At 39.8% G+C, this 144,179-nt stretch overlaps 1 protein-coding gene and 1 pseudogene across 2 annotated transcripts; one reads left to right on the forward strand and one right to left on the reverse strand.

Moving 5' to 3' along the window:
- Positions 1-35,711: 35,711 nt before the first annotated feature.
- Positions 35,712-35,830, reverse strand: LOC118603231 (annotated as a pseudogene).
- A 5,827-nt stretch (positions 35,831-41,657) lies between these two features.
- Positions 41,658-78,953, forward strand: SNX19 (sorting nexin 19). Of its 2 annotated transcripts, XM_016137943.2 has the most exons (11): positions 41,660-43,872; positions 45,567-45,705; positions 46,695-46,795; positions 46,911-47,030; positions 48,416-48,546; positions 49,817-49,913; positions 50,393-50,573; positions 53,003-53,132; positions 75,274-75,458; positions 76,302-76,389; positions 77,446-78,953. In XM_016137943.2, exons 1-11 carry the CDS (start codon positions 42,187-42,189, stop codon positions 77,576-77,578), a joined length of 2,991 nt encoding a protein of 996 aa, XP_015993429.2. In that variant the 5' UTR covers positions 41,660-42,186; the 3' UTR covers positions 77,579-78,953. The 2 variants fall into 2 exon arrangements, with proteins under 2 accessions (XP_036076546.1, XP_015993429.2); XM_036220653.1 differs by lacking the exon at positions 75,274-75,458 and having other exon boundaries at positions 41,658-43,872.
- The last annotated feature ends 65,226 nt before the right edge of the window (positions 78,954-144,179 follow it).

Genomic DNA, 144,179 nt, shown 5'->3' on the forward strand with positions numbered 1-144,179 from the left:
CTAGAAATAAATCAGAAGGAAGAAGAAAGAAACTGAAGAATGAAAAGTAATGAAAGAGAAATTCGAGAACTAGCTGATCTCATCAGGAGAGGAAACAAGAATAATAGATATTATCAAAGGTGAGGAAAAGGAGCAGGGATTAGAAACCATTTTCTGACAAATAGTTGACAAAAATTTCCCAAATCTAAGGAATTAACTGGAGCTTGGAATTCAAGAAATCGACAGAACTCCCAATTATCTCAACCCAAAAAGGCATTCACCAAGACACATTGTATTAAAGTTATCAAAAATCAACGACAAACACAGAATTCTCAGTACAGCCAGGGAGAAGAAGGCAGTAACATATAAAGGCAAATCCATTAAAATATCCTTGGACTTCTCAGTGCAAAACTTACAAGTCAGAAAGGAATGGATATTTAAATTATTAAATGAAAAGAACTACCAGCCTAGAATAATGTATCCAACTAAGCTCTCCTTTAAATATGAAGGAGAAATTAAGACTTTTCCAGACAAACAAAAATTGAGGGAATTCTCCATTATGAGGACTGCACTACAGAAAATACTGACAGGGGTCAGCTCACCTAAAACAAGATGACAAAAAAAAAACATAATTAGGAGTAAGGTGACTACCAGGCAAATAGAAGCAGAGGAGTGCAACCCTTACCAAGAACATGGCATTATAAGATTAAATAATAAGAAGAGAATTGCTATAATAAGATAGTGATAAATGTTCAACATACATAGGAACAAGTTGAGATAACAATGACTGAAGAGGTGGGGATTCAAAGATCCAAATTCACAAAGGGGAATGTAGATGAGGCATACACAGAAGAAAATGGACGATTGTGTGTGTGTGTGTGTGTGTGTATATATATATATATATATATATATATATATATATATATATGTAACTATTCTTTAAATATTTGTAATGGTAACCACACAACAAAGATTCAGAACTGAAGTATATAACATAAAACAAGAAGGACCAGAGGGAAACCCCACAAAAGCCAATCAAAATAAAGAAAACAGAAACACGAGGTCAAGGAAGCAATGGAAACACTGAGCTACCAGAAAGCAAAAGATAAAATCACAATTAAAAAAAACTCATATCTCAATAATCACCCTAAATGTGAATGGATCGAACCTACCAATAAAAAGGCACAGAGTAGCAGAATGGATCAAAAAACAAAACCTAACCATATGCTGCCTTTAGGAGATATATCTCAGCTCCAAAGAAAATATAGACTCCAAACAAAGGAGTGGAAAATGATATTTTAAGAAAAAGGCATTCCGAAAAAGGGTGTAGTGGTACTGATATCAGATGAAATAGACTTCAGAATAAAAAAGGTAAAGAAAGATACTGAGGGACACTTTATAGTGAAAACGGGAATCATGCACCAAGAAGATATAACACTTATTTAATATCTATGCTCTCAATCAGGGAGCCATGAAATATGTAAAGCAATTACTAACAGAACTAAAGGGAGAAACAGACCAAAACACTATTATAGTAGAAGACCTAAATATCCCACTGTCAGATATGGACAGATCATCCAAACAGAAAATTGGTAAGGAAATAACATCCCTAAATGACACATTAGACCAACTGTACATAATTGACATTTACAGAGCTGTCCATCTCAAAACAGCTACTTATACATTCTTCTCTAGTGCACATGGAACATTCTCAAGAATCGATTACTGGGACAGAGAGAGAGCATCAGCGAATATAAGAGGGTTGAAATCATACCAACCATATTCTCTGATCATAATGCTTTGAAACTAGAGATCAATTGCAGAAAGAAATCAAGAAGAACCACAAATACATGCTACTGAAGAATAACTGGGTCAGAGAAAAAATTTAAAAAAAGATTAAAGAGATACATAGAAACAAATGATAATGATTATACAACATATCAAAACTTGTGGGACATGGGGAAAGCAGTCATAAGAGTAAAGTTCATATCATTACAGGCCTATCACCAAAAACAAGAACAAGCCCAGATAAACAACCTAATATTTCATCTTAAAAAACTAGAAAAGGAAGAACAAATGAAGCCTAAAGTCAGCAGAAAGAATCAAATTAGAGCAGAAATAAATGAAATTAAAAAAAAAAAGAACGATAGAAAAAATAAATGCACCAAGAGACTGGTACTTTGAGAAGTTTAATAAAATTGACAAACCCCTGGCTAGACTCACTAAAGAAAAAGAGAAAGGACACAAATAAACAAAATCAAAGATGAAAAAGGGAAAATTACAACTGATGATATCACAGAAGTACAAAGAATCATACAAGAATTCTATGAAAAAGTATATAACACCAAATTTAATAACCTAGAAGAAAATACAGCCACCTAGACTGAACCAAGAAGATCTGGAAAATCTAAATAGACCTATCAGCAGTATGGAAAATGAAACAATCACCAAAAACTTACCAAAAAGTAAAAGTCCAGGACCAGATGCCTTCACCAGTGAATTCTGCCAAATATTCAAAGAAGATTGAATACCTGTTCTCCTCAAACTCTTCCAAAAAAATCAAACAGGAGGCAATACTTCCCAACTCATTTTACAAGGCCAATATTACCTTGATACCAAAACCTGGTATAGATAATACAAAGAAAGAAAACTACAGATCAATTTCTCTCATGAACACAGATGTAAAAATTCTAGCAAATCGAATGAAACAACACATTTAAAATATTATACACAATGATCAAGTGGGCTTCATCCCAGGGGCACAGGAATAGTTTAACATACACAAATTGATTAATATGATACACCACATAAACAAAATAAAGAATAAGAATCACATGATCATATCAATAGATGCAGAAAAAGCCTTTGGCAAGATACAGCATCCAGTTATGATTAAAACACTGAATAAAATAGGTGCAGAAGGAAAATACTTCAACATAATAAAAGCCATATATGGCAAATCCTCAGCTAACATAATACTTAATGGTGAAAAACTGAAAACCTTTTTTCTAAGATCAGGAATAAGACAAGGCCATCTGCTATCACCACTATAATTCAATATAATACTGGATGTCCTGGCAAATGCTATCAAGCAAGGGAAAGAACTAAAAGGAATCCAAATAGTAAATGAAGAAGTCAAACTCACTATTTGCAGATGACATGATTCTCTACATAGAAAACCCTAATGACTCCACTAAAACACTACAATAATAAACAAATACAGTAAATTTTCAGGATACAAAATCAATGTTCAAAAATCCATAATATTTCTATACTCTAATAATGAAATGTTAAAAAAAGAAATTTTCAAAAAATCTCTTTTGCAATTGAAACAAAAAGAATAAAACCTAAGAATAAACCTAATGAAATAAAAGAACCTATACAATGAAAACTATAAAACACTATTAAAAGAAATTGAATAAGACAGAAAGAAATGGAAAGATATTTCATGTTCTTAGATTGGAAGAATCAACATAATTAAAATGACCTTATTACCCAAAGCATTATACAAATTTAATGCAATCTCCATCAAATCCATTTGCATTTTTTAAAGAATTAGAACAAAAAATCATCAAATTTGTACTAAAGTAGAAAAGACCCTAAATAGCCAAAACAATCCTGAGAAAAAAGAACAATCAGGGCTGGAGGTATCATTCTGCTTGACTTCGAATTATACTACAAAGTGACAATAATCAAAATAGCATTATATTAGTAGAAAAACAGATGCACAGAGCAGTGCAACAGAATTGAGAGTTCAGAAGTAAGCCCTCATTTACATGGACAAATAATTTTGACAAAAGAGGCAAAAACAAACAATGGAGAAAGGAAAGCTTCTTCAATAATGGTGCTAGGAAAACTGGAAAGCCACCTGCAGAAGAATGAAACTGGACTGTTGTCTATCACCGCACACCAAAATTAACAAAATAGATTACAGATCTGAATATAAGACCTGAAACAATAAAACGCAAAGATGAAAACATAGATACTAAACTCATGGACCTTGGACTTAAAGAGGATTTTATGAATTTGACCTCATAGACAAGAGCAGTAAAAGCAAAAATAAAGGAATGGTACTATATCAAATTAAAAAGCTCTGCACAACAAAAGAAACTGTTAACAAGCTAAAGAGGCAACCAGCCAAATGGAAGAATATATTTGCAAATGACACTTCTGATAAGAGCCTAATACCCAAAATATACAAAGAACTCATACAACTCAATTTTTTAAAATAGAAATAATTACTCACTTAATTTAGCAACCACTGCTTAATCTACCCCTAGTAGACTTGAGTTGAATAATTTCTTCAGTTCATCTAAATATGTATACCTCAGTTTAAAGCCTCTCTGCGGATACATACATAATTCTGTATTTTCAGCATTTTCATCAGTTTTCTCTCTGCAGTCTTTCTCCTACAGAGACTTTATCTCTCCTGAAAAGAGTGTATCAGTGTATCATTTTAACAGGCTTTTGTTAAGGATCCTTTCTCAAGTACTCTGTGATTCAGGTTATAGAAGGTAGGAATGGAATTCTGATAGACAGTGAATATGGTCTTTTGGATGTGAATGGGGAGAGGGCAAAGGGACAGGCCACAAATGAGAATCGTCTTCAACTACCTCTTTCTTCTCTCAATATCCTAATAAAGTGAATGAAGATTATTCACCCTTCTGAGAAACCTCTCCTCGTCTCATGAACTCCAGGGTAAAAATGGCAAGTAAAAACCAGGATTTACTGCTCATGTTAGCTACTTACTATGTCTCCATTTCTGACTAAGCAGGATAGGGAACATAGACTCTTAACTATGGGCTATAATTTTTCTTATAATCTCTAATTCCGTCATTAGTCTGTTTATTATAAAATTATGATTACATTCAGATATTAAAGTATCAATCATATACCAACAAGTAACATTAACCTTTTTTAGAGCTGAATGTGCTACTTTTTACAAAAAACATCTTAGATCCACTGGAAAAATACTGTTTAAATCGATCTTAATCTTTTATTGTTTTCCACATAATTTTTTTCACTCAGAGATTCCTTGGACTTTAATCTCTAATGTAATTATGCCATGGAATGATCTGCAGTCTGTAAAATACTCCTTTAATTAATGCAATCACCCCCAGAAATTTGATTTACCTGCTTTCCTTGAGTCTTTCCATCTTTCCTGAGCAAACATACAGACTCACAACTCCACCCCAATTCCTCTTTTTCTCCCTTTCACCCTCTTAACAATTCCAGGAACTTGACCAATCCACCAGCAGTGAATTGCCCTTCAGTCCAGCATCACAGGCCAAACTTCAAAAGGACAGGTAAGCATATCATAATATAAAACCACAGCATTCCCTTCTTACACATATTTCTACAGAGAGGGAAAGCCAGCCTCTTGCTCTGCCCAATAATCCATCTCTACACCCCATAGTTCCTATAAAATATGAGAATTTCAATTGTTTAACTTTACCTTTTAAACATTAAGAATGCAGCTCCCTGGCAGTGTTTATGGCTTAGTTTCTTTTGAACAGTTATGTCCCTTTTCTGATTACAAATTTAAGCTTCTATAACTTGTAAAACAGATTTAATCTGAACATGAATATATTTTAAAATAAACAGAAACCTCAAGAAGGTTAGAGAACCTTGGAACCTTTATTTATGAAACCGCAAAATTAACCACTGCACAGGTTAAGCAGACTGTGAAACTGCAAGCCTATCCGCACCGAGGTGTCCAGGGCATCATCATTAAGCAGCCTTGACACTTTATAATACCATAAGGTCTCTGTCCCAAGATTCTGACCTTAGAATCTTGGCATTTAAGAAAATTCCTTGACAATATGGATATCGAAAATCTAATAGAATTTTTCTATTAGAGTCCCAGAGCCAAGTTCAGATAATTTACTGTCATCAAATACACGAGGGTCTCAGTGAGGCTGTATTTATGTCTAGCACAAACTGAATTTGAACCACTGGAAATTTGTTGCCATAATTGACTTATCTGATCTTGATGCGGGTAAAGACAAAATGCGTGTACGCTTCATTTTTTTTTTAAGTATTTGGACTGAATTCTCCCTTCCAGGATGTTTTAAAAGCAGATATTCTCCAAAGTCCCATTAGTCTTTTGCTATGGGTTGTTGATTGCTTTGTATTTTGCAAAGTTAGTGGGTATGTATAACGCCATGATGCAAATTGTTTTAACTGAAGAACATGACTGCATTTAGCTAGTTCATGGAAAGTTGAGAGATAATTCCTCAAAAATGAAAATGAAAACTGCTTCGTACCCTCTAAAAACTGAAACATTTTAATGGAATTTCCTGTGGAAGCTTACTACACTAGTGCCTTAGTGTTTGACATAAAGCATTCATCACGGTAGTTCAACAGGCTACACATACTCTTTAGGTCTCTGAAATGTGTGGGTCTCCATAATGTGTGTCACCTGACCTCAGGAAATTCTGAGGTAGCCTGCATTAAAGATCTCTACTAAGAAGCAGTGATAGCATTTAAGAAAACTGATTAGACTATTTTTCTCTAAAGTTTGCAGTAGTTGCTTTAGTTGATCTATCAGAGAAAAGCAGATCCTTTGACTGGGGCACCGTAGGCTCCATGAGACCATAATGAATAAAGTAGACAGCTCCTAAAGCTCATCCCCATCCTGATGCCTTCCCAGTGCTAATCCCTTTGTATCCATATAATTAATTGTCTTTTTTTTTTTACAGTAACTTGAATGAGCCTCTTTTCACACAGTATAAACATTAAAAATAAATAGTGATAGCAGAATAATAATGGTTAATGTTTATTAAGGGCTTACAATATGCCAAGCAAACTTCTACATGCTTTCTTTATAATACCTTAGTCAATGTTAACATTACCCTGTGAGATAAGTACTTTTAGCATCAATCCTATTTACAGATAAGAAAATTGAGGCACAGGGAAGTTAAGGAGGTTTCCTATGGTCATAGAGGTAGAAAATGGAAGAGCTGGAATTGAAATACAATCATGCTACAAAGCCCACATGCTTTCACATTTAACCTCTGCAATGAAAACTGCGATGACCAAAGTTTAATGATAGAGACAAGAATCAAAAAGAAAGAAGAAAGAAAAGAAGGAAAGGAAGGAGAGAGAAAAGGAAGAAGTCTGAGTTGAGGTTGAAAGGCTTCACAGATTAGGAAGTATTTATATGGCTAGGAGTAGAAATTATAAATATGATATGAGGGACCAAGACCATCCGGAGATAGAGGAACAGTGTATAAAGGCATAGAAGACAAGAACAAATAAGATATGTCCCAGAGACAGAACAGAATCACCAAATTATTTTATCTTGCCCCCTCTAATCCCTCCACCATGCCCCAGAAACATACACACCTAATTTTCCATAGAAGCTACCCTACCATGTTCACAGTTTACTGGAAATCAATAAAGACTGCTATGTACCTCTAAGCCAGTAGGATCCAACAGAGAATAGATACTCACAACTTTATTCGTTCACTTTAGCAGAAAAGCTGGATTATGTCTCCCATATTATTGGCAAGTAGATAGAACTTAAATCTCTTTTCTATCTTTTAAATGTCTTGGGGCCTAGATCTTTTTTGTCTTTTTGCCTGAAGTGACAGCTGACAGTCCTGAATTTCATGTCACCGCTGGTCCTAGAACAGGCATAACCAAATTTGTAAGAGGGTTGGATTAATCTGGTGCACTCACTGAATATGAAGGTATAGAAAATTTAAACAAGGTGAATATTGGAAAAAAATGAAATGTTAAAGTGCTTTGTATAATTCCTGGCATATAGTAAGGACTCAAAATTTATAACTATCATTAGCAATAGTGGCTGGATAATTTGGGAAACCGAACTCATGAAATAATCACTATACCATCAACATTTTAATACCTAGCCCATAAAACACCGAATCTCTTAAAGAAAAATAACATTCATACCACTCTTGGGAGGAAGCATAATTGTTTCCACCTTAGACACTCAATTTCTATCCTTTAAGATCCTTTCTGATGCATACACCTAGGATGACACTCATGACAGCAGCTTCTGCAGCCCCCTAAAGTTATGCATTGGTTCTTTGGCTCTCACCTAAGGACTACTTAGCACAAATGAATGATTGCAAAAATCTATTTGGTCCCAGACTTGGAGAGTTTTCTCTTTCCTGTCTGTTTTTTCTGTAACCATAGGATTCAATTCCTGAGTGTCTTCTAATAAGAGATAGTATGGGAAAAGCATGAGCTTTTAAGTAAGGCAGACACAGGAATTAAACTGAGGATCATCAGGATGAGCATTGCAGGAAAGCGTAGGCACAGGTATGACTATTATTTTAAATTAATCTGCAATGCTATAAGAAATTGCATGCTACCATTAAAATTTTAGAGTTTCTGTAAGAAATCAGTACTGGTTCTATTGAGGGACTGCAATAAGCTCATCTAAGAAGAGTTTTTCTTATGTAAACTGGAAATACCCACAATCAAGTGCTTCTTGGGGCCCTAAGACTTCAGAAGCCTTCTCTTAAGCCGTTTGGAAGAGGAGGCCTCAGAAATCCTGAGCTATGTTGTGCTCAAATGGTCACAGCCAAATTCCAGCTTCAAACTGATTTTAGCTACCAGGGTCTGACCCTGATCCTCAGTTCTCACAGCTCAAACTTGAAAGTGACCAGAAATACTTAGAATGTCACACATCAAGCCAATTACCTGATATATGACCATATCAGGCAGAGGTGCCATGGTCTACATTGGCAGATTCCTTTCAGGGAGCAGGGGAATGAAGGGCACGTGATGCTGAGGAAACATGAAAAAGAAATTTGTGATTTCCTTATGGACAATGACCCTGACAAGTTTAAGAAAAGTTGAGGAGATATGTAATTAAGGACTTTAAGACAAGAAGGGATGGAAATGAGAAGTGTTTCACTTCTTCTGATGACACTATCAGAAGAATCAGACTGATTTGCAACAGGAACGCCCAGGTGAGTCTAGCCGAGTAACCTAGGCAAGCCTGTAGCTTCCATGTGTCATTGTGTTCATGGTTTCACTGAATGTCGCACTCATCACACCTCTCTTTGCAGTGATTTCTACTGGTAGGGAGGAGAAAAGCATCCAATGCTGAGGAAATATCAAGAAACAATCTATAATTTTCATATAAATGGCTTCCAGAGCTCTGGCAAAACTGTCCTCCAGATTCCATAAGTCCATTCCAGCATCAATCATCTCTCTTTGGAGATGCCTCTCACCTGGTGGACTGGTTCAGACTGGCAGGTGCTGCAGCTCAACCCATCAGGATGCTGAGTTCTCACGCCATCTCCACAACTTACCAGCTCCATTCCACCTGAGAACTCTATGCTCATATGGTTATAACCAGCTGTCAAATTTGGTTTTATAATAGTTGTAAATTAATGTTTTAATTGGTTTTATTTCTAGTCAAATGTGGATAATTGGGCAAGGGATGGATCTCAGTGGGATTTCAGAAATGCATTTTATTTTACTCTCTCACGGTATCTGAGAAGTTACAGTAAAATAAAATGCAGACTCTCCCTCTCCCCAGAACCTGCCTGTATCTCAGAGTAATAAACTCTCCATTTCAGTGGGAGAATGAAGCTATTTGTCAGTTCCAATGTCAAGAATAAATGCAATTCAAATTCTCCAGCCATTTATTTCAACAATTCTTTATTCTACAGCTGAAATAACATAAGAAATGGCTGTTCACTCAATGCAAAACTTGCAAACCTGGTTACACAAGGCATATTTCTAAAATAATAATAATAATAATAATAATAATAATAATAATAATAATTTGGAAGGGCTGTTGGGTAATACATTCCATCCATCTTGGTGCGATGGTAATGCCCAAGTCTACCAGAGCACTTTCTTCTACTGTTCTAGGCTTGGAAGAAACATCCCGGGGGGCCAATCTCCTTACTTCCCTCTTCATTACCATCATTATAATTGTTCCATTTCCTCATAAATATTCACAATTCATCATCTTTCCTCTTTAAAACTGATGTGTTGATGACACCCAAATGGCCCCAAATGTGAAATCTTCAATGACTGAGACATCAAGAAAAATTATAAATATTGATTAAAATTTTCACTTCACCCTTGACAAGTCCCTACTGCAGACAGCTACATAAGACAAACCTGAGCAGTAGCTTGCAGCAGGAAAATGGCTTTGTGTGGATGACGGAGTTGGGAAGAGACTCCTGGGAATCCTGTTGATAGCCAGTACATGCCTTATTTGTTCTGTGTCTGTCCTAGGGCAAAGTATAAAAAATCCTCTATGTTTAGAAGAATTTTTACTTCTTCACCAAAGTGCACCCCTACACATACCTCTTTCTCTACAACTCACCATTTTAACAAGGGATAGTTTGAAAATGTAAAGAGTGCCAAGAGCTTGAAAAATATCTAGAGAAAAAAAAAATGAAATTTGAATTAAAATTTGTTTTTTAATTTTAATTAAAAATTAAAAAGAACAACAAGCATTTATATATTAAATAGCACTTACTATGTGCCAGATTCTAAAGTATTTACATACATTAACTTGCTTAGCTCGTAATACAATTCTAGGTAGTAAATGTTATCAATATTCCCATACGAGAAAACTGAGGTTCAGTGGCCTGGCTAAAGGCACAGAGTTTCCAAATTATGGCACAGAAATTGAATCTCAAGTGCCAGCACACTAAATTTCCTCTCTAAAAACTGCATATTACTGACATTTCCAGAGGACATTTTCTGAGAATTGGGTGTTTCTAGCAATGATTTCAGTGAAGGTCTGCCTAAAGATAAAAGATAAAAAATTCACAATTTTTCTTTCAGCCTCAGTGTACCTATAGATGTTTAAAACTGTTTTCCAAATACTACAGAACAAAAGACCAGTTCTTTTTTAAATAAGCTTGTATTCTTTATTCCCTTTGGGTAAAATTAGGGGAGGAATGAGACGGACCAGGGAAGCAGGGGAGAAGGTTAAAGGCCAACAAAGAAAAGCCAGACAGGGAGCCTTCATGCATGGTAGGAAGACAGTGAGAAGAGAAGCCTCTGCAGGACAGAATTCATGCAGGGAAAAGATGTAGTTATGTGGAAAGATGATCCGGAACAAGATACATAGGACCTTGGGCATCAGGAGCAAGAGTTGGCAACATTTATCTTTGGAACCAGAGGAACAGGCAGAAGGAATAAACAAGATCCACATACTCTTTCCCTGACACTCCGAAACTGTCCTACCAAGGCCCTTGTACTTTGCTGTCAGAGATCTTTCTCATTTCTTCTGCTACCCAGAGAAATCCAGAAGACATGTCCTAAGACATGCTTCCCCCTCTTCCAAGCCCAGGCTGCTCATTAAGGAAATTTCCCACAGCTGTTTGCCTAAGCTCAGCCAGTGCCAGCATACAGACACAAAACAGAGCCAAGGTCCACAGCCTCTTGCCTTTCTGTCATCAAAGACTCCCATAAAGAATTTACTTCTGAAAGTCTTCTTTCCCCAAGTGTAAATGCTTAGCATATTCACAAGTCTCTCTCTCTCTCTCTCTCCCTCTTCTGTTCTTGGCTCCAAAGAAGTATTTTATCTATCGAGTGATTAATTAACAGACCGCTAAGGTGGAATATACATTTCAACTCTCTTTGCTGCGCCCATTCTACCTTTATTTCTGTACATTCAATCCCTTTTCAGTGGTTATCAGCTGCCATGAAAGTCTGGAGTAATGTTAGAAAAAAGGGGAAGTAGCTTCATTTTCATTCTTATTCACCCAGGATTTTGGCCATCAATAGTGTGGCCAGGTAAGGGGATACAAAGTGGAATCAGCACAAAGATGGGGTGAGTGTGATGGTATGACAGTCTTTTTTGTCTTACCCACACTTAAGAGGTAGGAAAATAATGGACACTGCCTTCCAAAGCCAAAGATAATAATGTCTCAGTCAACGAGGACAATATTAACCTAAATCCTTGACTAGATTTTTTTTCTTTTCTCCATTTTTTATATAAAAAAGAAAATAATCAGATTTCAGATTGATATCAGAGATACAAAAAAAATTGTCAAGACATTGAGAAGATAAGACACAGATTGGAGAAACTATTTCAAAGATATATCTGACAAAAGACTACTATTCAAAATGTGCAAAGAAATCATTAACTCAATAATAAGAAAATGAACAACCCAATTAAAAAGTGAGCTAAAAGCTGAACAGATATTGCACCAAAGAAGATATAAAGATGAAAATAATGCAATGGGAAGATGTCCTACATCATATGTCATCAGGAAAATGCAGATTAAAACACCAGCGAGATACTGTCACATGCCTATTAGAATGTCCACACTCTAAAACACTGACGATACTGTATGCTGGCCAGAATGTGCAGCAACAGAAGCTCTCATTCACTGCTATGGAAACACAAATTGGTATAGCTACTTTGGAAGACAGTTTGGTACTTATAAAAATAAACATACTTTACCATACAATCCAGCAATCGAAACCCTTGGTATTTACCCAAAGGATTTAAAAATTTATGCTCACACAAAAACCTGCACACAGATGTTTATAGCAGCTTTATTCATAATTGCCAAAACTTGGAAGCAACCAGGATGTCCTTCAGTAGGTGAATGGATAAATAAACCGTGGTACATCCAGACAATAGAATATTATTTAGTGCTAAATAATACATGAGCTATCAAGCCGTGAAAATAATGAAAACTTACTTAGAGAAAGAATATTATTAAGTAAAAGAAGCCAATCAAAAAGTCTATGTACTGTACGATTCCAACTAAATGAAATTCTGGAATAGACAAAACTATGGAGACAATAAAAAGATCAGTGGTTGCCAAGGGGGATGAATGAGTGTAGTACAGGGGACTTAGGGGGCAGTGAAACTATTCTGGGTAATACTATAATGGTGAATACATGTTATTATACATTTTTCAAAACCCATAGAAACTACAATACAAAGAGTGAACCCTGATGTAAACTATGAACTCTGGGTGTATAATAATGTGTCAGTGTAGTTCATCAATTACAACAAATGTACCACTGTGGTGCAAGATATTGATAGTGAGAAAGGCTGTGTATGTGTAGGGGCAGAGAGCAGTATGGAAATGCTCTGTTCTTTCTGCTCAATTTTTCTGTGAACTTAAATACACTATAAAATATTAAGTCTACTTTCTGCAGATCTTGAATAGCAAGCTCTACAGAAAATAGAGATGATTCTCCTGAAGTACTGACTACTGGATGATTCAATTATGATCAGGAATAAAGGAGCAAAATGTCATAATACACTGTAGGAAATTTTCCAAAAATTATTTATTTACTACCTTACTAAATAGTTACTGAGTCACTAGACTAAGTTCTGAAGGTCTAACAATAATACGACCCTGACCCTGGCCTTGAGAAGCTCACAGTGTAGTGAGAGATAAAGACCTGCAAACAAACAATTGTACTGGGAAGTAGCAGTGCCTCAATGCAGTAAATGTAAATTGCTATGAGAGCCAGAGGATCTCTGAAAATTAGCCTGGAGAAGGCTTCTGGTTAATACACAGAGAACAAGGGCTCAATGAACCATCATCATTCATTGGTATCTTAATACATGAAAGTGCATTGAATGACAACTTTACTGTGTATTGTACCAGATAACAGGGAAACAATAGTGAGTCAGATAACATAGCTCCAATTGGTCAGAAAGGTTATAGTTCAAAAGCCCCTGTATTAATTACTGAAGAACATGATATCTAAGCTGAACCATGAACCCCTTTCCGAGAAGCCCAATTAATAAGAAAAAATATTTGCATGTTGAAATCACAGACTATTAGCATTAAGAGGAACTTTAGAGGTGCTCTGTTACAGTGGTTCTCAAATCTAGTTACACATTAACACCGAATGGCTGTCTTCTAGTAAATACCAATACCCACGTTTCAACTAGACCAATGTAATCAGAATATCTCATGATTGGAAGTAGGTATTGGTGTTTTTTAAATCTGCCCTAGTTATCCTAATGCATACTGAAGATTGAAAATGCTTACTGCCTGAAACCTGTCTTCTTACTGATTACAAATCAGTGTCAAAAGGCTAAGATAACGGAATCTATGATCCACTGTACAACTTGAGAACTATAACCTTAACAATACCTTGTATCTATCTAATACACTCCTCTCAGTCCTGTTCCCCCAAGTAGTAATAGTATCCTGAATTTTATGATGGCTTTCTTTTATTAGCTTATGTCATATGTAGGTACTGTTTTCCAAAATAACAGACTGGTGTTGCTTAGTTTTGAGCTCCATAAAGAAGGCATCTATCTTACGTAATAGCCTTAGGACCTTGCTAATCAAAAAGTGATCTGTGAAACCAGCAGTGATAGCATTACCCAAAGGCTTTTTAGAAGTGCATGATCTGGGGAACTAGCCCAGATTCACTAAATAAAAATCAATTTTAACAAGATGGCGGTATATTAAAGTTTGATAAGCACAGTTCTAAGGTCTTGCTTTGTCTCTGAGATTTATCCAAATTTTATGTGCAGATGTAGTTCTGTGGATGAGTATTTACGATGTTTCCATTATATATATGAAAAACACTCCTATGAACAATCTTGTATGTCTCCTAATGTATAAATGAAGAATTTCTGTAGGATATATAACTTGGAGTGGGATTGATGGAAAATAAACTACATAAAAATTCAATTTCACAACACCAAAATATTTCCTAAAGTAGTTTAAGTTTCATCCACCAGAGTGTGTAAGAGTTTCTATTAATTCACATCTTCTCTATCATTGAGTATTACCAAATTTTTTGATTTTTGCCTAATAGATATACTTGCTGTAGTCTTAATTTAGATTTCTCTGATTTACTAAATCAATTTAAAAATGATTTTAGTGTTTTCTCACTGTTCATATTTTCTCTTTTATAGAATGCCTATTTATTTATTTTGCCAGTTTGTTTATTGGGGCTCTTCTTAGTAGTTTCTAGTATTTTATATTTAAAGTTATAAATGTTTTCAATTATATGTGTTGGAAATGACTTCTGCTAGTATATAGCTTTCTACTTTCTACTTTCTTCGTCACGACTTAAGATGTACAGAAATTCTAAGTCCTACTATAATAAAATTCATCAGACCTTCTACCTTGGTTAGTATTTTTATCTGTTTTAAGAGATATTTCTCTATCTTGAGGTCAAAAATATATTAGCCCACATTTTCTCCCTATAGTTTTAAAGTTTTGCTTTTGTATTTAAGTTCTTAATCCATCTGGAATTGATTTTTGTGTTCTTTATACAGTAGAGATCTTATGTCATTTTTTTGATGTGGAAAATCAATTGTCCCAGAACCATTATTGAATAGTCCTTCCTTGCCCCCAGTTGATCTGAAAGCTTCTTGGGTCATATATATTCATCAATCTATTTCAGGACCTTGTCTTGTTTCATTGGACAATTTGTCTGCCTTGGCACCAATACCATGATTTTATAATAAAATTTGATATCTGGAAGGGCAAGTACTTTCACCGTTTTCTTTTTCTCCTTAAGTATATTGGCTACCCTTGACCCTTTTTATTTCCACATAAGTTATAAAATTAATCTGTCATGTTCCACTCAAAACACTGTTAGGATTATTATAGAATTGTATCATAAATCAATTTGAGGAGAATTGATACCTTTTAGTACTGAGGATATCTTCCCATAAACATTGAACATCAATGTCTTTCGTCAAGTTTTGTAATATTCTCCACAAAGTTCTTACACATGTTTAATTAGGTTTATACCTAAGCATTTTTTAAATTTTGCCATTGTAAATTTTACTTTTATTATTGTTTTCTAACATTTTGTTGATAACATATAAAAATGTAAGATCTTCTATATATTGTTCTTTCACCAGTCACAGATAAATCCTCTCATTCTTTCTATTAATTTGTCAATAAATCATTTGAGGTTTCTGTATAGAACCATTGTATCTGAAAAAAAAAAATAGTTTTGTTTCTTTTTTGTAATCCATGTGTGTGAGAGACTGCTAACTATGTGATTTATATTTTCTACCCTTCTTTTTAGAAACAGAATACTGAATTTTAGCTGGGAGCACTGCTGCATTGCAGCTAGGTGTGACCAAATGATCAAGTTCAGGGAATTAAGTTGTAAGCAGAAATAATGTGAAACTTCTGCATCATAACCTTAAAGACTGGTGCAATCTAAAGGACAGAATAGGATTTAGGGTGTGGCTGTATTAGAAGAGTCAACTGATTCTGCATCCCATAAAGAACAGCAATGAGATTGATACTCAGTCTTTGTCAAGAATCTGCCATTAACTGTTCTCACCAGCTAAACAATGGGAGGTAAAACAGTAGCAAAGATCAGATTGAAGATGATGCTTTCCCACACCACTTTGCAAATGGCCTCAATACAGCTATCACTAAGTTGACTTAGAGAATTATGAGCACAAAAGCTAGTAACTAAAAGAAATTTGACAGATGTAAAAACCACAGTCTGAAAAGATCACTGGATATGTTTACTTTTACATGGAACTGGTTAAAAACTCAAAGATTAAAAGCTATTTTAGTTTGTTAAGCATTATATTAACGCAAAAACCAAAACTCTGGTCTTCTGAAGTGCAAGACTGTTCAATCCTTAAAGACTCACTTGGGCCCCAAATCTGCACTAACAGGAATTGGGCTATGAAGATTGTGCAGTTCTAAACAAACAAAAGGCATATTTTTCAATACCTATTCTAGGTATGTCTATGGACAGCAGTGGAAAAATGGAAAAATCCAGTGGGAAAAGGCAAGGAACAATAGACAATGGACTTATTTCCAGAGAGCAGAACCAAGGGTAACAAGCTATGCTAAAAAAGGAATCTGCTCTACCACCTTGGGCACCAGTCCCAGCTGAATCCAGGGTTTAGCTGGTCCAAAGTCTGGCTGGCCCAAGATCCGGCTGTGATCTAAGCTCCCAGCTAGGAATAGGACCCCAGATTAGAAGGTTACATTAGTGTAGTTGGGCACCTGCACCTAAAATATGTAAACATACTTTAGCTTATTGTATCGAGCTAATATTGTATTAGTTTACTGTGGCTAAATTTCACTATTGTACTTGTTGTAGCCACCAGCCCCCAATAAACACATGGACCACCGGAAATCAGTGAGTTACAGGAAACACATTCTTTATTCAACCAGCTGGGTCTGCCATGGGTACACAGACCCCAAATTAAGCAGCCCCAAAATGTAGAGGTACAGGGTTATTAAGCCCTAAACCCCATTCTTCATCCTGTTTGAACACACAAGTCTATTTTTCTTCTTTTTACTGAACCCACAGGTTGGTTGGGTTGGTTGTGCAAGCGGGGGGTACAGAAGCACAAAGCTTATTGTTAGAGTGTTATGTTCCCATTGGTAATAGCCAAATAGTAATTTTTCACCCAGAACATTCCCCACTGACCTTAGTGGAAAATCAAATCCTTGATTCTTTATGTGGAATTAACTTTTTTCCTTATATATCTAAATATATAGAAATTGAGGAAACATAGGCTAAAAGTTAATAAGGGGAGGAGGAGGATTAAAGGTCCAGCTATAGCAGATAGTAGGGTTGTTAGAACATCCTATGAAACCAGTTATCTGATTCTATTCTTTGTTTTTCCCTGGCATCTAAATTTCTCTATACTAGTAGTAAACTTTCTCTAATTATTCCAGAGTTATTGACACAGAAGCAACAGGTTTCACCCAGAGCCATGCATAATCTGTCTTATTCAAAGAATAACAAATCTAAACCTATTCTATTTTGGAGGACTACTTCTGCTAGTGACTCGACTTGAAGTTCTAGCCTGGTGAGCTCAGTTAAGTTTAGGGGAGTTCCTACCCCGACATAGTAAGGGGGTTTTGGGTTTAGGCACAACTAGCAATCTTGTCCTATGTCTGGGGTGGTCTTATTTAAGACCTTGTGTATTATCGTTAGCAAAGTTATTAATGCTCCTTCTGGTTTTGGTTGTGGCTGGTCAAATGCCTAGGCTAAAGAGGAAAAAAGGAAGAAACAGAGGGTTATACTTATGTACACTTGAGTCTTAGTCTTAAGGACTTGTCTTTCTGAGCTGTCCACTCTCTTGCTGCCTTCACGTGGGAGTGATGAATCCATTATGGGATGCTGTCTACTTTAACTGCAGTGGGTAGACAGTGAAGGGTCCTTTCCATTTGGATTCTAGTCCCTTGGAAGTGAATTTCTGGATCCACGCAGAGTCCCCAGGCTAAAATGGATGGGGAAGCCTGTCCCCCGGGGCTGAGTGGGCAGCATGAACCTGGGACCAAATCTCCTTCTGTACACTTTGAAGGGCCTGTAAAGACTTAAGTAAGACAAAGTGACATAGTGCCGCCTTTCCCTCATCTATTCTAGGTACTAAAGGTGGGATTTTCCAAAGAAAATGTCAAATGGGGTGAATCCATTAACATATGGAGTACACCTGGCTCAGAGAAGAGCGAAGGGGAGAAGTTCTACTCAGATTGTACCAGTTTCTAATCCTAACTTGACTAATGTCTTTTTTAGGGTCCAATTCATTCGCTCTACTTGGCCCTAACTTTGGGGCTGGTAGGCGCAGTGGAGTTCCCATTGCAACTTTAGGTAGCTAGCCAATTGTCGTGATACCTTTGCTATGAAGGCTGGCCCATTATCTGACCCTAAAGTTCTGGGGAGACCAAATCAAGGGAGGATTTCTTGTAGTAGTTTCTTAGTAACTACTAAGGCAGTCTCTTTCCTGGTGGGGAAAGTCCTCTACCCATCCTTAAAAGGTATCTATAAAAACAAGTAAATATTTGTATCCTCCCACAGTCGGGGTTACCTCACTGAAATCTACTTCCCAGTGGTCCCCCAAATAAGTTCCTCTTTCCCTATGCCTAGGTTCTTCTACTTCCCCTTTCTTTGGATTAACTTGGGCACAAGCCAGGCATCATGAGGCAATCTCCTCTGTGGTTCTTCTCCCTTCTAACAAGTAAAAGTAGGGGTCTAAAGCTTGGAGCATCTTAGTTCACCCTAGTTGTGTGGTCCGGTGTAGTTGGTGGAGGAGAGTCCTTTCAAGAGCCCATGAGAACCCAATTTTTCTATCTAGGGTCGTCCATCACCCCTGTTGGTTCCTAGTGCCTCCCTTATCTTGATAATTTGTGTTCTCTTCCACCGTATAAGTCAGAGACTGAGGCAGTTCTGGGTAAGGAACAATAGTCAGTAGATGTAGTGGGAGCCCCACTGGCCTTGTGGCCACTGTTCTTGCCTCTGCATCGGCTCGTCAGCTTCTCTCAGCCTCAGAACTATTCCTTTTTTGATGTCCTTTACAATGAACAATAGCAAGAGCCTTAGGCATCTCTATGGCTTCGAGTAAGTCTAAGATCTCCTCCTTGTTCTTGATGTCCTTCCCAGCTGAAGTCAGAAGCCCTCTTTCCTTGTAGATGGCTCCATGTACATGTGCAGTGGCAAAGGTGTATCGGCTGTCAGTGTATATTGTGACTGCCTTACCCTTTCCCCATCTTAGTGCCTCAGTGAGGGCAATGAGTTCTGCCTTTTGAGCAGAAGTCCTATGGAGAAGAGCTTGTTACCAGATCGTGCCAGTTAGAGTTATGACCACTGCCCCAGCATATCTCCTTCCTTCCTACATGAAGGGGCTCCTGTCCGTGAACAGAACTTCATCAGCCTCAGGCAGAGGGGAGTCTTTGAGTCTGGCCGCGAGGAACACACAGCATCAGTGAAATCTATGTAGTCATGAACGGGGGTCTCAGTGTCTGGGTCTGACAACAGATTGGCTGGGTTGATGACAGTAGCTTTGGATTTTAGCTATACGTTTGGGATAATCCAGTGCCTCCCTGTTGCTGAACACTTTCTGGGCTATCTCAACAAGTTGGGACAGATTCATCCCTGCAAAACCTTCTAATATTTTGCAGTTTACACCAGATATCAGGAGCTGCCTGAGTATCAAAGACTATATTAATTGCCCACTGGTTCTCGGGGCCTCAGGATCATTGGGGGTGTATACCTGGTACACCTCATACAAGAAACACTTCAGGGGATTTCTGATGTTCCTGTATAACTTCAGTTACCTTAGAAAGGTCAGTTGGCGATGAGCAGCCATCCTAATTCCCCCAATTAGAATCTGGTGGTACCAATCTAATGCCCTTCTCCCAGCCTGAGAATTGTGCCCCCAATCTGGGTGAGTGGAGGAAAATTCCACTTCAATCTGGTCCTGTGCTTCCTCAACTTTCCTCCCTCCCACAGCTATCTTTTGTGCTTCGGCCCGAATGTGACTGTGACCTTCCACGGTGAAGGGGGTAATTAAAAACTGTTGGCAATTGTCCCAGGTGGGGCAGTGAGTTTGAAAGACACTTTCTAAGAGTCCCTAGTGCCTGAGGTTTCTCAGATAAAGAAGGATTCTGTGCCTTCCAGTTGTACAGGTCACTAGTCAAGAAAGGCACGTAAACCATAAAGGGCCTGTCTGTGTGATGTCCCTGGGGTGGTGCTTCCTGCAAACGGAGGATGGCTGGGGTGGTGGTATTAGCTGGTGCCCTGCCTGGAGTTGGAGCAGAAGGCCCATAGGGCTTACCTGCTCATGTCCAAGGAGCTAAGGTGGTGCTATTTGGCCTCTGTTGTCCTGAATTGTAGGGTGAGGGAAGGTCACTGTCCTCCAGTAGAGATTGGAGGACTAAAGGACTGGGCCGTCTTAGAGTTTCAATTGCTGTATGTTTCGGGGTGCCCACAACTAAGACTCACACCACTAGAGAAAGGGCACACTGGTGGAGCCAAGGAGGGAAGGGCGGTTCTAAACAAGGTTTAACCATTGATCAATGTAGGGAAACTGATCGGGATGTCCCAGGTCATCTTCCAAACATTCTTCACTAAACCCCTTTCAAAAGAACCGTCCAGAGAACAGTTTACATCAAAAGACAGCCACTTAACTTCACACAATGTTCTTAGTCTGCCTGGAGAAAACTTTATGCCATAGTCAACTCCCTCTACAAACCCTTCTTTGAAATGTCACAGGAGACACCCCAACAGTGTCTTCTGTGAACTTGGAACTTCCCCCCATTACTTGTGTGGAAAACATAAGACAGACACTCAGACAAGAACAATTATTCGGGTGTAGGTGGACCCGGAGAGGTCCACCACCTACAACCCAGACAAGACCAAAGACAATAGACAGAACCCAATACAGGAGGCGGCATCACATGGCATGGCCATGGTCCGGGAGATATGACTGCATCCAGTCTCTCCACAGACCCCCAATGACCAGTCAACAAAAACAGAAAGGTACCTTTTTATCCAGATGTTGAGGCCTGGGAGATTCCCGTCAGAACCAGGAACAAAGAATGTCCTTGACAATTGCATTGACCCTGTCACAGCATTGAAGGGCCCTAGAACATCCCAGGTTGGCCACTCTTTTGAGTCCATAACAAGGTTAACGACCACTTCAGAGGCCAGTCCAGTCTTAGATCTCAGGGCTACTCCAAATGTTGTAGCCGCCAGCCCCTGATAGACACATGGACCACCAGAAATCAGTGAGCTATAGAAAACACACTCTTTATTCAGCCAATTGGGTCTGCCAGGGGTATGCAGACCTCAAATTAAGCAGCCCCAAAATGTAGAGGTACAGGGTTTTTAAGCCCTAAACGCCATTCTTCATCCTGTTTGAACACACAAGTCTATTTTTCTTCTTTGTACTAACTGTCAACCCACAGGTCAGTTGTGCAAGTGCAGGATACAGAAGCAGAAAGCTTATTGTTAGAATGTTATGTTCCCATGGGCGATAGCCAAACAGTAATTTTTCAGCCAGCACATACTCTGTTATGTGTGGAGCCATGTGGTCCCCTGGAGAGCAGAAGCGGAGCACAGAAAGGGGAGCAGAAGTGTGCGCAATACCATGCACCCCACACAATAGATTGCACTTCTCCCAATAGAACTGCGCTCCGCACAATAAAGTTGATGCCTCCCGTTTCATTCTCATGTCAGCCTTTTGTGCGTTCTTCCAGTTCTTCCAACTGGGCATCTCAATCTTCGAACCTTCCCTTCTCGATCAGCTCGGCGCTTTGTGGGATGAGCCCAGCACTGACAACCACCAGGTAGGGACTCTTCACCCATCATGCCCAGCAAGATTTGATGACCTTTGGTGTTCCTCTCTTTGCTTTCCAAGTGGAGTTTTATTCTAATTATCTTTTTCTTACTTGTATTAGTAAATATATAGGCTAAGCTGTTATAGGAAAAAAAAATACCAAAATTAATTTTGTTCTGAGTTAATATTCCAAAGAAAGTTGAATCTAAAAGGCAAGCTAAGGTCTTAGGCTGGCAGGGTAAAGCTATTATCTTTAGAAGATGATCATGGTCTCTTTTTCTGGGTTTAAGTTGTTAATTCCTTGTTAGCTAGAAGTCCAGAATGAGCATTCTGTCTTTAAGGAAATAACACAGAAGGTACTCACATCACTTTTACATACATTACATTGACCCAAATTAGGCTTATGTCCACACCCAGCTGCAGAGGAGTTTAGAAAATGTGGTCTAAAGCTTAGCAGTCATGTGCCCTCATAAAACTCTACTACTAATTGTTAAGGGTGGAAATTTTCAAGTGAGCCAACTTCTGTTTCTGTAATCTGTTTGCTTGTTTGATGTTAACCAGGGTGTGGTTCTAGGCTTTATAAACTGCCTCTTTTGGGAGCTTGGGCTGATCTCTAACCCTGCATGGTAGAGAGTCAGTCTCCAGCCGGCTAATCAAGGTTCACAATTCATCTCAGTTGGCTCCACGGGTCTTAGAATTGATCGTGCCACAACATTTGGAGGCCCCAGTGAGATCTCTTCAGAAGGGGAGATCTCCTAAGATCCGCGACTCTGGCTGCCTTGGGCGAGGTCCTGCCCCTTCCAAAGGATGGCTGCTGAGAGATGTTCCTCAGCCCCGGACATCAGGCAGACTTGCCCAGGAGAACAGGTGGACAAAAAAGTTCAATTCTGTAACAATTGGGCATGAGCCATCTAGAGCAGCTTCACCAGTGAGTAAGACTGTGCTTGGATTTGTCTGTCAGTGGGCCCTAAAGGGAACTAGTGGAAGGCTGGACGAAGCAATACTTCCCTAGTTCGGTCAAGATCTGAGGCGTCAGACTTGACTTCAGGCATTCAGGTTTTGGGGTACGCTAGCATTTTGTGCTACCTGTAGTTTGTCTTGTCTGTCTGTATTGTGTCTGTCTGTCCGGACTGGTCAAATGTACTGTTACCCTCCTATTGCCTTGGTCTTCATAAGTTTACTCCATATGTCGATGTGTGGTATTTTAATTCTTTCCTTAGGTCTGGTCTCCATGGCCCCATCCAACTGGACGCTAGGTCAGAGGCTGATCCTAGCCCTGGCTTATTCGGCTTTTGGGGGATCTTGCCTGTTTTTACTAACATGGGTCAGGGTTCTTCCTTGAATCGTCCTACCTCCCTTCAGTGCCTCCTTAACCATTTTAAGGATTTCAGGAGATGAGCCCATGCCTACAGAGCTAGTGTCACTCCCTTTGTCCTTCAGAGGTTCTGCCAGTTAGATTGGCCCACATTTGGAACAGGGTGGCTACCAGAAGGATTGCTCAACCTGCAAACAGCCTCTCAGGTGCGGGGTATTATCTATGGAAATCCTGGCTACCCTAATCAGGCTCCATATATCGATGTGTGGATGGATATTGTTTCTGATGCCCCCAAGTATTTGAAGGACTGCCACTGTGGCCAAGAGACAAAGGCGACTCTCAAGTCTGTCCTTCTCTCCACACCAAAGGGGCCAAAAGAGAAACCATCTGGACAGACACCTAACTCTTTACCCTGTCTTACAGGCACCCTATGAGGACTCTGAGATCACTAATCCTCCCCCTTACTCCTCTTGTAACCCGTTCCTGTCTCCATTTAACAGGGAGGAAGAACCCCTCCAGAGGTTGTGTACTGGCCCCCGCAAGACCCTGATCCTGTTCCTGACTCATCTAACCAGGCAGCAGTCCTGGCCCTACTCCAGCAATTGGCTCCCCCAGTTGGGGGAGAAATCCAGAGGCCATTCATGTTCTATGTCCCTTTCTCCACCAGTGATCTGTACAATTGGAAACACCAGAACCCCTCATTCTCAGAGAAATCCCAGGGATTAACCTCCCTCCTAGAGACTATTTTCTATACCCACCAGCCAACCTGGGACAATTGTCAGCAGCTCCTCCAGGTCCTGTTTACCTCAGAGGAGTGGGAGCGGATCCTGAGGGAGGCTGCTAAAGTGGTATTAGAGCCCAACGGGCAGCCTTCCACCAATCTGGCCCATGTTCAACATGTTCTCCCGAATACCCTTTGCCTTGGGACCCCAACATCGACCAAGGTAAGGACACTCTCCAGCGGTATCACCAGCTTGTGCTCCAGGGCCTCTGGTCTGCTGCCCAATGACCCACTAACTTATTTAAATGGCTGAAACAGAATTCGAGTGTAAACAGGCTACTGAGGACATACTCCAGGAGTTAGACGAGAATGGGTATCGGGTATCTGCTAAGGCTCAACTTTGTACTCCCCAAGTGATGTACCTAGGGTACAATTTACAGAAAGTCGGATCGAGGCTATTCTGAGGATACCTCAGCTGTGCACCAAGCGACAGTTCCTGAAAACTACCACACTCAACCCAGCTACCCTAATGCCTGACGATGACCCTCGCCAACCCCTACATGACTGCTTTGAGGTCCTAGAGAACATCACCTGCACTGGACCGGACCTGACAGGCAGCCCTTGGCTGAATCCAGATGCTACTATATTTACGAATGGAAGTAGCTTCATCTCAGAAGGAATCGAGTATGCTGGGGTTGCAGTGGTTACCACTGAAACTGTCATCTGGGCACAAGCCCTAAGCCATGGAATTTCAGCTCAGCAGGCTGAACTAGTAGCAGTGACTCAAGCTCTGTGGTGGGGTGAAAACAAGATTATTAACATCTACATAGACAGCAGGTATGCCTTTGTCACGGCACATTACATGGGGCGTTATATAAGGAAAGGGGGCCACTGACCTCAGGAAGAAAAGAAATTAAGAATAAGGAAGAAATACTAGCCCTTCTAGAGGCAATTTGGCTGCCAAAGAAAGTGGGAATCATCCATTGCCCAGGGCACCAGAATTCGGGCTCTGAGGTATCACAAGACAACTCCTTCTCTGACCAGACAGCAAAGCAGGCTGCCCAAAAATCAGCGGGTCCAATTGACATTCTGCCAGCCCTACTGCCCAGGATGCTAATGGACACCCCTACCTACACTACAGGGAAAATTGAACTATGCAACAAGCTGGAAGGCAAAGAGGAATCTACTGGGAGGGTTAGGCTCCTGGACAGCCGCATTGTAGTACCTGAGGCCTTGAGCCGAGACCTTATAACCCAGGTTCACCAGAGCACTCACTTGGGAGGGACCAAATTGATTGAACTGTTGAAAAGAGACTATTACATTCCAGGGCTGCAACAAATGGCCAAGCAGGTATCAGCCCGGTGCCACATATGCGCACAAGTGAATCCAGGGCCCTCCAAGGACATACAACAAGGGACGAGACTTCATGGACAGGCACCGGGGGAACATTGAAAGTAGTATTTCACTTAGGTCAGCCTGGGAACCTTCAGATTCAAGTACTTCCTTGTGTTCATTAACACTTTTTCAGGATGGACTGAAGCCTTCCCCACCAAGCAGGAGACTGCTCAGGTAGTAGCAAACAAATTAGTCTCAGAAATAGTGCCTCGATTTGGCCTGCCCATAACACTGGGGTCCGACAACGGCCTGGCGTTCATCACCCAGACCATTCAATCTCTAGCAAAGGTGTTAGGGATCAATTGGAAATTGCATTGCATGCATAGGCCTCAGAGTTCAGGGCAAGTAGAAAGAATGAATAGAACCTTGAAAGAAACCTTAACTAAGTTCAAGGTGGAAACTGGTGAAAACTGGTCTTTGCAGGCCCTCTATCTCACACGACAGAAGACCCACCAACTGGTCTCTGCCACCAGAACAACCACTCAGCATCCAGTCCAGCCACACAACCACACTCTAGGCAATTGGATCTGGGTGAAAAAGGTACAGCCTGCTTCTCTTGAGCCCTGCTGGGACAGACCTCTCCCTGTCATCCTCACAACATCCCCCGCGGTCAAGGTAGCTGGACACCATCATTGGATTCACCATACCAGAATCAAGACTGCACATCCACCACAAACATCAGAACAATGGACCCTGTGTCAGACAGAGGATCCACTAAAGATAAGGCTATCAAGGGTCCAGTCTGGACCATCTTAATTCTCTCCATCCTAAAGTAAGGGGATCTTTGTAGGTGAAATCTGACAGAATAGGAGAGGATTAGACCTACTTTTAACTATGTATGTCAAAAAAAGAGTGCAGGCAGTGAAACTCATGGTCCTCAGAACTCACTACCGACCACTCCAGGTTGACAAATTAATGATTTGAATTTCCCTAAAAACCAGTGGGGAATGTTAAGGGTGGAAAATTTTCAACTTCTGCTTCTGTAATCTGCTTGCTTGTTTAATGTTAGCCACGGTGTGGTTAATCTCCTTGCTTGTTTGTTGTTAGCCAGGGTGTGGTTCTAGGGTTTATAAAATGCCTCTTTTGGGAGCTCAGGGCTGATCTCCTCTAACCCTTTGTGGTAGAGAGTCAGTCTCTGGCCCGGCTGGCTAATCAAGGCTCATAATTCATCTCAATTGGCTCCGTGGGTTTTAGAATTGATCATGCCACAACACTAATAAAACTAAATGGAGAATGAATTCCTGGAGACAATTAGCAGTCATATTCTTCCATTATTTTATTGGGATGAAAGTATTTTGCCTTTTATTTTTTCATCAGTAAACCACAAATAACTAAAATAAGACCTGATAAAGAGGGGAAAATGTCATTTAGATAACCTGGATTTTGAACGAGTTCTATTAACTAAATGGGACTTTTGGTTATTAGGTTAGAGTTTTGCTCTAAGTGTGCAAAGAAAAGAACACATGAATACTTAGCTGTCATAATGAAGAAATTGCAGTTTCCTCACCCAAGTCTATCAGGAAAAATATACAAGGAGATTCATCATAGCATTATTTGGTGATAGGCTGTGGAGAGTAAATACATAAATATGGTAGATGCTTACAATAGTTTATTATGTAACAGGGAGCAGTAGCAAATTATGTGATTTCTGTCTTTAAAGTATAAATATAAAATATACCAAAATATCTAATAATATGTATTTGCATAAATTCCAACAAAAATATACAAATTAACTCATTTAAAAAATTATCAGTTCTTTACCTAAGAAATATCCAAATCTGTAGGGAATTTCTATAAAAGTCTATTTGAGCCAAACTGATAATATTGCCAGAGAGCAAGCTCATAAATGCTCTAGAGAATTATAATTTTGCAGCTTCTTTTATGCATTTGGAATTAAGGAAGGAACATAAGAAAGATTATTTGGAAGTGGGAGAAAGCAAGGCAGGGATTGGATTACAGGATAGTTAACAAGATTATGTGTTCTCTTGAGGATGGTAATGGCTTATTTCAAAGATGTGTTGACCAAAATACACAGAAACAATGAGCAAGACTTACTTAAGGCAAAGATAAACCTGTTACTAAAGAAGTTATATTCCTAAGGTATAACTACCCATTATGACTCACATGGTTAGGAATTTATGATAAGATCACCCTGTGAGATTACTTTTCATAGAACCTCTTTTGTTCATCTGCACTGTGATGGGGAAAGAAATGAGAGTAGAGGTCAAAAGAAAAATGTGGAAAATTAAAATAAGAGTAAGATACTTGGGTATACCAGTGTTACCTGCCATGAACTGCAAAGAATAATTAACCACCCATGTGCCTGAAAAGAAAAGAATAAAAGTGACTTATGAAAGAGACATGGGAATAAAGTAGGACTTCCACTGTTGAAAAAGTCGTTATATGAAGGATCATATCTACCCTCCCCCCGAAATAACCATAAAACCAGAAAAAAAAATGTATGAAACAATGCTTTCCAAGACATTGGATGTTAGACAACAAAACAAAATGATGCTTAAGAAATAAAAACAAAAATGTGAATTCTACAATTTAAATAAGCTAACGAGAGTTTAATGAACTAAAGAGAGTTTTTATAAGCCAAACTGAAAGCAAAAACAGGTGGTCTCCCTGAGTTGAGAAAATAAAAAATGGAAATCCAAAGGTCCAGATGGGTAGAGCTTACAGGAGAGAGTACTGGGGAGAAGTAAGCTGGAGTGAGTGAACTCTGAATATCTGCAGATGATTCCTCTGAAATCTTCAACTGAGTACTGATCAGCCTACACAGAAGGAGGACACTACCCACCCAAGGCCAGGGGGGAAAATGCGCTTCAAAAGATTAGAGGAAATAGTAGCCAGCACTAACACAGAATGGCAATAGTACTTGTTGCCACAAGCCAGACCAGAATACCTAATAATTCAAAGGACACCAGGTAGAGTACCCAAAAGGGTTTTGTCTATGTAGTAGGGCAAAATTAGCCCTAACCCAAACATCGTTCTGGTCCCATCTAAAAATGCTGAAACATTAAGACTCAAAAGGATCAATTGTTTCCAAGTCATTTAACTGTGTCCTAGAACAAAACTCAAGAATATTCATAGAAATTAAACACTATTTAGCATACAAGGTAAAATTTACAATCGATGACATTCAGTAAAAACTTACCAGGCATACCAAGAAGCAGTGGAATATAATAAATATAATAAAGAAAAAAAATCTCAAAAAAAAAAACCCAAAACAAATACCACATAAGATTACTAGACAATGGTATTATTATAACTATATTGAATATGTTCCAGAAACTAGAGGAAATATTTAACATGTTAGAGATGGGAAAAACATTTTTTAATTCCCAAATTGAAATTTAAGAGGCAATAACTACAGTATCTGAGATAGAAAATATCATTAGTGGGATTAATATTTTTTTGCTGGTTGGATTAATATTACATTAGATATTGCAAAAGAAAATATTAGTGAATTCAAAGGCATAGCAACAGAAACTACTCAACACAAAACACGAAGAGGAAAAAGATAGGAAAAAGAGCAGAGTATCTGTGAGCTGTATGCCAATTTCGAGGGACCTAATATATATGTATTTTTAGAGTCTGAAAAAAAATGCTGAGGGGCAGAAATATAATTGAAAAATAATAGCAAATTTTTTTCCAGAAATGATGAAAATTGTAAATCCATAGATTCAAGAACCTCGATAAACCCCAAACGCAAGAAACATGAAGAAAGTACCAGAAGGCACATCATATTCAAATACTTAAAACCAGAGCTTAAGAAGAAATTTCAAAGCAGCAGGAGAGAAAAAGCATATTTCATACAGAGGAAAAAAGGTAAGGATGACAGCAAAGTTCTCATCAGAAACAATGAAAACCAAAAAGGAAGTGAAGCAGCACCATTAAAGTACCGGGGTAAAATATAAATTGTCAACGACCTTGAATTCCATACCCAGAAAAGATATCTTTCAAAGGTGAAATAAAGACACTTTTAGGCATGAAATATATGAACAGTTTTAAAACCAGCAGAATGGCACCACAAAAATAAAACATTAAGGAAGTCTTTCAGGCAGAAAGAGAATGATACCTGAAGGAAATATAAATCTACACAAAGAAATAAAGATACCAGATGTGGTAACTACTTGGGTAAATATATTATCTATTTTTATTGCTTAAATCACTTTCAAAAATATTTCATTCTTTTAAGCAAAAATAATAAAATGTATTTTTGTGTTTATATAATATACTAAAGTTAAATACATGACAAAACCATAATGTTCAAAAATAGAAAAATAAAAGTATACTATTGTAATATTCTCACTATATATCGAGTGGTAAAATGTTACCTGAAAGCAGATTGTTTTACATTAAAGATGTATACTATAACCTTAGATAAAATACAAAAAAATAATTATAGCAAATGAGGCAACAAAGAAGAAAATATGATATCTTTAAAATGTTCAATTAATCCAAAAGAAGGAAAAAACAGAAAAAAGGAAAAAATATATAAGGCAAATAAAAAGCAAATAGCAAAACTGAAATGCAACAATATAAATAATCACATTAAATATAGATGGTCTAAACATCCACATGGATTAAAAATGAAGAACTGTAAAGCTACCTACAAGAAACCCACTTTAAACATCACACAAATATATTAGAAGTAAATGGGTGAAAACTAATTATCATTCTAACACTAAACAACAACAAATAAGCTAAGACACAACTTAAAAGGTCTTGTTACTCAAATTTGTAGAGAGCAAAAAAAAAAAAAAGAAGAATGGCAGAAAAGGGAAAATGAGGGACTCCTTTCCAATTCATTCTATAAAGCCAAATCTGATACCCAAATCTAAGATATTACGAGAAAAGAGAATTGTGACTATATACATTCCTCATAATTATAGATGTAAAATTCTTAACATAATTTTAGCCAATCAAATCTAATAATATGAAAAAGAATAATACACACCAATTAAATGGAACTTGTTCCAAGAATTCAAGTTTGGATTAGCGCTAAAACATAAGTCAATAAAACTTACCATATTAACAGATCATATGATTATTTCAGTGAATGTAGAAAAGTATTTAATGATGTGAATATAGTTTTATGCATCAATTTGGCTATGCTATAACACCCAGTTATTTAATCAAACACTAATCTAGTCAGTACCATGAAGGTATTTGTAGGTGTGGATAACATCTACGATTACTCGAATTTAAGTAAAAGAAATTGCCTTTGATAATGTGGGTTGGCCTCATTCAATCAGTTGAAAGGCCTTCAGAGCTAAAGATGAGTTTTCCCAGATAAGAAATTCTGCCTCAAGACTGCAGCATCAATTCCTGAGACTTGCCCTACAGATTTTGCACATGACGGCCCCTACAATTGCATGAGGCAATTCCTTAAAAATAAACCTCTTCGTAGATGAGAGATAGATAATTTATACATATAAATATATGTATTTATTATTTAGTTAGCATAAAGTCATAAATATATATTCATAATATAATAAATACATATTTATTATTTAAATTATAGATGTAAGAGGAACAGAGAGAAATAGAATTTTAAGGATAAGTTTCCTGAATTGGTCAGGAGGTTTCTGGAATTAGTTTTCTAACTTGACTATGTTTAAGGGTACTAATGACTCCTTTTCCAGTGGCAAAGGAGGCACTGATAGTCTGGTATGATGTAGCAATAGAGATATACAAAATATCATTATTGGATACTCTTAATCAAATACTTATAAAAGGCAAGGTTCTGGGTGACCATGTGTTTGATACCAAGTTTAACTAAACTAACAAGTATAATGAGTTTGGCTGGTTGCTGCTAAATTCACTGGAGAAAGTAGAAAAAGAAAAGGTTGGGTTCAGGGCTTCAAGTTCCCAGCTCACATTCAGCATAAATTAACTGAAAATGTGTCATCTCTTAAAGAAAACTTTATCTCTTATAGCTGCAGAACTGAGATTTCTGAAAAGTAAATGCAGTCTCATTCTTCAAGTAGCTGAATTACAAAGCAAATTTAGTTCTCAACCTCATATGGTACATTCTGTTAAACTGAGGGCATTGCCTGAAATTTGAAAGGGCAACATATGGGCAAGTTGAAGCTGATTATATTAAACCCTTAAATTCTGTTGAATCTTCTTTGCCAGTGAATTTATCATGTAAGTCCTGCTCAAACTCTGTGGAAGGGTTCAAGTGACATGCCTTTCACCACAAGTAAGGGAAATAAATTGTAAGGAGAGCCTTAGTACTCTTGTCTGTGGTCACTCTTCTCTTTAGTCCAGAAGAGTGAGATCTGCTGCCTCTGAACTAGAATACCTAAATGCAACAGAGATAATTGGATCCCGAGGTAGCAGGGGTTCAAGTGGTGGCACTTAATCATCAAAGACAAGGTGAGAATAGTCGCCATTAATGGACGGCAGGGTCAAAGCAGTAATCAAAAGAATTTGACTCATAGCATTGGCTAGTTGATTATTGTCCCTAGAAGAGATATAGATGGACAATCTACAAAATTAAATGTAAGGGTTCTAAATCAAGTGATCAGAAGTCTAACTTGAATCACCAAAACAGAAAGGCATGCCCCTTCAGTTAATTCCCAGACAAGTTTTACCTGACTGACTGTATGCTAGGGGAAAAGAAAATGATCAGACTGTTGCGGGATGATTTAGCCTTGGTTCTGAACTGCCACTAATTTCAGGAGACCCACCAGAGTAGGGAGCGTATGGAGGTCAGGTGTTCAATGAGGTTTTAGTTCAAGTTCATCTCACAATGGGTACAGCGAGTCACCAAACCCATCCTGTGGTTATTTCCACAGTTCTAAAATGCATAATTGGAATAGGCATGCTGAGTAACTAGCAGAATCTCCACATTGCTTCCCTGACTTGGAGAGTGGAATCTATTATAGTAGAAAAGACCAAGTAGAAACCACTAAGATTGCCTCTACCTAGGAAAATAGTAAGCTAAAAGCAATACCACATTCCTGGATGGACTTCAGAGATTGGTACACCATCAAAGTCCACATTGCCATTGGACTTCCCTATCTGGCCTGTGCAGAAAACAGATGGATCTTGGAGACTAACAGTGGGTTATTGTAAACTTAATCAGGAGACAACTCCAATTACACCTGCTGTTCCAGATGTGATTTCATTGCTTGAGCAAATTAACATATCCTTCATACCTAGCATACAGCTATTAATCTGGAAAATGCTTTTTTCTTGATACCTGTTAACAAAGACCATGAGAAGCAATTTATTTTCAGCTGGAATACACCTTTGCTCTCCTAATTTAGAAGTATATTAATGTTCCAGCTTTAGTCCGCAGAAACTTGATTGCCTTTCTCTTCCACAAGAAATCATACTGTTCCATTACATTGAAGACATTGAAAAACTAGTGAGCTAGAACTGGCAACTATGCTAAACTTATTGTATGTCAGAGGGTGGGAAATAAATACAATGAAAATTCAGATGCCTTCCACCTCACTGAAATTTCTAGAAGTCAGTGGTGTGGCACATGTTGAAATATCCCTATATATTTGAGGCACAATGCCTAGTGGACCTCTTTGGATTGTGGTAGTAACATGTTCCTTATTGGTGTGTTACTCTAGCCCATTTACCAAGTGACCCAAAAAGCTGCTACTTTTGAGTGGGTCCAGAACAAGAGAAGGCTCTGTGATAAGTCCAGGTTGGGGTTCTTCTGCCACTTTGGCCATATAATTCATCAGATCGATGGTGCTTCAAGTATCAGATTCAGATAGGGATGCTGTTTAGAGTCTTTGCAGGCCCCTATAGGTATTTTCCTAAGAGAAATAAAAGGATATCTCTATACAAAGACTTTCACACTTAAGTTCACACCAGCTCTATTTATAATGGTCGTAAACATAAAACAATCCAAAATCCATCAAAAGGTGAATGAATAACTATATTATCATATATCCATACAATGAAATACTACTCAGCTATAAAAAAGAATAAACATTACAGATAAATCTCAAAATAATTATGCTGAGTAAGAGAAGCCAGACAAACAAAAAATCAAGTATATTGTGTACAATTTTATTTATATAAAATTCTGGAAAATGCAAACTAGTCTAAAGTGAAAGACAGCAAATCATTGGTTTTCTGGAGGAGAGGGCCAGGCAATGCTGAGAAGGCAGGCGGAAACTTTTAAAGATGATGGATATGTGATTATAGTGGTAGTTTCATAGGTGTATACATATGTAAAAACTTAACAACTTGTGCACTTTAAGTATGCATATACTTAAAAGGTGTCAATTATAACTCAATAGAGTTGTTAAAAATATTTAAATATAAGAATGTAATTACATGGGGAAATGCTTCTATGTTTCCCATTCAGATGATATTGTAAGTTAAGGAAATGCAATCCTATCATAGTTTGTTATGAGATTTGTTTGTTTTATTTTTATTTTGAAATAATGAATGGATATTAAATATTATTAAATGCTTTATCTATATGTATTGAGACAACATATGGATTTTCTCCTTTAATTGTTAATATCATAGCTGATGTCTACTGAATTTTTAATGTTAACCATCCTCATATATATGTGTGTGTGTATGTGTGTACACACACACACAAATACTGCTGGATTTAGTTTGCTTTAAGACATTTTTGCACCTAAGTCAATGAGAGAGGCTACCCAATAATTTTTTTTTCTTTTTCTGTCTGTCCAGTTTTAATTTCAAATCTATACCATACTTATGAGTTGCAAAGCATGCACTATTTTTATCCTCTTAAGGAATTTATATAAGATTATATAAATTTGGAATGACCATATTCTACTTGGGATAGGTTTGGGAGAATGGGCTAGTAAAATTATTCAATGTTTTCTTTCTGGTAAACTTTAACATTTTTATTTAATTTCTTAATAGATGTAGATTTATTTAGACATTTTATTTTTTTCTTGAGATTATTTTGTAATTTACATTTTTCTAATTTTTTTCCTTTTTATTTTATAGTTTAAATTTGCTGTTGTAAAAATATTTTATCTTTAATCTCTCCTATATCTGTACTTTTCTTCTTTTTCCAACTTAATATTTTATTGTTTTTATTCTCATTTTCACTTGATTTTTTCTTTCCTATTAATTTCTTTCCTATCAATTTTTTCAAACAATCAACTTTTGGCTTTGTTGGTCTACTTTATACTATTAATGCTTCCTTAATCTGTGGATTTATATTTTTATTCCAGTTTTAGAAAATTCTCTGCCAAAAACTCTTTAAATGTTTCCTCTTCTTCATTATTTCTATTATCTTCCCTAGGACACAGATTATATAAATATTAAAATTTTATTCTATCCACTACTTCTCTTTCATATATTCTTTTCCTTTGCTTTCTGTGTTGCAATCTAAGTAATTTCTTTAAATATATTCCGGGTAATTAATTTTCTATTTAGCTGTATATACTCAACTATTAAGTACATCTATTAAGATTTTTTATTTCATTAGTGTGAGGGAGGAAAATTTTTTCCTCTACCCTCCTAGGTTCTCTGTCTGGCTTAAGAATTAAATTGACAGAACAGATTGATAAGAAAAAATTAAACATTTTAATTAGGTGTATATGCACGGGAGTTCCACAAAAACATAAGACTCAAGGAGGCAGCCAGATGATTATATATATATATATGTGTGTGTGTGTGCGTGCATGTGTGTGTGTGTGTGTATACACACACATATATATGTACACACACACACACACACACACACACACACACACACACACACAATCCTGAGCAAAAGAAAGTAATAGAAGTTGCGGGCTTCTGAGTGAGGGAAGGCAAATTATGGGAAAGTGAGGGGAGAAAATATATGGTAAATAAAGTTTACCTTATTATGCAGTTATGGGCCTTTCAGTTTAAAAAAAAAAAAGTTATCTCTGAGAATAGCTCTGTTCCCAGTACAGGTACCTTTACTAATGGAAATTTCCTTTATAAGTATAAATTTTCTTTTTTAAAAAAGGATAAATTTATACTTTGTTTTAGGCAGTTAATTTACTCAAAATAATCTACATGCCAAAGTGGCATATTTTGAGGTGGCATGTTCTGAACTCCTTTGGTAGTTGTATTTTTCATTTATAGAAATTCCATTTGGCTCTTTTTTTAATGTGTATGGACATATTTGGTAATCTGCAATTTGCTAGCTCATATTTGTGTTTCATTTTTTGGAATTCACACAGAGATCTACATTAAGCATGGGACAACTTTTTTTAGGCAAGGCAACCCTTAGTTGACCTCACAGATTGCAAGGCTTTTATCAGCTTACGATTCCTTATTTTCATTTTTATTTTTCACACCTCTGGCACCTGGTCTTCCTAGCTGGTCTCCTATCCAAGTACTAACCAGGCCCAACCCCGCTTAGCTTCTGAGATCAGATGGGATCAGGTTTGTTCAGGGTAGCATGGCCATAGACCAGATAATTTTCATATCTATGGTTTTGGTGGTCTTAATATCTTGTTTGTTATTCTACTGATTCTCACTCAGTTGGCTTGCCTTCCCACATACTCTATGACTTTGAAATTAGAACTCACATTTACTCTATATTAAATCTGTGGTTATTTGGGGACTTAAAATGAGAATATTTTCTTCCCATAAGGATTTGCATCTGTGTCTTCAAAGAGCTAGGGAAATCCATTGACCTGGAACCACTTCAAACACCCACTTCAGGATTATAGCTAATATGAAAGGCAGGAACTCAGTTCCATCTCCTTGCACTGGAACAAGGCTTAGAACCTGGACTACAGTCCTGCTGAGGACATCTGTCCTTAAGTCCACCCAGCCCCTTTCATCTGCCCACTGACCACTACTACCAGTCCCACACCAATCTCTGTTTTCTGTTTTGTTTTGGGAGTGGGACAAGATAATGTACCTTGAACTCATTGCCTACTTCTTATCCCCTGATAAACTCATCAGTTCATCAAAAAGTGTTTTCTATTTAGGATTTAGTTCTACAGTGGGAGGGGTTATTAGAGGACTTAGTATTCTGTATAGCCAGATGTAGAATTAGAATTAAGTCTAAATCTCTTTAACTTGTAGTGCAGTATTATTTCCATTTTTAAATGCCATGAAAACAAATCTCGAGAACTATTAAAACTATCATCCTCTTTTTCAGTATCCTGATTATCAAAACGTGATCATTAGGATAACCCACAGACAGAAAGGACTCGTTATGGACTTAATTGTGCCCCCTTCCAAATTCACATGTCGAAGTCCTAAACCCCAGCACACTTCAGAATGTAACTATATATAGAAATAGAGCCTTGTGATGGTTAAGTTTAAGTGTCAACTTAAGTTGGCTACAGGGATCCCAGATTAAACATTATTTCTGGATATGTCTGTGAGAGTGTTTCTGGAAGAGATTAAAATTGTAATCAGTAGATCAAACAAAGCAGATTACTCTCTCAAATGTGAATGGGCATCATCTAGTCCATTGAGGACCTGACTAGCAGAAGAGGAGGAGGGAGAAAGAAAGAAATCAAACCATTGTTCCTTGCCTCACTGATTGAGCTGGGACATCTCATCCCTTCTTTGACTCTTAAACTGAAATTTACACCACTGACTCCTGGTTCTCAGGCCTTTAGACTCAGACTGAATTATACCATCAACTTTCCTGGGTGTCCAGCTTGCTATGGAAGATCATAGCATTTCTCAGCCTCACTGGTATGAGCCAATTCCTCAGAATAAATCTACATCTACATCTATGTCTATATATATATATCTATATATCTATATATCTATATTTATATCTATATCTATATCTGTATCTGTATCTGTATCTACATCTATATCTATATCATCTATATATATATCTATACCTTTATCTAGATCTATATTTATATATATATATCATTGTCTCATTGTATATATTATTTTATATATTATTTCCCCCATCTAAAAGGATGATTAAAATTAAATGAAGTTATATGTGAGGGGCTTATTCTATAAGACTACTGTCCTCAAAAGAAGAGAGAGAGACACCAGGAAGGCATACACACAAAGGAAAGACCATGTAAAGACACAGCAAGAAAACAACCATCTGCAAGCCAATGAGAGAGGCTGCAGAAGAAACCTGAACTACCGACACCTTTATTTTAAACTTTTGGCCTTCAGAATTATGAGAAAATAAGTTTCTGCTGTTTAAGCCATCCAGTTTGTGGTATTTTGTTTTAATAGTCCTAGTGAACTAATACAAATGCTTACTCAGTATTCTTCATATTTTTCTTATTCCTGGAAGGACCTGTTTCTCTTGTCTTCAGGAGAAATTTAACCCATCCTTCAAGGTTATTTCAAATGTCACTGCTGTGAAAATTTTTCCTAATTCTCTGCATTCCTATATTTTGACGTATTTCTTTCATAGCACTTTTTACATTGTGTCAGTATGTCTCTTGTACTAATTGCAAATCTTTTAAGAAGAGCAACTACATAAAATCCATCTTTAAATTTCCAATATCTAGCTTAATGCCTATTGGATGAATAAATGAATGGATGTATGAATGGATAAGTGAGTGAATAAATGAGATGTGATTTCTCCTTAAGGTGCCATATTTCCTGCTGCTTCTAGTGGCTATTTATTCTTCAGCACTGCCATCCAATTTAAGCCAAATTTCCTCTTCCTATTTTGGTATTACCATATTCTCCTTTTCTCATTACATCATCTATCAATCTCTCAATCATTCTTCTCATTTATTCAGAACTTTTGTTCCAAGATCACAGTCCTTCTGTCTACCCTAACACCAGTGACTTTCAATCCCACGTCGATCATCCTTTTTGAAAACAGATTCAGAATTTCTTCATCAATCCTAATATGTTATCCATACCCTACTTCAGGAACTTATTAACTGACCACACCCAGTCTTCATCATCACAAAAAATGTTTTCATCTGTAAACACTTAGGCTCTATAGTAATTCAAATAATGCCCCCAAGATACTCACATCCTAAACGCCAGAACCTGTGACTGGAGTTATGTGGCAAAAGACACTTTGCAGATGTGATTAATTTATGACTTGAGATGGAAAGTTATCCTACATTACCTGGGAGGGCCCAATGTAATCACAAGGGTTTTTACAAGAGGAAAGTAGGATGGTCAAAGTGAGAGAAGGCAATGTGACAACAGAAACAAAGGTTGCTGTAATGTGGGGCAATGACCAAGAGAATGCAGGAAGTTGGAAAGGGCAAGAAAACAGACTCTGCTTTAGAGATTCCAACCCATTTTAGACTTCTGACTTCAAGAACTGTAAGAGAATAAATTTTTAAGATACTGTAAGCCAGTAAGTTTGTGGTAATTTGGCTAGAACAGCAATAGGGAACTAACAAAGGCTCCAATAAACTAATTTATAATCACAAACTATTCTTCTGACTCACTTACTCTCCCAGCACACCTAACTCTATTCTCACAATTGATTATCTCTCTCCTAGGCTTCATTTGTTTTCCTAGACACCAAGACATCACAATTTTAAATTTTAACAGAATGTTAGGGTCCTAATCACTTATCCTTTCATCCACTCTGATACTGCAAATATTGCAAACAAACAACCTCTTGCTTTTTTCTTTCCTACACTGGAAATATGAAATGTCGCAGGAGAAAATAACTCAATGATATGTTTTGGTGCCACTACAAACTCATTATATTTAACCACCCAGACCTTCAGTCCCTCTTTATTCTTTTACATGACTTTCATTAGTGCCTTCTTTTTATTCTCCTAGTAGTAATTAGAAACCAACAATTCTTCTAAAGTCACCTGCTCCATGAGTACCCTACTCCTCAGTATGTTATATTGACCTCTACTTTTGAGAGAAAATCAAAGTGTGGCATGAGCTGCCTCCAGCATGACCTCTTGCTTCAGTCTCCTTTGCTTTCATTGTCCCTGCTTGTTTCATCACTGCTGCCTCTGCCTAAAAAACCTTCCTTCCCCTTCTCCTTGTTCTCTCTAACCTACATTAACCTAATAATAACTTTAACTTTTTATTTTTCCAACCTAAAGTTAAATTTTCTATGAAGACTTTATTATCACCATCCAATTCCTCAGTTGACCACCCCTATTTTGTGTTCTCATTTTATTGTACGTACATCTATCGAAGCTATCATACCACATGTGATAATGTTCAATTAAATTCATCTATTTATGTATCTTTCTCCTTTAACTAGACTGAGAATCCCTTGAGATTAATTAGTGTCTTTTTTGTCTTGTTATCCCTAGCACTCTAGCACTATGCCTATAATGTTTTGAGAAATAGTAAGAAGGAGAGAAGGAGGGACCTATTGAAATGGTAAGAGTTTTGGCCAGTCAGCTTCCCCCACCATGTACATAAACCATCACCACCGCTAAACATTGACTTGCCTGTCATCTCCTCTCCACGATTAGTCTATTTGGAGACTGAAGTTTATCCCAGACCCTTACGCAGAAGCTCACAGCAATCAAAATGACAAGTGCACCGGCATGTTCATCTGAGAGCCCTACTTCATCAAATCCACTTCAGAATCAGATAGACACTTTTGGCTACCTCGGTGCTTCAGACCATCTGGTCAGATGGCATAGTGCCCACTTACAAGGTCAGTTTCTTATTGCCCAAAACAATCCAGATTATGCTGCAAAGTAAATTTTCTTTCTAAATTGTCATGGGGAAGTCTTCAGAATCATCACCAGTCCATGCCTTATCCATTTCTTTTAGTTCTCAGTTAGGTAGCAGGGATATTTCTCCAAAGCATCGTTGTGATCTTCTAATTGCCTCTGAGGACAAAGGAATGGTCTGAGAGGACAAATACAGGCAGCATCCACTTCTCATGTTCCTTTTCTATGGAAAGAAGAGGAACAATGAAGTGGGATTTCAGAAACGCTGGAAATAATGACCAGAATTCTGGTATCTCAGGGATGTGTCTGTCTACTGCATGGACATTTTGATCCTAACCAAACTTTTTGCTTTAGAAATTATGCCCCCCATCTAAATGTTGGTTCTTTTTGCATTCAAAACAATCTTTACCCCGAAATGGAGATGAGAGTAGAAGCCAAAAGATGCTTCTTGGTGACACAATTTTTGGTTGTAGTTTGCCTAAAGATTTCTCTAAGAACATTGGGCCTAATGTTATAATGACAAAAGGCTGCTAATAGCATGGAGAATGCTGAAAATGGGCAAGCACAAGCAGCTCTATACAAATGAGGTGCATCCTGTGCCAAAATAAAAAAGATTGCTTCACTGAAGTCAGAGCTCCTAGGAACCAAAGATGGAGAAGGAAGCCAGCTTTACGTGAAACTGGCACAAACAATGTCACTTGTGATCAGATATTTAATCTTCCCATAGGTAATTTTGTCTGTGTAGATAACTGAAGGAAAATTTACTAACATCAAAATGAATCAAACAGAACACATTCCAAAGCAAATATATTAGAGGATTATCTGAAAATACATCTCTACCTCTGCCTTCTTTTCCTACATATTTGGAGAGGAAAGGGCAAGAGATGGAGAGGAATAGAAAGAAATTCTCACCCTTGAAGATTCAGTTTAAAAGCTACCTTCTCTGTGAGGTTCCCCCTTAGCCACTGCAATCCACAGTGATCTTTCTTTCCCCTGAATTCCTATAAGATTTTGCATTTTACTATATCTCCTGCTGGCTTGCATTATTAGATACCCACTCATGATCCAAGAACTCATCTCCCCAGTTAGTTACAAGGCCCTTGAGGACAAGGACTGCTTCTATTCCTCTACACTACCTATCACAGTGATTGAATATTGCAGAGGCTCAAAACATTTTGTTGCTTAGGTAATGCCGCCAGCAAATAAGTCCAAATCACAAATATAATTTTGCCATACAGTATATGAAATTTAAGGAATAAATCTATCTTTGTGTTAACGTTTTGCCTTGTATTTTGCAGTTCTTGAGAATAAGTTCAGAGAGCTGAATGTTGGGGATGACGTGGGGGTTGCTGAGAGAAGCGGGATGAATACTAAAATGTGTCAGGCCTGTGAAAAAATGTCCACACGGGATTTTTTAAAAACTGAGTTATTGAGAATCTTTCTTAAAAGGTAAAAGGTGTTTGCTGACGTCGTTTAATAATTAGTCTAAGTCTTCGAGGGTTCCTTACCACTTTAGGAATTTGGGCAAACTTTGCGACTACGCGGTCCGCACTCTCAAGTTCTGAGGCCAATTTGTGATAGTGTTGTCACGTCGGCTCCTAAACACCAGGGGGCGCCGGGCAGCGCGCCGCCTCGGGACGCGCGGCCGCTCTTCCAGCATGCTTCGCTTCCGTCGACCGAAACCCGGAAGTGGTAGTCGGCGGCTGCCGGCCGGCAGCCCTGGTAGAATCTAGGCTTTGGAGTGCAGTTGCTCGCCCGGGCCGTCCCAGCCCGGCGGAGAGCGTCTCCGAGGCCGGCGGAGGAGACACCGTTAAGCCCAGTGCACGCCCGGTCGTGTGTAACCCTGTCTTGTCCGGGCCCGTCGTCTGCGTCTGTAAGTGTTCGGGGAGGTGCACCCTAAGTCTCAGCACCGCCCTCCTGAAGCTGCGAAGAGGTTCTCTGATCCCGGCATTATGAAGGTCTCGGAGTTTTCCTCGAGAGCCGCGTATCTACCGGAAAGGGCCGGAGCGAGCGCGAGAGCTACCGCTATCGCTTTGCTGTGCCTGTAAAAAACATCGAGGGCCCAGAGCCGCGGCCGGGACCCCGGTAGCACCCCATATTTCCTTGTATCCGAGACGTAGTTATGCCCCATTCACCAACTCCGAAGTAAAATAGAAAGAGGGCGGTCGCCTAGGGCAGACCCTTGGTTCTTTTAGCCATGAAAGCAGAGGTAGTGTCCTCGTTACAGGAGACCCCACCTATGTCCACCTGTGGCTTCAGTAACCTGCTGAGTAGCCGAAAGCTGATGGCTGTGGGGGTTCTGTTGGGCTGGCTCCTGTTCATCCACTTTCTAGTCAATGTGTGGCTTCTCTGCTTTCTGTCTGCATTACTAGTAGTGCTGGGGGGATGGCTGGGCCCAGACGCCATTGTGGGGGCTTCAGGTCGACTGCACCTGGAACGCTTCATCCCAATGGTCATCTGCCCTCCAAACCCCGAGGCAGAGAGGCAACTGGAACAGGAGATCAACCGCACCATCCAGATGATTATTCGGGACTTTGTGTCATCCTGGTACCGCTCAGTGAGCCAGGAGCCAGCCTTCGAGGAAGAAATGGAGGTTGCCATGAGAGGGTTGGCCCATGAGCTGCGGCGGAGGATGGGCATGGTGGACAGTCATGCTCTTGCCCAAAGGGTTCTGACTCTCTGTGGCTGTCACCTGCAGAACTATATTCAGGCAAAGGCCACAGCAAGGAAACAGAGTGGTACAGTAGAGCCCTCCCAACTCTGGGAGGCTTACTGCCGGGATGCTGCCCCACATCCTGCCGTAAAAAGCCCCAGTGCTGAGGTCACCTATACACGGGGCATTGTGAATTTGTTGCTTCAAGGACTAGTGCCAAAGCCCCACTTGGAGACCCGGACAGGACGCCATGTAGTGGTGGAGCTCATCACTTGCAATGTGATCTTACCACTGATCCACAAGCTGTCAGATCCTGACTGGATCCACCTTGTACTGGTGGGCATCTTTTCCAAGGCCCGAACTAATCCAGCAGGAGTGGTTAAACCTCTCTGCCCAGCCAGTGCCTTGGAACAGCCCTCAGTGCCCACATCTCTGCCACTAATTGTTGAGGTACAGAGTCTGCCAGAAGTGAGAGCCCCTTCTCCAGCAGCAGCCCCAGTGCTCCTAAATTGTAATGAGCCAGAGGGACCTTCACACCCCTCCCCAGAAGTTGAGGAAGGCCACGAAGCTATAGAGGGAGATTTAGGTGCAGTGCCAGAAGAAAGAAAAGCAGAAAACAACTTATCTCATTTCCTACAGCCAGATATCCGAGGCCCTCTGTTCTTATGTGAAGACACAGAGCTGGAGTCTCCATTGTCTGAACTGGGCAAAGAAACCATCATGCTCATGACCCCAGGCAACTTCCTCTCTGACAGGATCCAGGATGCCCTGTGTTCCGTAGGGGGTTCCCAGTCTCTGGAATGTAAGGATGGCGAGGGATCTGAAGGGATTGAGGAAGTTCCAGGAACACAAACAGATACAGGCCTGCTGGTCTCCATGCTGAATACCTGCCCAGAGATCCAGATTGGCACAGCAGACAAGGAGGTAGAGCAAGGAGATGTCACATCTTTTACAACTTTGCCAGAGAGTCCAGTAAAAACCTGCCCACCACGACCGTCATGCTTACAGAAGGATCTTACCAATAATGTCAGCTCCTTAGATTCCAGTCTGCCACAGGTTCTGCTTTCCTCCTCTCCATCCGGTCCTCTCAGCTCGACCACCTTCAGCTTTGAGCCCCTGAGCAGTCCAGATGGCCCAGTTGTCATCCAGAACCTGCGGATCACTGGCACCATTACAGCTCGAGAGCACAGTGGCACCGGATTCCACCCATATACTCTCTACACGGTGAAGGTAATGGGATTAGAACTGGTCACCCACTCTGGGTTTGGAATGGATTTGGAAAGCAAAATCAGTGAAGCTAATGTTCTAAGGGAAAGAAGCTACTCTTAGTTTGCGATGAGTGTGAAGCTCATTTGTAAAGCAGAATAGGCTTGTATGCAGTACTCAAACAATCCTAGAATCTCGGGGTTGTTAGGATACTGAGGGTCATACTTTTCAGTTGTTCCCAAAGTATAGAGCCTTGTCCAGAAATTCTCTTTCCAAACTTCTTCCCTGTTAATTTTTTTAAAAAATACTGTCTTATCAAAAAATAATATATTTTTTACTTTGTTTTAGGAAGGAAGGTTATCTACCTGTATATAACAGAAGACAGCAAGTTCCTCTTTCCTAGAGATGTTTAAGCACAGAAACGGGAACTGCTTTGCATAAATGATATAAAAGGGGTTCATGTATCAGATGGTTGCTTCAGTTAGAGCAGCAGTTCCCTAAAATGGGTTTTAGGATAGGCTGCTTTCAAATCTCCCAAAAAGTTGTATTTTTAAAAAATCTTGGGACCCAGTTTTGGAAAGTCATTTAGAATCCATCAGAGACCATCAGGATCTATGTATTTAAAAAGCAGCCTAAGTGATTTTGAGGTGCAGCCAGGTTTGCGGATGTGTCAGTACTGAATAGTGGTCCTCGGGGAATAGAATCTTCCACAGAAAGCATTATAACTCCAAGTTTGACAGCCCCACCCAGAGTTCTACCTGTGTCTCTTACCTAGGCATTTAACTGGTATTAGGGACTACTCTGGCTCTAGAAAACTTTAAAACACCAGCCTCAAGTCCCACCTACTAGGAGATTGTTTTTTCCATCACTTGCCCACAATATAATACCTCAATCAAACAACAGTAACTGGTACCTAATGAAAACAAGTACATATGTAGTACATATAAAATACAGCATTTCCTTGTATTTTAGCTACTCAGTCAAAAAAGTCTTCTCCTGTACTAAGCTATAGCTTTCATGTTGATTGTTGTGTTGGCTCTGGGGGAGCATATAGTACAGGTTGTCTTTCCTACATACTGGCCCTCCAAGCATATGAAGACAGCAAACTTTGACCCCTTACAAAACCTCTAATCTTCACATGACTTCTAATCATACAGGTGCTGTGTAGTCAAGAAAAAAAAAATTCAGTTTAACTCCAATATAATAATCTTTCCCCAGCAAAATAAGAACGAATATCCCTTTAATGCAGTCGAGGAAAACATTATTTTTGTTCATCATCTGTTTTGAATCATTCGTTCTTTCCTCAACTAATATAAATAATGACACGTTGAATATTATGGAAAAATGTTTAGCTCTTATAATGCCATTTTCATCAGTGTTTTACCTTATGTTTTATGCCTCGTCTTTGGGATTTGAAAAATAGTTATATAGCCATTTTTATAAGTGAAAATAAAATGTTCGCAGAAGGGAGCTTTGAGATGGAAGGAGTGGAGAGCAATAAAGCTCATTTTTCACTTTCTGGACCATGTATTTTGGGAAATGCATCTCATTCCTTAATTCAGCCAGCCTTGGAATTTGAGTTCCTTACAACTTAGGGCAGCAATCAAATCTAGTAGGTCTGGGAACAGAATAAGAACATCTCCCTTCCTTTACCCCTACTCTCCTCTTTCTGCGTGGCCATTTAGTTGATGCAGTAAACAAATTTGTTCATTCAACAGTATGAGACAGCCCTTGACAATGAGAGCAACAGCGGCCTGCAGCAGTTGGCCTACCACACTGTGAATCGCCGCTACCGTGAGTTCCTGAATCTGCAGACTCGTCTAGAAGAGAAATCAGATCTACGAAAGTTCATCAAAAGTTAGGAGTTTCCCCAACCCTGGACTGTCTGCTTGCTTTTTACATCTAGCCACCCTGATCTGAGAGGATTTGTTTGTGGGGAGGGATGGAGGAGGAGAATACAGTATCAAGGGTCCCTTGTGCTCCCCCTACTCCAGTTTGCATACAGATGTTTTGGGTGTTTTGGGACAGCAATGTTTACATTCTTTCTGTACTCTCTTGCTGAATGCTTTGCAGTTTGAGCTTAAGAAAGAAGGTCACATTTCCACCTTTCTGAAGTAGCATAAGGAGTTAAATTAACTGTTCAGATTCATAGATTGATTGCTCTTAAATGTTAAAATACTATCCAGAATTCCTTGCCAACTTTTCTTTAACAACCAGGCTTTTTAGTGTGTGCTATATGGCAAAGGGACAATAAGAACGTGTAATAAAATTTAATGCTAAAAATCAGCTAGGAAACAACTACATTGTTTAAAAGGGAGGTGGGGGGCTGATGGTCACCCAAATAAACAATTTAATAAATTTAGGCATAAATTATAGATTTCAGTTATACATTTTCTTTCATAGTAATAATAATATTGAACCAAGCTTGAAAATATATGCCAGATTCTCTTCTAGCACTTTACACATATTAGGTCACTTAATTCTCATAACAGCTTGTGAGATAAATACTATTCGTATCATATTTTACAGAAAAGAAACAAAGTCAAAGATTAAGCAACTTGATGGCTGTTGTTATATAGGAGGAATTTGAGACTAAATTTAAACTTGAGCAATTGGACTTCATGGCCCTAGTTTGTAATCATTGTAGTGTATAGCCTCTTACATCTTAATAGTAACATTAATCATGGGAGTAAGTTGTTTGTGTTAGATCTCTGGAGTATGTTTGGAACTCCTGAAATTAAAAAATCCTAGGGACATATATTCAACACTTTTTTTGTTTGTTTTACATATATGATATGGAATAGCTCTCAATGAATGTTAAGTGAATGAACCTTTTGTTTTTAAAGATGTGAAGGGTCCTAAAAAGCTCTTTCCAGATCTTCCATTTGGAAACATGGATAGTGACAGAGTAGAAGCCCGTAAGAGCCTCCTGGAATCATTCCTAAAGGTCAGCACCCTCTGGTTTGGCTTTGCTCTCATTGTAGCTACCAGACATCCAAGCCACGGTAGAGAGATCTGGGGGCTGGAATTTCTCTTTGAAGTCTTTCTTGTGTCTTTTGCAGCAACTCTGTGCCATTCCTGAGATCACTAACAGTGAGGAAATGCAGGAGTTCCTTGCTCTGAACACAGATGCTCGTATTGCCTTTGTCAAGAAACCGTTCGTGGTCTCCAGAATAGACAAGGTACCAGCAGGGCCACTGTGCTCAGCCTTAGTTTCTCAGCAGAGTGGAGGCAGTGCTTGAAAAATAAGAGAAGAAGGGGGTGGCAGAAGGCAGCACAGAGGAGTCAGTAGAACACAGACTAGAATTTTCGAGATTTGTTCCCAGATATTGGTTGGATTATCAACTTGCTCAATTACAGTGAGCAACTATGAGGATACAATACCCCTGACACTATACATGTACACATATCTCCTGGGGACTTCATGACATAGTTATTCTAGTGGAGGGATGTAAGGATAGAGCTATACCTCCGTAGACAGGTAGGGGCAGGAAAGTCTCTTCTGGAGGTGAAGGTCATTCTCAGTATTGACTACTTAGGAGAAAGAGCCCTAAGCTTAGATAGGACACTAAGCTGGACTCAGATCAATATAGTAATTTTCTGTTGAAGAACAGTGTGGGGGAGACTTGAACCTTCAAGAGGGTGTCTCAGGAGACCTTTGGAGATGGTGAGAGGACATTTGTGTAACACATTGCAGCCTACAAGCAGTGATGACTAACTTCATAGTCCCCAGGGCAGATGTCTGAGGTTTATGTTTATCAAAAGATGGCATATGTTTTCAAAGGTTAGAAAATACTGACTCATTTGCAGAAGAGGGGCTTCTCTCTTCTCATCTAGACTTAAAGAGATAAAATGATAGTGGAATTTCATGTGGTAGGAGTTAGGAGACATTCACTGCTATGAAGAAAGAACTGCAAACTGGAAAGGAATGAACAAGGTAAAATCCCCAGATTTATGCAGATGTGTTCATTCATTGATTCTTTCAGCATCTACTTACTATTTGCCTGTTTAAAGCCAGGTACTGTACCAGTTGCACATGATACAACAGTGAACAATTGAGATAAGTACCCTCCCCACAGACTACAATGTTGTGAGCCTAGAGAGCGAGTTATTATATTTTCTAAGCTACATTATACACATTCATGCTACCTTCTTTATCCTTTCCTTGGTTTGGTATGCCCTAGTCTTTACTCTTATTCTGGCCTTATCTTAGTTGTGCTCCTTATAGAGGATTAACACAAGAATGAGTTAAAGAAGTCATGGTGCTGCTCTAAGCCAGTGGCATTAATTAGCAAGAGGCACCAAGGGAAAAGTAAATGTTTCTTCAATATTTTAGGGTTTCATTTGTTTGTGCATTTTCGTTTTTGGCATTGTTTGCCTTAACTCCGAGAAGGAAGATTTTCATGGCCATAGAGAAAAGGGAGGAGCGTTGCTACTAAGTCATTAACCTAGTGTCTGACTATGCTAATTGATAAGGCTCCATTAGACATAGCTATCTACCCGTCCTGATTGCATAAAGCACTGTGAGAAAACTACTCATTTGGTGGTTTCTTTCGGACCCCTGCAGATGGTGGTGAGTGCTATCGTGGACACCTTGAAGACAGCATTTCCTCGCTCTGAACCCCAGAGCCCCACGGAGGAGCTGAGTGAGACCGAGACAGAAAGCAAGCCCCAGACAGAAGGCAAGAAGGCTAGCAAGTGAGAATCCCTTCAGTTGCCTAGGGACCCTTTCCCGATTTTTGGGTTGATCCCCAGTTCTCAGCCAAAGCCTGTCTCCAATTCTCAAGCCCTAGAAGAGAGGAGACAGGTCATACATACCAGTTTTTATGAAAAGCCAGACCTCAGACTTTCAGGGCTCAACCAAAAGAAGCCTGAGATCCTGCATAAGCAGCCCTGCTGAATGTCTTGCCATGGAAACCCAGGTCCCAACTGACCAGGGATTTTTGACTAGAAGGAGAACTCTAGAATATGTATATTCTCCTTTTCTGTTTTTCTGGAAAATTGAGATGTTTCTCTCCTATTAAAATTAAGTCTCATAACTGATCTCTATCTGCCATCATTTCTGGAAATTTGGCATATACTAGCAATAAATGAGAAAGAGCTGGAATAGGTACCTGCATGGCCCATTTTAGTAACTGGTTATTAATGCTCCTCTCCTGCACCAGGGGCCCAGATGTTCCTTAGCAGTACTCAAAGCCAACATGTGGAAGGGCACCATACTTACCCTTACTAGAAATTTCATATGTGTATCTGGACCATTATGGAAAGAGGGAGAATGTGGGGAGAGGGGACAGTGTATCTGTGTTTGTGTTTGTTTGGCTGACCGCCTGTGTTCGTGTTCATTGACCAGCAATAACAGACCTACCGTTCTTAGCCTTTTCAGAGGGTGTCTGTCAGTCTATCTGACCTTCTTTGTCTTTATGTTTGTGTTTCACAGGTCAGCAATAAAACAAGTTTTAGCCTTTGATTTTACTGGGCCCATTCTCATAAGAACCCTATTACTTGAAACCCTGAGGTTAGCACTTGTGGTCTCTTCTCTAGTTTTGTTTGAAACACAGGAGGCATAAGTGGATATAGAAAAAGGGTAGTGAGAACAACAATAAAAATATTAGTCCAAACACTTGTCTATTTAATCTTCAACACATTTGTAATGAGTGTGTAGCATATGCTAGCTACTCTTCTGGCCTGTGGGAATACAACCATGACAGACAGATCCCTATTTTATATTAGCAAAAGCCCTTTCATAAATGCACTGTAGACGTAGCTTATGCAAGAGTTGCACTATATATTAAGAATTGCCAGAATATATATTGTCTGGGAGATTTTAGGACCAGGTCTCTTCTGGCAGCTCTGACCGCAGTAAACTCCTAGAATAAGTTCTTGTTTTGAGATAAATACTTGTCAGCCCTTTATATTGGGATCAAGATCATGAATTACATTCTGTTTCTACCCATTATTACTGTACCAGGTCCAGACTGAGGTTCTCATCCAGTAAAATTGCTCCAGCACTGAATATGACTGAAGCACATGAGAAAATTCTCTATTGTCTTCAGGAAGGCAATGTGGTAAGTTCCTAGAGAACTCCTAGATTTAACAGCCGAGATGTTGATCCTGCAGTTAGAGGCACTTGAGACATTTTCTTCAGTCAGAAAAGGCTTAGGTGCTTTGCTAAAGGACTTACTAACAATGTAGATCTCTCATTTTTATTCCAAAAGTATTTCCTCTGAGTGGTTTGGGATTCCTACCCATTCTGAATTGGTAGTTTGGCTTCTCAAAGATCATGGGTATGCAATAATGGATGATAGCATTTGAAAGAAAACCAGTCTCTGGAAGAGAACAGATAATGCAAAAGTGTTCACGGTAAGTGAAAATACAAAGGTGTTGTTTTACTTGCAATTTCAGTAAAAAAATAAAAACTTTCTTAAGCTGATTACAGATCATTTGGATTCTAGACTCATGATATTTTGCAAGGAAAATCTTAAGTGTTTAGGTTGCCCTCCAACTTTCTGCATTCTTTATGTAATATGCAGCTAACTTTTTTCAGGAGTCAGAGATCCTATCCATGTCTGGGATGGAATCCTTTATTGAAAAACAGACAAAATTACTAGAAATGCAGCCAGCAGAAGTCCCAGAAAAAGATCCTGAACATGTCTACAAAGGATGTGTAGATGGCTCCTTGTCAGATACAGCTGTGCCTGCCCCAGACCTTAGCAAAAGTGATCCAGGTAAGTGACAAGATCTCTGCTCCCACAGAAAAGGGAGCCAGGGCATAGTCCACTGCAGACTTATGATAGTTGGGATTCGTTACTTTAATTTCTATTCAGCTAAGCAAGCCATGTGTTAAACACCAGGGTTTGAGGTACTGTGCTGAGTGCTGGGATGCAAAGAGGAATATGACACAGTACTCAGAGGTGAGTCAAAGCGGAACAGGGCACAGAAATGGAGTTCAAATCCAGTAAGATAAGATTCATGCTTATAATAGCATTATCTTATTGAAGTTTTTTTTTGGAATATTTTAGCATATCTTTGGACAATTCCCTTGATCTATTTCCTATATGCTTGTGGTTCCACTTTCCCTTCTCATTCTTTTCGTCGGCTCCATTATTAGCCTTCTAGAGCTTTACTTTTGGTTCTCTCTTATTACTCCACACACTTCCTCTGGGTGATCTCATTCGTACTCTTGGCTTCAACTCTAACACATGTGCTCTGTTACCTAATATTAGATATTGTATTTCCAACTGCCTACTAGTAATCTCCATAGGGTAACTGAAATACAACATGTGTTAAATGAAATTCCTCTTTTTCCCTGGATCTGTTCCTTCTGTTTTACTTATTGTCATGGCAAATGACACCACCTAGTCATCCAAGGTAGAGCAGGAAGAGAGAAGGGCTGATGACACTATTGTCTCTCTATAAGCATTTGAGGCAGGGCAGAATTGTTTCCCAGAGAATGCAAAGAAAAATTGGGAACCCTGGATATTAAGTATGTTTGCAGAGCCAGAATTTATAAGAGAAATTTTCAGTTCCACTAAGAGGCTTCTACTGAAAATAAAGATCACAAAATCTTGAGTTCAGATGGAAAATAAAAAGGCTGATTTCATTATTATTTCTCAGGTGCCCATGACTAGTCAGTCACCTGACCTTTGCTCTGTAGACCTCAGCTTAACTATTTGAAAAACGGGGTTCACAACCCCATCTTTTTATATATATCTCACTTATTAAGTAAATAAAGTGTTTTGATACCAAAAGCATCAGAAAGCTGTTAAGGAATTATAAATAAGAAAGAATGGATAAAACAATATAATTCTAGGCCAAATCAGGCCTGTAAATTTTGAACATATCTCTAAAGGAATAGTTTATGCCTGAGACTTTCTTCTGGCCCTGAAAGACTCAAAATGCTCATTGGTAGAAAATTTACCATTTTCTTAAAGAGGACTTGGTGCCTTGTACTTTTATTTTTTGTTATGACTGATTGTCACCACATGGTGGCAGCTCTCTGTAAATGCTAAACCTGAGAAAATATAACTGAGGAGGGAAGATAAATTTAGGATGATGCTATTTCCCAAAGAACTGAATATCCCATCTTTGAGCAGATTACTGGAAAGCAAACATATCATTTCCATTAAACCTTGAAATATGGTGTAGAAAACAAGAAACTATATGTTGGACGGGATTAAAAAGAAAGGTTTTATTTTTAGCAGATTCATCCAAATCTGAAGTCATCTATGTTGCAAAGAACCCTTAAGGGAGGAGAGCTTGGGCAAACTAATCAGGAGATGAATACCCATTGGTCCTAGACTAACCAAATTGTTGTTGTTGATTAATTATAATACTAATCATAGCAGTAGCACCAGAGAGCTAAGATTCATTCTGGAACATTGTGTATTCCTGGGAAAATCTCCCAGGAACCAAATCAGAGGTGACATGGGAAGCCCTGAACAGGGTTAGAAAACAGATGCTTCCATCCATAAAACACATCTGTTCAGGAGACTTCAGCTTAGCATGGATGTGAGCTCATTTGTGACCATTCCAGTTTTTGAAACAGGAAGGAAATCAGTAATTGTCATGGCATTTTACCAAAGGTGTAGTACTTTTCCTAGAACTGCATGTTATCTCAAAATCAAACTGAAGCTTCCTGGATCCCAACCCAACAGTCTTTGTGTAATGGAGATACTTTCAAAGCACTTTTTAAATAGAGTGAATCCCAAATTTTTTCCCAAATCTGCTGCCCACAATATTTCCATGATGCTTTGTAGAGGCAAGTAGAATATAAGTACGGAACAGACTTGGCCTTGCCAGTTCCAGTTAGTCACCAGTTGTGAGCATTTACCTGGAACAAAATATATTCAACTCCCTGGGGGAAATACAAAAGCAACAGAAGCTAGGTAGGCAAAATAATTACATGTAAGAATCTTTTACAAACATAAAAAGTTTTTTCTAAATGACTAAGGAACAGAGCAAAAGAATTGTAAAGGAAAACAAAGCCTATTACTGGACTTATTAAATATGAAATAAACATCTCTTGACTTGATTTAAGAACTTAAGGATTACAAAAATACAAGATTAGATAAAGACAGTAGACCCAGTGAACCGAAATATGTTCCTCAAGTGTGGGTCTCTTCTGAGTTACTGTTGATGCTTTTTCATCCCCCAGAAACAGAGACAGAGTTAGCTGACACAGCCCTGGATCTACTCCTCTTGCTACTAATGGAACAGTGGCGATGGCTATGTACAGAAAACATGCAGAAAGTTCTTCATCTTGTCTTTGGTACCCTAATTCAGAGGTAAGACTGGTGAGTTCTTCACATTAGAGTCTTAAATTGGACAGGGTTTGGCTGTGGGTGCTGAATTCTTCACTAGAAAAGGAAAGGGTAGAATACAGGAACCCTGTGGCCATAAGGAAAGGTAAGAGTCTCTGTTATAGGAGTACACGGCTGAAGACTGCCTGGAGAGTATCAGAAAGCTCTGATTAGTCACCTTGTTGTCTAAAGTTGTAATGGGTCTGCATCTGTAGGACTTCTGGCATAATGAGTGAGTTATACACACTTCCAGTGATCTTAAAGTACTTCGGCTGAACTCTTCCTACACAAGGATCAACTCTCCACCCAGTAACATCCCCAAGCCCTGTACTTTTCACCTTGTTTCAGTGGACAGTTTTCTTAAGTGACAAAATATAGTCACTGTGACAATAAAAATAAGAAAGACAAGGAGAAAACAGGTGCTCTCAAAGATTCTTTTCTCCAAAGAGCTATAAATATTCACAACTGAAGTACTTACTAACAGAGAGTGGTAAGAAATAGAAGGGTACTTAGATTTAAAACTTGGATTTTATAATTCATGTTTTGTGATCCCAACACTACTTGAATCTCCTAAAAGATTTGTACACAGATGGAGTTTTTAGCTGCTGATTTCCTAACCATGAAACTGATGCAAGCTTTGCTAAACTGAAGAAAGACAGAGTGTGTCTGAACCAGATAGACAAACATAGTACTTGAGCTTTGGCCACACTTGTTTTGATTTCACACTCATGAGACGTCCTAGCAATCACAAAGTAAGAAGCCAAATCCAGACCTTTTCTGTTAGCCTATGGTTCATGCTAATAGGCTCTCCAAAAAAAAAGCTTCTTTTAAAAAAAGAATATGTATCTATTCTACAACTTGTAGAAAATCCATTAACAATAAGCAGTTAAATCTTCCACATGCAAAGTTACATAGAACCAGGGAAGCTTAATAAGCTTTAATCATAAAAAAGCTAAGTGGAAGAAGAGGGTGTATGTTTATATTTGCTGAGCATGTATCATATGCTGGCACATGATCTCTGTCCACGTATATTTTCTTATAGCAACTAAGTGAGGTAGATAGCCGCATTTTACAGAATAAGAAAATAGTGCTTGGCAGGGTCAATTAACCTGCCCAAGGTCGTAGTTAATGACCCACCTGGAATTTAAAGCTGGATATGTACAACTCCAAAGTCAATGTGCTTTTTCTCGTGTATTACAGCCTAGAAACTGGTCTCTAAGTGAAACTCATATGTAAAATGCTGACTAGTCTCTGTGCCTTTAAGCGTGATCTGGTCCTGGCCTTATTTCCAGTTCTCCGCCATGCAAACCATCCATTGTTGCCTGAGTGTTCTATGGTCTGTCTTCAAACCTTTGCTCATCTTCTTGTCTCTGCCTGAATGGACTTTGCTCCTCATTCTATTTCCTCCCACATGTCCCAGACTTTCCTTCTTGTCTGCTTGGCCTGCTGCTAAGTATCTTTCAGAAATTGAGCATTAAATGTCACTTATTCCGTGAAATTATATATTTTCTTCCACTTTCCCTTGGGACTAAGGAGACCTCTTCTCTATTCTCATCGTTTTGGTAATAATACATATCACAATGTAATAAAGAGATGATCTACTTTGCTGAAACTAGTGGTCCTCAACCAGGGGGCATTTTTCCCCCAGGGATATCTGGCAATATATGAAGACATTTTTGGTTGTCACAACTGGGAAGAAAGGCAGAAAATTATTTAATCTAATGAGTCTAGGGATGCAGCTAAACATCCTGCATTACACAGAGCAACACCCTCTCCATCCCAAACAACAGTAAATTATCCTACCCAAAACATCAGTAGTGCAGAGGTTGAGAAACCTTGTCCTAGACTATCAGTTCTGTAATTCCAGAACTGGCTTTATATCTCCAGCAACTTACACTGAGCCTGGGACAAAGAAGATGTTCAAATATTGGACAAAAGAATAAACATCTCTCAATACCTTTATACTTAAAAGTAGAATCTCCTTATGTTTTATTCAATCACTTGTGTTTCTAATTAAGGCTTCATTTCTCTTCTCCCTCTATTAGGCTCCCCTTTGCTGATCTTCCAAGTGCTTTCAACAAATGGGAAGATTCTAAAACTAGTATGTACAGTTGATTACCCCCCTCTCTTGAAGTAATGTACATGATGAATTAGTTTTAGAACACAATAAATTATTCAATTGGAACAGAAAAATATAGATGATTCTGGAGAAATTCAAAAAGATTGAGATTTATATATAATAAAGAAAGGAAGAAGTTTACTTGAAGTTTAAATAACTAAAAATATGAAAGGACTTGGGCCAGTACCAGATAAAATAGAAATATATTTTGAGAATTACAGGAAAATCATTGAGATTTTTTTTTGTAGCTAGGGTTCTTAAAGATCTAAAACGGGAAACTTAAATACAAGGGAATTGTGAGAATTCCAATGCACTAGTTTACATTACCTCAGTAGGCAATGATTATACATTCTCTAGTGATAGAGGGAAAAAACAAAAATAGAGTGGTTGGGATGTAAAGAAGTAAACATATTAAACATATGCATTCTAATCTAAGCTATTTCTTGATTTGACTGGTAGAAATTTGTCCAGGATGTTTTGTAGCATTCATCCCACTTTACATTAAAATGCTCCTATCTCTCTGTCCTACAGAGGAGTTGTTTTATTCTTATTCCTTTATTCATTGGAAAAATATTAAGGGCTGATCAATCGTGAACAAAAAGACACATTCCCTACTCTTCACGTATTTTACAGATTAGTTGGGGAGAGCACTGAGAGCCTTATCCGTCCATGATCATGATCACAAAGCTAATGCATAGTGGAGCCAGAAATCAAACCAGTTTTCCAGAGCCCAAGTTCTTATTCACTACAATATACTACTACTCTGCTGTATGTAATCTCTTTGAGCTTTGGTTTCCTTATCTGGAAAACAGGAATAATAATGGTATCTATCTCCTTAGGTACATAGAATACATCCAGTAAATGTTAAGTCTTGATGTATGCTCTTAAGAAAAAGGAAAGAAGGATAAAAAGTATTTTCTCTTTCTAATTTCTCTAGTTAGTGCCCTCCAACTTTGTTCTACTGTTTATGCCTGCAAGATGCCCCCCACCCCACCCCATTGCCAGTCTCTTGTAGCTACCACTGTCCCTATTGTGCCTGTCCCTCTGAGTTATACAGAATATACTTGGCTCTCTTCTCAAATTTCTTGCTGGCTTCACAATGTTCTTGGAGCTTCCTTAAGGTGGTATTCAAGAAGTCATGGACATCTGGGAAAAGAATCCCAATTCTCCTTCCAGAGACTTGAAGGACCTGATGCCTGTGGCTCATGGTTTCATACCAGCAAGTTCCCATATAAATGGTACACATTTAAAAGATAGAGCTTATTTCAGGATTCAGTGTGTAGACTGAATCTTATCAGCTTCAGTATATTTATCACCAAGCAAACATTTTTTGAGAGTTTACTTTATGCAGACGCTGCTGAATACTCTAAGTATATCATTTAATCCTGTCAAAAGCCCTGTAAAAGAAATAGTAAAATCTGTATTTAAAAGATGAGGAAACTAAGGCTTACAAAGAATTGTGGTTATTTAATCAAGAGCAGAGCTACAAAGTATACCATATGCAGAATTTGAACCCAGGGTTGTCTCATTTTTAGCTGTAATGACTATCTCACGATCAGACTTTTGCCCTGTGATTTGAGGGGATAAAAGCCAATCCAAAAATCTGACTTAGTAGTTACATTCCCCAAGAGATTACATTCATTTTGTTCAATGCAAACTGCATTTCCACATATGCACATTCACAACACAAAGGGCACTACACTATCCTGAAGTCAGCCTGTTTCTTGTCTCTGACAGCTTGCATTTTATTTTTAAAAAGAAGTTCATGCACTGTTACATTCTTTGGCTTTATTTGCTTTAGTAAGCAAATAAGCTGGAATTTGATATCTCCCCAAAGCTGTAGCACTGCCCCCGCTACCATTACTACTCTTGCAAGAGGTGTGGCATGGGCCCAGCCAGTTCAGTGTTGACCTCTCTGAGACTGTCCCCATCCCGTGACTGCGGCCCAAGAGGCAGTATGTTTGTCCTCTCTCTGAAACCACAAGTATCTGAGCCATATCCTTTTGCAGAGTCCTTAGGTTCTCTTTTTTTGAGCTCTGCACTTAATAGGGGATTGTTGGTATTAATGCCACAGGCAGCTACTGCCACTTCTCTGCTTATTTTGAACATACTGCAATTAGCAGGGATGGTACACCCATCTAGATTTGGTTGTAGCTCTTCTTTAAAATGTTATTATTTTCTAACCTCCAGCATTATAATCTCCAAGAAGATAAAGTAATTTCTTCTATTTCTAGTTTTGTTTACTCTCCTTGCTTCTTTAAAAGACCTATATAGATAACTGCCTTGGATGCCAGGGACTTCTGCCAAATCATAAGCATTCTCTCTCTCTCCCTCCCTCCCTCCTTCCCTCTACTCCCTCTTCTCCTTTCTCTCCCCTCCTCCTTCAAGGGAAAAAAAAAAAAAGAGTAATTCAACTTCATAGCCCCTCCTTCAAAGCCAAAGTTGGAAGAGTTCTGATTTGAGCCAGGCTTCATAAATTTCCCTTGATTGTTGATAGTGTGGAGAAACTGGGGGAGGGGAGCTGAAGAGAATTTAGATATCCAAAAAAGGCATTGTTAAGTCAAAGGGAAGGCTTGCACTCATACAAGCTTGACCTCAGCTTCTGTGCTGGGAACATCCAGTTATGTAAGAAGGAGCACTCCTTATTTGGAATTAGAGACAAAGGGAGGGGAAGAGGAGTGAAGTAGCAGTCTAAGCCAAGGGGTGAATTCAGCTTGTGCAGACTGCTCATGACTGAAAACAGAAGAAACTTGACAGTTTCCCTGCATGCATCATAATCAGGTTCAGGAAGTTGGACAACTATGCAGACATAGACTAGGTTGGAGGGAAAGAGGAGAGATGTATTGTGCTCCATTGGTGGTAGAAGGTTTTGGGCAAGAAGATCCACCCAAGGTAAGGGATGAGATTATTATGGAGTTGGTGATGTATAGTGAAGGAATGACAAGAAGCTGGACCAGTTCCCAGTTCCCTGCCTGGATGCCCAGAGCAGTGCTATGATAAAAATATGAGCCTGGCTAGCAGTAGAGTACTTGAATGCCACGTCCCGTGGCTCTGCCCTCCCTGAGATGGCATCAGACTCTGTCAGAAGGGCAGCAGACACATTCCTGGCATCTGTGTCAGGATTTCTTAGTTAGAGTGAGGAGAAAAAGAGAGTGTGTTGTGTGGTGGAGTGGAGGGCACATGGGAATGGAATAGGTTGGCAAAAAGAGGGAAAAAAGATTTTGTGATCTATGGGCAAAGGAGGGTAGAAAAGTATGTCAAGTCAGGAAGTACATAGAGAGGAAGAAAAAAAGAAAGAATGTGTCAGGTTTAAGGAGTCCAACAAGCAGTGGACCCAAGAGAATATTAAATGGTAAGCCCTGATCCTAATGCCACGCCACGGAGTCATTTTCTTACAAAAGAGATTTGTCTACAAACCATCTCCCAGGAAAAGTCAGGAGAAAGTTTGTGGACAAAGATTATGGGACCATTGGAGCATTCATCTTCCCTAAGGACACTTATAAGTAGATGACCATGATCTCTTTTGCCTAAACTATTCTCTTAGGTTATTCCAGAATCTTAGGTGTTTTCCTGAGTGGAGTTCATTCAGGGTGTTTTGCTCTCTGGGCATGTCTGTGTTGCAGGTGGATAAGGGTTCTTTCTGTTATTGGTTATATCTTAAGAGAAACTCCAGGTTTGCCACCAAAAGAATACAAGCAATTGAAACAGGACAGGCGCTGACATTTATTAAATACTAACTATACTACATAAGCAGCTGTGTACTTTTTGTACTAATGTGCATTGCATTTCTATGAGAGACATATGTTTTACATTTTACAGGTGAGGAAAATGATATTCGGATTAAATAACTGTCTTGAAATCATACCCAAGGTTCCACTTAAGTCATCCTGGCTTCAAATTCCATATACTTTCTACTACTTCATACTGCTTCCCCACTGTGCAAGCTTTCTCACAAAGCCACTAGAAAGTTCCTGTGCCTCATTCCCATCTAATCCCTCTTGCTTTCCACCTGACTGGCCTCAGGGACACATACATGTGATGGTAGCCTATAAATTCATTTCCACCTGCATATTCTGATTTTATTCTTACAGTACTCCGGGATCAGAGGTTGTATAGTCTTGCTTGGATATCTCTGTACTACATCCTCTTTCCATTCTGAAAAAGATTATCAGAGTTAAAATTCAGAGTTTTTCAGGAAACACAGATTACAGTTTTTTCCCTTTGCTGCATAAACTTTTTCTTTCAGTTCAGCTCTGGTGCTGTGTGGTATCTTACATCTGATCTCTTTCTTTCCACAGCTTCTGTAGAAAATGGTGTAGTTTTGCAAAAGTCCCATATAGAAAATTATCTCAAACTAAATCTTCAGATTTTCCTGTCATTTATTCCTGGCCCCCTAATTATTGACTCAGGCTATTTTTATAGGTACTGAAAGTAATTTTTTACAGTAATGGCTTTGTTCAGGTTGTATTGTGATTCCTTGGTGAAAAGAGTGCTGCTCGTCCCATGCCTCTCCCACTAGACCTTGGCAAAGAGAAGCTCTTGACTTCTATAGATTGGGCCAACAGTTTCTCCCACTATATGAGCAGCCTGTCTATCATGTTTCTTAGGTGTCATTTATTTCATACCCATATTAGGATAAACACAGCATGCCTTTTTAATGGTGTGATGACAGTTTCTACTTGACTACATCTTTAAGGTTGTAACAGATGGTGTAAGCTGACTGGCTGTGTGCCTGTGCATGTGTGTTTTGTACTTCTGTGTGTGATACATGTTCTTAAGTTCTCATACACTACAACAAAGGTACAGAATTGGTCATTGAAAGAGTTAAGAAAAAAGCGATATCATGAGTTATTTAAACCTCAGAACCTTTTTTGCAAGTCAAGCTTTTGGTGTCTCTTGCCCATCTGTAATTAGGAACCCAGGACAGTTTCAAGGACAGTTTTAGACTACACATCTTGAGGGCAGGGACTATGTCTTATTCACCATTGAATGGTAAGCATCCATCTGTACACATGGAAGGCACTTAATAAATTTATGTTGAAGAAATGAACATCACATGCCATTCTAATGAAATCTACTAATCATTAGTGAGAATCTCAGGGGTTCTTAACAGTTCTTGTAGACAAGAAACTCAAATGTAAACTGAATATATCTTATGTCTCTCCCCCGCAGCTCTATTGAGGCAACTCCAATTTCTAGAGCCATGTTTGGGCCTGAGCAAAGAGATTTTGCCTTTGGGCTCTTCACGCTGTCTTCCGTTCTGGTGGCACTCTCCTTTCCCAAGGAACACAGGGCCCTCTTCCACCATGGGCCTCTAAGTATGTCCTCTCTGGAAGCATCTCTTGCTGTTGTGCCTTCTTAATTTCTTTCCCTCCAGATGGGAAAATAAGAATATGGGCTTTGAAGTTAGACAGATCTGAGTTCAAATCCTGCTTGAGGCTACTATCTGTGTAACTTAGGACAAGTCACTTAACTTCTCTTTGCCTTGAATTACTCTCTAAATGATCCTAGCTCATAAAGTTGGTTGGAGGACGACATAATAAATTAAAGTCTCTTGATATATGACTGGCACTTGGTAGCATTCAATATATGTGAGTTCTTCATCTTTACAAGCTCCATGTTCTACTTCCTTGGAGACTTTTATTTGCTGGGGCAGTAACACATCTGATGTAGAGTAGACAACATGTTTACATTTTAATGGGTTTTTAGAGAGATCTTTATAGTGAGCTTGCTTTGTCATCTATTAATAGTAAAGACTCTGTGAGACAGCCTTCTGTATCCCTCAAATCAGGGTCTCCTTCATATTATCTATGTACTTCATCCTATCTTACATGCTTAAAATCTCCCCCAGTCACATCTAGAGCAGAAACTCAGAGTTTCTTCAGAACCAGGGGACTATCCTACCCCTTAATCCAGGTACTCCCAACTCTCTTCCTTTGTTTTCTAGGAAACTAACTTTATTTAGTTCTTGTTACGGTGGCCTCTTTACAAATAATTTTTGTAAAGTTTAAGATTTGATGCCCATGTGTATTTATTAAGTACCTGCTATGTGCTGCTAGCTCTTCAGACCTAATGTGGTACTGTTTCTACTTTAAGGTCCTTTCAGCCTAAAAGAGGAGATAACCAATAGAATCAGTGAGAAATATTGAGCAATATAAGGTAAAATGACACAGAATAGATCATAAATACAGTAAAAAAAAAAATTAGAAGGGTTCTTGGGGTAAATATTAGATAGGCTTTATTGAGGAAATAAGTGTTTAAAGCTAGACCTTATAGGTATCGTTTAGACTGGTTTGGGTAAAAATATTCCAGGCACTGAAATATTATTAAAGAGAGGTATGGGGCTTTATTTCTACTTTTAAATAAAAAGTAACCTTTTAATATGTTTTGAATATTTTCAGCCAGCCTCTTTCTGAGTGTGTGTGCACTTAGACATAAGACAAAGAAAGGCCCACCAGGCTGTTGCTACTTGAGAGAATTAAGACAGGAATTCTCCTTCTGGGCACCAGGAGGCGCTGCAGGTTAAACAGTACTTGGAGGGAGCCCTGTTTATTTTGCAATTATAGGCCTTTGCCTTGTTGGTGATAGCAATCAAAACTATTTGCTGCCATGCTCCATGATTCAGAGGCTACTTATCTGTCCTCTCCTTGGTGCCACTGACTTTTAGAAGAACCCAGTTTCTTTCCTCTTTTACCCTTCTCCCCTGTTTTCTGATCACTCTTCAACATACACTTGCTCCTCAGAGCAGGGTGTACTGCCAGAAGTCACCCCTTTGAGTGCATTCTGTCCCTCAAGTACTCAGTGCCGATGCTGATTCACTCAGAACAGTTTTGCCTCAGGAACCCAGAGTGAATCAGAGAATCTGCAGTGATGAAACCATCTGAAGAAGAAAAATGTTGTCAGTACTCTCTGTAAACTAGTTGGTCCTATACTCAAGGCCCTTTTGGATACCACAGTCTTAGATTATTGTCTCACAGAGGCAGAGGTTGTCAGTGCTAGATTGCACTGATGTTGGGAATCTTACCAACCTGTTACACAATCAAGGACATTTTCTATTGCTCTTTGCCATGGATGGAGGTTATTTAGCTTTTTCCTCTGAACTTGGTTTTGGAGCTGCAGCCCATGTTAATGCATCAGTTTTGATCTTTACCTTTGTCTTTAGACATAGGTTTCACCAGGTGCCTGTGGAGGAATAGACTTATTTGGTACTGGAGCAGGGAGGGAGTAGAGGTGAATTGGCAGGACGGATACTTTAATCTAGCATCGATGTAATTATGGCATCAAAGGTTTTCTTGGGGGGGAATTTAGCCCTCAATAAATATACAATCTATGTTAACATGTTAGATTGGTTAACACAGTATGCTAACTGTATAAATGCAGTTTTAGCATGTCATTGAAAGAACATGCAGCCTAAGAAAAAGTCTGTAAAAGAGTTTATTTGAGCCAAACTAATGACAATTGCCGGAAAGAAAAATCTCAACAGATTGAGAAAATGTGCCAGAGAATGGCAGTTTTGCATCTTAATTTTACATTAGAATCAAAGGAGGAGGAGACATAAGGAGGGTTACATGAAAGTCATTGGTGGTAGTTTAGGGAGGCAAAAGAAAGCAAAGCAGGGAAATCTCTGGGATTGGATAAAAAGGCAAAATAGGGAAACATATTACAGTGGTGGGTACAGGATAGTTAACATTTACAGCACATAGAGATGATATGCAGGGAACAAGATAACAGCATGATCTGTGGTCTCATGCCTTCAAGGGGTTTGGAAAATAAAATTACTCTAACATTTCAAAGGTATGTTATCTTAGATGCACAAAGACAATAGACAATTTAAAAAGGTAAAGATTGCCCTTTGTCAAGAAAGCTATAGTAGGATGTGACTACCCATCATGATCTGCTTTTAGTTAGGAATTTTTATGTTCAGACCAACTTGTGTGGTTACTTTCATCTCTGGGTTCATAAGGCCTGCTACATGGGCCTCCCCTGAGCTTGTCAGATTTAGTATGTGACCCCTTTTTCACCCACAAGGATAAGCCCCTCGACTACTGCCTGTTCTCCCCTCCTCATTTTCTAACCACAAGTAGTGCCCCCAAAGTCTTTATGTTGTGGCCGTTCATCCTATATTCGTAGTATCAGGATAGATAGCCTTGTATTTGGAAATCTTTTAAAATTCAGTTTGTAGACAGGAAACTGAAAGCAAATATATTTGTGTAGTTCTTCTGCCCCATGGTGATTCTGTTCATTGCAGTCACTTTTCCTTCTTCCCCATGCTCCTCCCGGTGTTTCCCTGTTTTCTTAACTTTGACATCCGCTTCTTATGTTTATCCTTTGTTCTCTTCCAGACGAGTCTTTTCTTGCTTACTCTAGCCATTTTCACAGCATAATTTGAAAGTCTACCATGACTTATTTAAATACAGTCTCTAATTCCTCTCTTCTAAATCATGGTTGAACATACTCTAAATCTGTGATCAGTATTATTTGTAGGAGGGGCCTGGCCAGTCCAGTAGAGCACATACTTATCACCTGTCCCTTCTCTAATCTTCCCTCCTCTCTAGTACTGGTAGCTTTTGCCCAGAGCAGAACCTGAAGAGCCCCCTGTGAGGTAAGGTCGCCGGGAACAACAGAGGGTCTACTTGTCGAGACAGTTATTAAACTCCTGCCTCCTGCCCTCCTTTATGTCTTGCTTGTCTTCCCAGTGTTCCCTGCCCTTTCCCCTCTGCCAGACTTGATATTCCTCTAAATGGATGGCTGTTTTAATTAGCCTTCCCCTTCTTCACCTGCCTCTCTGCCCGAGGCACTGAAAAAAGGGTCAGAATATCTACCTGGTGACGGAGAATGAGCCAGGCCATAGAATGAGCCAGACTTGCTATTTACAGGGAACCAAAGAAAGAAGGAAGGATTCATTTTGGATCCTGCAGTCCCTACTAGTGAAAGTTTCATCGTTTAGTGTATCAAGATCTAGTTTTAAGAAGGATTTCAAAATATAGTCTTCAGATCACCCACAACCCCATGAGGTCTGTCCGTCTACAGTCTTTTTAAAATACCATTTAGATCCTTGGATCTGGTAGGATTTTTAAAGAGGATCCAAAGGAATCTTTCTCTGACACACAGCACTCTGAAAACTGCCTTCATTTGTCTCATCTGATCTTGGTTACTTGTGAAGAAGACAAGGCGAAAGTTAGTCCATTTCATTAAGAAGAAAGACAGAACTCAGAGTTCATTCAGCCTTTAAGTGGTTAAGCCAGGCTTGAATCTGTTTGTGCCTTTTCTGTGTTAAGTTTCACTCAGAACAACACACTGTCTGTGGAAAGCCTCTTCTGGCTGCGGAGTCTTTTCTCCACACAGGTGTGAACCTGTTTTATGCTCTGTATTGGGGTGAAAACTGTTGCGACCTCTTCCTTACAGAGGAATCTCTTAGGCTTGGAGCAAAGGAATTGGCTGTTCCAGAGACTCTGAGGGATTTGTTGGTTGTGAGAAAGATGTCCTGCTGCTGCTTTTATTTAGATCATACGAATAGCAGGCAGTCATCCAAAAAGTATGACTTTGGTTTTGCCCAGCTTTAAAGTCTATTAGCCCTGATTTTTCAGAGCTGGATTATGGTGCATTGATAGCAACATAGTATGGGGCTGAGGGAAGTTGATTTGAAGGTCTTTAGGAGGTATACTGTATTTGTGTAATAAACTTTCAAATTGGAATCCTAAGGGTATCACAATACTCTAATCTAGAACAAATTTCGAGAGCTCTCCCTTTGCAGTCAGTCTCATTTGTCCCATGAACACAGAACCTCCAGTGCCTTCCTCTCATCTGTATTTGCTGGAAAGGTAACCTGACCTTTGCTTTTTGTCGTTTTTTTTTGCCATTCGGCTACCTGCTTTTCTTCTTACCAGTCTTTAAGTAGTGGGTTTGGATCAATTTGATGCTACTCCATCCATCAGGGGCACTTCCCAAAATACAAGTGTGACTCACGGTCTTCATAACCCCTTTGCTTTTGTTTGACTTTCAGTCTCTTATCCTCTGGGCCTGTTTGCCAGGAAAACTAACAAAAACATAGGCTGCTGGCAGCTGTCTTTCTTTTCTAGAATTTATAGAGTGTGCTAGATATGAAGCATGGCCAACCCACACCCTTGCCTTCTACCTTTTTTCCCTTCCAGGGGGATGTGTAATCAGGTGTGAATTGTATAGATTATACATGAGGAATGCTTAATTATAGTTTAACTGACTTATTAGCCAGTGTACTTCTTATAACATCTACCCTACAGCTGGCATATTGGCACACAGCTTCATTTTAATATTAGCCTAAACAAAGAATTATTAGGAAAATAAATCTGGCAGATGTTTACATAAATACATATAAAATGCCAAATACAAAGGATTTCTAGATTGTCCACTATTTCTTTCCTTAAGTACAAAGAACACTATTCTGCTGCTGCTTTAAGTATTCTGATGTTCACCTTTTGCAAAGCTTATTTTGAGCTGTGTTTGTCCCACATACGGCATTAATTCACTTAGTTACTAATATTTATTGATTACCTACTCTGTGCCAGACACTATGTTAAGTGACCAAAATACCAAAAGAGACCCCATATTACTACCCTAGGAAGTTTAATATTCTGTTGGAGGTTATCTTATAAATAAGGGCTTATAGTATAAAATAAGACTTTAAAAAGAATTGTATGTGATTCAGAGAAGGGACTAAGTAATCAATTATGAGAGGCCCAGGGAGTGCTTACAGAATACGTGACATCTGAGATAAGATTTAAAGGATGAAGGAACGTTGAGAGCAGACATTGGAGAATAGAGCATTAAAGGCAGAGCATGAGTATGGTATCTTTGTAGTACTCAAGAATTCAAATATAATTAAGACTATATGGTATGCAACAAAATTGGCCAAGATTACACTGAAGAGGTTAATAGGCACCCACTCATCCAGAGCTGTATGAGCCATTCAAAGAACATAGTTTGTTCCTCCTTGGGTGGGAAACCATTTACAAAATTCAAAGAAATGATGACATGATCAGTTTTGTAACTTAGAAAAAGCATTTAAATACTGCTGTGGAGGATTAATTGAAGGAAGCAAATTTAGGACCAGGAAGACAAATTAGGAATGAGTTGAACTGATAGAAATGAAAGGTAATGAAGACCTAAACTAAGATCATTGCTACAGAGATGGTAAAGGAGTGATGAATCCATTGAGATACTGAGGAAGTAGGATCAACCAGATTTAGTAATTGCTTAAAATTTTTGTGGTATTGCTGGAGGGCACATGAATTAGGACAAGGAGAAGGAAAAATCAAGAATGACTCAGTTTTCTACCTTGTGGATTAAGAAGCATAACTAATAGGATGATATTTCTTTCTAACAGTGTATCTGATTTGTGATTAAGTCTTGTTTATTAAGTCAATAGATTATTATGTACTTTTGTATAAAAATGAATGACATGTGAGGAAGCATGGACTGTATCTCTAATAATTTTGAGCTTTTTGAGAAAAAACTTAAGGACCTGGGGACCCAGATTGTATTTTCATCCTTTCTTCTATCTGTAAGTTTTGTCTTGGGAAGAAAAAGGAAAATATAGAGTGAACAGTTAACTGTGTAGCTAGTGCAAAGGGAAGGTTTTAAAATTTTCTTTACCTTGGCACATGATACTCACATGGTATACTCCTGACTACAGATAGAGTAGACTTAACTCAAGGATAGTAGAAAAAAGATACTTGGCAGGAGACACACCAACTCAGTGAAGAGGAAGAAGCTGGAAAAAAAATTGAGATAAAGCTAAAACTGGATATTATGGAAAAGAGCTGAGAGAGAAGGGAAAGCAGAGGTGGATTAGAGATACTAGAATTCACAGAATAATATAACAATATGAAATAAATAATAGTATGTTTTCTATATCATAATAAAAATTGAACTTAAAATTTTGACACCGGAAGTTATCAATGAGAGTTGTGAACTAGTGTTTATTCATTCAGTAAATATTTGATTACTTATCACATTGAATGGCACTATTATGGTAAATCCTAAGGAAGATATAAAAATGAATTAAATGAGATTCCTGCTCTCTAAACCTTGCAAACTTATTCTTTTGGCACTTACAAGAAGCTTAATCAATGTGTTTTGAGTAACTGGAATAACCAAATTAAACACAATTCCAATGAGGAAGGAAAGAATCAGCATCAAATGAAAACAGCATAGATAACAGTTCAAATTGAAGGTGAACATCAGATTGAAAAAAGAGAAGGGACATATACTGAGTAATACCAAAAAATAACAATAGAACTAATAAGAATGGTGTCCAGTGAGCTTAAATGCAGAAGGAGCTGAAGTTATGGGTAATTGTTTGGGGGGAAAAAACTTAAAAAAAATTTTTTTTTCTTTTTTTTACAAGAAGAAGAACAAAGAAAATATAGGTAAAGTGTTTGCAACAGATATTGTGGTATTAACTGGTAACATTGAGAAAGCAATTTTTCACTTACTCAACAATAAATTGGTCTGTTGTTTGCTAGGCTATTTGATTTCTCTTTTCTCCATTAAGGAAAATGGTCTAACAAGAAGCATTGAACAAACATGATTAAACTAGAATTGAAAACTAAAATACGAATGAAAATAAGAGAACATTTAACCGGTTTTAAAGCTCATGTACCTGATCCAGATAAATTATATTCTGTGGAACCGAAAAATATTTATTTATCATGAAGACATAAGATCATTAAGAAAATTGCCATGTGGAGATGTATTGGAGATGGAGAAATATCATGCCTTTTAGAAAATGGATGTAGGTTGTTGAACTTGACATTCATCTCTGGACATTTCTAAAATAGTTTATTAAGTATACATGTTGTGAACACTTGGGAAAGGAATGGCGAACCTTAGAAACTGGTATGCATCCAATGGGAACGTGTACCACCTGATAAACATGGTTTGTTTGTTTTTTAATTTCTTTAACAGGATTGTTAGACCATTAAAAAGAGTATGTTGGTTGTTCATTGTATATGTATTTCAACAAGTTTTTGCCATATTTTTGTAATACCCATACAGACAGAAAGGATATACATTCTAGACTGGAGTACCTTTAAGTGATTTGTCGCTAGTGGAGTATACTTAGCCCAAGAGTATGTGGTAGATTGATGTCAACCTAGAGGGAAATTTCTAGTGATAGAATTTTCTGTTACCCTGTTAAATTCTTCATCAGTAAATTTGCAAGTAACTAATATTAAAACTACAATTAATATTCTGGATGACAAAAATCAAGATTTAAAAAGATTTCAAAAGGCTAGAATGATAGTATAAAACCAACGATGGAATTTAATAGAAATGAATGTTAAAGATCAGAATTGATATATTTTTTAATTGTACAAGTATAAAAGGGCAAGACTAGGCTTAACAGATAGACATATAATTTTTTGTTAAAGTGTGTATAGAGAGGTAGGGTTCTAGTTGACTACAAACTCAGTATGAGTCAGCGCTTTGGTTTGTATGCCCCAAAAGCCAACATGGCCTTCAGCTATAATAGTAGAAATATAGTGTCTGGTTCAGGAAAAGCACTAAGTCTCTGCATTCTTTGCTGGTTAGGGCACATTGGTGATTTGTTTAGTTCTGGGCACTTTGTTTCCAGAGAATAACAAAGCAGCACCCACCCAGAGGATAGAACCAGGATGACAAGTGGTTCATTTCTCTCTTTCATTCGTCAGACATTTATTGAGTGTCTTCTGTGTGCTCAACCTTATGGTATAAACAGTTCTGAGGTTGGTGGAATCAAGGATATATAGCTGATAGAAAAGACTTAGGAGAAAAATGATAGATATATTGAAAAACATGAAGTACTATCTTATGCAAGAGAGATTTGACCTCGTAACTTCAGTAAACCCTGTTAATTTCAGCAGATAGAAGTAGGAACAATGACTAGAAGTTCCAAGGAAATAGATTTTGGTTGCCGGTATTGAAGAAGCCTCTTTAATGAATTGAAATGATCCTTTTCAAGAATTAAGCAACTTCCTTAAAGCTGCATTTCCAATTGGTGGTGGAGCTAAGATAAAGGCCCAGCTTTCTGGATCCAGAGGCCAGAACCTTGGCTATGCTGCTTTGTGAAGAGGTTGGATAGGGATAGCCTGTACATTTTCTTCCAACTCTGAAGTAGTCTCTTACTATGAAATGTTCCTTCTAGGTTCTCTGTGTTTTCATGTATGAACTGATGAGATTGGGATCGGTGACTTCTTAAGATAATTCTTAATCCTTGATTAAGAATGCTTCATTTCTTAATGTATATTTTATATCCATAACTTGTAACAAAAACTCTTTGTGGCTGATGTAAAAGTATGGAACTCAGATTCTTAAATCATGGGGGTAAGGCAGTATTTAGTTTATCCTTGAAGCATGTTTTTTAAAGATGTGGATCTGTGATTTAAAACATAAAAGGAAAAATCAAAGAAGAAATTATGTAGGCTCCACGAACCATTTTGGATTTTGCAATAGTCATTGAGAGGAAGAAACAGGAGTTTCTTGCCTTTGAAGTTTATTTCCTCCTCATTCTTATCCCAATACAGGGCAAGAAAGGAGTCAGAGGACTTTCACAGACACAGCTGAGTGACCTGGGTCTGGCTAGTTATAGGAATGAGAAGCCTAGTGCTGAGAGCAGCCAGGGAGGAACTGTGTAAATACAAGAAGGGACTATGGCAGGAAAGCAGAGGCCTGGGAAGGGAATCAGAGAGAAGAGAAGTGTAACTTTTATCAGGTATGAAATTAGCAAAAACAGCTTGTTTAATGGGAATGCCCGGATCCACACCATCACCCTCAAGATGGCCTTTCTCTCTACCCTATAGATTGGGACCATTGATTTAATGAGCAAATACTCACAGTATGCGCTAGGATTGTGGCTACAGAACACAGTGTTCATAGTTTATGCCATTGTAAATAAACATTTTACAGGGAGCTTGGTGGTGGATGGAGGTGGAGAGTGTTTCCAGGAGGCTAAAAATGTAGTGTGGGCTTTTTTACCCCTTTTCTTATAATTCTTAATTTTTTATAACATATTAGTGCTTTTCAAACTTTTTTTAAACTTCAACCCACAGTAAATAATTTTTTCCCATCGTGACCCACTATGAACACACACATGCACACATATACACACAGATATATATCTGTTATATCCGTATATACATACATATATGAAAAAAAAGGGTCCCGAAACATGAGATGCACTTTAATGTTTTCTAGTCTGTTTCTCTTTAGATGGGTTTAAATGTCGCAAACCACAAAGGATTATATGGCCTCAAATACTGTTCATCTCACAATCTGAAAAATATTGTGCTATAAACACTAGTTTTCAAATGACTATAAAAGTGTCCTGATACATTGTATCCATGGTCTAATGCAGTGATTCTCAACCGAGAGCGATCTTGTCCCTCAGAGGATATGTGGCATTGTCTAGAGACGTCATTGATTGACTTGCAATACTGATTGTATTGGGAAGGTGGGGAGGTCAGTTAGGGATGCTGCTAAACATTTAATAATGTATAGGACAGCCCTCCACGATAATCAGCAGTCCAAAACGTCAGTAGTGCCACAGGAAAACCCTGCTCTAAGGGTAATAAAAGGAGTTGACACTTCTAATCTATTGTAGATCTATTTAGAATAATAGAAGCTTTAATCTGACCTTCCTTTTTTCTTTCTTTGAACTGTATTTGGTAGGTTACAATGAAATTGAAATGTAATTGCACTTCCGTGATCTAGGAGGTAGCCCAGGGGGTAAAAATGGTGCAAGGAATGACTCTGTTATTTTCTTTGCAGACTGCACCAGGCATTTTTGTTAGAGTATTGACATTGCTCTTAGGAATATTTTCTGTGTTATGGTTTCACTATCCTTGTCCCCTATCTCCCCCATTAAGCCATACTTACCCAGGGGCCTTCCTCACTCAGCCATAGCAGCTCTAAGAAAAGAAGTGAAGGGAATCTGGCTAATTAGATTAGACATGGTTTTAAATCTTTCTCCCCTACTTACGAGATTTAATTCTGCTGTTTTGATGGGAACTGACCTTCCGCTAACCTTGAAGTGCCATCTTAAGCCCTAGTATTAAACTGCTTCATTTTTTAGCCATCGCTTCATTCTTCTATCTGCAGCTATTTCAGACCAGGTTCTTTTGAACATGGACAAGATATGCACTCCCAGTATAATGGAAAGCCTTAATCTCTACATCCTCACTCCTTCCAAGTCTGGCATCAGAGAAGCTCTTGAATGTCTCAGTGTCAATCTGCTGTTTTTTCTCACTTTGTTGCCTATTTCTAGACCTACTAGTAAGGCTTTCATTTGTTCTAAGTCATTCAGAGATGGCCTGACCAAACAGACCCGGTTTGAGTTTTTTTCTTCTTCTTTTCTTTGGGGAAAAAGGTAGGATAGTATGAGGAGATATCCCTAAATGAAATATTAGAACTGGAATAGTAGTAGAAAAGAAAAGCAATGCTATTTGAGGCTTTTCTCTGCCGTATTTATTTTAGTGTATTTACCTCATGTGTCTCGTATTACATAAACAATAGCATTTGTATTTACTAAGTGATTCCTTATAAATAATTCATGATAAATTATCGGGGGGAGGGGAGAGAGAGTAAGAGAGAGAGAGAGAGAGAGAGAGAGAGAGAGAGTGTGTGTGTGTGTGTGTGTGTGTGTGTGTGTGTGTCTACCTTGAAACTAGATTTCTGTTAGCATAATAGTAAGTAGTACCCACAGATTCCAGAAACTGATACTGGAAAACTCCTGTGATACATTGGACTTCAGACACTTAAATTTCATTCCTTTCACTTCAAGAGAACTATAAGGACACAGATTTTTTAACCTTCTCACTCCTATATTAAGAATAGAAAGACAATATGTGGAATAGAGAGATAAAGAGAACTAATGAGGGGGAGTTAAGACATCTGTTTCTCTGTAATACTACAAAGCTTAATCTCTCTGCTTTCTTTGCTATAACTCGGTTTCAGAATAGACTGAGCAGGACCAAGAGAATTAATGAAGTTAGATAAAGCACTGCTGGTGTGTATGGTGCTTCACTTAGTGAATAAAAGAAAGGGAAAATGGAGAGAAGAGATCATTGAGTGAAGAAACCCCCTCCCTCTTCGTTCTTATCAATTATTGGTTCTATGTTCGGTGTTGGGCATAACAAATGAGATGGTATCCTAGAATGTGATCATTTACAATTTAAGAAAGGCATTGTGTGTAATAATAAAACATGCTCTACAGTTTACAGATTTTTTTGTATTGTTGGAAAGGCAAGGCAAGTTTTAGCAATGGTAGTAGTGGTGGTTTAGGCTTGATCAGTTTTTCCTTTCGGGTTGGGGTATTCATTATTTGTAAGGAGATACCATATCTCAGAAGTTATGTGAACAGGAAAGATTTACTGCCCTGGTCTTCTCCATGGGCTGCCTGGGGCTAGGGATGAAACCAGATTAATTGCAGGCTAACATCCAGGAGAAGGCCTCTGTTTTCTTAGAGGAGGGAAGAACCTGGGCAAGAGGAGAATCCTGAAGAGAAGGAAATCTGTGTAAATCTGTGTGGTACAAGTGTGTGTGATTTTTGTATTTTGCCTTTGAGGTATGAAAAAGAATAAGGCAAACAAACCGTAGCACCTAGCAAATAGAAACTGCTTTCTAAACTATATTCTTCTTTTTTAGATGTGAAGTTTGTTTTATTTCTGCCAGTTTGCATAAGTCCTATTTCTTATATGTCTGGGACTGACTCTTCTAGGGCTTTCTGTTCATCAGTTCTGTGCCTCAGGGTTTATAGTGCTTGACAGTGATATTTTATGAGCAGTTGATATTTAACTGCTTATTGTCAGTTCTGCTTATTGTCTTAGTCAAATCCTACAGCTCAGTTTGATTCACTGACTCATCCTCATCATCAAGGGCTTATTTTTACTTTATCATAGTTTGATTCTTCTTCCTGACATTCTCACTTAGAGTTTAAGCTGTAGTCCTGTAGATTTGTATAAATTTAGAAATTTCTAGTTTGCCACATGCTAAAGTTTATTGTGCATTTCTGTGCTTCAGTCACTAAGTCACATAGTGTGGTGAAAGTCCTGTTTCCATTGAGTGAATTAACATTAATTCAATACAGTCAGGCTCATATATTGTGAGATGTGCCCAGAAAATAACCAAGGTACCCAGATTTGCTGTTAGATAGCATGCTTAGTCTAGGAAGGGTTGAGGGGTTGCCGAGGTACCTTTGAAGAATTGAGTCTCAGGCATTATTGGCTCCAAAAATAAGAACAGACTGGTTTATTGTATGTATATGTGAATGAGAAACTGAGCTAGAAGCTAAAGGTTTTTTGTTTAGGATTCTGGCTCTTTGGAGGACTTAAAGATTTTGGTTTTCAAATCCTAGCCCTTCTACCTCAGATCACTTAGACGACTCCCTAGTACACATCATTCACTTTAGCAAAAGTTAACAAGTACATGTGGCTTAAGGTGAAGAAGAGAACTTGGGGTAAGAGAGTTGGGTCACTTGCTTCTCTGCAGAGAACCAGATCAGGTCATTGCATCCAACCCCTTTGGTGACCGTCTTCTATAAACAAGGACAGGAATTCTTGCTGCTGGATCTCTTTCATCAGGCATCTTAGACTCACTGAATGAGAAGCCCTATAAAAAGGAGATGCAGCCCTAATAATAACTAATACGATCTCGATGGCTATTTTGGGCAAAAGCAGCTTTGTACCGCTCTTGATCTCCATCAGTGTCTGCCATTCTTGCCCTGCCATTACCTTTCAGACTTTCTATTCTTAGAATCATTTGTGAACCCTGGACTAGGGGGATTGCAGCCCCCAGCACTGGAATGCCTAGCTTGAGTGGAATGCAGACTGTCTGGCAGAGTGGAGGTTAAATAAAGTTTGCCTTGGCAGCCCTCTCTGCTCTTGGAAGAGTGACAAGTGACTTGGGTATAGGAGAAATGGCATGAGCTGCCATGTGGTGCTGTACCAAAGAGTCTTCCTTCCAAGCATGAGTAGAAGCAGTAGATGGTCCATCCATTACAGTCACAGCCATGCCAGTATCAACCATGGTACATGCTAAGGAGGCCTCAGTGGTTTTGAATTTTAGCTAGTGACCACATCACTGTGAAAACATGCAGAAATAAAATATAGAATAAGGTAGAAACGCCTTACAGGGTCTGCAGACTTGGTATATATGCCTCCTCAGAGTTATTGACTCATTTTTGAAATTTAGACAAAGGGGGACATTTTCATTATAATTGCCAGTCAGTAAACATTTCTTGCGCACCAAGGCACTGCAGGAAATTTTTTAGAAGTGTAAAATCTAGAACTCTTATGGTACTTATAATTTAGTTGGAAAAGTAAAGGCTTAATAAACACATGAGAAAATAACTTATATTCCAGAGTAAAATATTAGATCCAAACCTGTGCAACTAGGTTTCAGTGGAGGTCTAAAGGGAGAGAGAGCACTTCCAGCTGGATTGGTTAAGGATTTAGTGGAGGAGGAAGGCTTACACAGGTCTTGCCAGAATGGTAGACTTCTGCTACTGGAAAGGAGATGGCGTTGTCAGTGAGAGGGACTGTGGTGAGCAAAAGGCAGATGTAGGATATGCCCAAGACAGGTCATGGGGACTTGAAGACCAACTGGATATGGACAAGATGGTTAGAGAGAGGGATTTGTATGAAGTCATCAAACCCTTCACTGTATGGGCTATGTGTATGTATTACTGAGAAGTTACAGTGCTTCCTACTGGAAGAGAGTTGGAAAGCCTCTAGCCTTGCCCAGACACCAAGACCCCTTTAGTGTAGTGTTCTGTAACCCCCTAATCTGATGTGTGGTTCATAGTGGACACTCAGTAAATAACAATATCATTATTACTCATCCTAAGTTTCTATGATCCCAAATTGTTGAATTGGCTTGGTTTGATTTGTGAGAGTTGGTGCTAACTTAGCTTTGCTCTATTCTGATCACTCCCATGATTTACACCTTGTTACACCCTTCACATTTATCTGATCTTCCTTCTCTCTTCCACCACAGGTGGCTAGAGGTGCAGGTAGCTAATCTAACGTGTCCACAGCGCTGGGTGCAGTATCTCCGACTTCTTCAGGAGTCCATCTGGCCTGGCGGGGTTTTACCTAAGTATCCACAGCCTGTAAGGACGCAGGAGCAAAAGGTGGCTACTGAGAAACAGGCTCTGCAGAGCCTCATGGGAGTCCTGCCAGGTAATTGGGTAATGAAATCAGTTATTCTAATAACTGTTCCCTTCTGATCTAGCATTGCTACCAATACCCCCAAGTCTTTCCCTGTTTTTAAAAGGGCTGTAAATGTGGTTAGACTCAAAAATCTATTGACTCACCAATTCTCACCCTAATAGTAAAATGATCAGGGCTCCAGTTTTTTTACCCCTCACCCAAGCAATGCTGAGTGAATGAAAAGGATTACTATGACCACACCATAGATAGCAGGTGGGGATCTTGTAGGTATTTGGGGTAGTAGCTGTGGGGCAGGTCTGGGGAAGTTCTGCCTACACAACAGGGGCAGATCTCAGAACTGTTCCCACCAGTTGAAGACTTTGAGTTCTCTGACAACTTATAGACTTTGGGACCAGGAAAGGAAATGTATGTCCTACAGAAGCTCAGCCTTGATAAATTGGTGTTGAGTAAGGTACATGGTCTGTAGCAAGAAATAAAAACAAACTCTGAAGAGGTTTTTTCTTTGTACCATTTTTAGAGGACAGGAAAGGCAGTTTGTGTTAGCCAGGGTACAGTAGTGAACTCTCAGCTCCGGACAGGGTTGCTTACTGTTACTAGTCTCAGCTGTTAACATCGGAAGGACATGCACCTTAGCGACAGGTTACGAAATTATTTCCTGAGGCCCATTCTTATTTAGACACCTAATTTAAGAAACTATTTTTTTTTTAACTTTTCTCTATTTTCTGGGGATTTTTAGTATGACTATGTAGTTCAGAGGTACCAGAAATACCCATTTGAATAAAGATAGCAGATACCATAGAATCTAAGTCTTCTATGGTAACACTAAAACTGCATCCATATTTTCCTCTTCAGATATCCTAGTAGAAATCCTTGGGGTGAACAAATGCCGGCTGAGCTGGAGTCTAGTCTTGGAGTCATTACAGCAACCCCTTATCAACAGGTAGGCTGAAAAGTGTGTACCCAGTATCAACATAACTGAAGCCATCTCTGGTCTCAGAGGTGCCAAGGGTTTCTAAGTGAACAGCCTACACTGAGAAGAATGGGTTGGGTTGCAGTCTTTCCTTGCCCTGGGCCCTGACTACAGAGTGTGATGTCCAGGTTCACATACACACACACACTAAAACCTATGCTACTGGCTCCTGTGCAGGTTGTCTTGTGGTTATAAGCTAATATTGGACCAGCCTCTTATTTATATTTGGAAGAACTCAATGCTGGCCCTCACTTGAACTCGCAAAAATGCCATCACCCTGCAGGATTGTTTGTTGTGCTTAATGATTTTTTCTAGCATCTGCCAGCCCTCGTGAACACCAAGAACATCCCCTGACCTGGTAGTAGCTGTTCATCACAGGCCATATAACGATTTTAAGCTGTAGGCTCATGGCCTCATGGCAAAGCTGTGATTAGTGCTAGTGTTAGAGATTATCTCTGTTTGATATGAGGTAGATAAGATAATGAGGGTAGAGTTTGACAAAGTAACCAGAAGTGCTGGGGGAACACTCCTAGAATAATTCACTGGCTGTTACTTTGGGCTAGAATGCCTCTGAAAAGTATTTAGTATCTCCACTCCTCTCTCAAACCCTGTCCCAAAGCAGATGGCATCTATCAATTTCCATTCCTCAACCTTCCTGGCTTTTGCCTCTACAGTGATTAATTACTAAAAACAGCAGTAATCAGAAGCTCTGAAAATTCTTAGTAAGTTGATATTACAGGGATTTTCCGTCCCTCACTGTTCGTTAGAGCAGTTCTGATATGCTAACATAGCTGTATAAACATATGAAATTTCCTAAAAATCTAGTCTTAGGTACTATTTCTACCTTTACTGGAGTCATAGCCTTTTTTAATTCAAGAAACTTTTTTTTTTTTTTTGCATCAGAGGCTTCATCGGACTATATCAGTAATGGGGGATGGGGGCAGGGAAAACAAAAGTCATAAACATGATCTAGCATCCCTTGACTGAGCCAGACCTCCTCTAAGTTGTTTTGTTCATTTGTTTCAGGCATTTGATTTACTGCCTTTGGGACATCATCCTGGAATTCTTGGATCTCAGTGCCTCAGTTGAGGAGTCTACAGTGACCACTTCTGCCTCAGATACCACATGCAACCCCAAGAGGATGGGCGTCTTCCCTTAGCCATAGGTTATTTACCCATTCTTTGAAGTTTAGGAAAGGAGCGTTACTCCACCACCCAGACACCAACCAGTCAGGAAGCCTGTGCCTTTTGGATCTTGGCTGTAGCTCATAAGATATGTGTCTCAGTGGCACAGTTTCTCCCCTCAGTTCTCCATTTGTAGCAAGTGATAGGAAGATATGTGTACCAATTGCATGCATGTCCATTGCCATATCTTTTATTGTGGTGTTTGAAGTGTCGCTAGTGGGTCGAGTAGATCCTGTTCTTTGGAAAAAGAATCTGTGAGTGGAGAAAGGAACCCCTTTTGTCCTCCTCATAAGATTGTTTGCCAGTGGCCTGGCCCTGTGCATATGTATACCTTATCTACCAATACACAAGCTCTAGATAGACCAAGAAAAAAAGCCAAATTTTGTTGGAGGAGAAGACAATCTTCTGAGCTCTCTGTTCCCACCAGTAAACTGGAGATTTATTGAGGACCACTCTTGAAAGCCAGACACCTGAGTTCTATCAGTTTCCCAACAATTCCAGGAAAGAAAGGGAAAGATTTCTTAAAGGACTTCTAACACGTTGGCTGTTTTCCAACACATCAGCCCTGTGGAGGTTATCATGGGTGGCTGCACTTTTCCTGTCCAGAAGACTTCAAATCAGACTGTCAAAGCTTCTGGTAGATCCACCTGACCCTCCACACACTTTTCTGAAAGAAAATCACGCCAAGGATTTTATTTATTAGCTTTGTTCCTAACCCCTTACCCAAGAGCAGTTGAGTTTGGGCTTTTGTGACCTTCTCTCTGTCGTCCTTCAACAAGATCTCACGTCAGTTTTCATGTTTAGTTAAGTGCTTCTAAGGGGAAGGGAAACACTTGCTCCACTGCCGAGAATGTGCAGGGAGTAGGAATCCCAGGAATGACAGGGTTCTCTCTTTACAAGTCTCCAGCCAGGAACTTTTAGTCAGATCCAATAATATTAGCAAACTTGCAGGAAATTGATTGCCCACAAAAAGCGTTTTACTTTTGTTCTTAATGGATCTAGTTGGTCTTTAACAATACCAGTGATGAAGGCAAAGGTGCCATGTCAGGGTGCAGTGTCTTTTAGGAAAATGGAACAATTAGGAGAAAGTGTTGGAGTGAAGGGGGCAGAAGGACAGTCATAAGGGAAGTGCTACACATTAAATGCATGTGAATAACTGACAAAAACAGTTTAAAGGGAATTACTGCCTGTGAGACCTTTGCCGACCCCTCATCCTTTAGCACTGGCCTGTGGATCCTCCCATTTGGAGGAGGGTTAGACAAACAACAGGTGCGTCTAAAACAAATGTCAAGTTTCTCTTACACACTGAAGTAGGTAGCTTGCACACAATTAAAGTGGTTTGTGGAAGAAGGTCCTGAAGTCTTTTTACTCCCGCATACACTCCCAAGACCTACCCCTCCTCTGCCCTCCAGGCTTTTAACCAGAAAATGTGTGCTGCTATAATGGTGAGGCTTTAGGCGTGTTATTGCCTAAAGACCAGGAGATGAATGAAATCCTGTCTTCTGGAGCCATATAGCCTTAAAAGTTGATCCTTAACCGATTTAATGGCTCCCAAGTTCTACAAGCATCTTCCACCTTAGACCCTCACAGGCAAAAGGATCTCAGCTTGGCTGTCTTTGGTAAGCGTTTGCAGTGGTGAGGAATCGCAGCTGACTTATTGGAGCTAATTCTTTATCTCTATGTAGGGCAAAGGTTCTCTTCTGGACAGGTGGAGCCCTGACTTCTGCTACCATCTCTCCCCATGCTTTACCCTCATGTGTACTTAGCTACCTGTATTGCTTCGAATCTCTCAGAAGTGGTACAAAACCAGTACATACGCTGACACACCAGAAAAATCCCCGTGGCTATAAATTCTAAGGAGTCTTTTGACACTTCCAACCCAAAGAAGACTTCTTTGTATTTAATGTTAGATAAGAGACCCCACCTGTACTCTCTCTGCCCCAAAAAGATAAGCTGTCCTCATTCCCTCCTTCTACCCAGAGGGGAAATAATGGAGATCTCCAAGGAAATAATCAAAACCCATCTGGCTTTGAAATAACCTGCCAACTTGTTACTTGGGTAACCAGTTCAGACAACAAGGGAGATCAGCATTTGGGAGAGAGCCACAGGTACCAGGAAAAGATACTTCCAGCCTAGAGTGATAAAAGGCAATGAAGAACTGGGCCTGCACTAACCCAGATATTTTACATCCTTTTTTTGCCCTGCCCAATCCATTCATTTTTCAACCACCACTCTTCCTTTCCTCATCACACCCAACAACAGTTGTTAGGTTCTGGGTGGAGTAAAAATATATGTAAACATGATCCTTGGAGGTAGGAGTTAGGATGCTGTAGACTAAAACTACTAAGAGAATTTATTTTCTTCCATAAAATTAGTAGCTGAGTAGGTAAGCCCCGAGGGTTGATGGGTTCAGCAATTTTGACCTCATAAAGGGCCCAGGTTTTTTTGTTTGTTTTTTCAATCTTTCGGCTCTGCCATTGTGAACTTGTGACTGTCCTCAGACCATCTACCTTTATGGTTTCTGTAGTTTAGGGCATCACATTTATACAAAACAGTATCTTGTGAAAGAATAGGGGCATCTCTCACTTTTTCTTTTTAAAGAATGAGGAAACCATTCCCAGAAGCCCTTCAAGAATCTCATGATTCATTGGCCTAAAAAGAATCATTAGATGTTAGCAATGAAGGAGCAGAGAATGGGTATTTATAGACAAGTGTTTGTTACGGGGGTCATTCTACCAACATCAGCAAATCCCCCATGATACTCTAAAAATACCTGGTACTAGCTAAGAGGTAACATTTGCTGAGGGGGCCGCTTGAAGCATTTCACATACATTAACTTTTTTAACCCACACATGAACCCTGTAAGCTAGGTTCTGTTATATATCCCCATTTATAGCTCACAGAGGTGACTTGCCCACAATCACTGGCAAGGAAATGGCAGAGCCAGCCGTAAATCTTGTTAGTCCACCCTCAAGCCTGTATCATAACTTATACTGTCTGTCTGCTTACAAAGCAAAATAAGATCATGTTCTCACTTTTTAGAAACCTATGGTTTAGTAGATGAGCCAGCACACTTGGTAGGGAGCCAGAGAATAAATATTTTAGGCTTTGTGGCCATATGGTGATTCTTGCAACTACTCAGCCCTTCCATTGTAGCATAAAAGCATAGACAATACACATACAAATGATGGTGGCTGTGTTCCAATAAAACTATTTACAAAAACAGGCACCTGGCCAGATTTGGCTGATGAGTGGTTTGCAGACCCCTTGTCTGGTGAGAACAGTGCTTATGAAACTTGAATGTGCCTGTGATTTACCTGGGATCTAATTAAAGTCCTAGTATGCTGCATGTTTAACAAGCTCCCAGATGCACGGCAAGGAGACCACAGCTCTTCCACCACACTTTATCACGTCATTAAGAGGCCAGAACTTTATCAAGGAGATAGAACACAGACAACTCCAATTGTGTGTGATTAATGTACGGTATAGTAAGAGCACTTAATTGAGATTAGGGGACCATGGAAAGCCTGAGATGATATCTAAATTGGATCCTGAAGGGTTAATTAGAAATAGCCAGTGAAAGCATGGGGAGGATATTGAGATAGAGGAAACAATAAACAATGTGTGTAGAGACAGTAGTCAAAAAAAAAAAAAAATCTTGCATAATTTCACTTATCCAAGGTACCCAGAGCAGTCAGACTCAGAAACAGAATGGTGATTGTGGGAGGTTGGAGGGAGGGGAATGGGGAGTTAGTTGTACAATGGGTGAAGTTTCAATTTTGCAAGATGAAAAAGTTCAGGAGATTCACAGCAGTATTCAGTATATATAACACTGCTGAACTGTGCACTTGAAAATGGTTAAGTTCATAAATTTTGTTACGCATGTTTTACATATCAAGCTGCAAGTGATGTGCACAGTAGGAGCACAGCATGCAGGGAGAGAATGGCAAGAGAGGCTGGGAGGCTAGCTGCGTGGAGTCGGATGGGAGGGGGCCTGTCCGGCATGGCAGACTAGGAACCTGGGACTGTTTTCCCTCTACACAGTGGGCATCGTTGAAGAATCTTCCTGAGAAGTACTCTTCATCAAGGTTGACAATTCCTAGCAGCTTATAGGAAACAAGGGGATTTGATCGCACATATAAACAGCTCTTAGTCTGACCCGTGTGAACTTGATTGCTGTCTTAGTCATGTTCTGATCCCCTTTAATTTCTTCAAGTCAGTTCCCACTGTTTTTTATATGTGAGGTGGCTTCAGGGGTCTATAAAGTAAAATGAACTTGAAGAGATAATTGAGAGCTGATTGAAATCCTAGCTCGCTCTGCCAGTTAATCAGCTATGAGGTCAGCTAACAGCTTCATTGAAACGAATTTCTTTCAGAAAAAAGAAAACATTTTTGAGAATTGAATGAGAATATATAAGAACAAGACTTATAAAGTGCAAGTGCTATGTTCTTAAAATGTCAGCAATGTTATTACCCCAGCCCTCTGTCTGAGGGAGCAGTTGGAGACGCCTTGCTTTAGGTACCCGTTCGGCCAAGCCTCAGGTTGTGCAACCCACTCCGACCTACTGTTTATTCTTGTCTCCTTTTGCATAGGAGCAAGATATGTTCCTCCAGGATGAGGAAGCTTGGCCAACTCTGCTGGATGCAAATGGGCATGGGAACCAGGGAAGGAGTGGTAATTGGGGAGGAAGGGAAACCATGATGCTTTTGTATTTAAGGCCTAACTAGGAAAGCCTTGCCATAACATGGTGCCTCTGTTTCCTTTCCACTGGGAGTGCCAGAAATCACATGGCAGCAGTTGATTGCACTGCCTTTGTGGTGAGAGAATGAGAGTATTGAAGGGTGAATTTCAGCCAGCAAGCCTCCATCATTGTTTTTTTTTTTTTTTTTAGTATAAAGAATAAGAGATGCTGCTACAAACAAATTAGTATTTCTCAGGAGAGAGCCAGGGAGGGGAGACAGCCCCCCAACATTACTTCCATGTCCTAAAACTTTGTCTGGTATTTCTTATTACACAAAGATGACACTGGCTGGTTTTAAAAAATCAAAAAAGACATGAACACAGAAGAATGTCAAGCAAGGAACAAGCGAAAATCATCGGAACCTTTTTCCTGTTGTGACCCAACAGCAACAGGGTTTGAAGCTGAGCGGCTCCAAAATGGTGGAGGGAATTTGGCCACCAGCAGTCACCTCAGCAAATACACTGTGCTGTTCTTAGACTTGCTGAGCCTTCTTGCCTCCTCCCTGTCACTTCTCACCTGTCTCCGGTCTGAAAGTACATTTGAATTCTTCGAAAACAGGCGTGTGATGAAATACAGGGAACTACTCCTGCCTTTGATGTTTCTTCACCAACATAACGAAATCTGGTATTGACATATCTTGATTCTTCTTCAAATCTTACCTACAGGCACTGCTGTATAAGTCACTAGCACATTATTTTCAGAATGTAGAGGATTGGGAGGGAAAATGAAATAAGTGATAGTATCAAGATGGAGAGTTAGAAAACATTTTCTGGAAGTGACATTATCTCTTCATTTTAAACCAAAATAGACCTCTTTGTAACCAGTCAGTGTTTGTTTAGGAAATGCGAGCTTATTTTCCTATTAGGTTGTTGTAATGATTAAGGTTAGTATGGGGGTTAGTCTTGGGCTTGTATATAATTCCACAATGGCTGTTTTTCCCTCCTTCTTATGTTCCATGTCACTGTTGCATACTGTCATTATGAGCAATAGAGAATTGGCTATAATTCCAGACTCTTGGTTAAATTCATGAGGGTAAAGACGAAGATAGATAAGCACAAAAGTCTATGCAGATAAAGATACTAACGTGTCTTCAGAAGCTATGACTTTAATGTACTGGAATGAATTGGATTTGGTGATCTGTAAACCCAGGTAAACAGCCCTTTTGCCTGTGCCTTGTTAAAGAATGATCCTGCTCTACACCTATGGGAAAGATGAACTGTAATTTAGTAAAATGTCTGCATTTTATATCTTGTCATTAGGGAGGATGAGCCTTATTGAGAAAAACAACAAAAACCCTTTCGGTGTTTATGTCCTTTACAAATACATGCAGTCCAAATTCGAGAAAGAGCAAGCCAGTTCCTTTCTGGCTTCATGTGGGGTGTCAAAGGTTTACACTCTATTGTCTGTAAATACAATGGTTCTTTCAAGAATAGTGAGGGCACCTTCACTAAGGTTCATGTGTCTAGGAGATCTCATGAGCTTGGTTGACAATAGGAATTTTACTTGGGGACAATGAATTATGGAGATGGTTTCACAGAAATCTAGGTGCTTGCTCTATCTACTCTCTCCTTCTGTCCTTTGGCCCGTGTTCCTCTTTCCACCAGGTAGATTACCTTCCTCTAGCTGTGCACAGGTGGGCACCCTCCTCTACCTGTCAGAGCCAATTCAAATTCCACTTCCTTCATGAAGTTTTATCTGACTGCGCTAGTCAAGCTCTCTCTCTCCTTCCTCTGAGTTATTTACACTGCCTCTCAGAAAAATGTGCATATGTGGGGTCTTTAATAAGCATAATTCTTCAAGGGCAAGGAACATATCTTGCATCTCTTTTATTCCCATTATATCCCTATGCTTCCTCAACCATATAAATATATATATATATATAAATATATATATATATATAGTGCATAGTAGGTACAGAATAAATACCTACTTAATTTAATTAAAGACTATTATGCTTATTAACTTTTAGGAGGTAAAATAAGTGAATAACATCAGTAAAAAGAATTTACTGGGGACAAAAGATTGAGAGAGGAACAAGGGGGAGACAAAGCTTTTTTAGGACCTTATATCTTTATTCGACATCAAATGTCAAATGAAATAAGCTTCCAGGCCATGATTTGAAAGAGGGCAAGAGCAGGTAAAGGAACAAAGGAGGAAGTTTAGTATGAGAATGAAAACTGATGCATTTCAGGAACAGAAGGAAACTCTAGACAGTTTAGTGCTTGGGTCATATATTATCTCAGAGTAAGTCTGCACAGGAAGGATCCCATCTGCTGTGGAATGAAGTCCAGTCCTTGTGCCAGTGTGCATTTGCACAACACATGATGTGGAATAGTCTCTGGAGCCTATCCCCGCAGGGGCACATTGATCAGTCTCCATCCAATGTAAACCTCCTTGGGATTAACCACTTATTCCAGTGTAAAGCACTAGGTAATTAACATCAGATCTGTTCCAGACAGCTTTATACTCCCTGAATATGGGTGAAGACCCAAAAAGTTTCCTTTTTGGTGACCTGTTTGGATGAGGTAGACAAAGCTGGTGCTCTAACATTTGAAACAGATGTCGTTCCCATGTACAGGGGTGCACCTTGCTCAGATGTGGGTTTGTGAGTAGCATATGGCATTTACAGGGTAAAAGCTTGTCTAGACAGACAATAGAGGAGATAAGTGTGCATGTATGGACGTAGCAGTCATACCTGTGAACTTAATGCTTAAAAAGCAGGCTATACACCTCCTTTTAGCAGTCTGGAGGGGATTGGGGCAAGGGCTTAGGTTTCAGCAAGCTCCACATACTGAGGTTTTCGATGTGGAATAATGCCCTCTGTTGGGATGGAATAACCTGAGTTCTTTATAAAAGGGGTCCCCAATCCCCGGGCTGTGGACCGATATCAGTCTTTGGTCTGTTAGGAACTGGGCCACACAGGAGGAGGTGAGCCGGCAGGTAAGCAAGCCAAGCTTCACCTGTATTTGCAGCTGCTCCCCAGCACCAGCATCACCACCTCAGCTCCACCAGATCATCAGGCATTAGATTCTCATTGGAGCACCGGTGCCTAGTGCCAAAAAGGTTAGGAGGCACTGCTTTATAAGATTAGGGTTTCTGTAGATTTTTCCCAAGTAATGGAAAATTTCCTCATCTAGTATCTTTCATAATAGGCAGCCTAGGAGTAGTAGTTAGTCTCGTTAAATTCCTTCTCTACATTTATTTCCAAAACCTTTTTCTTAGAAACAAAACTGAGTAAATAACAACCAAAAAAAAAAAAAAACCTTTTGAAAAAATTTTGTATCTTTGTCATTTCTCCTTTTTTCTTGTGCAGCTCCAAAATTGCTCTCTATCTCTAAATTGTTCCGTTTCAGGTTACCACTCTCTGCGGGTTGACTTGGTTGCCCCACTGTCTGCCTTTTGGATAAATTAATATGAAGTTAACTTAAAGTTATACCTAAACTTTAAATATACAATATTTCTTGCCCTTGACTCCATGTTTGGTATTCTATGAGGAAGATCGCCCTCGTATTTCCTTATATGAAATCAGAATAACCACCAACCTGAAGATTAAACATTTTGATAAATACTTTACATATTCCAAACTCTTCACACAATGTTATAGACCAAATATTTGTGTTCCACCCTCCCCCCGCCCTCCACACACACAATTCATATGTCAAAACCCTAGCCCCTAATGTGAAGATACTAGGAAGTGGACCTTTGGGAAGAAATTAGATTTAGATGAGGTCATGAGAGTGGAGCCCCCAGGGGAGGAATTAGTGTCCTTTAATGAAGAGGAAAAGATGTCACGGCTTTCTCTTTTCTCATACACATGAAGAAGAGGTCATGGGAGCACATGGTGGAAAGGTGGGCACCTATGAGCCTAGAGAAGAGGCCTTGCTGGCATCCTCCAGAACTGTGAGAGTTCAATTTCTATTGTCTAAGCCACCCTGTCTATGGTATTTTGTTATGGCAGACTGAGCTGACTAAGAAACACAACTAGAAAGTTAGCCATGTCAATCTCTTCCCCCGATTTTAAGTCCAGATTCTGAGATTCAAAGAGTTTAGTGATTTGTTGAGCTTTCCATGGAAAACCTGTTGTAAAAACAGTTCAGACATTAAAAAATATAAAACAGCCTCTGGAGATATGGCTGGTTTTCTCTCCTTCAAATCACCTCTACAAGTTCACCCTCCTGGAGAAATTTTCTGAAAACTGTGAGAGAATGCTGAAAAATTAATGTTCAAATGGGAAAAGTGAAGGGTAAAAGTAAAAAACTTGCTAACTGCACCTGTTCATAGTTCTATATGACTTTTGGCTACCTATACTGATAAGCAATATGAAGGAGTCCTTTTTCAAAAAATGAAATGTAATTAATAAAAGTTTATCTTAAATATGCTAGAGTTAGCACAATTTGCCTGAAGCATACTCGGGTATCTTCATTGAGAAGCACCCAGAGTAGCCAAGCGTCTATCCTAACCTGCTACTTAGAAATGCCTGTCTGTAAACTTGAAGGCAGGTTGTCTTCTTTACTATACTTTCTCCAGCATTAGGTACTATATATTATGGCACCTACTATTTTCTATCATCTCACAAATTCTCAAAAGCCTTGGCTAGTTTCTTCATCTTCTCCACTGAGGCTCGTAACAGACTTTGCCTGCACACAGTTACTTGATCCATAAATTAAGTTTGCAGCTTTCTTGTGTCAATGAGTAACATTTTTCTTTCCTTCAGTTAGGCTTGGCATTCTCATCGCCATATGGCAATTTTCTTTCCGTCTTCCTACACACACAGTAGAGACCACACCCCTCAAAATCCCCGTAACTAAACCAGATAACAGGAAGAACGCCGAGTTCCACGGGAGCAAGGTGAAGCCATAGGCTTTTGTCTCCTGCAGACGGTTCTTCTGCTGTGAAAGTATACCACTTCTCAGTTGGATACTGAAGGAGGTCTTCCTGAGCAAGTTCGCAGCTGTAATAGCCTTCACCTGAAACTGGTGAAGCTCTGAGGGACCTGTTGCTGTAGTAACCAGCTACCTCCTGCCTCTAATGGATTTTGAGACAGGCTATCTAATCTAAGGTGGAAATGTCCCCAGAAGCAGACCCCAGACTGGCAGCTCTTAACCATGATCCATTTCATAAGCACATATCCAGCTGGAACTGCTTGGTTGCTGAAGTGACATGGCCTCTTAATCACTACAGGAGAAATTGATGAATTCTGGGCTCAAAAAAGGATGTTGATTTATCCTCCTAATAGGCATACTCTAATCTCCAATCTACCCCCTGGTGAAAGGTACCCCCACCCCTCTTTCTATTGTATTTTGTGTTGTTTATAATGCTCAGCTAAAGTGGGAGGAGCGATAACAGCAAAGGACTTGAATTATCTTCCTGTCAGTGCCTCCAGTATGTGAAAAGGGAAGGCAGGGATGGAGGGGAGTAGGAAGTAAGCTTCGTGGGGATTTGTTGATGTTTAATTGTGGTAATTGATTGTTTCAGCTCACAGGAACATGCAGCACCCTAAATGGGTGCAGATTTAAGTTTTAAAGGAAGTTCTCCTAGCCACAAGAAAAAAGGTGACTAATAGTATCTATGAGACCCATCCAGATGGTGCCTACTTAATTCTTTAGGCTTATAAAGGCAGAGAAGGAACCATTTCAAAGGCAGAGAAGGAACCATTTCAAAGATGGGTTTTAAAAAAAATCTCCTGACATTGTCTAGCATTGTCACAGGGCCATGATATGGATCTTGAACAAATTCCCACTCACCTCAAATTCACCAAGAACAGATGCAATGAAATGGGGCAGAACACACATTGCCTGGGCATTGGAGGAAATGATTTCTAGTCATGGGTCACAGCGATTTTGGACAGATCTCTTCACTTCCTTGGACTTTGGTTTCTTTCCTTCCAGATAGAGAGATTGGACTGGATAATAGATAAGACCCTGTCCAACTCTATAACATCAGGTAGAGAGTAAAGACCCTCTTTCTGGTCTTGGCTAGTTTCTGAAACAGTGATGATATTTTCTGATCATTTACCATGAAAATGAATGAATGATTAAATTTCATCTTGACTTTTATCTCAATAGAGATTTTCTTTTACCTCATTTGGGTCTCAATTTGAGGAAGAAAGAAAGGAAGCATGATGAAAATGAAGAAAAACAGAAAAAAGCTTTGAGATGTTCATTCTGAAAAGAACATCTTGACTTTCTTTGGGGTCCTAGGATAAAAAGCTCCTAAACTACATTTTCTCTTTTTAAGCCTACAAAAATCAAATTGATAAGGATACCATACAGATTTTAAAAATAAGCCATACTCCCAAATTTTCATGGAATTCAAGAACCTAAACCCCTCCAATTAGCCTTTCTCAGAATTATGGAAGTATTTATAATCACAGTGTATACTTTCGTTTTTCACTTTCTAGAGTATTTTTCATGAAGCATCCATCTTATTTTATCTTTTCATCATTGATCTGAGGAATGTAATACTTTACGCATGTACAGGACTTTCTAAATTACTCAGTATTTTATACCCATACTCATTTACAACTTGAGAATCACTTTTTAAGGTAATTTGGGAATTTATTAATGTCCTCATTTTACCAAAAAGGAAACTGAAATGTAGAGAGTTTGTCTTGCCCAAGATCACACTCCCATTTTTTCAAGTGGTAACGGCCCAGGTATTAAGAAATTGGCTCTGCCAACAGACAACCAGGTAGGAATCCCAGCTCTGCCACTGATTAGCCCTGTGTCCTCTGATTTAAAATTTCTGTGCCATTTTAAATGGGAACAATAATGTTACTCTCCTCAGAGACTGGGTGAAGGAAGTTGCTAAAGGAGTTAATATATTTAGGATTCTTAGAACAACTTCTAGCACACAATGCATATTAAATTGTTTGTTATTTTTGTTGACAGAGCCAAGACTAGAACCTGGGTCTTCGAACTTCTAGCTCCATGATGTCTCTGCTGCCTTACACCAATATTATCTATCCTTAATACAGAGATAAGACCCTAAAGCCTTCAACATTTAAGTGAAAAGCCTTTCTCATCAATATTACTGACAGCCTGAAGTGAAAGCAGACTCTCCCACCCTTCTCAGGAAAGGGTCTTCTGTCTTCAGTCTTAAGAGAGAAAAGGCTTAATATGACTCATTGGGATGGGTGCAGGCCTTTTCTCCTGCTATTTGTCCCCTGAAACAGTGTCTCTTCTTTCCCTTCCAATTGCAATTATCATTAGTGCCAGACCAGTCAATATTTGGCCATTTGTTTATGCCCTGAGTACAAGACTTGTTTTTTGTGTACCTTCATTCTACACTCCTTGAGAGTACAGATGATGCTGTGTGTAGGTTTGTATTCTCCATTGCACATAGCAAAATGCTCAGTAAGTAATAGGTACATATAGAGTCTGGGTTCATAAATTGATTGATCGATAGACTGATGGTGGGCTAAGTGGTTGACAATTGTCTCTACCTTTTAGTTGCAAGTTCAGGATAATCAAAGAACTTGCCTAGATGGCATTCGATACCACACTGTTGTATCCTGAACAAGTGTAAATGTTTCAGGAGTTGTCTGCTGGGGAAGGAGCAGAGGCTGGACAAGGAAGAAAGTTCTCGCTGCACTCATTTCAGACCATCCGCCACAAGCCTCAGAAGCTGGTCTATGCGGCTGACTGCACGTCGTGTGCACAGAAAACATAGACCTGAACTGGGCTTCCCTCTTGTCCATGGTCTATACCACTCATAGTGCACCCAAACCAGACATGACCTTGTTCTACAGTTAAAAACAAGTGTAAGTCATCTGCCAGGGTCACTTGGCACCAAAGTTCTGTGACAGAAGGGGCTCTACTTAAAAGCCAGCTCAAATCCAGGGCATTAAAATAACCCAAATGGTGTTGTTTCCAGATCAAATGCCTTTCCCTGTCAGGCTTGTGATTTTTGAGCCTGAGAATGTCCTCTCACAGCTCAGGTTTCCCTGCTGTCACACTGGTCTCAGGCCTGGAATGTGAGCACCAGTCGTCGAGGTCTGATGTAACTATGTAACAATCCCAAAATGGAGAGACATTATCTCATAGATGGTGGCAGCAGGCGGACACCAGTATGCTGCTGGCAGGCACGGCTCAGAATCCAGCCCTGGGAGTATTCCACACCCACAGTTCTCAGCGGACAGATGGTCTGAGGCCCCCGACTCTATTCTGTGCCCTAGTGAATTGGGGTCTTGCAAATCTTCACATTGGAAGCAGACAAAGGAAAACACAGGCCAAAATGGAGACAGGCTCATTTTAGGACAAGTCACATTGATTTGCAGAAAGCTGGTCCCCGGGGTAGAGGCCCTTGGCCATCATGAGGGTTTGGTCAGCGTGCAGAGCACAGAGGTTCACACGATGAAAGACGTGGTGCTCCAGGCGGTGCTAAGCTGCCATCCTTCCTTAGCTGTGCCCCTGGGGGCAGGATTGCTTTACAGACAGGGTATGGGGGCCTGGCGGCCTATGAGGTCACCATCCCTTTCAGCACTTGGAGAGGATGAGGCCCCAAGGGAAAACCATTAACCCTCTCGTAGAGTAATAGAGGACATGGGAGTCCTAACCATTTTGATCATAAAACATCATTTGGGATGAAGAGAAGCATCTTTGCATCCAGCCTTAGAAGGAGGGGCCATGCCGTGACCTATCGCTCTGCTGTGAGCTGCTATTGTTACAACCAAGCCGTTTTCCAAATAGGCCCTGCCCAGAGCTACTGCCTACCAACTACTCACTCCTTCCTTGACTGAAAAGCTTCCTCTTCTCAGTGTGCCCTTTCTTCAAGGTCCAGATTTGATTCCTCCTGCTGGGCGAGGCGCCTCAAGTCTCTGAAGCTTCTTCAGAGCCAGGGTCTGCACCGTACATCTGACCCTGGCACACACCTCCTCCTGCCAGCCTTTACTGTCGCCCTTGTGGCTCAGTGTACATTCGTTCTGAGGGTCCTTCAGCTCAGAGACTGTATTTTATCTCTTGTGCCTTGTAACATGCTCACAACATTGACTCTTAACTCAGAGCATTCTAGCTCTCCGATGGTGACCTATCACATTTCAAAGCCTTAGATGGAATCCAGGAATGCAGCCTCATCCCTGAAGTCCCCAGTCTCCTTGTCTTCCTCCAGCACACCATGCATGCCTTCATCCAGACTTCACACTTGCTCTGCCCGGTGTGGTCCTTCTCGGGACTTCCAGCAGCTCACTCCCTCACTCCACTGTCTCTATCCAAACATGGTCTTCTCAGACAGGACTTTCCTACCCACTCTGTCTAAAATAAAATTAGCATTCTTTATCCCATAATCCTTATCCTGCTTTATTTTTCTTTATAGCACTTATTACTAGCTACTATTATATTCTATTATACTATACTATATCACATTTTGCTTCAGAACTAGGGTCTGTACTTGTATCATACATATATTTTAAAATTTCTATTATATGTAATCCTCAACTGCAAGCTCCATGAGGGCCAAGAACTTGCTTTATTCGCAGCGTGTTCTGGGTGCCTACAGCAGTGTCAGGAACATTGTAGGCATCCACTATTTGTTGAATGAATGGATGGAAATGAATGAGCAGATAAACATTTCTCTGTAAAGTAAGAATCATCGTGTGTGACAGTGTGACATGCAGTCACCCTTGGAATGATATAAGGTTTCCTTTCAAAGAATCAAAGGGAATTAGAACCATAAAGTTCCTTGACAGGTCAACCTCCAACTGTACAGAGAAGGAAACTGGGTCCCAGAGAGGGAAAATGAATGGGATGAATACTTGGAAAGTTAATATATTTCACTTCTAATAGTTCATTTTTCCTAGAACAAGTTGTGATGTGACAACTCATCGGAACAGACTACGAGCTCTCAATTTTCTACTGGTTTTGATTTTGAAATAATTTTATTAAAATCAAAAATAAAACAAACAAGAGAGCAAGGCCAGTAGCATGAAATTTCATCCCTCCATGCCTTCAAGTATTTCAAGAGGCATTACTGAAAAAAAAAAAAAAAAAAAAAAAAAAAAGAGCATATATACTGATTTTTTTCCAGAGTCCCTTTAGTACTTACACCTGCACAAATACTGGCAAATTGCTTCTTCATTCTTCTCAACCTTTGTGGGTTAGACAGTACCCTGCAGGACTAGTCTGCATTTGGAATAAAGAGGAAGTCCAAGCATATGTTCAAAGCTAAGCTGTAATTGGGGCTCCAGGTCTTCACTGGGCTTTCTCTCTGGGAACCAGCAAAATGCTGTCTGTGAGTCATTGAAGCTAGACTAGACCCACTCAGTGCCACTGATGAGCAGTTCATTTGCACTGTGGGTGTCGCTATTCATCAGACAGCAGTCATTCTAAATGTCTCTCCACTTATTTTTTTAATTATCCAGAGGGTTCTAAGAAAGTCCCACCCATCCAGTCAAAAGCCTTTGTCCCAGTTGACCTTAGAGGGTGACTGCCCCTTGTTCTTCTATAAAACTATGTTCGACAGCAATGAAAACCAATAGTTCAACATCAATAATTTTTTGGCAGTACATATTAACATGAGATTTGTCCCCAAACAAAATAAACCTTTCAGGGAAGTGTATTTCAAGTTAGGCTCATGTTCCCAAGACACTTAGATTCTTATATGGCTGAGAGAGGAGTTGAGGTTGAGCCCCCACCAAGGCTGTCGATGATTGTCAATAACACAACAGAGCTGAGTGAAAATTCAGGGGCCAGGTATGTTACTAAACGGTACAGACAAGGGAAACAGGCAATGTCTTAGAACTCTATCTGAGGAAAAAACTCCGGTCTCCTTTTTCAAATGGCCTTGTTAGTGACATCTGTCCTGGAGGAAGGGCATGTAGGTCAGAATAGCATCCCACTTCCATTCCCTCCACCTCTTTTTGCTACCCAATTCCTTTGCATAATTCTCCACAGTTCTTTTCTCACCACTTGTCATGTTTTCACTTGTGTACGTGCTACTTAGAGGAGCTATCTGGACATTTTGTCACCAAGGAGCATGCCATGCCATTTTTGCTTGGCAACATATTACATCGTATGCCTCTAATAGTCTGCATTCTACGTTGTTATAAAGTCTTGCTTCCTAGTCTTAGTTCCAGCGCACAGGCCCAAAGAATTACTCAAACATCAAAGGTGGAAATGGCCCCAAAGACATCAGAGTAAATTGTAACCTGGAAATAACAAAGTCGCTTTTGTGTTGCATCTTCTGAAAGCCCACAAGAGGGCGCCCAAGACCTCCGAAGTCAAGCCACAACTGGAGGCATTAAGGCCAGGAGGTGGCGCTGCTGCCTTAACCATCATGACGGTAGCGGCTCCAGTTTGGGGCGGACTGTGAACGTCCTCGCTGGGGTACGGAGAGAGCCCCAGCGTGAAGAGGGTGATCCACAGAGATGCTGCGCTGTCCCAGCCAAACATCCCCACCCCCCGCTGAAGCTGAGCCAAGCTGCAGCTAGCCTGATTCCGTGGAAAACTCTGTGAAGAACCAGAATTCTTGGGTTTCAGTTCTGGCTGCACTGCCCCTTCGCTAGGAAGACCTTGAAGGAAATCATTTACTTTTCCCCTCATACAGCCTCCTCGACCTTGCATGTGTTGGACCAATATAAATTAAGAACATACTCTGTAGGGCCAGGTAGGCTTGGGATGCAGGAATAAAAATGACAAAACCCCTGTGCCAGAAGATCATTGCCCACAGGACGGGGAGAGGCGGGGGCCGCCTGGTAAACGGAAAGTCACAGCGAGGAGGAAAGCGAGGGCTGGAGGCACACTTGGAAGCACAGGAGGCGACTTCCCCCAGCCTGGGGGCTCGGTAAAGGCTTCCTGGTCGTCCTGGACAGATCCCAGAGCCGCGTAGGAGGAGTCTTGTGGGTAGGGAAGCTTGAGGAGGGGGCAAAGAAGGCGGAGGGGCAGCCAGAGCAAAGGCGGCAAGGCAAGAAGAGCAGGTGGGTGACCGGCTCTCACGCGATGGGGTGGTGGTAAGAAGGGGAGCTGACGAGGGCGCAGGCCAGACGGTGGGGTTGGCAGGCCCTGTCCAGATGCCCCTCTCCAGGCCTTGTGGTCAGCATGCTCTGAAGAAGGAAGAATTGCAAAGAGCACTCATTTGGAGATAAATAAGTAATCCCAAGGGTGAAGAAAAATTGGGGAGACACAGGAACAGCATCCACCCGGAGCTGAGTTTTCTTGACCTGGATTCCTCACTAGGTACCGTTGTTCTCTCTTATTTCTCCCTAAAAAATACAGGTTACGGCCTTGCTAAGATCTGAAATTGAAGAACAACCATCTATTTAGCAAGAAAAATATGCACGTTATTTATGTAAGATAATAAATAATACGTTGATAAAGGCACATATTGTCATTTATTCATCAAAACGAAGGTACATACCCGTGATTTATAGATGAGAAACAGGAGACTCAGGTCACGGACTCTGTAAATGGTGGCACTCACACTCTCATCTGGGCTCTCTGATCACCCTTCTCCCCAGGACACTTCATTCTGGGTCCTTACGGAACTGAGCAGCCAGCTAGGGAGGGCAAGTCCAGCACGCCTGGACCCAGAGCATTCACTCACTCTGTGACCTAACACAAGGGTTGATGTCTCACAGAGGATGTGTTAATCACAGAAGGAGAAACACCTGTCCCTGGTTCCAGCTTTCATTCTAAAACCCCTGTCCTTCCAATCTGACTGTCGATTGGCCACCAGTACTGACAGAGCACACAGGGTGCCCTGAGTTCTGGAGAGACTGGAGGGGTTTTCTACGGCCAGGACAGTAATTAGGTGGGCCGAGCAATGCTTTGTCGGCAGCTGGGATGATGTTGCAAAGAAGGCCATTGGTGAGTGTCTGTGACTTGGTGTCCCTAGTTAAAATGGCATCTTTCCCAGGCACTTGGCCTCCAAACAGAAAACAGCCTGAAATTTCATTTTGTAAGGTTTCTGCTACAGAGATTCCTTGCCAGCGTATTTATGTTTACGGAGAGAATGTTCTTAATCAACTAAGTAGACTGAAATGGTGTGTAAAGTTCCCAGGATGAATAAAGTCCGCCAGTGACACAGAGGGAATTGAAGTCTAGCAAAGACAGATGAAGGACCTCATCCTTGACTTCATGGAAAAGAAGTGAAATCCAGCAAGAGGACTATGATGGGAGCAGGCCATTAAAAAAAAAAAAAGGAACAAATGATATGAAATGGTCCACAGAATAACATGTAAATTAGCATCAGATTTCCAAAGAATCTTTGAGAGAACCTCTCTGAAGCTTGCAATCAGTGGGTGACTGTACTGAACCCAACAGAGGAGAAGCAACATGCTCTAATAGAAATAGCTCACCTCAAATCAGGTTCCCAGAATGTCAGGCCCTGGTATCAGTGCTCTGTGTGAATTCACTCATTTAATCCTCCCAAATTGGACATGAACTATGAGGATTCCCCCATATTTACAGATGGGAAAATTAAAGAGCAGAGAGGTAACAAAACTTGCCCAGCTCATCCAGTTAGTAAGGAGCAGGGCTGGGATCAAACCCTCCCAACCCATCCTAACAACCACGTTGCTGTTTCGCTAGCTCCAAGGACCAGTGCAAGTCAGTAGCAGAACCAGAACTAAAGGCCGGCTACCCCAGCTCCTAGCTCCTAGTCTTTCCATCATTCCACTCTTCCCTCAAATAGGTCCAGAAAGTTCTCCCCTCAGAGCCATGGCCCTTGCTGGTTCCTCTGTCTGGAAAGATCTTTTAGGTCGCCACTGAGCCTGCTCCCTTGATTTCTTTCCTGACCACTCTAAATAAAATAGCAATACCCCCTGCTCTCTGCCACCCTGGCATGTCTGACACCTCATACTGCTTTATTCATAGATACAGTTATCAGCATCTACTGCTAAAAATGTGCTCATTTTTGTTGGTGTTTCTAAACTGCAAGCTTCATGAAGGCAGTATCTTTGCTTTCTTCAATGATATATTCACAGAGCCCGGCACACATAAGCACTGAGTAAACATTTGATGAATAAGTAAATCAATAAATAAATTAATGAGCATATGGTAAATAAACTCCCAGATGCAAAGTAAAGAACTCAGGCACTCTGTGCCGCATGCGGAAAGTCGTCCTTGGCTGCTTGTTACTGAGTTGCTACCCAAATGTCCAGATCCAGTCCAGACCCTGCCTCCTCCAGGAAACCCGAATCTTTCCACCATCTGAGTTACTGGCAAGATTCAGGCCTTGAGTTTTAATATCATGTTTCCAAGACTCTTCCATTAAATCGTAGATATTCAGCAAAGGAAAACATAATACATCAATTAATTATCAGCCATCACCACTTCTGAATATTCTAAAATAATACACACACGAAATATTCTATATAAGAGATCCAAACTGAAATATAACTAGCATGGATGGACAACTTGGAGCATGCCAGTCATAGTGCTAGGTACTTTACACATTGCACTAATTGCCAAAGATTTCTGGCTCTCTGCCTTCCTGGCATCTGTGGGAATAGTACTTCCCAGATCCTTTGTGGTGGGCGGCACCATGTGACTGGTTCTAGCCAATCAGACATACGTGGTCCTTTTACCCATTTAAAGTGCTAACAAGAGACCCTTCAGAGCACTCTTTCCTTTTGGCTCAACCAACCGGCAGCCTTGGAGGTAGAGACTGCTCGGTCAGCCCGAGTTCCTGAGTGACTGTGATGAACAGAGAACCCCCAAGTCCCCAGTCTCTGCACAGCGGTTTTTTGAGGAAGTTTCTGCTCTCCCTGTTTTAAAGAAAAATAACAGGCTCTAAGTTGTTGAACAACATTCCCAACATTACACAACTACTAAGTGACAGAGCCAGGAGGGGGAGGCACGTGTGTTTGATACTAGAACCCACGAATTTTACCTACTCTCTTTCAAAATCTTCATTGAATAAATAAGAAAAAGAGAATGCCAGCTGTTTCCAGGAAAATGGAAATTTTGTAAAGGGAGTCAAGAGGGCACTGGGATCCTGGGAAAATGTTATAAAAATGGGTGGTATGAAGGGGGAAGCTCTATTGGTTACATTCTCCTTGTTCATATTGTTTCTCGTTGGAGAGTTAGAATCCTTTAGTCTGATTCTCTCTCATTGCAGACTCATTCATCACTCAAAGAATACACAGCGAGGTTTCGCTGAGCGCCAGGCGCTGTGCTGAAGGCCCCTGATGAATCCAGCACTCACACCCCTGCTTTAAGGACCTACAGGCTGCCCAGCTGATCCCACTCCCCTCTTGTTTCTCCTACGGGAAGTGGTCATCATGCTGAAGATGACTGGTCAGCTCCTTGCTCTGAGAGGTGTCGAAGGTCAGATCTCAGCTCCTCCTGGTACTCTTTATGCCATTTGGCACAACTTTTGAAACTTCCGTGTGGTCCTATTCCTCATCTATCTGGAGCTTTCGTCATTCATGTGGTTTCATAAGTGAAGAGATGGGAAAATGCATCTAAACATACATATAATGCAGATATGTATGTGTTTGTAAATGTGAAAATGGGGGGTTGGGGCTAATGAGACCATTTCCATTCTCATTTCTAGCTTTTAAAAGAGGGAAGGTATAAATGCATTTCCACCAACACTGAGATTCATTAAGAGGGAGGGGTAAAGAATCAGATGCTGAAAAAGAGCCACTATAAATACTGTGACCAAACTGAATTCCTGCGGCCTGATGGCTTTTGAAAATATACTGCCTGGCTGGGTGTAATTGTACCTCCTCACCACACGAGATTAGCTAATACGGGCGAAGCACTTGGAGTGCTTCTGAAGAAATCGAATATTGTGTTGTTGTTGTTGTTGTTGCTGCTGCTGCTGCTCTAATTATTATTAGTATTACTATTATTATGATGATTATACTGTTAGATATTTCCCTCTCGAGGTTCTAAATGGACTTGTTTAATGCCCGTGTGTTAGGTTAGTTCTTGAACCACTGCTCCCAGATGCCAGCAATGACATTCTCTGGATCAGACGGCTCCTGTGCTGCTGCTTCAGAAAAAAGTGTGAGAAGGCACTTGGTGCCAAAGAAAGAGATGGAGGCTGGGAAGGAGGAGGACGTCAGAAGGGAAAGAGAGGAGAGAAAATAAAGAACAAAATGTAGTAACCTCTCAGTTCTATATTTCCATTTAAGGACTTAATGGAAGCCCTCCTTTCATTTGTTTAGAATGAATGAAGTATAATTTGTTAAAGAAAATGGATCTTGTAGCTGTCACTATGAATACCTTGCAATAAGCACAATTCTTGCTAGCCCAGAAAAAAAAAAGTTACCCTAAAAAGAAAAAACAAAACAAAACAAAACATTGATAACATGGAACAGATCATTATTATAAAAATGGTAAGGACTTAACTAACCATTTTCACACTTAGCGTATATTTCCTGTCTCTCAGGTGATGGACCAGCAGGGCTCTCTTAAGACTGTCTTGGTTTTAGCAGTGACAGAAAACCCCTCAGTCCCAGGCTAACCAGAATGGCTCGTCACCCTACCTCTACCTAAAATATCCTCCTGCCAGCCTCGCCACTCACTCATCTCCTGGTGAAAGGGTGAAACGGCTCCTTCAAAACAATTCCTGGGAAGCCGTCCATGGCCCTTCAGGCAGAATGTTCTCCATCTCTGTGTTGCCATGGAGCCTTTCACACTGTTGAACAATAGCACTTCTTGATGGCACTGTAGTTATTTTTTACTGTTAAAATGTGTTTCTCTCTGATAGACTGTAAACCACTCTTGCCTATATTTGGATATCTAGTGCCCAAGTAAACAAATGTTTGCTGATTATATGAATAAATAAACAAAGGATTTTTGTGAAAATCATATTTTATTCACTGTTAAACTTGTAAGTTCCTTGAGATATTCCCTCTTGTACCTTACTACATAGACATGATTTTAAAAAATTAAAAAAGAAACCTTTGAAGGTCCACTATCCCAAAATCCCAAAAGGACAAAATGAGAATGCATGGAAGGCAGATACCTTCTACATAAAATTTCTTACTCACTGCTAACATGGCACCTAAAGTTTCCACCAATAAAAATCTATTCTCTTATGTTAAAACAGATTTCTCTTCTTGCCTGCCTAGAGGACCTGCCCAGACTTGTATAAAAACTTATTTTGTGTGCACCCTAATGAGCAGCCTAAGAAGTCATAACAATCACTTCAGCATTGAAGTCTTGCTGAAATAACCCAAAGAACCTGGCAACAGAGGAATGGCTATGCTTCTAGGTGATAAATACCTCAATTATGATGATTAAAATATTCTCCGGGGCATTCTCTTATTTATAAGTGGCCTGGTCCCACAAAACAAAACAAAACAAAACAAAAAAACAAAAAAAAAACTTGAGTAGAGGTTTGTTGTTATTGTTTATTTGCAACTGGAAGGCCGGAGTCCCATCTTCTCGTGAAGGCTATGTTGATTGACAGGTATCATCGCTGTGCTGGACAGAACCCAAATTGCTGGCCACTGCATCTATCACAGGATCTGGGAACTAAATGGATTTCCTAAGCTCAGTCTTAAGTTGTTCTGTGAGAAGTGTGTTCCTTCTTGAGAGTCAGGGGCGGGTGGAGGGACAGGAGCCAATGTGGGCGCCTTTATAGAAGAGAACTATGAACCTATGGAAGTATGAGCAATGAAAATATCTGGAAGACGATTTAGTCTGGGAGGGGAGGTTTAAACGGTCAGAGGGAAGAGGGGTTTCTTTGTGGGTTTCTTTCTTAGAGGGAACTAAGGCATTAGAACTCAAAGAGAGGGGACTTGAAAATAAATATCCAGAACCCCACTTTAAATATCACGGAGGTATCATATTGACTCTGAGCAGAGAGAAGAGACTATACAAGACTGTATTTGTAGACTTAACCATGACATGACATTGTAAAATTTGTTTTGAACATTCCCGCCTTTTTGGTCTCTTTTAGTTTATAATCCAAGACCATCTTGTGAAATACTCTGAACCCAGATTTAAGTTGAACATGAAAAACAGCTGAGTGTGAAAAGGAATAACTGCACAAATCTGAATGAGAACTAATTTAAAACCATTTAATAAATCTGTAACTGGAATAATCTGGGAAAGGGGCAGAACAAACTTTCTGCAGGTGTGTGCCTGGCACTGTGCTGGTAAACAGAGGCGTCCTGGAGGGGTCTCAGGTTCCTGAGCTTTGTGTGTGATTGGTGTGCTGATCTAGGATGCGCACCAGTAGAGATTAGTTTTCTCTAAGTTGTAAATCTTATGACAATCTGCCAGCGACACAGAGCTGACAGGGATTTTGCTAGTTTATCAGATAACATGTGATGTTTGACTATAAAGAAAAGGTGGACTCTGGAGTCATTCAGACCTGGGCTTGAAGCAGCACATTTGTGTCCTTTACTTCTCTCTGTCAGTCAACCCCTGAACTTTGTTTATAGAGCCTCAGTTAAATCAAGTGAGGATAACTGTACTGCTCATATACACTTCATATGGGCACATAAGTGAATGACAGAACTCAACTCACACTACGCAGTCATTAACTCCTTCCCTCTTCTGAGGAGAGGCAAGGAATTCACAAAGACACTGAATTATTTGCTGATTTTGACACCCACTCAGCTCGCTGTCCTTTTACCTACATGACCTTAGCCTCTTCTGGTTTCTCTGATTCAGGTCTTGGCTCTGTCAGTCAGCCACACAGCATCCAGAATGCTTTTACTACATCTTCAGTCTCATTTAAAAACCCTGTTTGAAACCCTTCAATGCTCCCCATTTCCAAATCCTCAGCAGGGCTTTAGGGGGTCCTGCTTACTGCTCCACCCTCGGCACTCACTGGGAAAACTGCTCCCTTCCCTCTTGAGGCCACCCCCCCCACACACACACACCTTTCTGCCCCCCAGCACTCTGAGGACTTACATTTCCACAAAGGAGATGCCTTTGCACAATGTGTCCCCTCTGTGCGAATGACTCCCCACCTCTGTCTTCCAAGGCCTTTCTTTTACTTGGACAACTGCCAATTTCCAGGTACAGTTTAGAGGTTACTTCTAGTTTTCTCTGACCCTCTTATATACTCTTCATTGTGATGTAGGGAGGAGGCAAGAAAATTAAAAATGTTAATCAAGCCACATTCAGAGACTACAATGTGCTAATCAGCCCTACAGCCAGGCCAGGAGGACACCTGCAGAACAAAGGAAGATTTCTACTGGGATTGCTAACAGCCCATTCCCCACACCTGTGAAGGGGAAACAGGAATCATGGGTAACCTGAGGATTAAAGGCTGGGAACTGCCAGCAGGCCTTTCACTCTACATATTCTTACCTTTTCACACTACATACTCTTCCCTTTCTTCACTGTATGTCCATATCAAAGGACATGCAAACTAAAGAATGATATATAAATTGAATTCCCTGAACATTGTCTTTCCAAGTCTCTCTTAGTCCCTCTCACTCTCTGTGTCTGAGAGGAGACCACACTGTCTGTGGAGTGTTATCTCTTTTCTAATAAACTTTGCTTTCGACTCCAACTTTGGTGTGTTTGTTGAATTCTTTCTACACTCTCCACCAAAGGACCCTTTTCTTCTATTTGTGCAGGGCTTGGTCTCCCTGTCACTTGGGGGATATTTGTCCTGCCCTGAATCAATTGTATTGTGTACATACAACTGTCTTAACTTAATGTCACTACTAAAAATGCATGTTTACTTGTCTTCTGCAGACCAAGCTAAAAGTCTCTGGGGACAGGGTCTGTGTCTCATTCACCACTAGTTCCGCAGCCCAGAGACTGGCACAGAATAGGTACTCAGTAAACATATCTTTAACTTTTTTTGTTTGAAATACTTTTGTTTTAAAATATTGCAAAAACGATACAGAGTTCCCATATATTCTTCACCCAGCTTCCCTTTGTTAACATTTTATAAAATCATAGTAAAATGATTGAAACCAGAATATTATCATTGATCCAACAACACTCGTAACTAATCTACAGATATTATTTGAAGTTCACCAATTTTCTCATTGTGACATGGCGACTTATAATAAGAATTAGGTTTTTGGTCTTGTTACCATTCCTAACAGAGCTGTAAAAACCTTGGAATTTCCTGTGATGAAAGAAAAAAAAAGTGTCTTTTGTTATGTTAATGAGGTGGCTTTTGTAATGCCCCCAAGTAACCTAAGGGAGGTGTTGGTTGCCCAGGGAACCAACCTTGTGGTTAGAGGGTTCACACTTTCAGCCACTTCCACCCCTGCCCCACCTTCTGGGAGGGGAGAGGGGATGGAGATTTAGTTAGGTCACCAACATTTTAATCAATTTATGTAATGCAGCCTCCATATGTAATGCCCTTGTAAAGAAGTCTCCATAAAAACCCAAAGGACTGGGTTAGGAGAGCTTCTGGATCAGTGACTACGTGGAGCCTGGGGAGAACAGTGAACCTGGAGAGGGTATGGACACTCCACGCTATTCCCTCATACCTCGCCCTGTGCATCTCCGCATTCTGACTGTTCCTGAGTTACATCCCTTTGTGATAAACTGGTAAGTGTAAGTTAATATTCCTCTGAGTTCTGCGAGTCACTAGAGCAAATTAACGGAACCCAAGGAGTGGGTGCGGGGACCCTCCAATCTGTAGTCCACGGGTAGGAAGCACAGATGACAATCTGGACTTGCAGTTGGTGTTGGAATGGGTGCAGGGAGCAGTCTTGTAAAACTGAGCCCTTAATCTGTGGGATCTGACGTTATCTCCAGGTAGATAGTGTCAGAATTCAGTTAATTACTTGGTGGTGAGGAAAAAAGACCCCAAAACATTAGAATTGGTGTCAGCATCAAAGCCGCTGATGTCTTTTTCTTGCCCAGGATCCCACACTGCATTTGCCCATAATGTCTCCTTAGCCTCATCTGGTCTGTGCGATAGCCCCTCAGTCTTTCTTTATCTGTCATGATTTTGACACTTTTGAAGAGTTCTGGTCAGTTTTTTTATAGTATTTCCTCGATTTGGGTCTGTGCTGTTTTCTCAAGGTTAGATGGAGGTTATATATTTTTGGCAAGAATATGCAGGACACTGTTTTGTCCTCTGTGCATCCTACCGGGCGGTACATGATGTCCATGTGACTTACTATGGTGATGTTAACAGTGATCGCTCAATTAAGGTGGTGTCTGCCACATCTCTCCTCTGTAAAGTTACTGTTTTTTCCTTTGCAATTCATAAATGTGCATAGGGGGATACTTTATCAATAAATCATTTTGAGTCAATCAATGAATGTTGGAACAAAGGGTAAAATCTGAAGACAATTAAGAATATTGTAAATATAAATTCTGCACCTGCATCAAAAAAAAAAAAAAATGCAGCATAGAGGATAACATGGAGAAAATAAGACAAGAAATGAATGAGTCAAAAAAGCCACCCTCAAAATAATGTTTAGAAGAGAGCAAGCCTAGTTATGTTTATGTACCCAGCCCATCTTCCTCACATCTTTATCTCATATCACATATTTATATTTTAAGATCAATTAAATTGGTTTTCAAGGGTGAGGTGATGTTCCTGATTTTCACCTTATAGTAAAACAACAATCCATGTGGAAGATGTGACTTCGCTGTTAAACAAAGAAGAGTCCATTCAGAGAGGCGAATGAACAAATTCTTGCCTACTGGGAAGGGCTAAAGGAATGGGAAGCAGCACTCAGGAAAATGGAGGAGTTGTTTTAGTCAGCTCAGGCCATCATAACAGAATGCCATAGAGTGGGCAGCTTCACCAACAGACATTTATTTTCTCACAGTCCTTGAGGCTGGACGTCTAAGATTAAGGTGCTGGCTGCCTTAGTTCCTGCTAAGGGCTCTCTTCATGGCTTGCAGATGGCCAACTGCTAGCTGTGTCCTCACGTAGCAGAGAGAGAGAGAGAAAGTTCTCTAGTCTATTCTTATAAGGACTCTAATCCTATCAGATCAGGTCCCCGCCCTTATGATCTAATATAACAATTATTACCTCTATAAAAGCCCAATCTCTAAATATAGTCACATTGGGGTTTGGGACTTCACCATATAAATTTTTTTTTGGGGGGGGGGGAGGGCAGGAGGGAACACAAACACTCAGTCCATAGCAGTAGTTATCCTCAGATGCTTTGCAGTGCAATTACTTGCGTAACAGGATGTTAAAGTGGGACTGTTGCAGGAAGTGACACCCGACGGAGGAAGGAGAGTTTATTAGGCCGGCGGAGAATGTGAAGCGAAAGGCACAAGCACTCGTTCAGGTTAGCTTTCTTACAGTTTATAGACCCAGACAGTGTTCCACACAAAGGGCACATGATTCCTTTGTCTGAGGGTCTACGTGCACCTGTCGACGCAGGATGGGAGGGGGTGTTTGGGGTGGGGCTGTAAGGGGGAAGGAATTTCCAGATCATTTCTCATGTAAGTGTGACAAGTTTCCAGAAGGCCATTTAAAGATCTATAGGGTGTGGTTAATCTACAACCCACTGAGTAGGTCATTTCTGCAAGCCTTTTTCTTTGCATTTTTTGGATACCTCCTCTCTTAGGACATCTCTAATTGCCTCAGTTTTTCTTGAAGCCTTACAACAGGTGTCAGCACCCCAAATTTAAAGAAAGGTGCTAAGCCAAGGATTTTTTCAGCTTGCATTAGCCTATCACCCACCTCCAGATGACAGACAAGATTAAGAAGCCATGAGGAGAAAGCAATAATGGCAAGGTTCACGTAGGGAAAAAGTTGTGTGTGAAGTGCCCTCCTAATTCTCTACCGCTTAAGCCAACTTAGATGGCCCTTAAGGAACGTCCCAACGGGTTTGACATGTGTCCCTTAGAATTAGGAACTGTTATCTGACTCACATTTGGAAGAAAGTCTGAAAGAAAGAGACCATGTCTTGGAGGTTGAGGAGGGCTATGCTGGCAGAATAAAGAGAAAGCTGCATTGAAGTGAACTGTACCAAAGGCAGGGCAAGAATACATGTTTCCCAAGGTCCAAATATGGACCCCCAAAGCAGAGCTCAGCCATGACGCAGCTTGAAAAACTCTCTCTGCAGGAACACTACTGAAGCAGGGGGTGCAGCGGAGGTGACTCCAGAAGACTGGGGTGATCCATCAGCCGTGGGCTGGGAGACTGTTATAAGTAGCTAGCCGAGAGAGAAAACTGCACCCCTACCCGTGGGATGAGCTCAAGGGAACCTAGAAAAGTGCCTATGAGACAAAGAGGCAACACTAGGGCTCTCCACATGGAGAGTATTGATGCTGGATCACATCTGTACCTGTCAAGGAAGGGAGACCACTTCTTCCCACCACCTTTCTCCCAGAAGGAGCAGAGGACAACATGAAGAGTGAGTGTAGTGGTGAATGGACCTGCAAGGATGACAAAGAGAAAAAGCAGTCTCTGCAGGCTTCCCAGCCCCAACCAGGGGCTGGCAGGGGAGGGCAAAGGTAGAGACCGAAGGGAGCTTGGAGTTTGATAAAAGATGGCACTGGGCTTATTAATATCTGAAAATGACCAGAATATTCTATGGGATCTGCAGGAAGAAAGAAGGCATTGAAAGAGAATTTAACACTAAGTGGAGAGAGAAAAATAAAGTTGTTCTTTGTTTGTACTCTACCAAGTCTAGTCATTCAGAAATAAAACAAAACTGTTACACACAGGTGTGCTAACCCATACAACTCTGCCCTTAAAAAGTCTCTGTGTTTGGCCTAATGCTCTGCTGTCACCATCTTGAATTTTTTTCTTTAATCTTTCAATTACAGTTGATATTCTATATTTTACTTTAAAATTCTTAATAATTTTAAACAAGGGCCCCACATTTTACTTTTGCACTAGGCCCCACAAATCACATAGTCAGTTCTGGTTACATATATAGCAGGGACTTAGTCATGTGCTATGTGACCCCAATGGGTGCTGTGGGACCAAGCAAGCAGTGAAATGTAGAAAGAAACAGATTTTCACTCAGTATTAGGAAGCACTTTAAAAAAACAAAAACAAAAACAAAAAAATCTCATGGCTGCTCATATTGGATTAGGCTATATAAACAGGTAGAGTTTCTGATCAGCAGGATCCTTATAGCAGAGGAGGGTCAGCAACTTGTCAGAAATATAATTCAAGGACTCTGGCCTCCAGAATCCCTTCCAACCCTGGAATTATCCAATTCTTTGAATAATCAAGACATGTATACTTTACCAGCTTCACCAGGAAATGAACTCACCAGGGCTGAGACCAGGTAAGAGTATTTCCAAGTTCAGCCTATACCCCTACATGGTTGAGAGTTTCACCCACTCCCTGGGTTTCTGTCCAAATTGTGAGCTGTTGTTTTTCTTTATGAGAACATTATTGCCATTACTCAACTGTATTTTTGATCATTCTAAGTTGGATCTTATTATAGCTGGCACACTGTGACTTGTTGCTTCTAAGAAAAAGGCCTAAAAAGTCTCAGAAAGCATCTTGGGCTTAAAGCCACTTTCATTAATCACCATTTTGACAATGAAACATAAACAGACATGACAAATATTGATTAAATTTAACATTAAAAAAATCTATGTGTGTGTTTTGGTTATTGTCATCATCATTATTCCTAGGGGAGATGGTTCTAGGAGAAGAAAAAAAAAAGTCAACTGCCTTCTGAAATCTCCCACATATGACCTCTTAGGCTAGAAGGTTCATCTTCTCTCTTCTACCATTGTGGAGCTGGTCTCTGAAGCCATGACTGAGGGCTTGAAGCTCCACTACAAAGACCTACCGGTCATGACAATTCTTGGGCCAGGAACCCACAGGAGACGGGAATACTTGGTCATGCTCAGCAAACCCATTTCCCTACAGACTCACTCCTCCCACATATTGAAAAACTTTGAGCTTCTTTCATACCATACTTTGGCCTTGACATTTCTAACATTTAGCCTCCTTACAATGGGGTCTATGTATCTCCACGCCCTCAATACAGGCTCCCTAATTACAGCCATCCATTACTCTGTCAGGAGAAATCCCCAGCTCAATCATGTCTTTATCAGATTCTGGCTGCCAGTGGGGTCAAGTTAGGCGTCAAGTCTGACCTGTGCAGAGCCCCTGTCATGTGCTGGTCCCCATGCTCACTGGGGCCTTTGTAACTCAGTAGGCCAGACAGCTGCCCGGTTGCCCCAGCTAAGTTCCCTCTCCCATTGCATTGCCCAGACAGGCGGAGCCCGGAGAGACGGTGGGGCTGACCTGATGTAGGGCCTTCTCTCTGCTCTACCCTTGGGGAACTTTGTGCACAGGAGTTATGTGGGTCATAAAATCCTAAACTGGAAATAGAGACTCTGTCAAGCAGGGAGGAATCTGGTGTTAGGGGGAAAAAAAGATTCTTCAGTTTGTACATGCTCTTGGAGATTGTAGAATCGTAGAATTTCATCACTGCCAAGAACTTAGTAATCATCTGTCTGACCCTTTATTTTATAGATTAGTGCAAATGTAGCTGGGGACTTGGGTTTTACTTTTATTGCTGAATCCGGTTTTCTTGAGTTTCAGGTGAATAAACATTTTAAAGAGAGCTCCATAACAATGAGAGAAACCCAGGATTGTTCATAAGTGGCCTCCTATTATTTTCTAGTTGTTTCATACAAGTATGGTTTATCTCTCATGCAAGGTCATAAAATTTCTCAAGGACAGATTTCTTCTCTATTCCCTATAGAAAAGTACTGGCAAAGAAAGTACTTTGAAGTATTTGCTGAGTGTGCACATTCTTTATTCATTTTTCTGTTTGAGTGAGTTTCCACATGTCTGTTAGGTAGATTATAAACACTATGTGAAAATTAAAATAGAACAACCAAATTTGATTGCTAGTCCTACTGACCCATTTAAAAGATGAGAACACTGAGATTCAGAGAAATAAAGTTATTTTCACAAGATTACTCAACTAGTAAGGATATAATTTAAACCTATATCCACTTATTGCTCAGTATTTTTCCTTCTACCAAGGTACCTACTTGTTACAATGTATCAATAGATGGATATTGAAGGGCACAAATCAAACAAGATATCAGAGGCTGCGAGATGACTCAGCTCTTAACTGATAACGTTATCACTGTTAGTAATACCTTAAATATGTAGAGCTGTTAGAATTTACAAAGATAAACACTGTTAACAGTTCCTTGTATATCCTTCAGTAAACAAAACCAAAAACAGGCTTCCATATATGCATTTTTGCTTATATAAGAGGAAGTTTGCCATACAAAGTGTTCCGTACTTTGCTTTATTCATGAAATAATATTACTCAGGGATCTTTCTATATCAGCACATGCAGATCTACTTTACGCTTTAAAAAGGCACTTATGGTTAGATATATCTTAACTTATTTAACCTGTCCCCTACTGATGAACAATTTAGCTTTCCAGATTTATGCTAAGAAATGTGTATTTTTAACAACCTTCCCTGGAGAGTTTCGGTTAACTAGCTTGATGTCATGACAGCATTTTGGAATCACCAATTGTCTTATACCCTTATTTTAGCAGATGATAAAACTAAATTCCAGAGACATTTGGGACCTTCAACTGCTAGGGGCAAAACAATAACTAGAACCTGGTGCTCCTGAGTCCTCTTCTACTAGTCATTCTACTGTGCTTGGGTCACTTAAGGGTACTGGGCCTCCTTGCTTCAGTTATTTATAAAAGTCAATAGCCACCACCAACCTCACCTCTGGGGAATACCCAATGTCTGGCAGCCCGCAAGGCCCAACGGAGTCTTTGTTAAAAGAACTGATTTATTAGAAGATTCTCATCATGGTTTAAATTTTACTAGCCCAAAGATCACTGAGTTACACTTCCAGTTTCAATAGATGAACCAAAGTGCCTTGAATAAAGACGTAATTCAATGAAAACTTAATACTCTCATAAAATTGAATATTCTCTGGTTCCCCAAAGAATGCCAAAACTTATTAGATTTCCTTCTGCAGATGATGTGAGATGGGTTTTACCTAAACTAACCCCATTATGCCCTTAAAAATACACTATTATTTAAATGTTCCTATTTCTTCTATCCTACAAATGCATAAAAGAGCAAGCCTAGGGTTTCTGGGAAAGAAAGAGCTGGTGAAGGAAGTCATCGAGTAGGGAGTTTTGGATACTCAAGAATGAGAAACAAAACATAGCTTGGGGTAGCACATGTTAGCTCATGAATGGTACTGCACAGTGGCTCCTTCTGCAAATTGCCACACGAGGAGTTAGTTCATCACAGAAGAGGAAGCAGCCGATTAGGATAAGCACTTAATAGGGGTGAGAATCTGAAAGCTACATTGACTTTTCAGACTAAATGTGTTTTGCTTGTTTGTTGTGAAGAAACAAGTAGAATGTCATTATTAAACAGCAAAAACCAAAGTTTCTAGTTTGGTCTCAATGAAAAATAATAATAGCTACCATGCATTGAGCACATGTTCTGTAAGCACTGTTCTTGGAGCTTCACATGATCACTATTATTCACTTTAAAACAATCTAAGAGACAGAAGAGAAATACTTGAAATTTCTGGATATGAATTTCTTAATGACTTCCCAACAATTACCATGTGCTCACAGGGAGTATTCCACTGGGATCTTAGTTTTAGGGGTGGTCTAGAACTGATGTTTACCCAGTACCACCTCTTAGCCCCAGGACAGACACTGAAAACTCCTCTATCTTCACCACTGCCAATCCTACAGTGGCCCAGACCCCTATGCTCCCTTTATGCATGTCTTTAATTCTTAAAAGTTGGGATGATGTGGGGTAGTTTGAAACAATAAGCAAAATTTCAGGGCACCAATGTTCATCCCTCATTCTTTCTGGATGATCGTAGGAAACAAGAAGGTCATCTAACACAGCTTCTTGAGCCAAGAGACAGGCACTCTCATCAAAGGCTGGTGGAATTCTGGCTCAATTCTTATGTGGCTCCTCATGTCAGAGGAGGACGATGCTGGCAGGCTGAGGCTGGCCGGTGTCTTGATGCTAACCCTAACCCTGTCCTTGTGGTCCTTCCTGGCTTCCCACTGTGAGTCATAACAACCCCTCTCCCTGGGCAAGTCCCCTCTCTTTCTCTCCTTCCCACAGCTGATCTTCCCAGAGCAGCTTTTATCTAATTTGGAGGTGCTGTTTTTTGGTCCTTCTTAACTTTCTAATCTGTTGCTAAGTATCCAACTTTAGTAACTCCTTTCTTGCAAGTGAGTTTTAAGATTGTTTTCTCTCCATTGAGTCTAAAAAGACAATCTTAGAAGACCAGGAATTCCATTGTACTCTGTATTTGCCTGTGTTAACTTTCAGATTTAAAGGAGGAAAGAAAAAAAAAAAAAGATTACTGGGAACAAATACCATATCGTTATTGTGTGCGTATACTTCCCTGCTGTGCATGCTCCCTGACCTTCTCCATCTTACATCTCTGGACTCAGAAACAGGAATTTCTACTTTAATGAAATAACTTAAGACATGCTCAAAGGCCATGGAAATCATTGTTCCCTAACTTATTAGGATTTCTTTGCCTGCTTCTATGGCTTTTCTTTTAAACTGAAAGATTCTACATCTGGTCTTTCTCTTTGGGTAGAGTGTTCAGGTAAAAGGATTCTACTTTTCTCTCTTGGCATTTGTTCATATCTGTTTCTAAATATATTTTTGAAACCTATGAGGAAAATATAATATTCTGTTGCTTTTCAGCTTTATTCATTTAGTTTCTTCCAATCAAAGCTATGAGTTCCTGCCAATTAAAGCTCAAGAAATATATAAACACCTTTCCAGATTTTCTTGCTTCTAGATCAGTGTTCAACAAACTTTTTCTGCAAAGGGTCAGAGGGTAAATATTTTAGGTTTTACTGGCCCCATGGTCTCTGTCACAATTACTCAGCTCTGCCCTTGTAGCATGAAAGGTGCCATAGAAATATGTAAACAAATGGACAAAGCTGTGTTACAATAAAACTTTATTTATAAAAACTGGTGGTGGGCTATAGTTTGCTCAACCCTGTTCTAGATGATGTTGATGAGGAGGAGGAAGAAAGGGAGAATATTGCTGATTAACTACAACTATCATTGATTGCTTTCTCTGTGCAAAATAGTATACCCATCTTATAATTGAAGAAACCAAACTTTAAAAAGGCTAAATGATTTTTCCACAGTCAAACAACTAGTAAATGGTGGAGCTAGAAACTCAGATCTGACACCAAAGCTCATACTTTCTCTCACTAAGCTGTGTCATAAAGCATACACTTCCACTGCTTAAAGCTTTTTTGTCAACTTCTCTCAGAAACTATTTCTAAACACAATGAGAAGGCTTCGTAAAATCACAGACTTCAACTGTGGTAGACTGAACATAATTTAATTTGCTTAATCCAGTAGAATTTGGGCTATTGAGGTATTTAATTGAACAAACATTTAGCACGCCACTACTATGAGCCCCAAATTGCAATAGTGACTTGAGGAGGAAACGAATAGACTATAGTTGCCTTATCTCAGACACATTTAGAGTCATTGGGGGAGAGGAACCTTTCCACTCCCTTTCTTCTTTTAGAATCTTTCTTGGTTTGAGAAAGCAAACAATGGCATTGCTTAAGGAAGGCAAAAAAAAATTATTTGCAATTGTCCACAGCCACAAATGTGTTTAAACGCCTTTCCAACCTCCTTTGACTAATGTTTTCACACGGATTATTTTTGTTCTTTTTCTTATAGTGACATAAACAGTTTCTAGGGAATTTCAAGGGATCTTAGAAAAATCTCTTAAGATTTAAAGCCCCAAGACCTGACAGTCTTTCCCAGAACATCTTAACCAAAATGTTTACCACTAAATATCCTACACAAGCAAGTATTGCACATTCTCTAACCCAGTGTCTCCAGTTGTCTTAAAAAGCAGAGCTGCTCCTCTCAACCCTTCTTTTTTTACGTAATCACATTTGTATAACCACAGGGCTTTTTTGTGTTCTAGTGGGGTGGGCTACTTAAATAGTACAGAATCACTTAAGGAATAGTAAAATTCTCTACTCTCATAAAGCTAATGAGTCATACTAGTTTATAACTCCTTCAGTTCTAGAAAAGCTTCTCTCAGCTGTCATCCATAAAATTCCTTTTCTCCTTTGCCCCATCTCCTTACTCCAAATGAAGTGCCTTTGTAATTTCTTTCTCTTCCAAATACATCTGTTTAATTATTATGCCTCATTTGCACTAAATCCAAATGGAAACCAACCTATGATGGTGTTGCTTTTCCCCGAAGGTCAAACCTCACACAGATGTTCATCATGAGCTATCTCCAGCTCCCAGCAGCTGCCTAGCGTTTATGTTATGATAGTGATGTTCTCTGGTTGCAGAGCCCAGAGAGCTTGCTGTTCAGCCAAAAGAAATCCTAAGGGAAAAGAGTCAGAACGAATGGTTGCACATTAAGTGCAGGGTTCCTGGGCACCAACTTTGTACTGCATTTCCCGTAGAAAAGCTAATGCAAACCTGTGCAGAGTCATAAATCAGACCCAAAGCTGTTGGGGAACCCCTGATCCCTTGCTTCATCAACATACAGAAAGTCATCCTGAGAAGCCCAAGAATATGCTAAGGATTTGCCTCTGGGATAGATATATGTATCTCAGATTACCAGCCACTAGGAAATCAAAGGGACAAATTTGATTTAACAGTAGTGGCTTAGGAAAGTATGGGATTACTTCTGTATGGTTATAATAATACCAAGATTCTTCTAAAGTGGATGAAATTTGACAAAGAAAAAGAAGAGAAGGGAAAGAGACATGAGGAAGAGAAGAGATGAGATTCTACACCTACACTATTGAGTTCTGTTTGGTAGAACAACACGCATACATACTTATGAAGCTGTAGCATGACTGCCATGCTATCAACACCTTTGACCTTGCCCAATCCACATCAGCAACCTCAGTCATCAGAGAGCACCACCTCAGCCAACTCAGACATACCCTTGACCAATGTCAGAGCCCACCACTACCCTACCTTCAGTGTAATACCTCAGAGACAGATAGGAGCCTACTGGACCCCGTATGTGCAGCTCTGAGGAGGATTTAGGGGAGGAGCTAGTGCTCTCAGGGAAACTCTTTTTACAATTAATAAATACTCTGGCCTTTCAGCTTTTCTGAGAATGAGTGATTCTGTTTGTTTCTCAGGAAGTCCAACAGAACTGAGCTCCTAATGTCCACAGCAGCAGCATTGATGCAACATTCTTATATTGGCTTCTTCTTCTGTTTCTCACTTTTTCCCATCTCTCATTTCTGCAGCTTAGAATCATCTCTCAAATAAACTACCTGTATAATTGCCCTGTCTTAGGCTTTCAGGGAAACAGAGTTTATTTACAGCTGCCTGACCAGAATGAGATATGCTTTGGACCAATCACAGCAGAATAACCACTTGGTTCAGTTACTCATGGATAGAGTTGTTTAATGTTTGAGAATAGCAGTTGGAATTGGAAGAGCTGTCTTTCACAGCCTTCTGTTTACATGTGCTCGTTACTCATAACTTGTTCCTGAGCAGCATAGATACTACTCATGGAAGAAACTCATCTTTTATAACATATACGAGGAGACATAGTCTGTGACCCTCTTGTCTGCCTTCCTTTCAGTCTGTCAAAAATGTCTAGCAGTCAGAGGCTACTGAAAGGAGTCATAAAAATGATAATTGAGAGTGACATCAGCAAAACGGCAGACTAGGAAACTCCAAACACTGGTTTCCTCATGGAGACAACAATAAACAACCAAAAATTGAGTAAAGTAACCTCGTATGAGTTACGGAAAAACAACCAGAGGGCCACAGAAACCAAGCAAACACCCAATCAAAAAAAAACAAAACAAAACAAAACAAAACAAAAAAACCCACATTCAAAACAATAGAAAATTTTGCGGGATTTTGCTTGTCCTTTCTCCCACTCTTTCCCTGCTGTGGCATGAGCTTGGCCTGGAGGAGGCAGCAATTCCCAATTCCCTCTCTTAAACTGGATGGAACAGAGCTTACCTTATTGTAATGTTCTTACCTATTTAGGGGCTTTCGAAAGGACAAGTTTCTGTTTCACTTGAGGTAGAGAGAAGCAAAGAGGACTGCTCAGGAAAGCTGCAGGAGAACTACAGACATGCAAATGTTTGGGACAAGGGATTACAGGTAAAGACACACAATACACCATCTAAGGACCCAAAGAGAAACTGAGGTGAAACTGTCGTACAACTAAGACATTTATAAGTAGCTGTGTACATAAGATAATTGAAAAGCCACATACGGAGGCCCAGGAAAGACACATGCTTAGAAAAGACCTGAGAAGACCTTAAGCTTTCTCCTTGGGCTGATCCAAGTGCTCAGAACAGCCTGGCTAATTCCTCAAGGACTTCCTCCACACAGACTCAGTCTGAAAGAAGAGGTAGTAGTTATTTCAAATGCTTAATTTTCAACAACAAAAAAATTATAAGCATACAAATAAACAGTAAAACATGGCCCACTCAAAAGGGGAAAAAATAGCAGAAACCATCCTCGAAGAAAACCATGAATCAATTGTAAGACAAAGACTTTAAAACCATTGTCTTTTTTTTTTTTTGCTACGTTTACACTGAAAAAATTCAGGAGTGACTAGTTGTGAATAAGGTGTGTGTATCTATGAAGAGTTTCTTTGATCCTTAAAGTATTGAAAACAATTGTTTTTAGACAATGTTTTATAAAGAAAATTAGTTATTAGCGTATTCATTTTTTTCATTCATTTACTCACTCCTACCAGGTCCTGGGTTGGGCACAATGGAAAACTAAGCAGATAGGGTTTATGTTCTCTACCTCCTGGGAGGACCTGCTCCTTCTCTTTTGCCTTAGCAGAAAAGTTTGGCATTGTCACCTGATATATGAATTCCCTCTAAAACAAGCATGCTAGCTTCAAGTTATTTCTTAAAAGAAATAAATGGCTGGGGGAGAAAATTTCAGGTGTAATTCTTCATCTTTACTTGGAATAATTAAAGTGGAAGAAAGTTTCTGTTGGTGAAAAACCTGATTTATAGTACAATTTTCAGAAAAGTACATTTTATTTCTTTCAAGTGTATATAATGGATTAACTTTAAAAATATGAATGAAGAGATGTCCTGAAATATCTGTGATAAATAAGAATTTTATTGAGATATTTTTATAATTGCAAAATTAATACATGTACTATATAGAAAATATTGAAAATACAGAAAAGTACAAAGAAACAAGCATGATCCCGGTACTCAGAGACAACTGTTTTTAATACAGGTCTACATCTATATTCCCTCACCTGATTCTTGGGACCAAATGAGTTTTGGAATGCAGAATTTCCCATATTTTAGTAAGGTAATCCAATATGTGTACCAAAGATTTGATCTGATATTGAGATATAATTGACATATAATATTATATTAGTTTCAGCTGTATAACAGAATGATTTGATATATGTACATATTGCAAAATAATGACCACAATAACTCTAGTTAACATCCATCATCACACATAGTTACATTTTTTTCTTGTGATGAGAACTTTTAATATCTACTATTTCAGCATTTTCTGTATATAATACAATATTATTAAATATAGTCACTATGCTGTACACTAAATCCCCAGGACTTATTTATATTGTAAGTGGAAGTTTGTACTTTTGACCACCTTGAATTATTTCACCTACCTCTCACCTGCTGCCTCTGGCAACTGCCAATGTGTTCTTTGCATCTATCAAAAAATAGTTGTCTTAAATATTCTCAAAGAGCTAAAGGAAAATATGAAAAGAAGAACTAAGGAAAATAAAAAGTAATATATGAACAAAATGAGAACGTCAGCATAGAGATGGAAATTATATAAAGAACATAACAGGAATTATGCAGCTTCAAAAGTACAATAATTAAATTAAAAATTTAATTAAAAAGGTTCAGCAATAGACTTGAACAGGAAGAATAAAAAAATCAATGAACCTGAAGATAAGACATTTGTAATTATTGAGTCTGAGGAACAGAAAGAAAAAAGAGTAAAGAAAAGTGAACAGATTAAAGGATGTGTGGGAACCCATAAAGTAGACCAATATATGCATTATGGAATATCCAGGAGTAGAATAGAGAGAGGGTCAGAGAACTTATTTGAAGAAATAATGGCTGAAAACTTTTCAAATTTAAGGAAAGATATGGATCCATAAATTCAAGAAACTCAATGAATCCCAAGTAGGATAAAACCAAGAAGATCCAAACTGAACTGCGTTATAATCAAACTGTTGAAAGACAAAGATAAAGAAAGAATCATGAAAGCAGCAAAAAAAAAAGTGACTCATTGTGTACATGGGATCTTCAGTAAAATTACCAGCCAATTTCTCTTCAGAAAACTTGGAAGTCAGAAGGGAATGGGATGGTTTATTTGAGTGCTGAAAGAAAAACATTATCTATGACCAAAAATTATGTCCTTCAAAATGAGGAAAAAATTAAGACATTTCCAGATAAGCAAAAAATGAGGGAATTTATTACCATTGGTAATGCCCTATAAGAAGTGCTAAAAGGAGTCCTTGAGCTTGAAATTCAAGGATATTACAAAGTAGCTCAAAGCCATATGAAGATATAATTTTTGGTAAAGGTAAATATGTGGACAGATATAAAAGCCAGAATTATTCTAATTTTGTTTTATATCCCCATTTTTAATTTTCAACAGGATTTGAAAGATAATAAATAAAATAATTATAAATCTGTTGTTGAGTACACAATATAAAAAGATGTAATTTCTGACCTTGATAACATAAATTTGGAGGATCATGTTGTAAAGGAATATAATAGTTCTGTATGTAACTGAAATCAGTTGTTAACAATTCAAATAGACTGTTATAACTTTAGGATGGTTGTATGTAATGCTCATGGTAACCACAAGGAAAATATTCATAGAATATACCCAAAAATAAAAGAGAAGGGAAAGAAAGTATGTCACTACAAATAATCAACTAAACACAAAGTAAAATAGTAATAGAAGAAATGAGAGACAAAAAAGCTATGTGACATATAAAACACAAATAACAAAATGGCATAAGAAAGTCCTTCCCTATTACTAATTACTTTAAATGTAAATGGTTTAAATTTTTCAATCAAAAGGCATAGATCAGCAGAATGGATAAAAAAGCATGATCCAACTCTATGCTGCCTACAAGAAACTCACTTTAGAGCTAAACATATGTCGAAAGGGGAGAATAGAAAAGATATTCCAACCAGATAATAATAAAAAGAGTCCTGAGCTGGCTATACTAATACCAGACAAAATATACTTTAAGTCAAAACTGTTAGAAGAAACAGAAGGGTATTATATATTGATAAAAGTATCAATTGATATCGAGAAAATATAACAAGTATAAACATGTATACATCAGGAATCAGAGCTCCAAATATATGAAGCAAACATTGACAGAATTGAAGGGGAAAATAGATAACTCTACAATAACAGTAAAATACTTCAAAACCCCACTTTCAATAATTAATAAGACAACCAGACAGATCAATAAGAAAACAAAGAATCGATATGGAACAAATCCAGAAAGCAATTGAACCTAACAGAAATATACAGAACACTCCACCCAACAATAGCACAACATACATTTTTCTCAACTGTACATGGAACTTTCTCCAGAATAGACCATATGTTAAGCCACAAAACAAGTCTTAATAAATTTTAAAAGATTGAAATCATACATAAAGTATCATTGCCAACTACAATGGAATGAAACTAGAAATCAATAACAGAAAGAAAACTGGAAAATACACAGATATGTGGAAATTAAACAACATACTCTTAAACAACCAGTGGATCAAAGAATAAGTTACAAGGGAAATTGGAAAATACCTGGAGTCAAGTGAAAATGAAAACACAATATACCAAAACTTATGGGATGCAGTGAAAGCAGTGTTAAGGGGGAAATTTATAGCTGCAAATGCTATGAAGAATCTAAAAAGAAGAAAAATCTCAACTTAACAACCTAATTTTATATCTTAAGTATGTAAAAAAAGAAAAATAATGATGGCTAATAATTTATGTTTCAAGCCTCAAAGAGACATTGATGATATAACCCACTCTGGCTTCAAAGACCCCTTCAGTGTTTCAACGTCTGTAGCTCCAAACTTTCTCCAGCCCACACTCCCAACACTTTGCAGGATATTTCCATATAAGTGTCATGTTCCACATTTCCAAAAGTGAACTCTTCACCTTCTCCACAAAACTTCCTTTGCTTCTTGTGGTTCAAATCTCAAACCAGAAAGTCTTCTCTGGTTCCTCACCATCCTTCACCCTACATTAAATTGGAGACAGTGCCTCCGCTGCATACTTCCATCTGTCTTCTTTTTATTATGAAATCTCTTTCCCATTCTGGTCTCCAGACCTTTTCTCATGGATACTAAAATAGCTTCAAACTGAGTTGCCTGCTTCTGCTTCTTTCCTTTGAGAGAATTAAGTGTGAAGAGCATGAGTTTTAAGGCTGAGCATCAAGATCTAAATCCCAGTTCTACTGATTGCTGGAAGTTTGAACTTGGGCAGGTCACCTAACTTACCTGTGCTTCATTTTACTCATCTATAAAATAGGCTAGAGTTGTCTTTACAATTATATTGAAATGGTTTAAAATGAGGATGAAATGAATTAATATAAATCAAAATAGTTGCATGAATATAGCAGGTATTCAATACAAGTTGGCTATTATTATTACATTGTGTCCTGAGTTATCTTTCTATGCCATAGTCCTGATGAAGTCATTCTCTGATCAAAAATAGTGGTTTCCAATTGCTTACAGAATAAAGTCTTGGTTCAAGTCTACCTTTCTGGACATATTTCTCATTGTGACCTTCCCAGAAACTATTAAAACAGCCACACAGATCTGTCTGGTGTTCATAAAATATGCTCTATACAAGTCCATCTCATGAGCTATGCTCAGGGTTGGTCTCCATGTCTGTAATCTTTCTCCATCATTATCTGTTAAGCCTTAGCTTTATTTCAAAGACCAGGTCAAACTTCATCAAGCTTCTCCCCTCCCAGATTACTGGTCATAGTTAATTTTTCCCTCCTCTGTATCTTTACTTTTTTCTTTGTTATAGGAATTACCACAATTTTTTTTTTTTTTTGTCATCCCAATCCTGTGTCTGCAACCAGTCCTTAAAGGCAGCTATCTATTCCAATTTCTGTTTATATGCTCCAAGACCTACAGTGTCTAGCATGGTCACACCTTACTTTCTACTTTTAATGACTTGCATCCAACATCCCATGACTCTGGATGCTGAATCTACATGGACTTACTTTTTATTTCCTCGAGCCTATAATTATAAGATGTGAACTGAGAGAGAAGAATGGGTCAATGTTGAAAATAAATCATTCATAAATGGGAAAGAACTTTCCTTGTTTTCATTATACCTGTTAAACCTGAAAAGACGAATAGTTTGGAGTTCTATTGTAGGACTTCAATACTTATCACCATGTCTGACCCTGTGCACTGGGTAAGCCTACTTTTGTCTCTAAAGATGAAGAGTGGCCAAAGGAGCTGATACAGTTAGTCAAAAAGTATGTTGCTGCTCGTAGTTTTTGGAAGTTGCCCTCTAATTTGCATTAACTTACTATTACTCAGAGTAAAAAAGAAATCTTACCAATCACCTTCAGCTTAGCTTCACTTTCTTACAAAGCCAGATAGTTAACTGGATTCATGATGAATATTTTAAAAAATAATAAAAATAAAAATAAAAAAGGTGCAGCATTGTGTCCCCTTTTCTGTCTTTATCATCTTAATTTCAAACCACTGAGAGTACTTCTATGGGTGAGACTCCCTCCAGGATTTTGGAAATACCAAGATAAGCATCAGTTTACTGCCCTCAAGAAGATGTCAGCTTCATAAAGGGTAAGTCAAGTCAGGTTATACAAAGAAACAGCTAACAAGGGATGAGTCTGATCACAGAGACTCGTATAAGATGTTGTGGGGGCACAGGAAACTGAGGGACTGCTTTTTGGAATGTCAAGGCTGGTGTATTGGGAAGGTTGTAGAATAGGTAATGTTTGAACCGAGGCTTGAAGGATTAAATAGAGTTAAGTGGACCAGAGGGATGGCATATGAAGGAAAGGATAGAGCAATGCATGGGCTTGGCACTTTTTAAAGGAACTTTAGCTAATTCCTTATGCCTCATGTTTTTATAACAGCTTCAAATACATTATTCCTACAAAAGTCCTGTAAGTCAGGGAGCATGATCATGCCCATTCTGCAGATGAAGGATTTGAGGAGAAAAGAGATTAAGTGATTTGCCCAAGGTTACATTGCTACTCAAATACAACTTGCTGAGTTTCCAGCCTAGGAAGAGGGGTATGGATATTTGCATACAATCCCATGCTCAAAACGAAAAATCTTTTGACGATTAAACCGAATAGCTCTGCTGAAACACTGCATTTCCTCTTGTGAACCAAAACGAAACTCAGACCTGAAGTTATGCTTCTACCGCCACTGCCCCCGTCCCCATGCCCTGACAAGACATGGCATCTTGTTTCCAAGGGGAAAAGAAATAAACAAGACTGCAAAGGCATCTTAAGACAACAAATCACTCATAAAAAAGGGGAACATTCTGATGAGTTAAGTGTAAATGAATCAGAAACATATGGATTCGATCTACTTTAAAAGGCCCAGTGGAGTTCCGAGTGAAGGGCAAAACCCTTGGAGGGGATTATATTTGGGGATATGTCCAAACCCAGAGCCATTAGTTCTGTTCAGGCCCAGAGCTAGGCTGGGATATATCTCCTAGGAAACCGGCAGCACGAGAACCTCAAAAGAGTGTAAGGGTCATTTTATCCTGAATCCTCAAGCCAAGTATTGGAACTTTTCAAAGCAGCATGACTCCTAGAAACACCTTTCCTGAACATCTTATTCTGGCCAAGGGCTGGGACACCAAGTCCAGCTAACGCTTCCTCCTTAGAAATTCAACTTCTACAACCCCAAAAGGGTGTAGAGGTTGAACTGAAAACTTTCGTCTTTCCCAAAGATTCTCTCCCTTTGGATTGAAGCCTTTGACTATGAACAATGTTCAGGCCATGGCCTTGGAAGATGAAATAACAACCATGGTCCTTTTTGGCAGCATCAGATGGGAAATGAATATGCACAGAAATATTGAATACATTCAACTAAACAGGAAACAACATAAAAAAGAAAAAGAGAGAAAGATCCAGACTCATCAGTCTGGATGAGTTACATCAGCCATGAAAGTAAACACAAGCCAGTGGGCCTAGAGCCCAAAGAGATCAGGCTGGTTTAATGGAAACCAGGCCACAAGCAGGTGTGTTTCCCTGGGCCTAATCTTCTTTGGGACTTCCTTTTTTGGGGATCTCATATGGAACAAAAGGTCAACAAACAGAGAATCTGGGCTCAGGATTCACTGAGCCTCCATTTCTTTACCCACCCAAGTGCCCTCTTCCAGATGAAAACCTGGTCTGCACTGTGTTGCTGATTTTTCTCTCTCTCACAGTGGTGTTGCTATGGAAACAAACCTTTCTCATCCACCATTGATTGAATCAAGTTTGGGGAGGGGGGGAGGACTAAGAAAAATGAGCAAGTGGAACAGTATTCTCCCCAAATGCTGCCTTAAATTGAAATCATCTGTTCTCATGGCCCAGCCTCCCCTGGTTTCCAGGCCACACCCAGGCAGCTGTGAGGGTGGGTGTGGGGGGAGGGTGGCCCTCCCTCAATGACAGGGTGGAATGGTTGCAGTAAGGTGATATGCTGAGAAGAAATTCACCCTAGGCTGCTTTTTGTTGAGCTTCCCCTGCACCACTGTCATCAGCTTTCACACTCAGCAAGGGCCTTGCTGCAAATCATGGCCCAGCCTGAGTCACTTCTCTCCAGTGCCATGGAGAGACTGGAAACTCTAGGCAGTGGGGCTCCTCGGGGAACTGGGGAGCCAGGTCCTATGGGCATTTTCTATGGGCCTGGAAGTCCCCATTGTCACCCCCCACCCAACCCCAATATGAGCCTTTACCACCCTTGTTGATTCTTGAAATCAGTCATCTTAGACATTTATGTCCTTAGCTTAAGGCATATAACTGAAGTGAGACCAAAGATGAACATCTTCGCATGAAGAAAGGATTGAGGAGGAGAAGGAAGGTGTGGTGACAGGGCAGCAGGATGGTGGGATGGCAGTGTGGTGTAAAGACAGGCAGGATGGTAGGAGAAAGATACACTGCATTCACTTCCCACATCCCCCAACCTCACTCCAGAACCATTCTGGAACTGAAATAAAAAGAGCTCTGGAGCTCTAAGGGCATTGCCTGCTCCTACCCATGATGCCAACAGAGATGAGCAACATCAGTCCCAGTCAAGGTTGATTTGGTAAGAGGCCACTGTGTGCCAGGCACAGTTCTACATACTGGGGCAACACCAGGGCCATAGGGAGACAAGCTGTTCAGAGGAATTCAGGAGTGATATTGAACATGGAAACCAGAAAAGACCAAAGACGTCCCTACAGTCCCCTCCCTGGCTACCCCTGGAGGAGCGCAGAGCATCAGGACCTCTCTAGCTCCAGATCTTTCTTCGGTTGGTCCTGCCTTTGCAGGGAGGGGGCCCAAGGTGTCTGAGGAGTTTCTTCAGATGCAGTGCTGAGCTCCCCGGACTGCAGAGCCTGTAATACTACCTGGGGGTGGCTGGCCAGGCTGATCACAGTCTTCCTTAGCCACACCTCAATTTCTACATCTGTTGCCACAGTGCCAAGAGTCTGCTACGCAGAATAGGGAGGACAGCTCCAGAAAAGCATGTTGTTTGGCAATGTTATTCTTTGCACAGTGGCCAGGACTTTGGCTGAATCTGGCTCAGCCTCCCAGGGGAGAGATGCTTCCAGAATCCAGTCCCCTTTCCCCTAGACCCTCAGAGTCTCTAAATCCACAAGATTGATCAGGTGCTTTTGAAACTAGTACCTTGTTCACTGATGTTCTCAAAAGGCCTATGGATGAATAGAAAGCTGACTAGGAAAGAGATAAAGGAGAATAATAGGCTGAGGATGCAAAGGACGGGACAGGATTTGGTGGTGGGCTTCTTGTCCAGCTTAATTGTTTTCATCCTCAAAAATGATTCCCAATAGCTGGACTGGTGATCATCTTGCTCAGATTCTATGAATGCTCAGGGCTGGAGGAAGCCGAGGACAAGTGCCTGCCAGTGCCTATGGCATGTGAGTTCAGTACAGGGGGAAAGGATGAGAGAGGCTACGAGCTTTGAGGAGGAAGGGGTTGGAGAGAGCCCAAGCTGAGTATGGGCTCTTCTGCTAGTACATTCTACCTCCACATGACACCCAGGATGGTTGCCTCAGGCCTTTCCCTGGACAACTGACCTGTGACATAGCCTATGATTTCCTGTCATCTTTGGCCAGCTTTCTCAGGTGGCCAGAGTATTGTTGCCAGCAAGGCCAAGGGCAAACTCCAAATTCCTGAGAATTTATAGTTCCCAGAGCTATGTTCTGGTCTGTGACCCCAGGTGACTGCTCAAACCCTGACAGACCATCTGACCAATGTCATCCTCTGATCACAGGGGGATCCAAGCAGTGTAACCCAGGCCTACTTGGTATCTGCAATCCATTAGCTGCAAAGAACTGCACATTTCAGCCCCTCCTCCCTCACGTGGAGCTCTGGAAAGAATGGGGTCGATCTTAGCTAACTGCCTTAGGGTAGAAGAGTTCTCACTGATTATGCTAGTTTCTTCTGAGCTGTTTTAGTTACATGATTTAAATAATTTAAAAACTCCCAAGAATGTAAAATAGTTGACAAATACCAGAGTGAAGATAAGCACCAGAGATAAGAAGCCCCAAAACAAGAATTTAGCCCACCTATAGTAGAATTCAATCTGAATTTCAGCCATTCATTTAACTTAAGTCCTATTGTGTCCCTAAGAGAAATAGCAAATGTGCCACTCTTATAATTACTGTGCAGAGTTACATATGGGAATTCAAAAAAAGAGAATGTAATCACTGCCTTCAAAGAATTCACCATCATCGAGATGTAAGCAGTCTTTCCAGACTGGCCTGGACAAATCTGCCCTAGCTGAATTCTTCAAGCTCTATATGTCTTTGAGTCTTTGAACTTCAGTGCTACAGCGAGACCATCATCAGCCCCCTCTCCTTTCCCTGTGAGTCAAATCCCCACAGATACAGAAATCCTACCTTATAAACTTCAACCTATTGTTCCAGACGGGCCAGTCACAGTTCTTGCCTTCCTCGACCACTACTCTGAAGTAACAGAAAGAATTAAGCATTCCCTTGCCAAGCCGCATGACGAAGACGTTGTGTGGAGGCCAAAGGACACAGCTGAGTGGGCCTCCTGCCCCACGCTCCAGCCCCAGCCAAATGTGAACCAGGTCAAATAGCAGAGTATTGGACATGCTGCACTGCCTGAGCCCGCCTGGCCTGTTCAGCTGGCAGGGTCACCCTCAGCCATCTAAATACAAACATATCATTTGGCATTTTAGAGACTTCCTGACTACACTCACCTAAGGGTTTGGAGATGATGCTTGATTTTAGTCCAGAACCCAATCCATCTAGGATGGTCTGTTGTAAGGTAGTAAAAGTCAAAGAGAGGGTTTCATCAAGAGCTTGAGCATTAATTAGTCTCCAGTAAAGACTGAGTTAAACAGGGCTAGAAGGAGCCTGATGCCAGGGTGATGGAGATGCACAGAGAGGTTCTCACGAGGCACAGAATTCCTTCTGGAGCATTGAGTGCACTAGTAAGGCGGTTAGAAGCCAATATGTGATATGGACCAAACCTGAATCCCCTTCCTGGGAGCAGGGTGGCAGGGCGGGGAGAGGGTGGCAGGGGAGGAATCGTTAAAAACAGCTGCATTTTGGAGACAGGGAGTTGGAGATATTCTGTCCGTCTTGCTGTTCATTTCTGGCTCTAGAGCTTTTGAGAGTCTTTCTAAAAAGCCAGTGTCTCTCCTCTTCTATGTGGGGCCCCTCGTCACAGGGGCACCAGGGCATGGGGTGAGGACAGGTGCCCTTATGAGTAGCTTGTAATGGCATCTTGGCTCTGGACCAAGGAAATTCTGCTTGGAAAAAAAAAATGTAGTAGTTTTAGCAACTTGGGGCATAATGTGCATGAGAAAGAGAGGCCTGATAAATCAGAGGTGACAGTAAGGATACCCCCTTCCTTTCCTTTCTGCAATCTGGCTTGGCTTTGTAAGCCTCTCAGGGGGTTCAAGTCTCTTCCAGGAGGGAAGCCAGCACTAAAGCAAGGCTGTACTGGCAGGAATCCTGCACTGCCCAGAGCAGAAGCAACCTCCAGCGATGGCTCCAGAGTAAAGGGCACATATACCCAGTTATTTTCTCCCATCTTTCTTTTTTGCAGTGGCCATATCTGCCTTTATTTTTAAAAAGAAAAAGAAAAAGAAAAAGGAAAAAAAAAAAAAGAAAAAGAGGAATTGCTTGGGTTTGGGCAAGTTCCAGGAAGTGGCAGCTGTGTGTAGGATCTGGCCCAAAACACAGGCCTGGAGGAGAACACCTTTCTTAAAAGCTTTCCAGGAGAGCTGAAGATCAGATCACAGGCCATGATGAAATCCAGCGAGACAATAGACCTACGTTGCCTTCTTCTGAGGGGCCAGGAGGCTGTGTTCTGGAGTAGCCATAAACAAGCTCAGTAACTTTCAGAAGAGCAAAGTCGGCCTCCTGTTGTTAGCACTACCATTTCATGGCCTGAGCTCATTCCCTAGTAATCCCAAAAGGCAGCACCAAACTGCCTGAGTAATTGTAGCTTCCCTTCTGATCGGTGAACCTTTCCCAGAGGGCATATTGTACCAGTCTTGTCTCAACTCACCCAGCCTCTTCAAGCTGAGGAAGGGAAATAAGGATTTATTAAGACCTCAAACTACCTTCTAAAATTGAACAATAAACCAGGACAAGGACAATATGTGTTTTCCAGGATCTCAGAAGCATGTGAAGTTTCCTTATGTTTGTAAAGCATTGGCCCTGTTCGCCCAGAGTTTCTAAGATGAAACACGGAAGTGAAAAGGTGTCCTGTGAAGATTTTTCAGAGGCAGCGAAGAAGAGAAAGTCTTGGGAACTTTTTTCCTACTCCAAAGAAAATTACATGTGAAAGAAATGAAACTCCAAATTTAAAATAAGTGCCTGTGGTTTTTAAAACAAAGTTGCTCCATGTTTTGTAGAATCTCAAAGTGCTAAAATTATAAGGGACATTGGAAATCATTGAGGCACACCTTCCATCTGATGTAGCCCCCACTTCTGCAACATGACCAGCAGGATGGTGCAGATGCTGCTTGTCTACCTCCAGGGACGGGGAACTTATTCCCTCAAGGGGCAGCTAATTCATTTCTGAACAGCTCTGTTTTTGATAAATTTTTTCTACATTAAGCCAAAATTAATTTTCCTATAGCTTTCAGCCAGCATTGCAAACTATGTTCTCAGGAGTCACTATAAATACCTCTGTCTCTTTCTCCCTAATACATCCTTCAGATCTCTGAAGATAGCTATGACATGCCATGACCACTCTGGCCTTCTCTTTTCCAGGCTAGATTTCTTGGTTTGTCAAACAATCTAGCTTAATAAGTTGTTAGCTGCCTGGATCATCTCCGTTTAAGGGCAGTTTTTGGCTCTGCCTTCTCCAGCAGCATCCATCCACACCTTCTGCTGTGTCGTATGGTATTTGTGTTTATGGACAAACTCTCTCTCCAATTGGCAACACCGTCTCAGCCTCCTTCAAACTCTGGGTCAGAGTTAGAGTCTAGGAGTAGAATGGCTTGGCTCAGAGTACCTCAGAGAGACGAAGAGACTGGGAGCTCTGTGAGAAGAAATATGCCCTTCTCATGTACTGTTTTGTCCCAGGAGCTGGCACATGGCAAGTGCTCATGTTTTCTGATATGTGAATACATGAAGGGATGAAAGAAAGCAAGCTGGCATCAGATGTAGAGATAGAGAAACCTCCGCAGATTAAAAATCTTTAGCTCAACCGTCCTGAACTCCCTGCTCCCACCCTGGAATCCCTCCAAATCCAACACAAGAACTTTGAGGCCAAGTTCTGTCCACAGCTATGCACACCACCCTACTTTGATTCCTCATCACTCCATTAAATATCCATCATCTCCACCTCCTCACACCCAACCTTTTCCATTTCCTCTTCCTGCTCTCCTCACCTATAAAAGTCCCAGAATATTCCTCTTGGACACAAATTCTAAAGAGAGTCAAGCAAGAAGAAAGACTGGTGGAAGACTTTGTATTGCTTTGGGGGCACTAGCTGATATCCTTTGGCCCTGGGTTGATTTGGGAAGGACCCCAAGCAAGAGCTCCTTGCCCTGGCTGCATGGACAAAAGTCCCTACCTGGGGGGTTGCCTGGGCTGTGTCCCTCTGCACAGAGATCTCTAGTGAGGCCTGGCTCAAAGGTCTCTTAGGCCAAATGTTGTTAAACAGCACAAGACGTAATTGATCTCCAAGTGAGCAGTTTTACATTTTATTTTTCCTTTCTGGAGTACAAAGAAAAAGAAACACTGGCCATGGGTGATGTATAAAGTCCACAAGCCTCCAGACTGAGTCTAACTATGCATAGAAACAACTCCCCAGGCCTCCGTCCTCCTCCCCGACCTTTGGAGATAAACTCTAGTAAAGTATTAGCAACTGGCTTTGCTCTTCTGACAGTTAAGGGACGACTTTCTTCAGAAGTCCTTTTGTGCTCCCTTGCTGCCAAAGCCATTTAAACTGTAATCATTAGTGACTGCTCTGCCTGCAATGTGGGCCAGGGCGGATTTTCCTGGGAGAGGCTTCATCAGTCACGTGCTCTTGGTGGAGGGCAGCTATCTGAAGCTGGGATGCAGGAACAAGAAGGAGATTCTTTATTCATCCAGACCTGGAAGGGAAGTTGGGGTTGCCTTTAGGCCTCAGGTGTGCCTAGCTGGGAAGGGACAGCACAGTGGTGTGGGAAAGGCAGATAGACCCCATGCCTCCTCTTCCTCAAGCTTCTGGAGGGGAAGTTGTTCACATGTTCTTGTTAGGGATGGCAGAGGCTCACTCACAGCCAGAGGTAGCAAAAGGGGGCCCGGAATAGTCTGAAGCCCTTGTGGAAAGGGGCTGGGGGAGGGAAGGAATGTTCAGTGACAGCTGAGTTCTTTTCTGTTTCCTTTCAAGTCTTTTGAATTGCTGGGAGCACTGAGATGGCGAAACCTAAAGGAGTGGGAAGCTTGTGGAAGGGGCGTGAGAAGGGTGGGAAGACAGAGAGAGAGACAAGCAGACAGATGAAGGGAGACAGAGAAATCTAAGGAAGATGGGGAGAAAAGAGAATGGAGGGAAGACAAGGTTCAAAAAAGGAGTGAGAGGACAAGGAGGGAGAGAAAGCAAAGGAGAGTGAGGGGGGCGGGACATAGGAGTATCTTGAGGGACAAGAGCTTGAAAACAAATGAGTAAAGAAGAAAGGGGCTGATTTCCTTTTTTTAAAGGCTGAAAAATATTATATTGTATGGACATAACACATTTTCTTTATCCATTCATCTCTTAATGGACATGGAGTGCCATTTGGTACACATGACGTAACCCAAAGGACATTATGCTAAGTGTTATAAACTGGTCACAGAAAGACAAATACTGCATAATTCCACTTACATGAGGTACCTAAAATAGTCAAACTCACAGAAACAGAGAACAGTGGCTACCTGGAGCTGTGGGGAGGGGACAATGGTGAGTCGTGGTTCTGTTGGCATAGAGTTTGTTATACAAGATGAATTAGTTCTAGAGCTTAGAGTGAACAATAATTTATTGTATGCTTAAAAATGTGTTAAGTGAGTAGATCTCACATTGCAGTCTCATGGTACACATAAAACAATCAAATAAACCAAAGGACAAATGGAAACTTTGGAATTGACAAATATATCTTTTACTTTGATATTGTGGTTATTGTGTCAGGGGTATATGCATATGTCCAAACTCATCAAAATATTTACATTAAATATGCACAGTTTATTTATCAATTTACCTCCATAAAGCTGTTTAAAAGAAGTAGAGAAAGGGACTTTGATTAGAAAAGGTGGACTAAATCTTTTGAGAGAAAGGTTAAAAACTGGCAGCTATTCCTGAACCTATGAAACTCAGATTCCTGGATGTAATTTTTTCAAGTTATTAACCTCCTCTCCTCCTTTTATTTTTTCGTCTCAGTTGCCAGAGAGTTTAAAAGTCAAATTTATTGCCTAAGTTTTGTAATTTGTTCAAATCAGGTGACTGAAACATCTACATCTGCTTCTTTGAGAGGGTCCTGTAAGTTTTGTCCTCAGATAGCTCCCCCTACACTGTGTTTCAGGCTCTCAACCAGCCAGCCTCTCTCAAATCTTGAATAATTCAAAGAACCAGGAAGAAAAGATCTCTCAACTTATTTTGTATCAGGAAGAGAATAAGACAAGTCCCATGAAAGCAAGACACAGCTTGACAGGGAATGAAATCAGAAGAAGAAGGCCTGGAAAAGGTAGGGGTTTTGTTGGATGTCTTCCAGACAAATTGCAACCAGAAAGATCAATGAATCAATTAGGATTTTTGTGGTTGTATTATTACTTTGATTTATTTTAATTACCTAATATTTTTAGTTGGCATCAAAAGAACACAGTATAAATTTTCACGGGTCCCGAGGGTATGCAGTAAGAAGTCAGTAATTCTCCCAATGTGTTCAACTACCATCTCCCACTTCTTCTCCACTCCCTTATGTCTAAAGGGAAATGGTGTGGTTTTCTGAGAGACTTGCCAAGGAACCCTGGCCCATCCTAGAGTTGAGGTTAAAAAGGCTTCTCTGTGAAAGTGATGCTTGATCTGAGAAGTAATGGAGAAATAGGAATTTGTTAGTGATAAAAGGAATTGCATGTGCTGAGGCCCCAGGGTTGGTGTAGGCACAGCACTTCTAATGAAATGGCAAGCAAGTCAGGTGGCCCATTTGCTGAGAGTGAAGTGGGGAGTGGGAGAAGAGGCAGAAACACTGGGCAGAGTGGGGCAAAGGCTATATTCGAATTGAGATCTTTATTCGCAGAACTGATTTAAGTCCTGACACTGAGAGGGTAATACATACCCTCCCAGATCCATTTTACATTTTGAAAACATAATCACTGTAGCTTCTATGTAGAGAAGAGCAAGGAAGCAGCATCAATGAGGGCAAAACAGTTAGATCATACAGGAAACCTTGGGTGCCTGCCCAACACCTGATCACCCTCTCCTTTGAGTCCAGCCATGGCCATGGCAGACATTCCCATGTGGGCTTCACCTCACCTCACACCAACAGTCCAACCTTAACCTCAAGTACCCAACTTCTCCCATGACAACAATGTCAGGGAAACTGTAGATGCATGTGCAGGCATGATCTGGGAGTGCAGAGGAATTCATGCTTACAGAAGCAACCTCATCTAGTGAAGGACCGGAGCTGAGGGATAAATGCTTCTCCTGGCAATTCACAGGATACAATCTTCAGAAACTCCCTGATGGGTCTTAGGTGCCCACAGTGGTGGCTTCGCTTGTATAGTCTTATCTTGACTTTCCTTCTTCTCCCGCTCTGACTGACCCCCTTTGCTGACCCTGAGATTACCTCTTAAATAAACAACCAGCACAGAAGTCCTTGTAGGTGCTGCTTTCTGAGATCATCCCAGGAGCCCTCCAGAGCCTCGTGGCAGGGGTGGGGGTGGGGGTTGAAATACCCATTATATCAAATTCTGATATTCTGCTTTTGTGTCACCTCTTTTGCTGTAAACAAGAGCCAGTCCAGCTACCAAAACAAAGAAGGACACAGATGCAACATGATGTATCAGCCACTCATGTTTCTCTATTATGGGATCAACTTTTTATAACTTTGCAGTCAGCCCACTGACAGACTATAAAACTTAGCTTATTGGAAACAGATATGTTAAGCATGAGACATCACTTGACAGAGACTGATCCAGGTTCTTCAGTACATGAGTTCATCCTCAGAGAGAAAGCCATAGGGAAATCTAAAAATATGTAGGTACCTATCCTGGGTCACTTTAAACACTGCTCCTTGTGAAAAACATCCGTGCTGAATCCTATCAGAATTTGCAGGCTGTTTATGAGTTACAAATCATGACCTGGCTGCTTATGAATCTTACTCCAGCAGAATTCACAGTCCACTAGTGCAGCCAAATGTTCTTCTCAAAAGCAGTTCTAGTCTATTTGTGGCAACAGAAATATCTCCTCTTTTGGGAATCCAGAATGCTGGCATCAGGGACCAGCTTCCACTTCAAAGGAAGAATGTTCAAAGCAGATGCCTCTTTGGACTTGAGCAACGGTGGGTGGAGTCTCACATGCCCAGTTTTCATGCATATTCGAATCTACACATCCTCTGTCTTACCTTCACTGCATGCTCAGAAACCACTTCTGTCCCCAAATCAGCTTCATTAGGCACAAATGGGACTTTGAGGTCTAAAGATGGAAAGGGCTCAAGGAGTTTCCCTGTTGCCTCAGCTTTCTCTGTTGGGTTGTATGTCTCTTGTTCCTCATTATCCAGGCGTTCGGCTGCAGATGAGAAGCAACTCAGTGAAGTGTCATGATGCAGGCACTGCTGGAAAATGCATTTCCATGGCAACCCCAGGGTTACCTCACCCAACAGCATTCAAATGTTACTGACCACAAAGCAGTTTTTTTTTTTAATGCAGATCAAGCATCAGCTATGTCTAGCTATGTCTACATAGCCACGAGGTTTGTTTTGTTTTGTTTTGTTTTGTTTTTGTTTTTGATGTTATATCACTCTGTTCATAGTTCTTGGAATAACATCATATGTTTGGGGAGCATTTTGTATATAGACTTCATTTTCTCCCATGACTCTGCCTCAGCACACAGAGATTTCTTTCCTACAAAAATAAGAGGCATTCTTCTAGGAAGCCAGTGTCATTATTCTTCTCTGCGCTCGTCACTGCCTGTTGCCAAAGAGTTGTTTTCATGTTTTGAATCCAGAGTTAATTTTTCCCACAGCTCAGCAGAATCTGAACCACTCAGGGGTTGACTGGGGTTGTACATGGGAAACCCAGGAGCTTGGGGCAGGAGTGAGAATGACTGCTGCCATGTGACCTTTCATCCCCCAGACTGGGGTCATCAGCTCAGGGCACACGTGTGGCTAGCACTTCTCCACTCCCAGTAGCCTGCATTATTGGGAGTGATGTCTTCTGTCCCTCTGTAGCTCCTCAAAGAGCTAGCTTAATTGTTGAGAAATATTAGAGAAGAAAGATTCCTCTACATCAGTGGTTCTCAGCACATGGGAGTGGAGCAATTTCATCATCTGGCAATGTCTGGAAACCTTTTGATTGTCACAACTGGGAGAGAGGTGCCAGTGGTGTCTCGTGGATAAGGACAGGGATGCTGATAAACATCCTTCGATGCACAGGACAGCACCCCACCACCAATACAAAAATGATACAGCTCAAAATGTCACCAGTGCTAGATGGGTTGAGAAACTGAAAATCCAGCAATGGATTCTTAGCAGTTTAGATTTCTAGGATTATCAATGGAAGGGTAAGCAATGGATTATTAATTAACTGCATGAATAAGTGCCCCTAAGTGTATTCACTAGAAAACAGCAGTACACAGAAGTATGTTCTTGTGACTGGGAGAGTTTGCAGTGCATGCTAATCCCTTCTGGAAAGGCTTTTCTTCTCTGAATAATGATCACAGTCTACTGTCTCATGCTGCCTCTCTATTATTAAAATTCCTTTCCGCACAATTCATATGAACATAAATCCTTCCTTTAAAGTCTAACCAATTAGATTTAAAGAAAAGTAGATTCTACATTTAAAAGCAATATGTTTACTTCTGATCTCTCTGATCTCTCAGTCTCTCTCAATCTCAGGACAGGTGGAAAGAGGCAAATGGATGGTGTGACCATCGGGAGCCCATTCCATGGTTACTTCTATAATCTATTGCAATTGGCAATTGGCATTTCTTTGTTATCACCAGTCTTCTATTCATATGTCCTAGAATTATTACCTAAAATGTGACTTGCATGCTGTATAAATATAGCCAAAATTTTATGTTTCCCTCACTGATGGAAATAGGGGGCAGCATGAAAGAAGTTTAGCTCCTAGGATCCACCAGCACATAAACTAACAACACAGATCACATCAGACAAATTCTCAGAGTAAATCACTCTAGTTTCCATCTCTAGCTTTCTCACCAGGACCATGTTTTTTTTTTCCAAGGCATGAGTTTTTTCCAAGGCTAAATCATATCAAGGCAAACTTAGGTCAAGATTACAAATATGTAGGCTTTCTAAATGTCACACCTGCTTGCTCACCATCATGGGTGAGGATAATGTAAGGCTACAAGAAAAACTTGCTTAGTGGGCTCTTACTCAAGACTGTGGGCTGGGCCAGTCATTTACTGGTTTAGGGATTCATGTCAATAAGATGATGGTTCTCTGAAAGGTACCATGAATTGGAGAGGATGATCTAAAGTGTTCCACAGAGTTTTTGCTCCAGTTCCTCATAGTTGTTACATTTAAGAAAATATTTAAGGCATGAAAGCAAAGAAAGCATTTTAGAAGCTGATATATAATTATTAAAATGTTAAGCACATATACAGAGGAAGGTGATCTTGAGAAGCTACAGTAGCTGAATACCACTCACAGTGGAAATTTGAAAAAAGAGCATATTAGTGTACTTTAAATTACAATGATGCTTCATGCTCACATTGCATCTGAGGATGAGGTTTATTGTGTGGATACAGCATAGGGAAGCCTCTGAGCATCTGTACAACTCTAATATTCAGACTGCCATGCTTGAGATGAGCAGCCAGAGGATATATAGCTCTTGGGTGTCTGGGGCAGAGTCTGGGCCTGACAGACTGGCTCTCTCTGAATGCACCACATGTCCTCACTTCCCAAGACTGAATTTGATTGGCTTAGTTCATCACTTGAGTAGAATTTTATTTTGATCTCACTGTGGCCCAGGTAGCAAGGTTGGTCTCACTTGATTCCCCACCCCCACAGCCACTTCCTGCAGAAAGAATTTCCTGGACCACTTTCCTTTGGAGAGAGACAAAAGTAGGGCAAGCCTCTGGTGCTTCATAGACTTCTGTACAGGGCAGGCTCCCATTTAAGGGCTTCATCACTCAAGCTCCTCATTCTTCACCTGAAATGCTGTTACCCTCATCGGTTACTCTGCAGCCAAAGTCTGGAATAATTGAGCCCATTTTTAATAGAGGGAGAAACTTCTTGCATTTCCTTGCAGAGCCTGTCAGCAACTTTGCTGCACAAGACACTGGAAGAGATGAGTGGGCCCTTCTGTTTAGGAAAGTTAGCAAATCCTTACAGACATTTTTCTGAGAGCTATTCCTACTAGGGCTCAGGGATTTAGTCTTGCCTGGTATCACATAGCATAGGGAAGGTAGAGAATTCTCTTTGGGGAGCAGAAAGCATATTACATGACATCAAAATGTAAGTGTGTTCTTTTTGGATTAGACAATGTTTTCTCCTTCTATTTTTCTTTATCTAACCTTATCACTTAACTCCTTTATTTCTTTCCGCTCTGCCTTCCTTGACTCCCAAGACTGTTCTGGTTCTGCAGGATCCACTCCACTCACTGAGCACACTAAGTGGCATCATCTCTAGTCACTTACCTCTCTAACCTCATCTACATCCAGGGCTTTACTGACCTAATTTTCTTATCTGACACAGAAATCCTACTCCATCTAGATTTTCAGACTTTAGATCTTCAAATTAGAACCCAAATGGCCAGAGAGAGTTTGGTGCATTGTTCACAAGCACCAGCATGTTTTTTCTTATTACCTGACTCTCATTCCTGTGATAGTTAGCATCGGCCTCCCTCTCACTCTGTATAATCTTCTCAGTTGACCTTCTGTACTAGTACCTACCTGTAAATAAGCATCTGGTAGGCTTTAAGGGACGAAATAGACTCCCTACACCTAGTCTTTTTTTAAATAGTGTATAAGACATTTTGTTTTACAACTTGAAATGAAACTTGAAATGCAAGTACCCCTGGGAGAAGAATACCAAGCTAAAAGATCATAGCTAGGCATGAATGGCTCATGGTCTCACCAGAATTTTGGTTGTGTGCATTTGTGCCCCTGTTTGAGTTTAGCTTTGGATTTCTGTTGGGAGAGGGGTTGCAGGGAGTAGGATGAGAACAGAGAAGCACTGGATACCTCAAAAGGAAAGAACAGTGAGAAGATGAGTCTCATTTATTCACAGTTTTGATAGTCTCCTCTGTTTAACTCTCTTCTTTCCTAACCTTGTCCTGGTTTATCTCCTGAGTCAGCCTGGCCCAAGTTGATGTTACTTCTCATAGGTAAATACAGGCTCTCTGGTTGTAGGTGGCTTTCACCCTTTCTGCCTCTTGTGCATTCTCTAACCATTCGTTAGTTTCAGACAAAGTGGCTTTCCCCAGAAATTGAAAAATGAGACTGTGTGCCAAAAGGAGCAGATTTTTTTCTTATTAACCAAAAATTCTTGAAAGGAACAGAAGTAGAAGAAAAACAAGGCAAAGAAGGATGAGCCTTAGGATGAAGAAAATGAAAGGTGGAATAAGAACCTGCTGAAAACTTAAAAGCAGTTAAATGGTGCTGAGTGAGATTAAATTATGACACTATGCATCTTTGTGCGAGTCCTGAACCTATTTGTCAGCACATACATTTTGCCTCATCCCCCATCTGCTCTATATAGCAGGACCAACCTCTGAAGACTGTATTTCTCAAAGTCCTGTGACTTTGAGCTGGGGTCTGACTGAGTTAGGCTATGGTGGCACAGGCAGGAGATAGGAGGGCAGTAGGAGAGGAAAAGGGGAGGTATCTCTCCCTCCTTCTCTGCCTTACACAGTTTGTGTTTGTCATTATTTCTTATTGTCAACACACAAAATGTAGACTCCTCAGGGAACTTGAAGATTCTATGACCCAAATCTAAAGGAGAGATAGAGAGGCATACAGAGAGAGAATGATATCTTTGTTCTCATTTTCTCCAAACACTGATTGGAGAGGAGGCTCTGTCCAATTGTTTTTCACTTTCCTTCTTTCTTTGGGGGTTTTGGCACCCCCTTATATGAGCAGGGGACTGAAGGCCCCCAAACTAGACCTGATGAAATCGACCTTCCACCTCACCTCACATAACAAGTCACTCATTTGGAGCTGCTTTGGTTTTAAGGCAAATTCCATAGGTGAGTGGCTGTCTCTTGCTTTAGAGATTTAACATTCTGATTCCTTTGTTTCTTCCTATAATACTGCTAGACTTTGTATATATAACATCCATACCTTTTTAAAATGTTGTCCAGACTCTGGGTCACTCATGTTGTCCTGCTTTTACAATTATGTTAGCTAGTTTGTACTCACCAATAACAAAGAGTTTGTTTTATTACTCCACAAAGAAAATAATTTTAATTTCCAAATTTGCTGCACCATTAAACACCATTCAGAAACTAAACAATTGAGTGGCTCTCATCACCATTAGCTCCTGGGGGCTTGGACTCCAGTTTGACTGTTGTAAGAAATGTGGGAAGGGATTTGGGATACAAATGTCAATTCCTAACTCTTCCACCCTTAATGTTCAATCCAACATTTTACTCCATTTTACTTTGTTTTCAAACATTTTAGTAGTATTGTACTCTAAGCATCTGACTCGATGTATGTTATATTAAAGATAATTTTTCAGAGCAGGGGTTCTGGAGAAAAGAAAGCATCGAGTGTGGAAATGCAGAAAGTCACTTCATCTTCTATGTTTTTTTCATGTCTCTGGTCCTATTTTGTCTGGGAATTATCTAAAGGCTAGATTGTAACCTACAAAGTCAGATTTGGGAAAACTTACCATATCACCCTAACCCTCCGATTGTCTCTTCCAGCCTTCAATGTTTTCTGAGATAAGAAGAAAACTAGGAGAATGGGTTGACTCGGTCAAGAGAAGAAAGTTTTTCATAAAGGAGTCAACTTTCTTAAAAAATTAAACTATTCCTAGAAGAACTTTTCACTCTGGTGGCCTCTCTCTCCTTCCCATTGCCATCAAATTCCTTGACAGAATAGCCAGCTTACCCTGCCCTCACAACACCCATTCTTTCCCACCACCATTGCATTCTGACTCCCACTCAAAGTTCTGTCAAAGTTCGCCTCCAATTGTTTGGATTAAGAGTCATAAGTCATAATTATGATAAAGCCACTGCTCTGCTCAAAGATCTTCAATAAACTCTTTCTTGTCTATAGAATACAGTGAAAATAACAAAACCTGGCACCTGGGTTCTTGCCATCCTACGCAGATTCTTATTCAGCCATATTCCTTCACATATCTAACTTCTGGCTCAGTCACTGCATCCTCACAATATCCATATTTTAAAATATTATAATGAACTACAAAAGTAAGAAAAACAAACATGAGAAAAATATACTTGCAACCTCATGAAAAAGGGATAGCCCTCTTTTTGATCCCATCTACTCCTTTGATGCTTCCTCCATCTGGTGATACCAATCACTACCTTTCATCTGGTGCTCTCATTCATGGAAGCTCCTCAGTCTTTAGACTTGGCTCACCATCTTTCCCACTTCCCTCTTGTCCTCTTGACCTAAACATCCCTGTGAACCACTGATCCTACACTCTGGCCTTTCTGGTCTTCTATCCACTGATCTTTCTTTAATTTCACGCCAACCCTCTCTGGATCTTGCTATTGGCAGAAATACCACCTTCAAAATTGTGAAGACAAATATCCCGCTATAGGAAACCATCTTTCACTTCTGCTCACTTGATCACATACCCCTAGTGGCAAAAGCCTTTTGACCTCAGCGAAACCTCTACCACTTCTTGATCTTTCCCTTCTACCTCTGGTCTTTATTTCCTCTTGATTTAATTTGGATGCATTCTAAACAGTCCACCAAAAAATGATAGACTAAAAAATAAATCCAATAAAGTTGCATGATACAAAATCAATATCCAAAAATCTGTTGTGTTTTTATACCAAACTATCAGAAAGAGACATTAAGAAAACAATTCTATTTATAATTGCATAAAAATAATAAAGTACCTAAATAAATAAAACCAAGACGATGAAAGATCTGTATCCTGAACACCATAATTTATTAATGAAAAAAACCCAAAAAGTACATAAATAAATGGAAAAGTATTCCATGCTCATGAATAGAAAAAGTTAATATTGTTAAAAATCTCTATATTATTATGCAAAGCATTTTACAGATTCAGTGCAACTCCTATCACAATTCCAATGGCATTTCTCATAGAATTAGAACAAATAATCCTAAATTTGTATAGAAACACAAGACCCTGATTAGCCAAATAATCTTGAGCAAGAACAACAAAGCTGGAGGCATTAAGTTCCCTGATTTCAAACTATACTACAAAGCTATAGTAATCAAAATCACATGGTACTGGCAGGAAAACAAACACATGAAACTCAAGAGGTCAGAAATAAACCCACATATATATGGTCAATTAATTTATAACAAAGGAGCTAAGAATATATACTGGAGAAAGAACAGTCTCTTCAATAAATGATGTTAGGAGAACTGGACAGCCACATGCAAAAGAATGAAACTGAACAACTATCTGGCAATGGTTTTTTTAACCTGATACCAAAAACAAAGGAAACAAAAGCAAAAATAAACAAGTGGGACTACATTCAATTATAAAGTTTCAGCACAGCAAAGGAGACCATCGACAAAATAAAAAGACAACCTACTGAATAGGAGAAAATATTTGTAAATCATATATCTGACAAGGAGTTAATATCTGAAATATATAAAGAACTTACACAACTCAATAGAAAAAAAAAACAAATAATTCAATTTTAAAATGGGCAAAGGATCTAAATAAACATTTTTCCAAAGAAGACATACAGATGGCCAATAAGATGCACATGAAAAGATGCTCAACGTCACTAATCATCAAGGAAATGTAAATCAAAATCACAATGACATATCGCCTGTTAGAATAGCTGTTATAAAAAAGATAAGAGATAATGAGTGTTGGTGAGGATGTGGAGAAAAGATAATTCCTGTATACTGTTTGTGGGATTGTAAATTGGTGCAGCCATCGTGGAAAATAGTGTGGAGGTTCCTTAAAAAAATAAAAAATAAAAAATGATGATCCAGCAATTTTATTTCTGAGTATCTATCTAGAAACAAAAACACTAAGTCAAAAAGATATAAGCACCCTCATGCTCATTGCAACAGTATTTACAATAGCCAAGACATGGAAACAACTGAAATATCCATCGATTAATGAATAAGTAAAAAAAGTAAAAAAATGTGGTGCGCACATGCACATATGCACACACACAATAGAATATTATTCAACCATAAAAAGGAATGAAATCTTGCCATTTGCAACATAGAGGGACAACATGGAAGTCATTATGCTAAGTGAAATAAATCTGACAGAAGGTAAATATCATATGATCTTATATGTGGAATAAAAAAAAACCTTCCAAAAACCAAAACAAATAAAAAACAGAGCTCATGGAAATAGAGAATAGACTGATGGTTGCCTGAGATGGAGTGGGGGGAGAGGGAGAGGATGAAATGGTGAAGGGGGTCAAAAGGTACTGAATAAGTCATAGGGATGTAATGTACATAGTTACTGTAGTTAATAATATTGTATTTTACAGTATCTTTCACAGAATCTTAAAAGTTCTCATCATAAGGAAAAATATTTTCTAACTATGCATGGTGAGGGATGTTTACTAGACTTATTGTGCTAATCATTTTATAATATATACAAATATCAAATCATTACATTGTATAACTGAAGCTTATATAATGTTATGTCAATTATATCTCAATAAAAAATTCATGTCACAGAACAGATTGAATTGTAAGCATAAACATAAATATATATGCATACGAATCTATATGTCTAACTATTTACAGTCATTTCTAAGGGTAGGATTATAGGTGTAAGATAATAAAGAAATTTCAACCTTTAAATTATCTATTTTTGTACTCTCGTATGTACATAAATATATATTATCTTCATAGTCAGAAAAACATAAATACTTTTTAGAGACAATGTAAGAACTCCTTAACTAAAATACAAGGTCAAGAGAATCTTTTAATAAATGCCTTAGTATGAGGGTTCAGGTGGAAGCCAATAAATGAGTTCTATGATTTACAAATTCTGTAGTAGTGAATTATCCCACATAACAAAACATACTTACTGATATAAAACTGCCTTTGCAGTTGATCTTCAAATCAGAGCGCTTTTTCCCCCATGGATTCAAAATACAACTTCCTCCCCAGGAAAATCCCTGGGAGAATCCAACCACTTAATACCACCTACAGTGACAATGATCACAAAGGTGTGACCTTTGCTGAGAAAAGAACAAAATGCCAGTGAGTTCTGATGACAATAAACTGAAAAGAAGCAGTGGCTTTCTAAGGACAAAGGGTGCCTGAGAGTATCTGTCCCATGAGGCTGGACCAATGCTCGTTTGCCAAGAGTATCTTATCAAAAAAAGGCAAATTGTTGATGTTCCAACATGCTTCTATTCTAACTGTCTAGCCCCTAACCCTTGGCTTTGTCTTCCACCTCCAACTTCAACACACACACACACACACGCACGCACGCACGCACGCACGCACACATGGGCTTTTTGTTTTTTTATTCTATTTCCAGTCTTTGCCATTATCAACTAATCTTGATTTTTCCAGCATGGCCCTGGGAATTCTATAAGGACTATCGACTCAGACTCACCATTTGGTTCTGTTCTTGACACTTGAGGAAAATCTTCATTTCTAGTTCAAGAAGCCTGAATCCTGCCACTTTCCAGCTTTCCAGACATCCCCAGTGTCTACCACTGTGGGGGTTCAGTGAGAGAAGATGAGCAGTTCTTCAAGAATACCTCCCAGATTATCAGAGGAAGAACCATGAACCCCAGCGAGCTTGCAATATAAATCACTTCTACTATTCTGTATACATACAGTGTATAATTTTTACATAAAGCTATATAAAATAGCTAATATGTGGGCTGAGCCTAATATAAATATAAAATACGTCATAAAAATAAAAATAACATTAGTTGTAATAAAGCTACTTTCACAGGGTCAACACCAGAATTCCCCTCGGGTACAGAATTGTCTTTTTCAGAAGGACAAAAGCCTTATAAAGTTCCTTGAGTTAATCACTAATATACCAGAATAAGAAGATGCTCTGTATGAAATAAGGGGAATTTGTAGCTTTGTTCTTAAAAGGAAAGGAAAGAGAGGAGCCAAGAAGACAAGAAGGCAAGAAAGGTATATACTAGGGTGAAAGGCCAGTGAAATCTTCTGGGGATGTTGGGGCTAAAGCACATCCTGAGAATGGTGAGGTCCACTCTTCCACTCAGGCTTGTGTTTCTGTATTATTCTCTTCAAAATCTTCAGAAATGTCTTCCCTGCTTACCTTTATTTTTTTGTAAGTAGTTTTTTTTGTCTACTTAATCCACAGAATGGAAACAAAATTGCAAGCAGGAAGTGGCCCAGGAAGCAGAAAGCTTAAGAACACAAACTCTACTCTGCTCTCTCTCCAGAAGTACAGAGAAATATTACAGAGCACTTCGAAAATCCATAGACAATGGACTTGTGAAATTCCTGCTAATTTCACCTAATTCAAGAGAGATGGGGAGGCCTCAGCTGAAGTCTAGAAAACAAAAAAGCAAAACGCAAAATGAGAAATACACACAATTTTATCTATCTTTTTAAAAAGCTGATATATTACATATAGACTTTTATATGCATATAGACTTTCATATACATATATAGGTATCTATCATCTATCATCTATTTATCTATGTATTTATCTGTCATCTATCTGTCTATTTATCATCTATCATCTATTGAGAGAATGGAATGTTGTATAGCACTGATGCCCACGATTAGATAAGTATGGCTGAGCAAGTACATGCTTCAGCCTTCTTTCTCCAACCTCCCACTAAATGTATCTTCTTTAAATCTAGGACTGGGAAAAACAAAAAGAAAAATAATAACTAACCAGCATAAAGAAATGGAGTTTTTTAAAATTTAAGTATATTTTATATACAATGTTATATAAATTATATTATTTTCAGGAGTACAGCATAGTAATTTGACATTTTTATACCTTACGATGTAATTCACTCCATTAATTCTAATAATCATCTGTCACTGTACAAACTTATTACAATATTGTTGACTATATTCCCTTTCACCTTTTTCACCCATCCCCCACCTCCTCTCATTAAATAATTTTTTTAAATAGCAACTAAGTGTAAAATTGAATAGAAAAAATCTAAAGCTATGAAAATAGACAAATTCAATAGGGAGAAAGGCCAATTTTAAGAGAATGAATTTGAAAGAATATATTAGTAACAAGGTATTCTGATTATATTTAGGAAAAAACACATTTATTTAACCAGTGTATTTAGTGGCTGTTTTAAGATAAAGAAAAGTTATAGGGCCTATGTTTTATTATGCAAACTTGTAATGTAGTGCATGAATTGAGTGATCTACCTCTGCTTCTGTCAATTATAGGGTCCCTGGTGGAAATTCCAGCAGGATGGAGCTAGCCAGTCATCTTCATGCTTTGTTAATTAACATTCTTCTCTCAGTCAGCTCCTCTAAATTCTGATGTAAAACAGGCTTCGATGATCCTGAAACAGGCCAGAATAAATATCTATTGAAGGTGAGGTCTCTGGAAATTTGGGGTAGAAGACAGAAGGCTCCATAGCTTCCTTTGTTAAAAGTATCACCTGTCTTTCCACCTTCTTCCTAATTCCACTTCCAGACCCTGATGTGTGTTTGTCATACCCCTAAGGCAGCGCCTCTCTGATCAGGCCTCCTGTTGGCGTGGAAGCAGCTCCCTAACCCACACAAGGCAGAAGGCTCTGGTGCAAACCAAAGCTTCCATATGACCCATCTGGCAATCTCAAGCAATTTTTAGTGACAGACATGAACCAGAGGTCTTTTCTTTAAGAAAAATTTCATATTCCCCAGCATTTCCTAGAGTTTGGGCCGCTGAGCCAAATGTATTAGTTTAAACTTGCTGGGATTGTAAATATGAGAAACAGAAAGGATGCTATATTGGGTGTCAGTCTCCAGCAACTGGGTCTGTTCACAGGCAGTTTTCTGGCCATAGATAAGTCAGTCTGTCGAGGCAGGCCTCAGATCTTTCATTTATAAAATGATAGACTGAATTCAGTGAATGATCATAGTATCTACGAGGCATGGCTAAAGGCTTGACATTTATTATAACATTTCGTTTTCACCACAGTTCTTTATGGCAGGGGTCCCCAAACCCCATGCCATGGACCGGTACTGATCCATGGCAGTTAGGAACCAGGCCACAAAGCAGGAGGTGAGTGGCAGGCAAGCAAGCAAAGCTTCATCTGTACTTGCAGCCGCTTCCCAGCACTAGCATCACTGCCTCAGCACCACCTCAAATCATCAGGCATTAAATTCTCATAGGAGCACCAGTCCTAGTGCCAAAAAGGTTGAGACTACTGCTTTATGGTATAAGTATCATTTCATTGTACAGGTGATTTCTAAAATCCCTACTCATACTAGTATTTTTAGACTCTAGATAATGAAGTTTCATAACCATCTGGATTTCGATTTTTCTGCAAAGTTATTTGAATTTATTCTTTAAAGGGTTTATTAAAAGCATTTCCAAAATGAAGAGAATTGCTCAATAGATTCAGGAGATACTAATTACACCAATAAACTCTCCATTCTTTCTCTTCTCCCACAGTTAATTTCTTTGCTTTTCTCCAGTGCTGTAGACTTAATTTATCTGCACCCCCACAGAGACTAAGTTTAGATGTATCATTATGCTGACTTCTACAAATATATCTCAAGATCATTTCAGACTGAGGAGTGCGGTGATGATGATGTCCATGCAAGAGGCTAAAAGGCTGTGGTACTATACTTCTCACCTTTGGAGTCTCACACAGAATTTTATGTTGGCCTCTCCCAGAACGGTGGAAGTGTGTCTCACATCTGAGTCAAGTGCAGCTGACTAGGGTCTTTAATTAGGAGTTGGTCATGGTTGGCCTGCTCCAATCCTCTGGAATTCCCAGCACGTAGCAAGTAGGGAATGAGCAGTCAAGTCTAAATTAAATGAGA

The sequence above is a fragment of the Rousettus aegyptiacus genome, unplaced genomic scaffold (assembly GCF_014176215.1).
Source record: "Rousettus aegyptiacus isolate mRouAeg1 unplaced genomic scaffold, mRouAeg1.p scaffold_m13_p_5, whole genome shotgun sequence".
NCBI lineage: Eukaryota > Metazoa > Chordata > Mammalia > Chiroptera > Pteropodidae > Rousettus > Rousettus aegyptiacus.

What these genes read in the sequence shown, in the direction of transcription:
- SNX19 (XM_016137943.2), top strand. Translation starts at nt 42,187, where the DNA reads ATGAAAGCAGAGGTAGTGTCCTCGTTACAGGAGACCCCACCTATGTCC. An exon ending in GAAGGCAAGAAGGCTAGCAA is followed by an intron (nt 48,547 to 49,816) that starts GTGAGAATCCCT and finishes TTACTGTACCAG; the next exon opens with GTCCAGACTGAGGTTCTCAT. An exon ending in CCTCATGGGAGTCCTGCCAG is followed by an intron (nt 75,459 to 76,301) that starts GTAATTGGGTAA and finishes TTTCCTCTTCAG; the next exon opens with ATATCCTAGTAGAAATCCTT.